A 144,179-nucleotide genomic window follows, 5' to 3' on the forward strand; every position below is an offset into this window, starting at 1 on the left:
TGGCTTTAATCTATTTCCCAACAATTCATCATTAAGCGATTTTCGAAATTAAGAAGGACTTGTGGGTTGCACCCCACAAGTACAGGGACAGAAGACTACACTCTACCAAGTCGATCTTGGACATTCGTCCGTCCGTCCATCCGGCGTCATCACTTCCTTTTAGTACAGCGTCTCAATAACCTAAACCTAGGGAATGATATTGGGTCATACGATTCAAGGAATAACATTGACATATTTCAAAATATCTCAAAATTGTTTGGGGACTTAAATTATAATATTTGCTTTTGATAGCATTACCTCGTATTGGTATTTGTCAGTATTAACTTCAATTGAGTCATTTTAGAAATTCAGATGGAAGGCAATGTAGTAACTAGAGTGTTTTGTAAAATGTCAGTATGTCTACCTTGTATCGCTGGGTTAGAAATATCCTACCAGAGTGGATTAACAGATAATATGCCTTGTTCGACTTTCTTGCCAGTTTAGCGCACGTGCAGGTGACTTAATGTATATTGTATACATATTGTAGAAATGAATCCCGATAGTGGCAGACGACAGACAGAGAAACTGTTCCTCCATTATAGTGATAGTGACATACCAACAAAAAGATAGATTGTTTGAAAATGTAGATTTATTTAATTGAATATCTGTAAGCAACATGATGCATTGTAAACAAATCGACATATTTGACAAATATAAACAACAACAATGATAAGTATTTTAATACGCGATATTTAACTTTTCACAATAATATACATTCTTCAGTAGCAATTTTATACATTAAATACATTTGTTTCACGTGAAAATATATATATATATATATATTACATCATTTTTATATACAGAAAAGACATTGAATGTAAACATAAATGTAACTCATGCAAATTCCGTTTACGTTTTGTCAAAAATATATGATGGATCCCATATATCTCGTGAATATTTAACTACAGCTTAAATACATATATTTTCGTGTCGTCACAAACACACTAATGTCACTAGCATGTCAAATAAATCTTTATTCACGGGTTTCTGTATTGATGGGGTAATTGATGGATAAGGATTGGAGAAAAACTGAATATTTATAAGAGTGTTTGCATTTATTAATCTACTTTCACATAAAGTATTTAAATGCATATGGGACTTAAATTAGACGAGGTTTGCTCTATTTTAATCGAGGTAAAAATTAGTGTACATGAATATCTGCTTTCTATGCCAAGATCTTCCTGGGAAATTAAACACTGTATTCTATCGTTGGTGGTTTGTCTTTTCAGAACCAGCATTCTTAATTTCAAACTGTGGTATTAGCAAACCGATTAAAATACAATGGACAAGAAATAAATCACTTTCTAATTGTTGTGCCGATTTGTTGCTTTTAATATCGAAATTTTAGGTTACAAGCAGTCAAAAGATAATAAGATTATTTTTGTTTGACATGGAATTCATAGATTGATTAAGTTATCGATCTTTCTGTAGGATTGTTTTGTGGTGGAAAAAAACAGAAAAAACCAACAAAAACAGACATCAGGATTGTCGCGGAGGAAATTATCACATAAGCTGAATACATGATTTTTAAAGAAGAAAAGACAGTTGTCCGTTTATTTATTTATCATCATTATATGTTTTAACTGGCGTTAAGGGGGTCTTTTGTCAAAGACATACATCAGAAATCAAAAGCATGTTAACAACATCTTATCATGTAACACAGTTTATCCATCATCACACTTTCATCAACTGTTACACAAATACAGCACTATTTAGAGATGCAATATGCATCCTGATAATATGTTTTAAGGGACATTTGTCATTTTTAAAGATTATTTCATAATGACTGATTTCGAAGATAAATTTGTAACTGTTGTATTTGAGTACACATATTTCCAACCATCAGAAACAATGAACATCAACAACTGACGTACATCAAAACACTTACTATTGTTTTTGTTAAAAGACAAAACTGTTCATATATATATATATATTCATAAGTATACCTTACGTCCATAAAACTGGAACAAAGCATCATCAAAGTATACCAGAAAACTATTCTGATTCTCACGGCGTTTATCACATAACTGCTGCTAAAAAGGGCTCACTGAAAAATAAAACATTGCACAAAAAGTCTTAATAAAATACCTTTTCACATGAAATGCGGTAGCTACACGAGACCACATTTATCAGAAATGCCACTGTTTGATTCAGTAATCCGGACAAGTACATGATGACCGTCATTCGTATTACTGGAAATACAGCTAAAGAGGAATTCGTTATATCGAAAAATATGCAAGGGATATATATCCCCAAATTGTTCTTATTAATGAAATTGAAATTCGACATGACGTTCTTTGGGTGATAAAAAGGCTAATTAAGTTCTGTTGACCTTTGTGATAAGCGATTTCCTGTTCCAATTAGCGATGGTTTTACCATCTAATAATTAAATTGATATTACTTGAAGTGAACCATTTGCTGATTGATGTAAATAGGTAAAATACGTTTTTTTCATATCTTAGAACTAATTTACTGACAATCTTGTCGTCGACACATTCTCATATCATCATTGTAAAGAATAACCTATTTTAATTTGAAATATCTATTGTTTTACTTTAAAGAAAAACCTGAGAATACCTGATTAAATAAATTATTGATTAGAAAATTTGATTAATTCAGAAAATGAAAAAGTTGAACACATTAGCATACAGATTTATAGAGTATAATGAATATTGAGTTGATATATTGCGTCATAAATTAAATGAAGTACAAGTACTAGCTAGCAGCCCAAGACACACATCCGCCTACTGGCTAGCGAACGACAGATTCAGAGTGGAGAAAATGTACGATTTTGTCATCATACATAACACGAGTTATCTACCGTCAGCCCGACTCCGTAAATTAGTTTACGGATCGAAAATATAATATATACATCCTTAAAATGAGGTTATAAATGTTTAAAATAAAAGTGTTTCGATCTTAGCAAGTCCGTACAGGGTATCAGAAGTATTGCGGCACGGCATCGTACAGCCATGTTTCACTGACCGTTGAAAGGCCCGAGTCGACTCACACGAAGGTCACTCAACGCTCCTGCCCGGATAAATGTCTGGCCTAGAAGAGAAGTTACGCAATGAACGTCTCCCTTATGTTGAAACACTTGTTCTGTGTAACATTGCACAAGACTTTCGTCTTACTTTCATCCCCGTTGGCGGATTTACTTAACCAGAATTCTGAAAGCGTAAAAAAGAAACGTCCTTCAATATGCTCATCAGCCTTGGGGAAGGATGTTTACACCTTGTGGAAAATCCATTGTTTTTTCTTATCGATTGCACAAATCATTAACGTCAGCTATCAAGTTCCTGCTTCCAACGATAAGTCAGTGTTAAGTTGTCTATAGACGTTCTCTCTTAATAGTAAAATCCTGAGAATGGAAGTTAATTATTTAAGCAAAAGAGAGAACACCTTCATTAACACCGCAGTGACTTATAAGCACTGGTAATAGTACCTCGCAAATGAAGTATACCTTCGCGATTCTGTGAATCGCACGAGTCCATGCACATCACACACAATACAGATTTTTGCCTCCTGGTAAAATAATTCAGGACATGTTTTTCCTGCTTTTCGGCAACACAACAAACCGCATCTTGTAATGATAGACTTTGAAGAATGTTTCCTTTCCAAGTAAATATGAACACTTTGGTTATGAATGTCCACAGGGACGTATAATCTTACTGATGTATGTAAGACTTTGTGTCCTATCATTCATCACTTAGGTCCATATAAAGATGCATCCTTTTCAGGAGGCCCGCAGATTCCAACTACATATAGTCATTGCCGAAGTCATCTACAAACATATCCCTTTCAATAACCGAGTTGCAAAATATTGCGTATCTTGTACACACGTTTCTCCTAGAACAGTACATATTCTTCTTTACAAAAGTACATACTAAAACCTAAAACAAAATCAGTTTAATTTGAAAACTGGTTTAGGAAGCCCCTCGATTTCCTATTCCGCCGTCCTCCTCGAGATATGTGACGTTTAGGATTTGTTCGCAATGACGTTATAGATGACGATTGTGAAGAAGATGAAGATATAAATTGTTCGCATATGAATCTTTTGGATGTTTTATCACATAGTTTGTTTTTCCATTTCCTTCTAGTGTTGACCAGTACACAGTTCTTACGATGTACCGTCCTTCTGATTCGCGGCCGACCACGTGCCCAGCGCGTGAAGCCCAGAGGCTCACCATTCACATATCTCCATATCTTGGCATTTGCTTTGTCGTTTAGTCCTGTTCAAAAAGAAAATTACAATCATTACCACTTTTCTATTCGTTTTGCATTTGTAATATAATTATACATATAATCATAATGTTTCAGTAAGATAATGTTGGCTTATATCGCATTTTCTTCTTATCATCAGAATTATTGATAATTATCACCAGAAATATTAAATTATTGTTAATGCCCCTAATAAGCGCCATTACTTTTAAGTAATGTTTCGTTTCCGTTTTGATAATTAAAATCATCAAAACGGAAAGCGACTTAGTTTGATAAAAAATGAAAATTCTAATGAAATTTTCTGATGATAAAGGAAGTAAAATACATCATTGAAACAGAATTAAGCCTGGAACGTGTATCACTAAAACGTACCTATCCAGAATGAGTTTTTGCCGACAAGCTTGAGCAGCCATTTGTAATGACGTTTGGAACGGACACTCGTAAGATGAGAGCTGTGTGATCCCTGGCAATGATGTTCGGAAGCTTCCCAGGACATTTTATTTTCGAAAAACTTGTAGCATCTTCCGTCATACTCGGACCAACCTGGGGATAGTTAAAGTTGATTTAGAATTATAAAAATAGAATATCAATAGATAAAGTTTATATACACAAAATTGCTTAAAACGTAATTCCTTTGTAGGATTAGTTTAGAACTATTTCGCTATAAACACGTTCGGCAATTGCTTTGTAGGATTAGTTTAGGCCTATTTCCCTATTAACACATTCGAGAATTGTAGAGAAACAAAACATTATTATTTTAAAGCCTTTAAATCATTAGCAAGATATAACAGGTAAATTACAATATCGTTCCACAACTACTACATATGTTTGGGTGTACAAGTTCATCAAATCACAGAAAAGCTAGTGCTGATATCACGACAGTATTAATCAATACCTTGTTGACATCTGGTTGCTTGCTCCGGTTGATCTTGGTTCGAGTCCGGGTTCCATGATTTCCAACTGGCGCCATCACATTTGTACATTCTCTGTGCGAACTCATCGAAGTGAAGCAAGCCTTTGGTGCTCTTGGCGCAAATCTGTGGTGCCTATAACAACGAAATGTCAAGGTGACGCATGGAGATAAAGGGCAAGACCAACCAGGGTAATAAAACGGAAACGTTTATCATTTAATAAAATCATCAAAGCACACCAGTTAAGTCCGATCCGTTTGATGTAACGATAACAAGATACGTGACATTTTATCTTGTCAAAATAAATTCAAATGAAAAGGTTGTATATCAACTTGTTGCGTCAAGGGATCTTATTATTTCAAGCAATTTACAGATCAAATGAAAAAGACACATTTTTGAATTTTCAATAACTGTAGCAAGCGCTGTGGTTTAGCTTCCTATATTCGACACCTTTTAATATTTTTTTCTGTTTGGGTTAGCGGGTTCTTTATTTTATCAGATAGCTAATTGCACATAAATCGCGATGACAGTCCACCACGAATTCAAAACATCCAATGATTTTGTAGGATTATAATACGCTATTACCAAAATTTTGACGAGTAACACTAAAAGATAAAGTAGATACCCACATTTGGATTGAGTCTCGCAGGAAAAGCATAATTCCAGAACATATACATCTAAAAAAAATCACTCTCACCCTTGAAGAATGCATTCGAATACATAAACTTTCACTAGATAAATTGATGTTTTATGGTATCCCTCATTTTGTATATTATTTTCTCGTTCATAATTTATTCACGGATTTATAATCTGTCATACCTGAATTTTCTGTGAAGCAGCCGGTAGGTTAGTGAATATCGATTCTGGATCTTGTGTTTGTTGATTAGATGTTTGTTGACTTTGTTTATTCCTTTTTGATTTCTTCAGATTTCCGTTCCTCCTCCTCTTTTTAGATCTACTCCTCCTTTTTCCTTTCCTTCCTTTCCTCTTTGTTGTTACTGTTTCGTTTTCATTGTTATTATTTTGTGTGCCAGCATGTTGTTGTGACGACCTCGATTTCGGTACTGACGATCTCGCCGCTGACGAGGATAACGTTTGTGCTGGGTCAGTGTTGTAAGTATTATCAAATGGACTAGAAGTGTCGATCGGATTGATATTATGAAACTGTAAAATACAAAACAGAAAACAATTGATAGTCAGTTTTTCTTTTCCCCTTACTTTTATCATATAACAATAACTAATTAGAGTTGTTTTGTATTTGTTTAAAATATAAGATAATTATCAACCAACCATTCATCAAGACCATAAATGTGAAATATGTACGCATAATAATTTTGCTAATTTAACAAACAATACAGAGTTAATTTTAAACGTTTATAATTATATTAAAGTGTTTTCAGTGTATTCTTTTCAATTAAGTTGATATATATATATGATGACTTAAATGTCATCTTAAATTTCTCATGTCAGTTTACTCACAGAGACAACCCTTTCCGTTTCTGCATTGACGTCACTTCCGGGGAGCAAGAATCCGTCGTTACTGTCAATGTTGTGTTTGCTAATCATGCCAAAATACTGGGGGCACTCTCCTGAAATAGATGAGGTCGGAGGATTGTACAACATGCTCATACACGAGACCTGTCGTCACGGAATATTTTACCTTTATATAACAAGCATTACTAGAAGCACTTGGCACCAAAACCGTTTATACATCAACAGCCAAGTATACTGAAATATGTCTGGTATGTACGAGAAATACGTTTTAATATATTATAGCAGAAGATGAAAGCAAAATCGAGTGTCAAAGCGAACGCTATAGTTTGTTCTTTTCTACGTCAGCAGCCCTGACCGTTCTACCAATCAACCTTGTATTTTAAAGATTTGATTAATTGTGATTTGAATTACAAATTTTAATTAATGACTTTATTTACGACATTTGTCTTACCATTGTCGGCATTAATGATACGGACACTGGCTTTACTGCTCTTCCCTAGCACAGCATTGACTGGTTCTTCAAGGGCGATTCGGAACTTCTCTGTATTCTCCAATAAATTATCGTCAGGTATCAAAACGTCCCAAGAGGCCCTGGCCACACCTATATAAGGTAAAATATAACAATGTTTATAGAAAACGTTAGTGTTTTCCATTGCAAACGTCATTACTTACCTATGTAAATATTTAGTCACAAAACAATAAACACCGGATGGTGTTTCAGCCAATAGAAAGAACAAATGAAAATTCAACTTCGGAAACAAAATATGATATGCTATTTTCTCCACTTAGCCAATATTTTCAGGTATACATGTACATAATTCAGAATGGATTCATGCAACTATGGATGTCGTATACAGTTATGACGTCATAAGAATGTTATTTTTTACGTCACATATGACGTAAGGACAATAGTTGTATTATTGCAGTGAAGAGTGATAACATTGCATGATAAATATAGTATATGGGATTTTACTCAACCCTAGAAAATGTCATACCTGGGTTGAACTGGACCTGTTGGGCAGTACTTGGAATGAAGTCTTGTCCATTCTTAGCCGACATGTCGAATACCTTGATGCCGACAAAAGCCATCTGGTCTATCGCCCCCTGTCGCACCAGGCCAATGCTTAGTGTACCGATATTCTCACAAACTATCATGCGGGTCTGGGTAAAACTAACGATCGACCATTTCAGAGAGAAACTGAAAATATAAATAACAACTTATAATCTACGTTTACAAAAAAAACAAAAAAAACAACAACAACAACACATGTTCATTTTGAAAGGCATAATTGTTTAGAAACAGAAGGCGCCATAGCTAAGTCCAGAAAATTCAAGTGTTTTTTTACATCCCCTTATATGTACTTTTAGCATTTAGGCCGATAAAATATTTTGTAACTCTCCATAAAGATTTTTACACAGATTGTCCCTTGCAGCACTAACGTGTCCCAGAAGGACATAGCAGCTGTTGACGCAGTTTCTAAACCATGGGTGACATGTACTTTTCAAATTTTTCTATGTTCTGCTACATAAAATTATGCAGGGTATTAACTAGAAAATCAAAATATCAAAGAATACCAAGCGAAATCCTGTTTTCCATTAAATACATACATAAATAGCGATTAGCAACTTAAAACTTAAGCCAGTTACACTTACACTTGGTTATCCAGGGTGTTGCCTCTCGAGTCCATCACACGGAACATAAAGGAATCATTTGTGGCCCTTGTCCTTGAGTTTAGTACATAGCGTAGGTCATTATCGTTCAAGTCCTCTTGTGAAAACTTTCGTCGTATGTAACGCTTTGTCGCTGTATTTTCGATTTGCCCGTGTAGTGGTCGTTTCGTCATAATGTACATCAAGTTCTCGTTGTCTGTGTCAGAATCCACTACCTTTAAATTTCGATTATTCAAACGGAATCCGTATTTCCCTTTTCCAAAATGTTCGAGGACTTCGGGATGATTTGAGACCAATAATTTCGGGGCATCGTTAGCGATGGGCTTTACAAAAACGCTACAAATGACAGGTGTGAGCTGTAAACTACCGTTAACGAGGAACCCGCTGTGTTTTCCGTCACTTAGACTGAATAAGAAATTGTCCAAACCGGCATGTGAGCCGTAACTTTCATACACGACATGTCCTCTTTCTATGTCTAGTTGTGTGAAGGACTGGGTTATGACAATCCCGCGGTTATACAGCAGACCGAAGGTTGGAGGTTTCGCCAATAAGTAGGTAACGTTCATATCTGCCGTGTCTGGATCTTGAGCTCTCAGAAGATTTTGCGATAATATGACCTCTCCACCTTGTACCACCTCTATAAGATTATTTGTGATTAAAGAAGGAAGAACTCGGTCCAGTGGTTCAATGTTGATCCTGAATTCGCCATCTTTGGCCTCGCTCAAGCCATTGGTGACGGTGAAAGTAAACGAATCATCTGTGATGTCACTCTTGGTTAAATGGTTATATACGATTCTCTGAGCAGCAAGGTCCATTTGTGTGAAGCTACTTATACTAACCAATGGTCTGTCTATGTACTCTATCTGTCCTAGAATAGGTGGTCGAATAATGGCGAAAACTATTTCGTCAACTTTTGTACTTTCATCCGTCGCACTTAAACATGTTGTAGCGATAACGGTTTTGTCCCCTTCTCTCACGTCTAATCCTTTGTTAAGTAATGCCAGGTTCGTTTTCATCGAGTTTCTTATAAGAATTTCAAATGTTTCAATTTGCCTGTTGTTGATACCGTCTGTTAACATAAATTGGAAGCTGTCAGTTTCAGCATTGCCCATACTACTTGTATGGATATACCGGATCCTGTTCATATCGATATCATGCTGTGTAAAGTTCATCCTTTCCGACATATCTTCGCACTCAGATGACCTCGCAGGTGTAAACGGATCGGTACAGAACTGCAGGAATCCCTTCCTCGGTACTGTGGCCAGAACATAATAAACCTCGTTCTCGCTGTTATCTGGGTCTATAGACTGTAAGACAATGCTAGAGATGAGCCCGTAGTCGCCATACTCGATCTGCAGGCCGGCGTTCTTCGTGACCTCAGGAACCTCGTCATTAATTGGAGTTATTGTTATGTTGCATATCCTTTTCACCTCGTATCGTCCATCCGACACCGTCACCGCAAATCTATCCCTAAAATTCTCCGAATGATCGTGTCTATATTTCAGTTGCATGCCGCTGTGAAGTTCATCAATTGTGAAGTCCTGAACAGCTGATTCAATGTTGCCGTTCTGTGTATGTAGCAATACTACTATATCCCCGTGTTCGGGCTCCTGCGATATGGACAAGGTGATTGGGTCCTTAGGCATGTCCATATCAATCGCATCTATCATTGTCTGGTCAATAAGCATACTGTCCCCTTCATTAAGATGCATATCCTGTATCATTAAATCAGGCACCTCGTCGTTTTGCGGATCTATCCGAATCACAAACGTCGCCTCTTCCGATTTAAGTGTTCCGTCTGTAGCGTACAACGTGAATTCGTCATAAACTGGTTCCACGCCTCTATGAGTCGCCTGAACATAGCTGATAGTCTCGTCAATCACATCCTGAAGTTTAAATGACATAATGCGTCTTCCGGTGTTACTTTTCTCAGACCCTGGACTCGGTTTTACATTTTCTATATATCCCCATTGTGGCTGATTGACTATGAAGAACTGGATGTCCTCTGGAGGAGTATCCGGATCCTTGGCTGTCAAGACGTCGGGTACAATCTCGAAACTACCTCCTTCAGCCACATGTACCTGCTCGCCAGTGATGATAGTGGGGCGAGAGTTGTCGACAGGTGTTATCGTAATGTTTAAGTCATAGTATGGTAGGTCTGCGGTACCCATGTACCTTTGGTCTGATACTATAAGCGTCATGGAATCTTTCAGAACCGTCGTACCGATCTCTCCTCCAGTGTGAATATACTTCACCATCCTGTTTTCCACGTCTTGTTGAGTGAACTTTACTGTGGGTCGATCATCCAGACGAAGGATCCCGTATTTTGGCTGTTTGACAATAAGGAACACGAGCTCGTTGTCATTTGTGTCGTCATCAGTGGCTGAAAGGACCTGAGGAGATATAACCACCTCGCTCCCCTCGGACACGATTAGTCGTGGCCGTAGGTTGTCGCGGAGTTGGGGTGCTTGGTCGTCCAGTGGTACGATTTCCACGGAAAACACTTTGGTAACCCTGTTATCATTATCTGACAGCGTTAACGTAAAGGTATCCTGCGTACCCTCTGCTCCATCATGGATATACCTGTGAAATATAAAGTCATAAAGACGTATTTATTATTCCATTGTACAGGTATTACATAAAATATAAACCACATATCGTATCATGATCGCGTTTTGGTTGCTCACATGCTACTTATAAATTGTCTGCATATACAGGTTGTGCGTAATGAGATATATATACTGTAAATATAATATATTTGGCGTATTCAAATTTTAGAGCATTTCCAAATTTTTACAGATTAGTGCATTTACAAATTTGCGCCCCAAAATTATTTTGCAAAGAAACTACAATTAGCATAATCATAATTTAGCGTCATGCTTCTAGCGCGAAAATCGCTAGAATAAGATTACCACTAAAATATGCACGTTTACAGTGAATTGTTTTGTTAAACGTTATTAATGGGTATTACTGAACAACAATCCACTTGTATTTAACCATATTCGGACCTCACATAAAAGTCTAAATGAAAAAAGAACAACAGCAGATGAGGATATTTACAATGATGCTGTGATATGGAAAACGATATTATTTTTATACAAAATAAAGAAATATATATGATACTTGGCATCATCTTTGTTTTGTTTTGTTTTTGTTTTTGTTTTTATTTACCTGACATTCTTACTCCTTAAGTCCTGTATCTGGAATGTTCCTCCTTCGTTGAGAGTTATCCCTCCTTTCTGTAATACCCCGAAATTTGGCACTTCATCTAGGATAAACTCGAGATCAGAGTCCCGAGTATCAGAATCTGTAGCCGATAACTGATTTACTGACAGGCCCAAAATGCCGCTCTCCTCAACAAGAAGTTTGCTGGTAACAAAAGCTGGCGGTTGGTTATTGACAGGTTGAACATCAATTTCAAAATATTGTCCGAGCACTTGGTTTCCGCTAGAATCTTGTACAGTGTATACAAATCTCACAAGTCTTGCTTCTGGACCAATGTCATCCAGAGGAGGCATGTAGGCAATTTTCATATGGTTGATATCGGCTTGTTTGAAAGTCTGCACTGCAGGGATAGAGGCGTTCTTAGATACCATTGTCAAATTATGCGTCTCGATAAGTCGTCCGGCGTCTTCGAAACCGGAATTGTAAACAAAGAATGGCGGCGATGTTATGATATACGTTAGTTCGTTATTTTCTGTTTCGACATCGGTGTACTCCAGCTCCGCCTTAGTGATGTAGGCAACATCAGTCTCCGACACATGGATCAATCTCGTCGCTTGTGGAGCCAGTTGTGGCGGATTTTCGTGGACTGGATTTATTGTGATGTGGAATGTTTCAATTACTGATCTATTGGGAGGGTCTTCATGATCTCGAACTTTGAATTGAAAAGAATCGGCAAATACTTCATGACCAAAATGATGATAATAAATTTGTCCTTTCAACAGATCTCTTTGTACAAACTTGTTTATTCTTGTCCCCGTGTCTCCGGGTCTCAGTCTACGGATGATCTCCCCTGCTTTAGGTGGATGTGTGATAATGAAAACTATGTTCCTGTCAACAGAGTCGGTGTCGTGAGCTAGCAGCAATTCCGTAGTGAATGGTTTCGTATCGCCCTCATTGATGTCCATGTCCACATTGTTGATGATGTAAGGTGGGCTGTCGTCTTTCGGGATAATAGTGATGGGGAAGTTCACAAGAACTGTGTTGACGCCGTCACTGATTCGGAAAGCAATAAAGTCCTTGGTCGTGTCACTGTCGTCATGGTAATAAATCACAGATCTCCTCTGGATATCCTGCATGGTGATTGCGATTGCGCGGCGGCCATTGATCTCGAGCCTACCATACTTCAGTCCGCCTGTAACATACAACCTAACCCGGTTCAGGTTGTCTCTGTCCACGATCTGTAAATCGTCCGTGGTGATAGCTCGTGATTGACCTTCAAGAAGGACAAGTCCCTTGTTAAAAGACACACGCGGTGCGTTCGTTGCAGACGCTCGAACAGCCAGATGAAGTGTAATCGGCATACTCTCAGAAAAATGGCTATCAAAAACCACAAATTCTGCCTCGTAAACCCGTTTGTTTGTGTTGATACTAGAATCTGGTGGTTGGTAGGCGATTCTATGATTTTCCAAGTCTTCTTGCTTAAACGACGTGATTATTGTTGTGTGGTCATCCAGGCTTACAAAGAAGCCCTCGTCCTCTGCTGGTGGTCGACTAATGTTGTAAATAAGTTTATCATTAGGTGTTTCGTAGTCCTCTGCTGCTATCACACCCGGGATTATTGTTGACAGTACAAACTGATCAACATCCATCATGTACATACTCATGAAGGACGAACGAGGCGGAGTATTGGGGATAGCACCTTTGATGTGTATAGGCAAGAAGTAACTCTCAATTATCGTCTCCTCGCTTAGTGACGGGTCATTTAGTTCAACCGTCAAAGGGAGATAATCCACATCCGGACTTGGTCCTCTTAAGTGTTCATAGTGGAGATGCATGTACATGAATTCTCGGCAGGTTCGCTTTATTGCATTCACACTTTCCCTTGTCTCACCGATAACAATTTGTCCAGCAATGGGCCATTGTGATTTATACTTAGAGAAAGGACACCTCACAAGTAACATTTTGAATTCCGCTGTGGTAGAACCGAATGACAGAAGCATTAATGGTGTTTGAAATTCCGTTAAATTCGGGGACCACTACTGACCGTAATCCTCGGGTCAACACGACTCTACTTGTAGCATTAACGATTTCAACGTGCATGTAGAAAGTCTCGGACTCGGTCACAGTCGGCGTAAACCGGTAGACAGTTAGCTTGACGGTATCCTCTCTCAGTAACGGCGACCCACTGTGTGTATATTTGATGGTATTGGGTAAGTAGTCACAGTCAAAGATCTGAAATGACAGGCATGAGAAACACATTAACGAATTACCGTAAATCATATAAGAAAGGTAGATGAATGATTTTCTTTGTTGGTGGGACACTTGGTTTTCCAAAGACAAAATATAAAAAAACAAATTTTCAATATATTCTACTTACGCAAATAATAATAATGACGTCATATTGGTGACGTAATTTGTTCAACGTACATTAAAATTTAGTGGTACAAAACTTTTATGCAACTATGAGAACATGAACTATTATCAGTACAGAAAACGTCAACGAAAAGGATGGGACAAATAAAGAAATGCACATTTAATACATTCATGTCTTCATCAGCATTACTGATATATATATATATATAGACGACATTGTAACATAGCCGGCCTGTCAAGTGACGAGCGTAAATTATTCGCGTTTAAGCACCTTATAAAATGTCGTTATCGTACGCATTGCTTTAATGAAAACGCACTGTGATGACATGATTTCAAGGTCGTTAGAGAAAGCGATTGCCTTTGTCTCGTCCTATTGATTAGCTGGTACGTACTAGGCCATTTCAATCCCGCTGTGATCCATCTTGACATACGGGAATGTATGGTCGCTACGTGATAGCCTCCGCATCATTTGTACAATTGTATATTTATATACATTATTTATTTGAATCCATTTGGGTAAACTAAACACGTCTCGGTGGTAAGCAAGACCAGCACACTGTGGAATGGTCGGATGTGGCTGGCGTGATACTCTTAAAGGGACATGTTCCCAAAGAAGTCCCCTTCAGTGCGGATAACTGTAAATGATATTTGCTTTTGAATCTTTTCAAAATCGAATCTGCAAATGTGACAAACTCTACAATCAGCATGTTCACCCCTCTTGGATTAATAATTGAATATCTTTAAGAACAAGTAACTTCAATATCCTCTGTCTCTGGTGTTAATGTTATAAGTTTTTAAGGGGTCAAAGTTTCGCTAGAGTTATATGAGGGCGAGTGTAAAATAGACACCAACAGCGAAAGTCGCATGATGCCGTCGCCGATGAAGCTATGAATTATTGTGTATATTTGAAAATTTAACGCTGAATGGTAACCGATGTCAGCAGACATACAGCTTTAAATGTCATTTTCTATCAATAAGTTCGATACATGAAACACATAACATCTGCGAATTTTAACTAAAAAGCAGTTGCGTTTTACACAATAAAGACACAAAAACGAAAGAATACCAGAAAATGGTTATAGTCAATCCCATTCAACCACATATATATGTGTATTTGGTACGGTATAAATGTCGACATACAGAACTATCAAACCGTCCCACGTCGCTTTAAACATTGGTAGGTTACGCAAGTCTATTGACGGGATCTGTAATTAATAAATACTCTACGTGAACGAATAGCTGGATATGTTTGTCGTAGGTAGGGGGAGTTTCCGAGGGAGGAGGGCATGTTTGGTCGTGGTAGCTGCAGGTGTTCCTCAGGTAAATCGCTGGTCGGAACAGGGTTATCAGCGAGTGGGAGAGTAACACACACTACCAAATACACAAAGGGTTTCTGTATTAAGTTATAAATTAGCATGTGAGAAGGTCATATATTTAACTAAGGAGGAAAGTTGGTACATATTGCATATAAACCGTTATGAATTAATTTATCTTGATTAGCTTGATATATATTGATGTTATGAAATAATTCATTACTTATCTACAATACTTATATATGGCCTATATCCAGTTTATACAATTTTGTGACTAAGTATCATAGACTTAAATGTTTGACTAATAAAATTATTACAAATGTTTATCTTTATGTATATTAGATAAAAAGATAATAAATAAATATATAGATATAGATATAAATGATATTTCTCCATCTGTATTATACAGTTAGAATGTTAAAGACAGCTGATCGAGTTTCAGCGAGAAAAGGCGTGAGGCAACTGTGCTCTCTACTGATACACGTTACATATAGCAGCCTAAGATACAGTACTGTACAGAGTGAGGCACTAAGATTCTAATACACAATCAGCATTCCATGGCACGCTCAAATCTCACATCCAGGTACAGTAGAACATTAATAAAAAAACAAAAACATAGACTAACAGCAGAAAGGAACTAGAACAGATATTTTCAGTAAATTTTGCTATATAGTTATTTGCATTGTACTCTGAGCGAGGAATCCAGCACCTAATTTGTAAGGGTCAATTTGAAGAACGCAAACACATTCATAGTTATCATATAATTAAACGCAACGCATTTTCATTTGACATCTTCGTTTTAACTTCCTGTGAATGTAGCATGTGAGAGGTTACATAGAAAATAAATGTCGGCTTTAAAACTATTAAAATGTGGGCACTCTACTTGTGTGGTATAATGTTACTTCGTATTTCAATCAAATATTTACGACTAAAAGCTTGTTTTCGTTACACTTTCGGGTTTAATGCGTTAGGCTGCATCAGATAAGCTCCGATCGTTTAGTGAATATGCAAATTTGATCGATCACCTGTACTCTAAAAAGTGAAATGAAAGTAAAACCCAATTAAATTTCTAAGGTTGTGATCAATTTCTTGATTTGCAGGCAATAAAATGTTTTTGCGATGAAAAATTTAAATTTCTGTATCGAAGATACCAAACGTTGAGCACTATAACATAGATGTTTGAATAATTGATAGCGTTCGATTTTTAGGATACAAAGAAATGGAATTGAGATCAAAGCGAAGCCTCGTATGCCGGTCATGTTACTCAAGCTACTGATGGGGGAATCGCATGTCGGTAGTCAGTTGTTATGGTTCAGCCATAATAAGGAACCTTATTTGAAAGTCAAACGAGTCCATAAATAATTTAGATGTTGTAACGTGGCCGATTCTTACGTTATCAAACAAGTAGTTAATGCACGTAATGACATAGAAAAGGTGTTGTTGTTTTTTGTTTCTTTCATGAAAACGTCTGTCTGTCTGTCCGTCAGCAAGTCAGTTTGTCTGTCTGCTTATCTGTCCTGGTCGGGGTTCGTCCCTCAGTGCTATTTGCATAATGAAGAAAAAGATTGCTTCAAAATATGGACATATAACTTTGGTCATTCTTTCTCAGTTGGGTTCAAGTTCAAGTCAAGTTCAAGTTCATTAAGTTCTTTGAGTTAAACAGATTATCAAATATATACACGTGCTACCATGTATTTTTAAAACTGATATTAATTCTTCATAAAAGGGTTAGGATATACCGAAAACCAAAATCTCCGCACAAATACAAAAAAAAAAAAAAAAAATAAATAAATTATCACATGTTTAGCCATTTCGGTGGAAGATATAATTTCTCCTTACAGAAAGTTGTTTTTTATAGAAACAAATACCCTACGTCGTGTACATGCATTAAGTGTACGAGACTGTGTCTGGTATAAACTAAATTTAAGATGGAAATCCATGTAGGGATAAATTTCCCCTTCACTTACTCTATCATTATCGGCCTACAGCATTTACACGCCCAGAGCGAAACAGCCATTATCGTAAATACGCCGGATACGGGATTAGCTTTTGCAAAGAGTTTAAGCAAAGCGATTTATTGCTCGCCAACCCTATACGTTTTGGAGTTAATGTATAGTTCGCCTAATTGTATACTAACGATAAATGCATCACTAATTGGCTATCAGGACTGCACACATTCTCCTCTGTTTTATTTAGACTCAATTTGCCTGGTGACCGGATCAGATTTAACGAGAAAGCCGTTGGTTATAAAACTTTGCTCGCGTAAGGTGGAAACTGGTCTTAAAACGTCGCTGGTTTTCTTTGTGTTCCCGTATTGGTTCTAGAATGATTATTTTGTTTTCAGGAAATCCATAAGATTATTTTCCTATTGATGCTTTCATTAATATCCGAAGCATGTTCTGAAAGTCTTAATTTAAGAATATTTTAGAGGCCTCGTAAAATATATATCACGTTATTTGTTAATGTGTTAGTTTGTCGATGGTAGATAAACTAAAATATACTCCGCGGGATTCCGTCCGTTAAGTTACGGGTAAACACTTCATGACATTTATGGCTTAGTGGTTAGTGGGATCGGTTGGTCACAATAACGGTATGGGTGCAATGACTTCACACGTGATTTCGAAATTATACAGATGTCAACGGTTCAGCATATCCCTACTCTTATTAAAAAGGTAGTGTATTTCTTTGAAAAGGCTGACAGAATCGGTGAAAGTGGGGAAAAACAAATTTATTAATCTGCAAACTGGATAATCACCATTTATTCTAAATGCTCTCATTTTTTTCAAAGCGATATCATGTTCCAATATTTCAATTTTCTACCTGCATTTACAACCCCGGTAGATTGACAAGTTCAAGTTGAAAATTTAGAAAATGCAAATACATTAGCGTAAATCAAAGGGTGGTGACCGAATAAATTTTGGCTGTAATAGATATGAATGATAAAAAAAATCTACACGATCAACTTTTCACACACGCAAGAAAATGCATCTAAATAAACACAATTACTGCTAAAAATAAATGATCTGCACGTAAGCACATTTACCTGTACAGCAACAGGTGTACGATACAGGTGGGTAGGTAAGAATTACTTACAAAACTTAAACAGTTGAGTGTTATAAAGTCAACTCAGTACACTTTGGTGGTCATTACTGTTATCGCTTGCGACAATAAAATTATTATCAAAATGCATACAAAGTAACATGGGTAGCTTTAAAAGGCCTTTCTCTCGTGGATATTCAATAGGTTTTTGAAAAGGGTATTTTAAATCTATAAGTTCAAGTAAACACACCAAGGCAGACCTTTTTTATAGTTCAATACAACATCGTTGGAACATTGCAGGTGTTTCTGTACAAAACGCTGACATAACGAAGTTAATTGTTAAGATGTATTTTTTTCTCATAAATCAAAAACTTGTGCAAGACTTTGAGTAACAGGTATGTTTACAACAGGTGAGTGATTGCTGGTTTTACACCTTCCCAAAAAACGAAGGTTGGACTTTATGATGATCATTTCAATTAAATGATACCGACATATACAAAATAAAAAAACATAAAACGCTAGCTAGAATTAAAACCCGTTTTTAATGTAAATTTCTTTTTAAAACTTACTCAGTAGCATACGGAGTGTATATGTATTCTAGTCATGGATTTATACAAGCTTTGTGATGAAGCAGATTTTCTATCTCTCTTGCCGAGTTTTTAGTACAATGGTATTGCATACATATCAAACATTTTGATGACTTTTAGCCGAACTTTCATTATACGTGTTGACCGATGACAATAGCTTATTTTGTGGTGCGATACCTCACGCGCTCTTTGACAAATGTTCATTTCAGTCGGCATTGTAAATATAATACTGGCGTTACCCACACGATGGCTACGTGTATATCCGTAAAACTCCAATATTGACACATGCGCACAATTAAATATCATAGCGATACAATAAAAAACTTATATTTGTCATTAAATTACGAAATGCAATATGCCCACCCGTGGTCCCCTTCAAAGGTTCAATCAACGATCCCCGGCCAGGCATGGGAGGGGACCCCCACTCCGCTTATTTACAATAGAGACTATCCCGGATAGTACTTCATAGTTGTACTGTGTATGTTTCATTTAGTACAATACAACATTATTACGTAGATATATCTAATCATTTGGTATCAATTAATCACGAAGTGGTCACCTAGCTAGCTTCTAATCATTTCTGTGATAAGATGTTTGAGCCTCCAGCAGAGATATGTAAAATATACAAGATAGGAATTATCAGACTTCAATTAAGCGACCGGAGTTTTTCCCCATGGTTTTCAACCGTCCATTCATTTTGTTGAAATTTTCCAGACGCGACCAGACAAGGGCTAATTTCATCGTGCTCTTTCATGGCATATTCTACTTTTTAAAACTGATTTAAAAAATATTTTGGCTAATGTTCTTGTCTTTGTGGTTTTTGTTTGTTTGTTTGTTTTTTTTTTTTTTATTTATTTATTTACTTTTTGGGGGGGGAGGGGGCGGATGGAGGGGTGGAAGGGTGTGTGTGTACTATTAATGAATTACTTAATTGATACCTAAAAAGCTTTAAATACATAGAACAATCTTCTTAAAGATCCCATCATGTCTCTCAAAAGGAAACTTTAGAACAACTTTTGTTTAATCTTTGAAACAGGAAGGGCTTCAAATTGGGGATGATACAAATTTCAAAGTTGGGCGGAAAAGGTATTAAGCTAAACGGTTGATGAAACATAGCGCGATGCTCTTACAGGATTTTAATTCCGGCGAAACTCTTATTTATTGCTTGACTTTAAAAGCTTGTCCTGAATGTAAACTCTGCCAGATGGTATGTAGGTTGGCGTGAATACCTGGCGGTGTCTAACACGAGATGGGGTCAAGTTAAATCGGCGATAAGTTTCACCTACAACAAATCTTAAACGTAATTTGGATATTCGTTATTATGTTAGGTCAAATTTGAATTCAACTGAAATTATTTTATTTCATAGATGAAATCGAATAGACTTAGAGGCCAGTTAGATGAAGTATGTGTATAATGCTATGTAAGATCACCTGAAAGTGATATATGTTGCATCAGGTACATGGGTGTTTGTCCTCGAGAGTCTGGGTCAGTAAACACAAACATTTATTTCTTACTCGACAAAAAGGAAAAGCTTTATTTACATCAGACATTTTAGGTTGGGTGTTTGTTTTCAGGGGTTTAACGTCTTCGCAAAATCCAGGGTCATATGAGAACGGGTTAGGACGGTTAAAATTGATGTTTGGTTTCATCTAACGATTCAACACGTCTTCAAGATAAATATTGTTAAAGCGTCGTTATCATCGTACTTTTCCTTATCGTCCTCCTCGTCATTAATCGGGCGTGTCATTGGATATTTTGGCAGATTAAGTTGTATATAGGAATATATTAGATGGCTCACTTTCTCTCGATGTCATCGACATTAATCCTAAAGTTTAGAACTTAAGATGGTTACATTTCTCCCTAGTTAATTAAAGAGTTGGATATTATTTTTGTACTTTCCCCGTCAGAAAGTAAATGATGTTTCATCCGCGGTATCTCAGTTCATTAATAAAGTATTTCCGTCGATTTATTCCAGGGGTGAAAAGAGTTTTGCTGGCGATTTCTTTTTTATTTAATTTAATGATAAAATAAAACTGAAACCTAGGGTCATGATATCTTCGCACCTGCTGAAAGGTAACATTCCAACCCTTCTCTACTTTGATGGACATGCTGTGATATATAGGATCACATTACCGTACTGTTTGGTATCGCGATTGTGTACTTTGGTAAGACACTTAATCCTAATAATTTGTGATAGGATACGATGGCCAGCGTTATGTTTTTTCGGTGAGGTAGCCACCAACTACTATAAGAAGCCCACTGACATGATAATTGACCCAGCAAACAAGCATTAAAAAAAAGTATTATTACATGATATGCAAAGACAGTGCTATGAACATGAGAGAAAGATCACAGAAAAATGAATAATAGATATATATCTCATAACCCCGAACGTATTCTTCTGGGCAATGGTTGGAATATGGGGGACTATGTTTCAAGGATTTATTTTAAACAAAGAACGTTTAGAATTTCCAATTTGTACTATTACCGGTTGAATCTGAACCCAATAAAACTTGCATGAACAACGTGTTAAATTTCTATAATGTCAAAAGATGAAATACTGCAAACCCCGTACAGGTTTTATCGCTCAGTAAAAATCTAAGATTATCTCGCGGAAAAACAGTAAAAAGGAATTTTTAGCCTCGGCATTTGGAGCATCTGTATATTGTTCTGTATAGAATTCGGTATCTTGACGATATAGACATAACATTTCCAGTATTTTAAGACACGACACAAGAATCAGATTAAATTTATATATATATCTGAACTGTTTATCAGTGTTTTGAATCTGAGACTTACAGCTAAACTAATACCTACCGTAACATGTTTATAATCAGCTATTCTGTCACTGTCAGAGTAAGATTGATCTTACTTACACTATAATGATACGAAGATTCCTTTAAGAAACCTTTAAAAACAGCGTGCTAGACGGGAAAATGCATAAACCGTTGGACATCGCGTTCTCGTAACAACAGCCATTTTGTTCAGAATCTCAAGTCGAATGCGGCGTCTTCAAGATTTTTTATATTCAATGTTTTTGATCGGAGGAACGAGTTTTTGTTTTTGTTTATTCTCTTTTTTTTCACAGTTTTAATGAAACAAGCAGTAAAAACTCCGAGACAAGCTTAAGATGTTTCCGATAAACTTTTTGATAAAAGAAAGTGCTCGATACCTTGTCTGGTGGCCCAGATATGGGTCGTTTAAGTGGCAAAAACAATATATTGTCGAAATACTTTGACAAATTTATGAAATGAGAAAATACAGTTAACTTTCAGCATTTCGGGAGTTTTAAAGTAATATTTTTCCTTCTGTCTTTGTCAATGAAATGTTAAGAAAATATCTTCGTCTCCCTCGTTTAAATTCTGTAGATAGTTTCTGCTCTATATGATTAAAAGGAAACTAGATTTTTTAATAAAAGGCCAACCTTCAGCTATAATGGTGATACCTTTAGATCTAGAAGTGGGTTAACTCCACATATCCCTAGGGAGCTGGAAAAATTCGAAATTCCCTTGTTGAGATGAGACACCATTGTACAAGGAATTCCAATCGTCCTGTTGATCAATGGCGGAGAGAATATCTTCTCGCTAAGCGAATGACTCTTGAAACATTACCCATTCGTATCGAGGGCATCTCAAGAGTAAATTTCACAGCATGTCTATCAAAGTAGAGAAGAGTTGGTATGTTACCTTTCAGCAGGTGCGAATTTCTCACCTGGATTTCTCACCTGGATTCTCGATGGGCGGTCTAACATTATTTCTACGTTCCGGTCAAAACGCCGTTAAATATCAAAACTCTTAAGCTCATGATTACCGATAATAAACGATTTTGTGTCAGAACTGACACGGTGTATCGATTTTATAAATATATAAATACATCCGATTACTTAATCACGACCGACAATTTTATATTTCCCCCATTCAAATTTTTGCTCCGAAATTTGATCTGGTATTTGTATGGTTTGTAGAGATGAATCATGGCGATACGTCCAAGTTTAATATGACCCCCGGAACTGGCTGCCCGGGGATGATGTGATGTCGCTGTAGGCTGTTGGGGTCGTTGCGTGGCAGAGTGATGTTCAAAACAATGCATCACGCTTACAAACCTTTCATTCAAAATAATAATACCAATTTTACCAATCATTTTTGTCGGGAGATAAATAGATAAACCTATTGTACAAAACTGCGTAGATAGTGGGGATATCCATGTATTTGTGCAGTAACAGTTGGCGGTAAGCACTTGCTTCCTGTGTCATTCGTGAAAATTCTGTTATAATCCGGGGAAAAAAACCGGACCAAAGTTCTTGTAGGGTAGAAAGACGGACAGTGATACGGACAAGATCGACTTATGGGGTGAAGTTTTTTGTCTGAGAACTTGTGAGGTGCAACGCAGAAGGTTTAATTTGATATGGACATCACATTTAATGAATCGTTAATTCACCCCACAAGTATATCTGAGTGAGTGCGGACGGACGGACGGACGGACGAAAAGATGTGTGTTTCATTCATTTTGGAATTTCTTTTTTTACGGCAGACAAGAGTTTCATATACTGCGGAGTTTCTGTACTATAACTAGGATGAGTCGATGGGGCACATTATCCTGTGATGAAAATCGTTTTTGATGGTGGAGGGCATTTAAATTATTTTGGTCTTTTAACTTTATACATGAGAAAGTCGACTGGTCATAAACAACTCAGAGAAGCTGATTCGCCATGAAAACAGCACAGTAAAAACACTGTTGGTTTCACAACCTCTTTATAGATATTATCTACTTTATTTATTACAGATGAACACTCACGTATGCTGTATTTCCGGTTGTCCCGCACCGAATCAATCCTTCATAATAATAAGCCCTATTTTGTATATATTTAAAATGAACGATTTTTTATTGGGTTATAATTGACCATTACGAACAGCCAGAAGATGTGAGCATTTCTACGCCAGTTAAAATACAATACAAATCAAATTTGGCGATGCAGAAATGCGTCCCTGATGTTTTTTGCCATTACGGTAATTTTAAGAGGAACGATATGCGTCCATTTATTCCGTCATTTTCCGAGTAAGTAGACATTTACTGTAACTTGCCTACACTCTGTGACCCCTCCCTTACTAGACTGGGTGAGAACTTTTCCGTTTTCAATAAACGTCGGACGGAAGCATTTCATTCAAACGGTGGTTCTATGGTGGCAGTGGTTCCAGAAACGACTTCTTGGTGGGGGAATTCAACTAAGAAAATGATGACAGTTATTACACCCATAAACACTTGTAGTATGGAATTCGTTATGTGTGGGGTTATTCTATTTTATTTTTCTTATTTCCTTGGGAGGGAACACCCTGACGGAGCCGAATATAATATTCACGACTCTTCAGTGAGCATAGGGGCTAAAAACCTGCAATTTCAGAAAGGAAGCCAGGAAACTAAAAACGTTCATACTATTTTTGAAGTGTGAAGGAAGAGTGGAGTGGGGCGTTGCGAGTTAGAATTTTGGTAGTATAAATATCAGATTCATATTGGCACTGACGATGACACATTTTCAAAGATGAAAAATCTTCTCTGGGGACCTGGAGGTCAACTTTCTCTCAATATGGAACCTGACAACCTACTTTTACTTACTTTTCTTTTGTTAAAATCAACGACGATTGTGAACTCGCAATTACTTGAACATATTACGAGTATGTTATGAGGTTGAATAATATGGGTCATTGAATGTCAAACGTCATATTACGTAAAGATTGACACAAATCATTCTATTTATAGAAACATCTGAATCGAGTTCCCTATCAATCAGATATATTTCAATCTATTTGATTTCAGATGAAATGCGAATCTTTATCAAAATCGGATCGTAATGGCCTAATCAAACATTTAATCAATTGTTGTTATTTTAGTTAGTTAAACATACTTATTTGCCAAGAAGTAGCTAGCGGATCGGGGACAAGTTATCATAACATTATCAACGACCTTTCCTCCAATATACAATATATACATCAAATTTACAAAAACGTTAAGTAACATGATTAAAACATTACAACAAACCAAAACAATGGCAATGGCAACCCGAGAACAGTCTCACAAATGTAATAGTGAAGTATTATGTATTAAACCTAACGTTAATGCTATTCTTTATTATGTCTTGCACATTTGGAAAGATATCATCATTGCATTTAAAAATCCGGAATACCAGATAATTATACATCTTAAGATGTTTCATTAACGTTGTTAAGATTCAGCTTTTGAAACAATTTAAACCTCTGATGAACACAGATAGGACATTTAAAAAAAAAGACAGGCATTTTCACACGGAGATCTACAGATACAGCCGGGCTGTCTACAATGTTGTCTCTAAATAAATCATAATTTAGAGATCTGCAGTTGTATCTTAAGTCATGATATTTAGACTTGGTATAAATAAATATATACAAGTTCCGAGTATTATCATGTGAACACTATCAAGATTGCATAACTTGTATCAGGATGTGTGAATATGCCTTTAGCTGTTTCATTCAGCGAATCCATAGTTACAAGATTGTTGCCTGATTTTCTCAGATGTGATTTTAGTTAAAATATAGCAATTGGGTTTATCCCCATTTTGTACCTGGGATGTAGCGATACCATATCAACTGCACCAGGCGAACTGTTAGACATAACCCATTGTTAATGATATATATCAAAGTTCTATTTTAGTAAAAACACCTTATGGATGTGACGTTCATTATACTGTAAACTGCTTTGAGATGTTATCTATACTTAATAAACATTTTAAAAGATCGAAATCGTTTACAATTTCACAGAAGTGTTACACAAACTATTTTATGAATATATACATCACGAAACACAGCAAGAAGGGAAAAAAAATGAAAATTATGAATGAAAAATGTTTAAAAACGGGCATACAGCATAGTTAATAAAATATATATTAAACCATTTTGTCATAAAATAGTTTTATTTTGCTATTCATATGCACATGAAAACTCAGCGAGGCGTTACTTGTAGGCGACGTGGGGTCGGAAAAATCGTTTTTCGGCGTTTAGACATAATGAAATCTGAATGATGACGTTATTGTATAAAATACTGATGTCAATTTCATACGATTTATATGGAGAACGAAGGACGGATTTTAGGTATGATAAATTTAAAATTCGCCAAAATAAATCTATAAACTGTCTACGGAAAATGTTTTTTTTATGATCGCGGAGTTATTAATGAATGGTCAACGTCTAGTCTAAAGATTGCCTACTGAAAATTCGTCTATGGAAATATAATACAAAATGACATTTCCCTCTCGACAAAGCATGAACCCGATGTTTATTCCACGCAGTGATAATGCATAAAAAATATCTGCCTTGTTTAATCAGAAATAAGTTTGTTGTGACTAACAGCGGTGTTCCTATCCATCCATTTTGGGACTAATTGATGACTAAATCGTTATCCCTTCATCAATACGGACAAAATCATCCTTGTGATAAAATTTTCCATGAAACAATTTAAAATTTCCACATTAACGAGATCTGATTATATATTAAATTACTAATATGGAATAAGGCCTTATCACCCTAACCCACTCAAACTGTACATCTCTAAGCTTAGAACTGTGTCAATCCAGCCCTAAAACATTTTGATTTATACATTCCCTAACAGAAGTGATTTACACCAATTTGATGGTTTTGTCGGTATTTATTACATTACTAGATTTCGTTTTTATTGACCGCCTTTATCGCTATCATCCTTTACGTGTTTTTTAACTGTAGTCATCATTTGAGTGTGGAAGAGGAGTTATTCAAGTGTTCCATGCTCCCGATATACTAGATCGTAAATTAGGTTGTGATCTTGAAGTAGTTTTTGATTTACGATTAATAACCTCTAATGTGTATATATCACCCGTGGGGAGAGTGTATGTAGGTGTATTATTTTAAGTATGTCAGTATGTTAGAGCAGTCAATACTCCAAACATTTAAAAACTAAGGAATGAACACGTATTTCACCTGATATAAGAAATGTTTGATTAAAAAAACAAACAAACAAACAAACAAACAAATTCGTGAATCTTTTAAGATGATTAGCACAAATGTGAAATGATTCACTTAAGACAGAAATATCTGAATGTGCCGAATATAATTTTAACTGCGAATTTTAATGTTAATATTGACAAATATATGTTTACAATTCAACATCTGAAATATATTCACTGGAAACATAATTAAACATTCATTCATCTTGATTTTTATATCTATCCTTTATCCTACCTAGTATTTCGCGAAGATTGTGTTTTGTTTTTAAACAAAATCAAAAGTTATCAAAGGTGCTTCAGTCCTTTTACTTCAAAGAGCGTTTTTGATCAACATTTATAAAATGGATATTGAATATCATGAATGGTAATGTTCAATCTTTTTCTAAGCCGTAGTATATACAATATTCTTTCTGGGAACCATTGTTTCCCTTTGATCTGCTAACACTTAGAGAATAGCATTACGAGTATTCTTCCTAGAGAGTGACTCCAGATGGACAAGAATGATACCGAGCCGTTATCTAGTGAATATCTTTACTACACAATGTATTGACCAATATGTGAAATGAACAATATTTCTTACCCGTATGTAATATCGGTCATAAATAACTATAGTTTTAAAATATGTTGAACGATATTAACTTTGCTCGTAAATAACAAAGGTTTTAAATTATCTTGATTTACGACAATATTTTTCTACAAATTGCTGTTACAAAGTAACGCAAACGATGAAAGCAGAGGTATCGCAAAATCAAAATATCACGTTGGCGTTCTAGCATACACTGATTTATATTTGACCAATCAAAATGTCGTAAAGGGCTTTCGATCTGAGAAGGTATTAAATTATAATTAACTCGTAACGCACGGGAAGTCTATAGTGTCGTTTTGTGCCGATAATTGAATGAAAATTTGAATTTACGACAGAAATATGACATAGCAATAGGTTTTCATTACAATGTTTAACTCTAGTCTACCACAATAGCTTATCATTCACTTAAAGGGCGTGTAGCAGCTAAATATACCGCCGTCTTCCTCGATAAATTCTCTTATTTATGAAATAATAAATTTTACAAAGCCCACCACGGTGGCGTCTTTTAGGTCATTGAGCTATGTAAAAATAGTCCTTATTTACCCCAGCTGTGACGTCACTTAGGACTGTGAATGAATCCCACGAATTCCCGGGTGCATTAAGAATAATTCAAAATTGGTTTCAAAATTGAGATTTTGATTCCGATATAAATATTTCAGTAATCATGTCTGTACCCAATTTTACACGAAATAAATAATAATAGATGTTTGAGTCATATATTGTTACGTTGGCTACTAGAAGTAACAAGCCTAATGTAGGGAGAACTTTTCTAAATAAATAGACAACAATTAACCCTTTTATTGAAACTTATCGATTGTATTTTGTTTCATATGTTTTTGGATATGAAAATGGATGCTTAAATATATTAGGCATTTAAGCGCTGAATGTTTCAGGCCAACTCAGAGAAGCTAGGTTTTATCTTGTAGACCAGATGTTTGCTGCTTATTGTAAGGATGATTTTGAACTCTATCAACCTTTCCAGATTGTTGTTCACGAAGCACAATTACTCGTACTAATTCACAGCTAGCGCTTTTGAATAATCTTAGTTCATTTTAGTAACATCATTTTTTCAATGCATCGTTGTGGCTCATCAATTTCATTGTTGAGGAGATGGATAAAGTGTGAGATTTCTATACTTTGTTTCCAACGACTCATTTTTCAGAATTAAAATCTTCAAAAGAGTGCAATGCAAATCTGGATATTATAATTGATAGTATAGAATAAATCAATGGGGGTGATGTTAGGATGAGAAGCGAGAAGTGCGGAACCTTTAGCCAAGCACACAGCATCTGTAGTCCCGCAGTTAATTACCCATAGTTCCGGGCAAAGGGTGTACCGCACACAATGAATTCTCTGATAATGAGTTGTTAATATCTACTTTGGAACGCGATGAAATATATAATTGCCGAATGTTTGTTAGTTTTATGATAAGATTATATTTTGAATACATTTTTCTCATAATGTTTAAAGGATTATGACGACAATATAGCGGGTTTGATATCGAAATGTTAAGCACATTGATAATTACATTCCATCTGTATAAATCAGGGTACACGTATCCCAATTTGTGACGTATATACTTTGCTATAATTCGAAATAACCAAAGCCCGCAATTAAATTGTCAAATCGTGAAATATTTCGTTGACTTCACACATCCATATAAGTAAACTTACATGATAACAAATTTAGACATCTCCAACTCCCCCAACGTATCAGCTGGACATTTCTAGCTGTAGTTAATAGAGGTGGGGTATATCAAGTTCCCTATAGTTAGCAATGTCGTCCACTTAACGCGTGAAATAGATACTATTTAATCATAGCCCACGTTTCCTTTACATTATTTTCTCGCTTTAACGCACAACGCTATCTCGTATATCCAGGTAATTTACTGAATAAACACCATTGAAGAATCCATTCAAAAGGGAAGTTCTTGCGTGAGAATACTAGTATTGTAACGTAACATTTTCCTATAAAGTTCATTTTTTCCTTTTCCTTTTTTTTCTTTTCAACTTTTTATTTCCTTTTGTAGATTTATTGCTTTTTTGAATGAAATTTGATATGTTTTCTTTCATAAAAGCATCAATGTAAGAAAGTCGATATTTTGACCCACCTGCCGAAATCTAGCGGAGACCTTATTCTCATAGCACGGTATATATACGTATTGAACAAAAAAATGTTGGTGTGAGTTTTAATTGACCTTTTCTTTGTGTTAAAAAGAGCTCAGAACACCTGTAAATTTGTCCTTCATTGGGAATCACAATTGTGATATCTTGAAATGCTTTCATGCGTAAGATTTGTAGTGATTCGAAACATTTGCATGCATTGCAATTTTTCCTCACCATTGGTGGTATACTTCAACTTTGGTGTTGTCTGTGGTAATTTTGTTTTTTAGAAAAAATGACCTCATCTCATTTTTACCATTCATTGTTTCGTATGCATTAACGTAAAATCACCAACAAGGTAAATATTTATTTTTATTTGATTTTATTGATAACGCACTACCGTCAGAACGAGACTATACTCAACTCTTTGGATGGAATGCCGTTCTTGTATAACATATAAATTTTTTACCTGTATAAAGAAATCCCAAAATGTTTAATACAAATTCCAAGGTAATGATTTTAATTGAAACGCCGGTTAATTTATTTCTAGAAAATACACCAAAAACATAATATATAAAGGTGCAAGTTAGTATTGCATCTTATTCTACGTTTTGGAGTTACAGCTAAACTGCAAACTAATAAAAATTAGACTTAACTGCATACAATTTGTAGTTGCCATATATTGACCAACCCTAAGGCACAACCCAACACGAAGAATGGTTAACATATATGGAATATACAATTACACACAAAATAAGTTGATATTTTTCCAAATATTTTCTTTATGATATTTTACCCCATGCTGTCCCCCTTAGGGAGAGATGGTCTGATACTAAAATGTAATTATTTATCAGCAGGCTCACGAAAATCTTCCTAAACGACATACATGTACAAATTATTACAATTATTAACATATTTCCGTAGTAGTAATTAATTAAGCCATTCAGACTCACACATACAGCATATTTCCTCGTGAAATACGATACATGGTTAGTATGATAATCCTTAGCGTTGATCTCGCATAACTTAAGATATTTTGACACGCGTCAACATCGTCAGGGCCGAAATTCTTTGAAGGTATATTGTTTGTGTTGTCGTTCCGGTGATTAATCGATAATCATTCCGGAGATTATCTATCAGATCGATCGGATCGATACTAATCATGTATCGACGTAATGACAACAGTACATTGAGGGCGAGAATCATTCATGTTTTATATATCTCGACAGATGTTCCCTGTGACGTTCCATTTAAATAAAACTGTTCAGTAAAATGACTCAGACCACAACTCAATTAAAATGTTAACTAATCCAGTACTTAATTAATTATCTTAATGCTGATGAGCTGTATATAAAGGATGTACACGCATTGCTAGTGACAGAAAATATTTTCCAAACATTAATAAAGATTTTTTTGATTTTTTTTTTATAAATAATTGAATTTTCCTAGAAGGTCACCATTATGGATAAAAATAAATAATTGGTGTATCGATACAGGAAAGGGATGGTAATGTTTTAGAGCCATTTTCAGAATAGATGCAGTTATTCGTTATTTTAAATTTCTGAATGCAGTCAGAGACGAAATTTCTCAAATCGTTGTACTACCACACCGATGGCTAACGTAAGTTTGTTGTACATATGTTTGGAATGAAACGAATTCAGCAGCCAGCCATGTAAGCCTGTGGAATTCACAATCAATTGTTACTTCAAGGTATGTCAATAAAATGTTACAGTAAAATATCATATTGAGATATATGTCTTTTTTCGTTAAGATAACCAAATGCGGTTCTGTTATATACTGTATCGAAAGCGCATTTTTAACAATGTATGAATTAAACAGTAATCCTTAACTGTAACGGTGAAGTGGTATTGTGTCAGCATGTTTAAGGCCCTGTCAAGCATGTCAATTCTTTAAAGATTTACTTCCACATCCACGGGAGCAAAAGCCGACATTTTTTTCTGTAATTAACTGTTAATGATCACGAAATCACGAATTTAAATGGTCTATTTATTTCTGTGCTCGTTAGTTTTGAAAACCTCATCGACACGAACAATAGTTTATGAGTTATCCTTGTGTGTAGTTGGCTTGTCTGGATCCAGCAATACATCAAGTCAGGACCTCCTTAAACAGTTCAAATTCGCACACCTGTGCGAGATGTATCAAATTCCGATTACAATCAAACCTATACAGGTATATATAACCTAATCAATTACCGTATGGGACAGTATACAATGAAACTAAGACACTTCAGGGTGTTAATAAAGTACAGATTAAAAACAAACCAGAACGTTGATTTAGGTAACGGATGAAAGCATATTTTTTGTGTTAAAGTTTAAAGTTTCGGACACAGTGAGTTCTAACCGCGAAGATTAAGAATGATACCATTCAGGGACTTTATATATCTGAAATGCAAGTCATTATTGGTCACAGGGACTCTGCTCTCCAGGCGAGGCGTGGAATACCTGTATTATAAACATGTCTGGTTTTAAACAGTGACCGTAATGACATGTAACCAACTGTAGATTGCTGTGTCAACTAGGAGTGTGATTATTCCGTGAGATAACGGTCATACCAACACTTTAAGGTGTCGGATGTCTTATCATATCATGGCCAAATGCCTGGGTAAGAATGTCATTTACCAGTCATTCACAACACCACTACTCCTCCGAAAGCATTTAAACATTTCTGTGGTTACCAATTGTTTACATAATTCAAACATTTACATTCTGCTTTTTGATACTTTTCCTATATTTCATTCATTTCAAAATTGTTCCGTTGCTTTTAACACTTCTGAACTAAAGAGAAATATTTTCATCGGTAAAATTTAAGAAAGCATAAAATAGCCATAACACTATCTCTTCAACTATCACATCACATAGACCATAGGTGCGTTCGATGTAAACAAATAAATTGATCAACAAGGATTTTGTATTGACCACATCGTCAAGTGGTTTTTAGATATACATATAGAAAAAGAATGTACCCTAAATACTGATGAGCTAACTCGTGCGAAAGGAGAGATAAAATAAAAGATACACACGATATCAAGACATTTCAATTCAAAATGTAAGATAGATAAATTAGAACCAAAATTGAATTAACCTGCATCATACTACTATTTCGTCCCTCTATGACTTGTCAGTTAAAGACCTTAAATCTTAATATCTGGAACTGAGGAAACTAAAACAGGTTAACAAAAATGTCAATATCTGGACTAGGGGGAGCAATTGTCCCATATTTCAAAATTTATCATAATATGAGATTTCTAAAGAAGATCTTGTGTATACCGTGAGAAAAGTTTTGAAATATCTACTGAAATCAATACAGTTCTGCATTATTGTAAAATAAATATGGTATATTATCCAGTCACAATAGAAATACATTATTTAAATAGTCACGGGTAATTTCATCTGCATTATATATTGAATATTTTAAATATTTCAAAAATCACTCGTACGTCAATAATGGCGGCAACTGATTTCTATTATAGTTGAGAACGTACGCCTGCAGAGCGAAATTTTTGGTCCTTTAAATTCCTCTCCAGCAAAAAACGTACAAGTGGACATATGTTGGGTGTTTCCAGCTGTGAAGATGTAACGTTCGCGGGATCTGAACGGTGGCAAAACAGCGGAAAGTTGTTAAGAAAATTAATGATCCCTTGCAAGGCAAATTGCTATACAAGTACCTTTGCATCTTGCCCGAGTTCGCTTCCATTTCACCTTAGTCGCTTTTTTGCCACAAAAATTGAATAATAAATGATAATTTGTCCAGGAAAAAATGCAAAAACGTTCTTTATTGATAAGAAAATTAGAAAAAAAAGTGAATTATAACCGGAGTAAATGAATTTCTGACGTATTTTGTGATAAAAGCGAAAACGCGTACAAGGTATGGCAATATTTATCTCATTTAGCTGTCTAGAAAGTTGAACTGTTCTGCTATAGGTCTTCATTCATGAATTAGTCGTTCCTTTTCTGTGTGTATTTCATCCTTATGAAGAAATCGACATCAAACATGACGAGCATCACTTGCCCCGCCCACTTTCGCAGTGTATGATTGACGTTAATTTATTTCATACCTTCCGTCTTTTCTCTTTATCTGTTTCACAAATTTTGCACCGAAGTTGCTTATATAAATGTGCTGGCACTGAAAATGTTTCAATAAATCCCTTGTGCTGGTAATGATAGAGATGACATAGTGATATTAGCTGAGATTGATAACGAAATTTAGGCTCTATTGAATTTACCCGACGATATTTTGACAATCAGTATTTAACGCTTAACATACACCCATCCATATTAATATTTATTATGCCGAGAACCGAAAACAAAATTTTTCATTTTTCCTAATACATCATCATGCTGTCTAAACATGCATCTATTATAAATTTATTCACGGATCAAAGATCCAATAACTTCTTCAAATCCTACTTCTGAGAAATACATATGTTTCTTTCGAGCATGGCTCTGATATTTTATTTCTTTCACCTTAGATCAAATTCTTTGTTACATGTTCGTATGATAAAAGCGACCGACTGTCCATTCATCATGTATTAAAATCCAATTTTCTTATGAAACGAACATATCCATTCCCAATCTTAAACGTGAAGTCCAAACAAACAATATGTGAAGAAATGCAAATGTAACATCGCTAAAGGGCTTCCTACATGCGAGATATTTCAGGGATTAGAACTTTTTATTAGGTTATTATCCCCTTGGTTCGTAATAACGTTATCAATTTCTATGGATAAGCCCTGACATCCCACCCTTCTTCTCAAACGAATTTCATCAATGCAATTTGTACATGACAAGCCATTGGGGAAACCTATGTTGCGTGTAACATGATTGGAAGATTTTCGCCTTTTTCAAATTACCAACTCGTTCAAGTGTTAGGGGAAGTCAATTATGTGATTTTATTTTTCGAAAAATGAATAAACAACTATGGATATTCCATACGACTCTGAGCAAGATTTCAGTGCTATTAAATGCACATAGATATAATCTGATGGATGCCTCCAGATAAAAGCTGTGTAGTAGAGAGGGCTCTGTTGCGAGAAAAACATAAGAAAAAACTTACAACAAGCTATTAGGAATCTGTGATTTAACCCCTTCTCTATCTAGGGACAGGGATCTCTGGGTTTCGGCAATGCGATCAGGAGATTGTACAGCATATATTGGTCGGAGTTTTGCTGGCATTGCACTTTCAACATGAAACTTCACATGTGTTATGCACCCCTAGTAAGTAGAGATCGGTAAAAACATTGATTTATTTGTTTTCTCGGCGATACCGAAAGTGAAAAAAATAAGCCATGTTTTTTATCTCTTCGATAGCACCAGGAACTGCATTGGCTTCCAAAATGAGAAGTTTAGCATAGTACTTGTACTGGGAAAATACTCCAATATTTAGTAACGGAATTACAAAACATTTCCCCTAAATCTTGGTAATCTTATTTCTGCGATTTTAAACAGGATAAAATTTAATACTCTTATTTCGATATACGAAACCTCGATCCCTTTTACACAATTTTACGCTACATGCTTTCAAAATCTTTGAGCACACATATTCTTGAAGTCAAAATTCGGCTTGAAGGAATTCTAATTCGCTCAATCTAGCAAGTGCTCCGAAAGTAATTCAAAGCACGTGTGCAGGTTCTACTTTGTTATACGAAATTCAGCGTTGGAACATGCATACTCTATCCTCTGAAGATGAAGAGGTGGTTTTTTTCTCTCTAAAAAGCTAGATTTTTCACAGATTCTTATCTAGAAGTTAACAATAAATAGGTTTATGGTGTACAAGTTTCGCACCATATGCAAATGTGAATGCTAATTTTCCTGTGGTAACAGAAAAACAAGCATGACTTTAATTAATAAAAAATCTTCAAGACCGAATTCGCGAATTCTACACACGTCTACGACTGACGTGAGTAATAATATCCGGCGGTAACTCACTAAACGGTGAATGACGAAATACAGTCCCGGACGTTTTTCATCTGCTCCAGGTTTTCCTGATTTCATTTTAAAACTATTCGAAATACTTGTTTCTTCATAAACCATTTTGAACCATATGACATCAGCGCTTTAAACTGAACATGTTAATACTGCGCTGATATGGTATTGGAAGAGGAAATATTTCTTGAATATCCTATTTCCCTATTTCAAATGTTAATCATAAATACTTCAAGTACTTTTCACAGTTTCTTGAGACGCTGTTCTGTTTTATTTTTCATTAACGGCTTCAAGATAAAGATCGAGCTTGGCAGTCCAGTCAATGCACTAAAATGTGTGTTTAACAAGTGAAAGACGTGTTATCGAGATATGATATAGCCTAGTTTATACCGACAACGTGTTTATTTACAAACCTTAAACCTTAATGTGGCTCATGGCATTTCCAACTCTAGTTCATAAGATTTGCTGTCTGAGAGCTGAGATAGATGTTTGGGAAATGTACCAGTACTGCTTCAGCGGGAAATGAGCTTACTGGAACTAAATTAGGTTCTGTTATTTGGATTTATTTCATTGTGTGTTTTGACATCATTAAACAGACTTGAACAAAGTCTGTTTAACGGTGTTGAAAGAACAAAGCAAAAAAAAATTCCATTATTATATCAAGCTTATGCTTCGAGCTATGGACAGTTAATGTTTATCTAGACGTGATCTACTTGAAATAAACAAGGTTAAGCGGAGCTCAGACTACAAGCCAGTGCACGTGCGAGATTTGCACTTTTTGTAAAAATATATTTGAGAGTGTCCAATTTAATCTTTGATTTTTTGGCTTCCCCCGAAATCAGTGTCAATATTAATTAATTCGCATGGAGAGACCGTTTTGGAGCTTTACGACGTTGTATGGCTTGAAATAGCAAATAAAATCATGTCTTTGTCTGTTCTGTTAAAAGACCCATGAACTGAAAAATAAAATAAAACAGAAACGTCACAACACAGATAGGAATCAGACCAAGTGCTAAGCGCGTAATTGACAGAGTGTGAGGCGGAAAGCTTCCTGAAGACCCAGAATACAGAGAGCGTGAAGCCAACCCCGTCACATCAGATCAAACAAGATGGCCGATCTTTTGACATGCTAATGATACCAGGAATACTGCACTTGTTGAAAGGATTTCAAAACGAGGCATCCAATTTGCATCGTCTTCTCTACCACAACTCTGTTATTTAAGACTAGCTCATTTTCCATTTTCTTGCGCCACCGTATGATTTTCTAACACATTTACGTCAGATTTTTACCGCGTATTACTTGTGTTTCCCAGATAATTGTTCATTTTTATGCTAGTTAATTATCTTTCATAGGCAAGAAGATTGTAAAGGTCTTCTCGGCAGTACCAGACGTCTAATTATTACACTTCAAATACTGGAACCATACAACGCTGTGAGCTGAAGCATCGCTCTGAATCTTTGCCTAGCGATTTCGTTTGCATGCTAGTACAAAGACGCTTCATATTAAGTGAACAGTGATTAGAGGGCATTTAAACATTCTCTCGAGAACAGTTTTGAACTTTTTGAATTTGATATTATTTCCAGAATTCTGAGATCTTGTTACAACAAATTCATAACTTAAATGGAATTTCGCCATTTTTCAGTATTTCAGATAAAGAAATAAAAATAGTATGACATCCTCTGATCTACATTATAACACAACATTACGTAATACCATAAGGACAATGAAAGAAAGTGGAAAGTAAATATATTTATGCACCATTCAAAGATAAGTTGTATACCTTCCCTGTTGAACAGAAAATATACGTTTGACCTGATATACATTCTTACGTAAGTTCGGGGTCAACAAAATGTGACGTCACACAAGACCACAGCACGAGGGTGTGTTATAGACCCTGACCGAGATTAAGGCATTGTAAAGAAAACATATTAACTAGGGAAAGCAGAAGGTAGCTCAAATGAAGTTCAAATCAGAAACGTACCAGAAACCCGAGTTTTGCGGTACATATAGCTGATATATACAGCAAAATACCTCTCCGACAGGGGAGTGTTGTGTCTCTCATACTGATAGCTCGAGACATAAATTGATTAACAACAAACGACTCCGTACCGAAAAGTATTTAAATAAAACTTAGATCTCTTACATAGAAAACGATGAAAAGTTAAGATAGTGTTTGATGAATGTTTTGGGATATCAAGATAAGCGATCGATGACAGAGCCTAGAAGATCCCCTGCAGATAGCGACCAAAGTCATACAAACACCAATACAGGATACAAATTAGTACCCTCTAACCCCTTACAATAGCCTCTAACCAAAGTGTTATATTGCATTGGATAAATGACAAGGTCAACCTAATAGTTTAATTATCTAAATGATGAATTATATACATGTATATTGTAAATGAAGATTGGGTGCGTTCATTAAAGACGTCAATTTGGACCTTGACACTGAAAGCAAGCGGGATCTGAGGGAGCAGACGTGGAAACGGGTCGGTGTAATTGATTGCTAAAGATTGTGAAAGTCTGTTTTCTTTAACTGACTTTGAAATTGAAAAATTACACCTAAATGAACTTCAAGCAGCTTACGGTGCAGGAGGCAACTGTTCAAGATAAAGAACTGCAAAAATACGACCATTGGAATGTCGGTTTACATAGACGCGGCATATATACTTGCGCTGAATATTCATCAATCAATCTTTGTTACAAGGTCAGATCTTGTTAAAAACAATGTTACAGCCCTCCTAATTACACCGTTAGACATGACCATAGTGGCAGGGAAAACATAGACTGGCGTACTTGGTCGATTATATATTATACATAACCAATTCTCATTGGCTAAGATATGGTCACGTGGAGGTCTTATTTTGTTATATACACCTGGTGTTCCTATTTTCAGAAACACCGAGTCAATATTGTGTTGATGACGTCATAATTGTTGCAATGTCAAAAATAATGTCCAAGTGTAACGTTTCTGTTATTAAGATGAATATAATTCAAGTTCACTCTTTTGTAATCAATTCTTATATCTCATATAACTTAGGAACCTTAGATTCGAACCCCAGCTAGCTATCATGTCTACACATAAGTTAAACTACAAGTCATTATCAGTGATGTGCTCTGGTCATCTAGATTTGCATAAATATATCTTTTTAAACCTCGATTATGACCATAATGAACACTGCATGCTGACAGTGTTTCTAATGCTTATACGTTTCTTCAACGTTACCATTATCACCATAACAACATGCCGACAATTCTTTTATCTGGAGTTGCAGAACATTTGGCATTCTATTTTGACCGTTATAACAAGTTGAAAATTCTACAATTAAGTTCGAAAGGTCAACTGATATTCGGAACAACTCTGGCCGTAATGATAACACGCTGGTATTTTCGACTTTACTTATGTTCGCGAATATAATTAATCTATTTGAAGCGTTGTTATCAAAGAGCTTGTTTAAACAGGCTTCAGATATCCATTTATATATGGAAAGTATCAATTTATATTAGGAACCTTGTAGGAGTACAAAGGTTATTCATTTAACAGGAGGTCGTATGATACTGCCTTAAAGTAACAGAAATATTATTTTCTTTGCCGTAAACGAATCGCACGACGTGCTCAGTATTAACCACAGTGGGTACATATTATGGGACCAGGTCAATCTGTGAATGATATCATAGGGGTTTGTACACCGTATCCTCATCATTTGTGAAAAGCAAGCTTCAAACACCAGATAGGTTTATTATCTCTTTACAACATAAGTCAAGGACATAATTTGCAAACAGTAGCAAGCCTCTATCTCAAATGAACGTTTTATCTGCAAAGAAACGCGAAGATCCTTTGTAGCTACTAAGGAAGCACACAAAGGAAAAACGTTTTACTTCAAACGGCAGCAAAGCAGGGAATATCAACACATATTTTTTGAGAGACGCTTGTGGTGATAGCCCAAAAACATAACAGTCATTTTGTTTTCAAAAGGATGATAAAGTGCCTCTAATTGCGTAATAATTCCGATATATGTGGTAAGTGATGAGGCTGTGCAATGTATCACTACACCTGTCCGTCTGCGATACAACACCCTCGGTCCCTGAGGAACCCGTCATGTAAAACACGTGTAGACACGTGTAAATGGGCATTGCCAAATTACAACATGTAGATTTGTAATTATTACAAAGTACCTCACTTTGAAAATATCCTTATATCTTTATACTAATTACATTGGCAGGCGCACACTTGAAGTAGAAATTGTTTAAAGCGAAATTTCTAAGATTAGCAAGGGCGAGAAAACGAATTTAACACAGCTACTTCCAAAATCTATGATTTTGCTTTTTTGTGTTACTGTATCTTTATATGACGAACCCTGTGTTTTTAGAAAATAAACATAAAATGTATATGTAAATGCTAATGAATACGATACTGATAATTAATTAACATTAATTATCATCAATATTATTGGGGACATTGGTTTGATACTGGCATTTTGTTGGAAAAGTTGAAACATTTAACTGAAATGAATCTTCAACATGATTCCATATGGTGTTTGCCGGATAAACCAAATTTCATTATACAACTGTTACATCAAAGAACGCTTGCTACCCTGGAGCACCTGGTGCTGTGTTATTGTATTTTTTCAGGAGTATGCATGCGGATCTATGTTCATTGTTTATATCCCCCCCCCCCCCCCCCCCCCCCCCCCCGTTCAATTGTCATAGATACTGGTGTCCAAATGTATGGAAATCCACAAGTAAAATAAGGAAAAGTTTAAATATAGAAAGGAATATTCCCTAGTCGAACGTTTCATTCAATTTGATAAAAATTACAATTAGATTTTGATACAGCATCAAATATGCAAGTTAATTTTGGATGTAGCCATTTGGAAAGAACACAGAGTTACAAACAATATCTTCACTTATCTTTACCTGACTTATGACGTCGAAAGAGCAGCAGCATTTTGCAGCCGGTTGACCTTAAAACCAATCTTCTCCGTATTCATGAAATAAATTACAAGGATTATAACATGCTTAATGTAGATTTTGATAAAGAGGGCATCGATCAAAGAGGAAGCGCAATCACAGACAGACGGTTAGCAAAGGCGTGAATGGCTTGGGGTCTTTGTAGGAAACTGGCGTCAACATGTTTAACCATCACCTGCAGAAACAATACACTATCCTTATACTTAAGATAAGTCGTCTTTTTCAATATAAGTATTTTTTCTATTTTGATAGAATATAGTTGTGTTTTGGAGTATTAGTGATCATGCTTGATAAATTGGTTACGAATTAGTCAAGGAAAGCGTTTGGTCTTTTATTTATTAACATGTCGACCATATTTAAATATATTTTGAAAATACTTTTTAAGTTTAAGCTAACAAAGCACGTTAGTCTTCTAAAAGCAAATATTAAAATAATATGGTAAATGAGTTCATATTTTAATGTTGTTTTAATGTCCGTATTCGCTGTTGGTTTGGAGTAATCTAAGACATTATCCTGTGATAAATGCTTCCAACATGATTCAACAATATTATAACCAATGTTTAATATTTCAATACTTTACAAAGCCAACCAAAAATTGCTTTTAATCCATCAGCTTATTATACTCTGATTTAAAATGTTTAAAACAATCCGAAAGAACCCAAAGGGCACCGCTTGAAGAACAAAGTAATGTCATACGGAATCCGTTTCGGTTGTAAATTTTCTGAGGAAATATATTTTATTGCACAAAATGTATATACACGTTGCTACTCTGCCAGGACATAGATGAATGACATAGTTTTAAAATGTACGAATCACTGGAGTCTGAGAAAAACTTTTTTTTTCAAATTTTTATTTTGTTTTTGTTTTTTTGTTTTTCTCAAAAAGGTTACGATAAAAGTAAAATTATCACACCTGTCTCCTTTTGAATTCCATAGACTATTATATCAAAGCTCGTGAATTTCATAGCAGCACGTCGATAAAATATCTTCAGAATTTCTTCAAACATGTACGTACAGGTTTCGGGGTCGATAGGGAATTCTAGACGGCTAATATTTGTATGGAAGCTTAGCATTGTCCAAGAACTCCGGCATGCTACTTTTGTTCTCCTAAATACCAAAACGATATAAACGAGACCTTGGTTCCTTAAAAGATGATCATCGACTGGCGAATGTTTGACCTCGTTAATCCAGCAACCACAAATCCGGTTATCACACTATCCGACAATTCCTTTGATACCAAGCTGGTATGAACCTCTCTGTGTATCAATTTGCTGAGGTAGGATTTTCCCTCAACAAGAAGAAAAAAAGATGGTACAGTTTTATACAGATTGGCGCATAACAACAAACTCTGAAATTATTACTATAATATGAAACAACACGCGATTATGTCTATATATTTCACTTCCCTTGTTCGCACTTTGAGACTGTGACATGACCTTGATTTGACCTAGATGTATGTGGCTGATGTCGTCAACGAACAGAAGTTTTTCCTTCCAGAACTCACGGTTTTATTTCGCTTGTTCTTTTTCAAGTCTATCGTATACAGTACATTTATATCTTGCTCTAGTAATTCCGTTTGCATGTCTGTTTACAACGTGGTAGATATATTTTCTTTGTTCAAATATAGAAAAACAAACATTCTTAATCCGTTTAACGGTCTCAAGTGTCACTAGATCGTCCAACCACAGTATATGATAAACAGAGAAAGAGAAGACCATTCTCTTCGCGTGAATGTATACAAAATCCGAAAGTCGCATTCAATTAACTAATCACCGCGTTCGTTACATTTGACAAAAACCAGCTTTTGATATCGATATAGGCTTCCGTACAAACGGACAGAAAAACACTCAAAATACACCAAAAGAAATTGCACGCTGAAAACTCCCTCGTTAAAATCCTATATTTCATGCTTAACTTGTATCATTAGACGGAGATTATACAGGTATTTTATATGTATCAGTGGCGGTTTTTATTTCCTCGTCAGTTACCTTTGTGATAAGTTTTGAAACTTTGAAACTTCTTTTGTAGATCTTTGTGATACGGGAAGCTTTAGGGCCATGACTAACAGCTACAAAACGACCCCGAGAACTAACGCAGGGAATTTATCATAGGAAATAAGCAGTGACTGAGCATGATATTATGTTTTTTATAATAGCGATGTATTAAACCCAAATAAATGTCATATCTAATATTATTTTCTGTCTCATTACGGCTGTCAGAATACAAAATAAACATAGAAATAAAACGTGAATTAGACATTTTTCATATCTACGCGATATACATACAATGTACTTTAGATAACGGGGGCTGTTCTCCTCGCCAAGGTTAAGTTCACCAGACAGGAGGATGGTGGGTTGAAGACAGAGTTTGGTGATTGCGAGTTTAGGACAGAGTTTGATGATGACAGATTTAGGACAGATTTTGATGATGACAGATTTAGGACACAGTTTGATGATGACAGATTTAGGACATAGTTTGGTGATTGCGAGTGTAGGACAGAGTTTGATGATGACAGATTTAGGACACAGTTTGATGATGACAGATTTAGGACATAGTTTGGTGATTGCGAGTGTAGGACAGAGTTTGATAATGACAGATTTAGGACAGAGTTTGATGATGACAAGTTTGTGACAGTTCGATGATGACAAGTTTAGGACAGAGTTTGATGACAAATGTAGGACAGATCACAATATTGGGGATATTATGTTAACATACATCGATATATAAATAATCATGGATGATGTCCATACGTTCTCAACTTTCATCACTAAGATACAGATGGCTACCTTACTGAACATAAGCGAGACCCGTCACGTGCTATCCACAGCAATTGGCAAGGGGTAAATATCTCGCTCGTAGACACGGCTACAACCGCACTAGACAGCCAATTCTCTCAGAATCCAAAGAAACCTAAATCACCCTTGGGGGATCGAACCACACACCTCGGATCATCACATGAGGTTAGATTTGCTCGATGATCTACAGACCGCCATATTCAAGTCAAAATGGAAATGTGTTTTTTAATCTTGATCTAAGCAATGTTGTACCATTTATCATTTTTGATATTGTAAGTCTGAAAAGAAGTAAGTGAAATAAGCGATACCTAAATGATAATTGAATGTGATTTTTACACGGCTTTTATCTGTTCTGTGTACAACGCAAGTCTCCGGCCATGTAGGTTTTCTTCATGGGGAGTAGTGTTATTGATGTAGACATTTAACCAAAAAGCCATAAGTATATATAATATATGGTATATACCTTTCATGTAAAGTTCTAAAGAGGGTCTGACGACGATAATTGAGGAGTGATTTTCATAGCACGTATTGTAAACTACAGAGACCTTTTGATCAGAGTTATGATAGATGATGTCCCTCGTCACTAGAGAAATGCATTTTGATATCAGTCCGCGATCTCCAGAGGATCTCAATATTATCTCAAGTCCATCTCTCCCGGGATTTACTTTTATCCGACCTCCGTGCAATTTGTTATACAAATATAAACCCATATCACTGCAGTGTTGGCTTAGAGTACACCTTGAAATTTCGCACCTGTAGTGGACCATGTTGACATATCGATATAGTCGTGTTTATTAAAATCATGTTCAAGCTATCGTTTGATCTCACTTCACCAAATTTTGCATTAGGCCAACATTCCCTTGCCCCCATATTGAGTTGTTGAAAAATGCTTTCCAAAAAAAAAAAAAAAAAAAGTTCAGTTAACCTCGATTTTATCATTCAAACCAGAATTTTATAATTTTGTACCAATTTAAATTTGCTAACACTTATATTCACCGATTTTTCATATTTTACCAGTTTGTTTCGTTTTAAGTTGACAAAGAAATAAGATTATACGTTTCGTTTTAATCAAGACATAAACATTTTGAAATTTGTACTTTCTGTGTGTGAGATCCGTAATTTAAAACAACCCACTGGGAAAAGCAGTAAACAATGATATACCACTTAAACTCCGATGTATTCAGTCACTTTTCATGACAGAAACTTGCATAATCTTGACAGAAAATCTTTCTGAAAAGTCGAGAGGTTTTTGTTAGTGAATATACGGCATACCAGGTGAGCGGATTTCATTTGGAGAGCGGGCAAACAAGACCAAAGCATTATCAAACCGAGTATTGCATCATAGAGTCTCGAAAAACAGTGTGCTACCCAGGTTAATATATTACTCTTCACATTTTCGCATGTTCCCGAGAAAAATTCCAGAGCTTTATTGAATTCATTATGTGGAGATTCTATTATGTTGAAACTCTGTGAGTTGTTTACTGTGACGTGTAGAGAGAGGCTAGCTTAAAGTATTAAGATAAATCGTCGGAGTATTCCAATTTCACCAAGGAGTACTGTTTCCCCCGACTGTATCCATTATCACAAGGCTACCGAAAGGTCAGTCGCTCAACTTTTATATCAGATTCTTTTGTGACTGATTTTTATTGTGATTGGTCGTTCATTTCACATCTAAAATTTTAGCAAAAAAATCACGCAACATATCCACGTTTTGTTAGCAAATTGCAAGGCCTAATCAATATTCTCTTTTCCGGACAATTATTGCTGTTTTTTTTAAATACAATATCTAGAATCATGTTATGTATTTCTACGTTGTGGTAAACGCGAAACATATGTATAAAGGTAACTTTATACCAGAGATAATTTCTGCTCAATAAAATGATCAGTATTAGCAATGCTTGGCAAAATACACCTTCAACTTGTCTATGTGTAAAAAAACCCAAACAAACAAAGAAAGAACTCAGGCTTAATGCAAAGAAAATCAAATTTCGTCAACCGTTGTCTTCCGGGCAGGCTAAGCATTTCTGTAAAGTACGGCCAACGTTTTTCTATCTAGTACGCTCCGTGTGTGGAGTACACGTTTTTGTCAACATTCTGAGACGTAAAGTCGGAATATTGATAAACAAGATAAAAACGTTACACGATGTCGATGCGAGCTCGGTACCAATTCTACTCGTGTGCTGCAACTATCGTCGTCGATAATTCTTTTCTGAAAAGGAATATTTCTTCCAAATATTTTAATTAATTTAATTTTAATTACAAAAATTTGAATCGAGTCGCGAACGTGCCAAGGATAAGATTGGCTTCGGGATGGGTACAAGCACTAATGAAATGAAGGGAAGCTTCACCATAAAATTGCTGTCCAAATGAGGCGTAATTTAATTTTCACAAGTTCACGCAAAAGCCATATGCTAGAATGACGACGTAAATATAAAAATCATGCATTGGCACTAAACTAAGGAGCGGGTATCATATGAAGCAGCGCCGTTGGGATTTGTTCCCGATGACATGTTTTAGGCGCAATAAAACAACGCGAATCAGGCTTTTCCAGCGCACCTTTTAACCCCATAAATTCTACTACTACATATACTGAAAATATATTTGCTTGATTGCTATGCTAGTTTTATAGTACCGTGAACAATCAGGGTCATTTTGGGTGTAGTATCTTTGTTTTGTAGTAGCTGGTGGCTACTTCAATGAACATATTCATTTGATGTTGCATTATCTTCATGGAAAATCTGAGAAAGTTTCTATCATTGTAATGATTATCATTACCTTACCGAGTAGTGATTAATACCTTTATTATGATAATTGGTCACTCATTTAACAAATTCTTAGTCCAATTATTCCATACTCCGAATTTCGGCCAGATCTGTATTCACATTGTGCCAGTATGAATAAGAATGGAACGCTACATATCTCACGAGTACCTTAACCCGATCGAAGAATTTTGATCGACACCGATAGAAGAGCAGGCATATGTCCAGGTGCTTTACTCGTATCGATATCATCTTTGGGGCCCACGACGGGGTTACTTCAAAACAGCTTTAAAGTTTTCTTCTTGCACGTAGATTTAGAAGTAATATGAAAACAGGAAAATATGGCAAATGTGGATTTTTTTGGCAGATGAAAAACTCGATCTATCGAAGTTTCAGTACGTATAACGGGGATGTATTTTTTCCTTTTCTATGTACAGAACCTTCCAAACTGGTTTGACACAGATGAAATATACTGTTGATAGCCAAAATATCAAACATGTTCCTTTAACACTGTAGCGTGTATATTAATACATTTAAGTAAATTGTACTCAACGTTCTCATTTATGGGACGCCATCAGGTAGGTATCGCAGCCGTACATCACCAAACCTACACTCAAACGGCACGCGCCAAGTCCTGAAGCCTTGATGGGTTCAACTTCCGCTTTTCAAATTCATTAAATAAAAAAACAATAACAAAACCTTTGAGAAGATGTTACGTCACTAGACTTTATAATGTTTGGAGTATTAAAAGCAGTCTAGACGACCTTCATTTTCTTGATCAAACAGTGCAATAATGGAGGAAAAGGTTTCAAGGCAGATGGGAAGGCCATCAAACTGTGACGTCATTCTGATTGTTTACTTCATATTACAAATGCCACGCAGAGTTATGTAACAAATATCTCGACTCTTTCGAAAAATTGCGTTTATGTTTTTTGTTTTTTTTTGTTTTTTTGTTGTTTTTTTTTCTGTTTTTTTTTTTTTTTTTTTTTGCAATTACGAAGAATGACGTCATCGCAGGCGTCATGTACCGGCAAATAGATAAGCCAACCGAAAGCACTGTTACATAAGCCAACCTATGCAAATCCTCATTGACTCTAGCTCAGGATTTGCGTTCGTTTTTGAAACACATTATATGTGCCATACAATGCCCGTGGTCAGTTCAAGTGGCATTAACCAGAGTGTGTTATACTGTCATTTCGCTATAACGTCACACCATGGAAACTAGACATCATATCGATAGGTTATTTACATCAACGACAGGCAGAAAGCGGAAGTAAGTATGTGTTTGAAAAAATCGGATTATCAAAGTTTAGTTAGGGTTTTGAGTATTCCGTTAGCAACTTGATAAGACAATGTTTTATAAACATCCCACTATTTAGTAACTTGTGAATGAACTATGGCTTTGTTTGGCTGCAGATTAGGTTGTTTCGGGAACCATGTCCCGTTTACATAGGTATGCAAGGAAAACTACAGCAATCATAGTCTCATTCATCAAGACCCTTATTTCTGTACTACATCAACAGGGAAGTGACAAAGCGTCTAGTTGAAAGAGATCACCTCAAGCCTTTATGACTTTACTGCGATATGCGTAAAAGTTTCGAAGCAACATGAAGTATGTCACTTGGATTAAATATAGCTCGACCTATCCGGCCTAAATTTATAAGCAGGTACAATGTACACCCACAATTATAATTTACATGACAATATCCCCCTTTCCATCATAAACTTCCCAAAGGGACAACGGCACGGCCGGTAATGACTTATTCACTAACGACAGTCGTGTCACTTAACCCCTAGGTCGGGGGCGATCCCTACCAGAGAGCTCAACAACAGGTTAGGAGGGGATTCTATTGCAATTTGACCTGAGGGATATGAATTGAAAGGGAATTTCAGTTATCATATTCCGGTCGAATGAATAATTGGCTATCGGTATAAACACCTGTGCCCGTTTTACGTTGAGAACCCGGGTTAAGATTGATTGCGAGTTATCTTCGATAATTTCAAAGTTTACATCATATTCTTAATTACCGTTAAATACAAATATAGTTCCAAAAAGTGAAAATCTACTATCGTTATTGATAAGATTTTCTGTAAACGTGTCACGTTGTATGTCTTTTTGCCTTGTCATTATCTGCTAAAGAATGCGTGAAAATTTCCCCGTCACTGACAAAAGTTTACAGGGGGCAAGTATCCTTAATATAGGGTTAAAAGCTGAACACTTCCTTTGATCAAACGCGAGTACTCAAACATGACCGTATATAACTCTCGCATGGATGTGGGTCTTGATTAAGGGATCACCCGCCTGTGTATTAAAGGACCCGTAAGAGGCAGAACGACAATGATTTAAGGATGATAGCACGTCGTTTTTAACGCATATCAGAGGGCATCACCTGCAGTGTTTGACCTTGTAAGTCATTGTTTACGAGGGACAGGATGGGCCGGACAAAGGGAAGAACCCTCAAACGATATCCGACGACAATTTGGCGTGTTTACTCTAGAAATATCCTGCAAAAGTCAGTAATATTAAAAAGATCCCACTCACAAAATTTGTAAACGTAGCGCGGATCCAGTGGACAATTTATGTATAATTATATATGATAATGTTGAATATATAAATATCACTCGAAGGACTCCAAATTTTCATAGGAATACTTCCCGAGAATGCCGATACCTATTTTCACAACTTGATAGACTGTAGCAACGAACTAAAGATGTCTGAAGTATACCGTCATTAACATCTATTTGTATTGTTCCAGACCATTGACATTCTTTAGGAGGGAAATGAATAATAATGCGAAACCCTTATATTGTGGTGACGAAATGTTAAAAAAAAATTAATTAATTAATTAATTAGAATAAAAAAAACGACGGTTATAACAGATAATAAAATATAAGTATATCAGTTACATGTATGTGTACCAAGCGTACACACATGTACTAGACGAGCCCTTTGGTATACATTAATATTTTCTAAACGGCTACCCTATCAGGTTTCTAGGCTGGGATGGAAGAGTCAAGATTTTAATCTCTAGAATATTAAAAACTGGTCGCGGGTTGTCCGATGTTTCATATAATCCTACAACACAGTATACTGGGCCCCATGTCTCTAAAATATTAAAATCATAAATAAAATTGAGATTTGTCATTTTTGCCTCTACGATATGTCTGACTTAAGTTTCAAAGTAAGGGGAGATAATCTTGTATTGTAACGGAATCTACCCCGAAGTTGGGTAAATCATATCACATATTTAGTGTATGGTTAATAAGCATATCTATTTTCATTATATTGTAAGCAATTTTTAGAGAGCATATATTTCGCCGTGAATGTATGCTACATGTTTTTAGAGAGCATACATTTTCCTGGGAATGTATGCTAAATGTTTTTAGAGACCAGAGGTTCTTCAGAGAGTAGGTATTATATGTATAATGCATATTGAATGTATATTAGAAAGGAGATGTTATGCTTATTCTACATGGTAAACTTATTTTCAAACGGGCAATTATTTTCATGGTGATACTCAAAGTTAATTTATTTCAGAGAACGAATATTGTAATGCAGACAAAAATCAAGACAATGCAAAAAAAAAATCAAAAAAATCAGGATATTTCGAAAAACTAGACATGAACAGCAGTAATACGTAAATATATAGGTTCGACATGATAAGCTGAGCCGTAGGACGATATAGTAGGTACGCATATATCTATACCAGCTAATAATTGGCATTGCCTCTCAGGATTAGATATATCGTAATAGTGTTATCAAGGTTATTCCTCTACATGAGGCTCCACGCAGGCTAAATCTTTCTATCTTCCAATAGCTAGCGCTATCTCCCACGTATCGGGTAATTTTAATACAGATTACATATACTTATTAGTATCCCGATAGCGAGGCTAGCCTCCTATAATATATATGGTATGGTGTGTGGTAAGTGCACAGAACTGGTGACGAAATAACATTACCATTACATTAACAACTTTAAATATCTTGGACAAGTTTATAATGTTTTATAATTTTTCAATTATTTCCTTTAATTCTTATGTATTAAATAGATTATAACCTAAAGAGAAAATGTATTAGATTAAATATCTCGGGATTTGAATATAATAATCATTTTACAAAACTGCACAGTATGAACTCGTATTTAATTTTTAATTAATTTCTAGTTCATTAAGTAATATTATAAGTCTAGTGTTTATAAAGTACAAAAAACTATTCAATTAAACAGACAGGGTCATTTGAGGACAGATGGCTATAGGGGGGAAATAAACAAAAGGAAACAGAGAATAGGGAAAGGAAAGGACGAGGACGAGGAGGAGGACGAGGACGACGACGAGGACAACGAGGAGGACGAGGAGGACGAGGAGGACGATGATGACGAGGACGAGGACGAGGACGACGAGGATGACGAGGACGAGGACGATTTTCCTGATAACTCATTATACTATAGTTACATGCTTGTAAAAAGCAACTCAAAACCGCGGAACTGTTACGTTGTCAGTTACACAATATAATACTGATATTGAATAGTCCCTTTCTAATTTGATTATGCAATGTATGGATACTCGTTGGTAGCTCGAATTTCATTAATTAGCTCACTCCTATCAACTACAATGAAAAAATATTTAAAAAATATAATTGCGATTTCATTATATGGATAGAAGGTAGTTCGGTACATGTCTCGGTTTCACACGGAGTTTTTAAAAAAAAACTTTTCTCAAAGGTACATACATGAATGTATATGTTTTGAAGCAGACAACCAGCGAACACCTGTTATTTATAAAAACCTAAATCGGCCATATCGTCATATTCTGTCTGAAGCATATTTAATATGAATAGAAATAGATTTAGTTAGTTCTCTTTGAAGGTATGCCAATGCTTGGTAAACAAAATAGCATAAAAAGGAAAAAAGCGTTACTCCCTCGGCTGAATAGCACCACAATACCTATTTTGTGACCATATGGATAATGATTCGTACACAGAAACGGAGAGCGGGCATTAAATACGGAATTTTATAAAGGCGTGTCCGTATCCATTGTCCGGGGTTGGGTTGAGCTTTATATACACACAAAATAGGACCACCATGGTTGTTGGAACTTTTTTGCATGTATATAACAACAAGATATAAACGTCTTCACAATTTAAAAAAAAATAAAATAAAATAGAATAAAAAAAGAATTAAAAAATAATAATAATAGATAAACAATAATAATTACAATGATTAAAGAGACTTAAACTTAAAAAAAAAACTTTAATTGACAACATTTTGAAATGAATAATAATTAAAAAAAAAATAGCAGTGAAAATGCCTTTGCCATATTCTTTCAATGTTAAATGATTGCCATTCAAATCAAAACCATATTTTAATTACACGATGATTAAACATAGCATGTGACGCCTAATTCCATGTGAGGTAATCACCAGCTACTACTAGGAAGTCTCATCCATGAAATATGTCCCTGGCTGGTCTCCGGCCGATAAATTCAGCAATCCAATAAATTAAATTCTTGAATTTACTTCAGACAAGTTTCACTGTAATAAAAACACTTATATGATATACACGCCGCCATGTTTTTTCTCCGTTATCTGTTTTATGTTGATTTTATTTCGCCGACACCATGTATTTGGACTACGTACGATGTAGAACGAAATACAAGCCTTGTATCCCGTTGAAGTTGGACTCGGTTATGTTAGAACATTGCCTTCCGGTAGTATCCGCGAGTTCGCCGCTGACGACCTTATCTTAGCTTTAGTGTTGACTTCGGTGTAGTATTTCCTTTGGTTTTACAGTTTTGGCTTTTGCCACGACAAAACTGCTATCGCTTAGAGAGTTTTCTGATAATAACATATCCCGTGATGTGATATCATAAACAGAAAGACAAATGATCAAAGATTAGTGATGTCGGGTTTTACATCTGTAGCTGATAAAACCACGTCTATTGTTTCGCCGAGAGGAATTTATCAAATCTCGCGGAAAAGATATTTCGCGAAATAATGTTTCTACACTGTGTTGACATTATTGAAATTTCGTTGAGGAATGTTTTGTGATGAATAAGATTGTGGTTGACTAGTCAGTTTTTCGGACCACAAATTGTGTTTTTGACATGATAGCTGTCTTTTACTGGAGTGACGGCGTTTTAATGTCAGTGGAATGCTGTGCCAGAAGTAAAGCGATAATCTGTATTGTCGAACGTTTAAGGGACGACCCGTGGACATGAGTACCTGGTCGAATAACAACATACAACGACCTTTGATTTTACGCAAATATACTTAAAACCCCGGCATTTGAATGACAACAAAACCATCCATCCCAGGGTCGCATAAAATTACGACTTCCTCTGCAACATCTTTGTAACCTCCATTCACGTTTTTATTGAAGAGTTCCGATGAATAGCCCTGTCACCGATATTTTTCTAACAAATTCAGTCTTTTTAAGGAAATTTTACTGCGCCCAGAGCTCTTCTTGTAATGAATTGACTTTAATTTACACCAAACTTTACTAATTATGATGACGTAATAGTCAATCCACGTGCCATTTTTGTTATTTCTGCCCCGACGTAAATTAGCCCTATATAGCGGGAGATTTGTTTGTGTACTTGTCCCACAAAGTAAACTCGTTGTTTTGTGTCGCGGCTCTGCAGTCTTGCCTAGTAACAACATATTATGTAAGACTTTGTTCACGCGGAGGCTTTTATGCCCCGCTGTCGCAAATCCTTCCCGTTCTACATTGTACGCTCTCTAGTACAAACGCCAATATTTACAGAACCTACACCTTCACTTGAAAAGGCATTGGTAACAATATAAAGTGAGAGTTTCTATGGTTTAAAACTCATGACCTTTGTCGTCTTAGTAATATACGCTGTAGTCAAGTGATAATATACATCCCACGCCTTCCACACTATTCCGGACGTTCTTATATACATGTATACAAGTACATTGTATACATAACCTGTTTTTTTTTCACACTCATGAACTCTCGCTATCAGCGTGAAATATCATCGCTAAGTTAACTGACCAGTCAATGATAAAATGACTCTGTCCACGAACATGAAAACGTCCATAAAATTAAGTGTTAAATAAAACATGTTCTAAGTAATCATGGTACTAACGCTACACCGGCAAAACACCAGTAGACAAATGACAAGCTTCATCAGAAAACATCGCGCATGGCGGTAGAGGTAGCCAACCTGAGGTCGCCGGTGATGTGTCAATGTCACTTAGACGCTTTGAAGGCAAATGGCCGCTCCAGCAGTGAGGCTGTGCGGTGGTAACAGGACGGAAGAGTATAAAACATCAAACTGATGCCCCAACACGTGTCATAAAGATACTTGAACCACTATGGGGCTGATAACGTCAAATGAAGCCGAGTTAGGGAGAGTTCAGTAGTTGTCACATTTCGTGTTTCGATAAGCATTCCCCGTCTTTTCAACGGAGCACAGTAGGAGGTAATATATATGAATGAGTCGGGTCAAATTCCAGAAAGAAACACGTGTTTACTGGTTGTGACAACGTATATAGAAAATAAATGTCCATATTTTATAAGTGAGTTTAGGAACGGGACCGGAAACTATTGTCGAGTCGGAAATTATGTATGCTTATTCTGCGACCGTTGGTATTTGCATTTTTAAAGTATGTTGGGGATAAAATCACAAAAATCGCATACATTTAGGTAATTTAGGTTTTATGGGCAGGTGTTTAATCTATGTTAAAGATTAAAATTTGATTTTTTGTTGGTATTTTATGCTAAAAGTATTGATATTGTTAGAATGTCTAACGATGATTTCATTGTTTTCAATTAGATACCACAATTAAGTTCACGTAATTTAAACCAATCAAAAGATAATCCGTTAAATTGATGAATAACTTTGACATTCAAAATAGCTATCGGAGCATCCTGTATTGCGATGTCGGCATATTACTGCAATCTTTCTGACGGCAATTCGCTTAAAATCTATCACTTATACTACAAAATGGACAGAGTTGTTGCTATGACATTTACTCAAGATGGAGTTAATAAGGTTCAGAACTTTCTAGATTTATCATGTTTAAAGTGTCAAGGCGACATTTGTCATACAAAATGGTCGCGGTCGAGAATAACATTAAGCTCAGCGGACCTTACCAACATCAAAATGTTTGATTAATACGTACGGTATTTATTAAATCTTGACCACAACGATATGTATTGTTTGTAGTGACCGAAGGTCACTCACCTGTCTTATGACGTAAGACTGCGCGTGACTTATGTCGTACCTGGGGAAAGATTTATCGCCGGCCCCGCGAATAGGTGACAGTTGTTAAGCTTTAACACGATTTAAAACACGGGGACATTTGTCAGGGGTTTCCGCCTTACGTACCAGAGGTGACACTACTTAGTAGTACACGAATTAAACTCTTATCCAACATCTGTCAAATATTTCACGGTGAAAATATGCGTTTTGCTATTATTTCATCTTACACATACACGAGCTTATATATGTATGGCCTCAGTTTAAAATGCTGAGATCCCAGAACCCAGGCCGACCTGCCCTGTGTGGTTTTGTCCTTTGGCAAGAGACTTTACCCCGAATGATCTCCCGTATGCTGTTAAGTGAGGTAGTCACCAGCTACTACAATATGACCCCGCCTACAAATGACTGTTGACGCCCCAACGATAGTATAAACCCATCAAACAAACATTAAAAGTGTATAAATATACCCGAAAAATAATATTTGGAGTACACATTCTTTCAAAAATATGTTTACATGCATTTTAATATGTACCAATCCTAGATATTTTAATAAAATTCAACGTTTTCCACCACCCAAACACGTGCTTTTCCACTTAAATCACATTTACCGTATAAAACAATTAACATCAGTTATGGAATGTGACGAAAAAAAACCCGAGAGCACGGATATACATAAGTTAGCTTTGGCGTTGTACCTGCAGACATTAATGATAGGGCATGCGCACTCTGTGTGGTCCATCCAGGTAGTATAATCTTGTAGCCACCTAGGGATGTTTTTTTCCTCGTAGCTCTTGTACTGTAGACGGCGCACCATTACATGATTCTGGGGCAATGATATGACACAGGTTATTTATCTGCCTCAAGATGATAATTCATACGATGTTTATAGTATAGAGTATGTGTACTGGAGCTCTGTGTTAAAGGTGTATACCTTATGTGGTGATCTCAGAACCCGCTTAGATATCTCAAATGATTTCAATAATTTTATCATCTAATATAAATTTTTACATATTTTTTTTTTCAATTTGTAATTAATTGGAAACAATGATCAAAATTTGACAGATCATTGAACCGTGAGGTAGCCACCAGCTACTACGCTTCAAAATAACTATGACTTTTAAACTAAGAAACGACAGCTAACAAAGATGCCTACTTTTCCTTTACCCTCAACCCCAACTCACTCGGAACTCGGAACTCCTCGAAGTGACTGTCGCCACATGAGGACTTCCGATTGACTCCCTCGTTCTGATCCCGTCCTTACTAGAATAATGAAGCAGGAAGTTGCCTAGTAGATTCCAGAATAACAAGTCGTTTTATTGGGATAAAAATATCAAGATATCAAGTGTAACATTTTTGTTTTTAAATACTTCAGTAGAAGTCGATCAGATTTTTTTTCCTTGGGTCAGTGTGTACTTTTCTGAGATGATTTTGCTTTTAAGCTATCATTAAATATGCCGTAAGAAAAAAGCATTTCACCGCAATTATAAATGGAGTATGCCATACAAGCTGTCACGGACACCCACCAGTAGTCAGTTGAAAGGAGGCTGCAATAGCAAAATTAAGCGCGAATTTCTAAAAAACAAATTAAATCGAAGAGATTGCGGATATCTTCTATAGGAAACAGAAAACTGAGACCTCCCGTAACATCAAACTACGTGGCAACGATCAAAGGAATGGAAAAATATCAAACGTTTCCTGTTATTGTAAATAAAAACAGCTTAGGAGTGCATCTGACAGATCTACCGGGTAAAAGCAGAGCACATCTTCAGATACAAATTATTGTAAAAAAAAAAAAAGCTCAACTGGGTTCCAATTTTTATAAGATATGTAATTTGTTATAGTGCGTGTATTAATATAGTAATCATTATTCATATAATTATTTTATCTCATTAGTAAATTAATATTCCAACAAGCTATTTGATTGTATTTCATTTATTCACTTAACTGATTCATCATACAATTTGAAAAGGACATACAAAATCTAGGCTCGTGATATATAGATATTTGTAAAAGTATGTGTAATATACAAAATATAACATATATTGCAAGAACAGTAGTGCTGTACATTGTTTTACGGGCCCGTCGACAGCTGGGGGCATCCATTAGCAAGACCAGAATTAAGATAGCATAAATGAATGCCTTATAATTCAAACTGACACTTATAAGGCTTGAATTCGAAATTTCATGTTCGTACCGTGATATAGGAAGCTTTAATAAAAAGAAAAAAAGAAAAAAAAAGAAAAAAAGAGAAGAAAAGAAACATAGGTCATCAGTTAACTTATACGCCGAAAATCTTTTTAAATCATTACAATGATATTTTTTTCCGGATTGTGTTTGGCTTCTGGTTTAGTCAATTCATTTCCAGTTCCGCTGTCATGCAAGTTTTCACTAACAAAAGTTTGTCTTCTCTCATTCTCGTGCTAAGATTTGTTTTCCTGTGGCTAGTAAACTAAGCATTAAATGGATTTGTCGGTGATATGCGCGTGCGTTAATACCAAACCGTATGACGTAGACATCTCTCGTTTTTGGAGATTATGGCAAAACCATTTGGTCCAGGTTTTAAACGTTTTCTTACTAATAACAGTTTATATGGAAAATTAATCAAATTGTGGCAAGTTTCATGTACACATATCCGAACAGACAGTAAAAACAATGATATACGCATTATGTCGATTTCGGAAAATATGTCGGAAAAGAGCTTTTATCTGCTAAAGCAATTCCATAATGTCTTCCAGATTTTTTAATTCTTTGCATGGATGGCGAAACAAAGGGAAAGATTATGGCGTGTGCTCGTGCTATACACGTGCGTTTTGTGATGATTCCACTAATATAAACACTTGACGTTTTGGTATGTATTGTAATGAAACGTACATAAGGGCTTTCCGTGCCTGCCAAATCCGGCATAGTTGTGGATTTGATTGTCTTTAAAGAGCTTTGGCGTTTGGTATGCATTGCGCTGCATTTTATATAAAAATGTACACGTGCTGTATGTGTACAAATGTGCATGCTTAAACTGTAATGAACTAGTTTTGTACACATTTCTATTTTAGCGCACGATAAAAACCAGGTTGTGATATATTGTAGCTGACATTATGCAGGTTTGGAATGCATTGTTTGGATCATATATCATAACACCTAACAAATGTGTAGGCGGATTTGTATTAGTATGACAGAAATGTCATGATTTATTTTGATTCTCATTTTTGTCTTACGTAAAACTTTGCAAAAAATGATAAAATTAGAAAAATAAATAAAAATAAAGAAAGAAAGAAATCCAATAAGGCAATAAAACAATATAAATCCGCTCCAGATTTCCGTAATTGTACTCATTTACAACAAAGTGTGTGATATTTTGCAGATGTGATTTTTATCATTGAATGTTATGCTTTATATTTTCTGTTCTGAATGTAGCTGTGCTGCTAACATGTACGTCTCTCATCTGTCGGGGATTTTAACTAATGTGTAAATTTATTTGAGTTGAAATCGTGCGTTGGCTCATGTCAGGCCTTTGTACGGTATATATATGACAGCAAAGATGTACACTTTTTGTATCATTACTTAATACAACAATGAGCTCATTCTAACATTGACAGGAAATTAACCTAACAGACTCTCAGATAAACCGGAAGTCATCCAGTCGCCATATTTGTTCAACACAAAATTCGCTTAGGGACAAGAGCAAGAGATTCTCTAACTTGCCGACATGGAGATTGCGAAATGGCCCTGATGAATATTTCGTCCATTTTGTACAGAGAGTTATTGTCAATTTAAACGATTATTGTTCAAGTCCAGGACTTCGGCTTGTGTATTATGCGGAAAGAAAATAAATTATGTCTTCAAAGTATGAAGGTAACATGCTAAATAACAATGTACAATGTAGAAATGCCAATTGATTTCCTACATGTATGTTATGTACTGTGCAAACAGACAAAATTTTCACCAGACTTGCAGATTCTCTCATTGCTCCAATGACCTTGTTTTTTTTGTCTCTCACACGAAATCTAATCTGTATCATGGCTGCAGCAGCTGTGCACGTGTTCTTATCGGGACACGGCTGACTTGAGAACTCGGGGAACATCGGCCCGATGGCGATTGAGAAAAAAAATCGTTTTATTGTTCAAAGGCATTTTTCGGATTCGCCGTCGCATCCATCAAGTTAGATGGTCGCTTTTTTAATCGATTTCGAATTTTAACTGTTCTTAACGACCAATTCTATACATTATCAAAAGTGGGTCATTAGAATGACGTTGGATATGTAAGTACAGAATAGACCACGCACCAGTTGAAAGTTAAAGTTTTTCACATCAAGATAGAAATGAACTCGGTATTGTGGTATATTTATCTGTTTAGATTATGATCAATCATAGCTTTGATTGACGTTAAAAATCCTCTTTTAATCATCAAACAGACCTTTCTACACCTCGTGCCATTGATCTCGTGGTCAAACGGTCAAGCTAGTACGGCCGGTAACACTTAAAGTCAGAGATACTCTCCAACAAGCTTGCTCAACCGTAGGCCAATATCCGATGCCTCAACTCCTTGCGTGCCGGCCATCTCATGCAAATATGCACAATACGTTCACGTATAAAAGTCTAAACTGACCACTAATGGTCTGATTAACATCTCGCCTGTCTGACCACCACAATTTAGCCATCTGACCACACAGAATGAACGAAACCTGTCGTTATCTTCCATTGCGGCTGGCTAAACCCGTGAACTCATCGGGGCCATTTTCTGCTCGCTTGAGCAGGGCTGTCTCTAATCATGAAAGTTATCGGAGGTGAATGTCTTTATTTGAAAACCTTTCTGCAGGTAAAAGACCACGTGACTCCGGTTAACCGGGTCAGTGATAGACAAGCACACGGCATCTCAACACAAGCAGCCTCTAAAGTGTGATGTTTATCACGTGTAGTTCCTATCTGAAATCTCCCTTTGAAAGCATGGCGAGAAAAAAGTGAATAAGAAAATCTGGGCTCGGAACATGATACCGGCAGATTGGTAAAAGTAACATTGCCTGTTTCTTACGTAAATTGAATTCTGCTCTTTACGATTTGACCCCCGTCTTTTTTCACCGAGGTGACTCCGCTAAAACGAAACACATTGCACAATTTGTGTGTGTCTTTGTGTGACTTTTCGGAAGATCATGTTTCAGCGTCTTGTATAGGTGAAAAATACAGCTCAGAGAGAAAGAAAATCCCTCCAGGGAATTAATTTACAGTTTAAACGAGCAATACCACGATCTCTAACGCCTCAAGCTGTCCGCTGTTATTGCTGAAAACAATCATTTTCACTTCATTTCAGAACGACATCTCACCTTTAGAAATGGACCGATTGTTATCTGTTTCTGAAATATCATCTTCGCTCTCTTAAATTGGAAAGCGAAACGTCTTCACTTAAGAGCATTTCGTCTGCTCATGACCTACTTTATCGAGATAAATCGTATCAATTTCTCTGGAATTGTCGTTGAGGAAATTCCACAAATTAAAAACAAGCTTGGCATTATGAAACACCGGGCTATCAAAATATGTCTGATGCAGCTTATATATCTTTAAGAGGGTAGTATTTCAATTAATAATTTATGCAGTGCAAGAAGAACCCACTCTTTCATTGTTTGAGGAAAATCTGACCGTATTACACTCTTTGTACATAAACGTGCATGTTGGATTATTTTTATCAGGTATGAGTTTGTTGTTGTTGTTGTTTTTTTTGTTCTTTGTTTTGCTGAAGGCGTGAGCTTTATTCGGAATTCATTCAAAATTATTTTCGTATATCGAAGTTTGTATATGCTAGAATTATCTGAATTATTTAATACTTAAGTTTCTATAAACGTACGGGGTGGGGGGGGGGGGGGGGGGGGGGGGGGGGGGTGCGATCACTCTCTGCCCTGATAACGATCAAAGCCGAAACCTTATACACATATAACTTCAAGGTCAACATTCGGGTGTTGATGACAAACAACATAGTAATTAGGATCTTGACGAAATCTCTAGCCTACGGTCAATAGATAGATATTATCACTATCACAAATAATCACGATGCGTGTCAGGCAGATTTCAAGTATATAAGCCACAATATATATTTTCCCGGGACACAATACAACTCTAAGTCAGCGAACCGGAAATAAAACTACCTTCGTTTCTGTCTTTAGTTCTCCCCTCGGATATAGTATTAACAGCGCGAATTCCGCCTCCGGTAGTATAAACAGCGAGAAAAGCACCTAATTGAAATGAGCTAAATTGGATTTCTTCTGAAACAGAATAGAAACGTGTGAAAGCGGATAATAAGTCTGTGTTTGACACGACCGAGGTGACTGCCTGGGTTTTAGATTTTACACCTGATACGGGTTGGAATAATAGCGAGGATTAAGTCCTTGGTTTCTCGCTTTGTATATCCCTGCAGGACACGACTGCTCTTTATATATCCTCACGAGGCAAAGTTCTCTGATAATTTTATGAATCTGTACTGTCTGATTGAGTTTTTGTAGACGGCATATCATATGGTCCCATACATCTCTTTATCCCAATCTATCTGTATTTTTCTTAAATTATATGTGATATATATATATATATATTGAAGCGGTGGATCTCCGTTTCATTGAAAGTGTCTGTCAGTCTTTGTGAGGGTCTCGGTGACATTGCATTAATGATAATTCGTATAATTGATTTTTATACCACTACACCATTGCTAACATAGCCGTCTCAAAACAGTTCACAAATAATTATTCGTGGTTATTGGGCCTTTAACAACTATCATGTAGGGGATGTATTTCTCCCTTACAGCCGGAGCTGCCATTTCGTCGCTAACAGCCTACACACGACATTTCGTGCACTGCCCAACCGGAACAAAAGGCAATAAAGTTTCTTGTACAAGATACAACAAACCGCCAGGTCCGAGAAGCGAAGTATTGATCCTTCGGTATAAATTTGATTCTACCACTTCCACAGTGTGATACACTGTTAATACATAACTGTTATAAAATTTCCATGTACCTAGCATTAATGAATTCATGTGGGCGTTGTATGTATGCTACACTTAAATACCCGGTATTTACACTGGCTGTTTAACTAATTATCTCCATCGGCTTCGATATGTGGCAAACATTTCGTGACATGCATGCAAAACGTTTACTCTAAGAAAATTCATTTGTGAAAACGAAAGTCCCTAAGAATCAACCTTGGCGAATGCCTTTAATTAGGAAGAAAGGCGGCATGCATTCTCTATTCATCATTTTTCATAGGGGATATTAAATTCAATTAGGCGTAAGTGGCAAAACGTGATAGCTCTTGACGCTCAAAACTAACGACGTACGTACATTGTGAGGGGCAGGAGAGAGAAGGCGGGAGATATTTCAATCTGCCGGAATGTGACGAGTACACGGAAAGATTGGAGTATTTCGACCGGTCGGTTCAATGCATTTCGTTGCTTCTGAAACAGGTGGACAACATTATGGAGTATCGTATATATAGCACCCCTACAGATAGTGGCAGATTAGGTGAACTTGTCTTACGCACATATAAAACCCGTTCGAATATGATATGGGTTTTAACAGTGTTTCTCTATAAAAACTCCTCTGAATCAAGAGAGGGAAAGTGCGATTTGGGTACAACAACTGAGGCTCTGCCGCAGATAAACCATGCTAATAGTTATTCAGGTGGTAAGAAAAGTTTGGAGCTCACGTGGAATTTTTTGGCAACTATAGTCCCACACATACACCCAACTCGAAGCGTATATATATATATAAATAACCTACAGTAGGTTTCATTCACAAAATTGTTTCAAATGATTCATACAACATAAACACCATAGCTTTAAAACGTTTACTGAGGTCAGTCATAGCAGAGCTAGGTCGAATTGTATTGTAGTGTTTATTATCTAGAAAATTGGCATGTGTATGTTTTTTGCTGTATCGATATAAATATGATAATGCTTAAATTCTAACTTGTAAGTATTACCCCTCAGAACCATGAACTTTATTTAGCTATCGTTCAAAATGTCAAGTATGCGTCCAGAATTTCTAGCACGGAATGTTTCTTATTGTATTATTTTGTAGATGATAGCCTTGTTCAAGTCCGAATATTGTTTTACAAGGGATGGATCGGCATCCAGAGAATTCAAACGTGTAAATAAAATAGCATTTTCCACTAAAAAATAATGGGAAATATGGAAATCTTGTTTTGGATGTTCAACAAATTATGTATGTAAAGTTTGTTTGCTGGGTTTATCACCCCATGAACAGCCAAGGGTCATTTTTGGGTGAGGTCTCCTTGTAGTAGTTGGTGAGTACCTCACTTAACAACATACAGGAGGCACGTCACATGCCATCCAGAGCAATTAGGATAAAGTGTCTTGCCCAAGGACACAACCATGACAGCACAGACCAGTCCATCTCTCTGCTTCTTGAGAAACACAAACCGACATTGGTAGGGACTGTATAGAAACATATTTTCAACTTACTTGTGTTTTTCAGCAAATGATAAAAAAATGTGTAAAGCTTTCTTGGCAAGTGTTATGATAGTATAAGTTACAGTGCTATAAATACACATAACGTCATAAAGACATTCATATTGTTTTTATAAGTAAACACGAACAATACACACCAGATGGGCCTGGAAAGATCACCGACCCCAATTTCCATCATTTTTTCCCGGGATAATTGGCCCTTTGTTGTTGTCCTAGAAACGCCATTCTTTACTAAACAGCGAGTCTTTTGTTTAAGAAGAAACATATAGCTTCCCTCTCTATGATTGTATCAAGCTTGTGTTATAATCAAAGTGTAGCAGAGGAGGGATACTTTATGTTGTCTCGTTCTAAAGAGCTTCGGGGATTTTAAGTAGCAATTTCGTACAAGTATCTTCGGCAGATATTAATGGTGTCCCATCGCTTACATAACAATGTACGTGTATTGTGCTGTACGCACCACTACAAAACACATATATAATGTACGTGTGAAGGAAAATAACGACATGTATATAGCATAACATGTTTTCAGGATGCCCAAACATCTTGTATACCGTTTATATAGCCAGCTGAGAGGGGGTGAGGATAGGGAGGGTCCAGGAAAAGGGAGGGAGAAGCAGATGGTGTGTTTTGTGTACCACGCAAAGTCATGAGTTGCTGTCGAATGGCTGCCATCTACCAAATGCATCATTTAATGAGCTTCTACAAGGATTGGTTTTCACACGCTTCAATTACATTTCTGGCATTATGAGTATATACAATACCGCCTGATTAAGATAAAGCTGCCGACAGGAAAAAATGGACGGCGAGTCGGATCTCACCTGAATACACAGATGTGGTTTGTATGGTGTAGGCGGTAGAGCAACGTTCTGCTGTGATTATACAGTGATGTGTATTTAATCAAAAACAAAAGACCTCAACCCACATGACCGATGAATCCAGGCAATATCGGTTTGATCAAAATATTATTCTCTAAAGTTTTGTGCAAGCTTTTATAAAGAATTTATTAAAAGAACCTAATTAAGCTTGTAAACTTTGGCTTAACGAGTTGATGTGTGGTATCGCCATTATGAGTATCAACTTCAGTTCGGGCTTATATCGCCGTTATCATGGCGTAATATTTCCAGATTTACCGATCATATGTTATGGATATACCTAAAAACGTCTACAGGGACAACCCTTCCGTCAATCAGTTACATATCAAAATATGTCAACCGCGCGCGGGAAGCGCGTGCTGGAGCGTCACGCGGAGAAATTCCACCTCCGCAGCCGAACATAATCTTACTAATGAGTTTCCCGCGGAAAAAGGATATTTACTCGAAAATGATACCAGACATGTCAATAGTTCTACCATTCACACGGGAATAAGTCTTAGATTGTGTTACGTAGCCTGGGAAGGGATGCTTTTATCAGGGACGTGAAAATATTACATTGTCTGCTCGCTCATGACGTTTCAACCGTGCACATGGTTTTCTCCTGTTTCCTCGGTAAACTGGATCCAGGATTATGAAAAAAAAAGTTCAGAATGAAGTTTTTGCTTTACCAAATTACTTATGACGTCATTTTTAATGACGTTATTCGTGATTGGCTAAGTCAAAACTGTTCACAATCCTGGGTTCCATGGTCTGTACAGACGAACGTAGGTGAAGTTTCAGACGAAAAGACAGAGCGTTTTGTCTGAGATGCAGCTGATGAAAACATGATGTTCAGATATACGTTTTTATAGGGAATTTAATCGTTAACATTCTTCAAATGAAATGTTTAATAACATTTTACATGTAAGGGCGATGAAATGCAACGTACATAAGATACCTGTGGCATTCATACATGCATGAATGCTCATTTTAGACATAGTAAACAGAGTAGAGAAAATGTAACCTACCTCCGGTTCAACTCGGCCGACTCTCATAGTGATGGGGTCATTTTGGACAACCTGAACGCGACAGTCTCCATTGGATTCCGTCCGACCAAACTTGAGGTCATCTCGACGAAAATACACACTTCGGCCAATCCTCACACTTAATTCCCGTTTAGATAAAAGAATCTGACCACTGGTCAGCGAAATAAATAAAGAAAAAAACAAGATCCATTTGAATAAATCACAGCATACAATCTCCTTCATTTTGAAACCGTGCATATATCCATGTACCAATAAAATTTCTCCACGCACGTGTCGCAGGAATCAGATTTTAATCCACAGGCCCTATTTCACCACCTTGGCGTAGACCATGCTTTCCGTTAAAGGGGTAGACTCACGAATTGATCCATTGGCGGGTCACGGTATTTCCCTGTGTAAATATCCAGTGTTTCTTCTGTTATTTCTTATCAAAGGACTGGCTGTTATTTTTCAGCACTGTCTTGGTCTGCCCTGGAGTAAGACTCGCTCCAAGCACCTGTTGATATATAACGATAGGTCAAAAACGATCATTTGTGATAGCATATACGTAGTAGGTGTGTTCTCGCTAATTAGCGAGACTTCAATGGTAACAAACTACATGTATATCGTTGTCTGATTAGGGTATGCTATACGGTATATACCCGGGTAAGTAGTGAGACCGATACACACACACACACACACATATATATATATATAGGTATACATAGATATGTTTACATTCTATATATAAACTGCTACGGGAATTTATTCTCTATATGATAATGTCATTTCACGTAATTTCAATCGATAATATATACTACATGCATATATACATATGATACAACAGGCACACAATTGTTGTAGTGATTCGTCTTAAATATCGTTAAATTCCTAAATATCACTACAAGGACTTGGTTATAAATTGCCTACCCCACGGTTTAGATATGTGCATTTTACAGACATTCGTGACGTCATAAGGTCATATTAAATGAGTCCATACGCGAGCATATGTCAGTGTATTAAGTGCATAGCCCCGTAGCTATGTGATAAAAAGATGTTTTATTTTATAAGGATCCTAGCTTGTCCAATGATATACTTATGATATTTCATGAGGATGGCGGAAAACTGTATGTTTCTTAACTATATCTGTATTTTCTGTCAAATTTGAAATAATTGAACTATATAGCTTTGACATTTTACAAATATTTTGAAGAAAATATTACTGGATCAGAGACATCACATCGGAAAATAAATAAATAAATAAATAAATAAATACACAATTCTGCTATTTTTACCCCCCCCCCCCCCCCCCCCCCCCCCATAAAAAAGATAAACTTTTTATAATTGTATATCTCTGCGGTAAAATATTACAATTACAGTATATGGCATTTATATTATATATATTTATACTTACATGAGTATATCATTTCTATACATATTAGACATTGTTTATCGTGGGGTTTTTTTAAATGCATGTATATATACAGGTGTAATACATGTATAAGCATTACAATTCATAATATACATGTATATATGTTTACATGTCAGTTATGTCGCAATGCTACACGTAAACTTCCACACAAATTGTTTTACCTACACTCACAACTAATACATACACAATCCTATTCATCCTTAAACGAAGAATGCAGAAATGACGAATGTTTTTACATAATTACTCGATGACTGCTACCCCATACATATTTGGTAATGTCTAATATATGTGCCGTCACGTAACACGTGTGCACACGTACATAGATTAAATAGTTGTAGGGGGTGATTATAAATACAAAACATGACGTTCCGGAAATCTCAGCTTTAAGGTATTATACTGTATATAATAAGCATATTTTGCAGCTTACCTGAAACTCCGACCCAGTGTAACAAGTGTTCGATAAATTCAAATGTGTCCTCAACATATCGTGCTATGGAAAAGTCTTATATATACTAACGAAGAGTAAGAAAAACAAATTAATCTCCGAGATTTGAGATCTTTATTACACATGCATGTGTGTATACACGTATATATGTGTGTATACAGAACAGTCACATATACATCAGGTCCGGTATTCAACTCGTTACGGGTGAAAGCATGTGGTTTCCACGTGAGCTCGCGAGGCGTGGCCGAACCCCGGATAATCTCGTACCGAGACAATTAATGGCTTCCAATGAGTGTAATAGTGGTTATTAACCGTAGGGAGGGGATCGCGACCGAATACCGACGGTACATTAGCTGTCTCGACGAACAGGTCTTAATCCCCAATCCCCCCAACACCTCGTCAACACACTGTGGTTTCAGAACAGTCACGATATCAATGAAGGTGTTTATCACCTTTCAGGCTTTTTTGAACTCTTAAATAAGTTGTTATTTCTTTACCGGAATGATTTGTCTCGTCTGCGACTTACACAGAATTACACCAACTACGCTCACGGCTTCGGTGGGCAAATTGTCCAAGATTAGTTAAATGTCTTTTTTTTCTCTCTTATATTTTTATTTACACGCGCTATATCATTAACCGTTCATGAAAGTGAAGTTTTGATACATGTATGATAACTGCAGTGGCTGTACGAAAATCCATCTGTGTTTATCTCTAGTTAATCATACTATCAGTAATTATAGATATTACAGCACATCTGACAACTGCAGTATATACATACACAGACAAGCTATCAAAACAATCAGCGAATAGTTTCACGCATAAGTTTTACAAATAGATGTTAGATATAGCGCCCATCTACACTGAAGTCTTCACGAAACATGAAGTTATTTCGTCCAACAGTTTACAAAACGTTTAGCATCATATATCCCGGTACTACGTCATGTAAGCTAATAGATATAATCTAAAATTACCCATACAAGATTGTAATATTTACCAGTGTTTATAACATCACAAGCTATTTCCGTTATCACTATGTAAACTTTGTAATTTCACGAAATTTCTATATTGTTGTTTACGGTTTAAAATTATCAGTTAAATTTAATCTGAATTGCTGGCGTTGTTAAATTATCAACATGTTTTGATTTCCGTATATATTTAAATATCTTTATGCTACATCAGAATTCAGGATCCAGACGCTGTTTTCAACAATCTGATTAAGCAGCGCAACAGATGTACAATGTTTGCGAAGTACAGACGCATTTTTAAAGCAATATTCCAAAACAACACTTCACCACAATGACAATGCTTATTCGTTATTTTCTCTGTATAATGTTATGGGTAGTGATCCTGATTTTCTTCCAACTTGTTTTTGTGGTAAAAAAACAAAGAGATCCTGTTAGAAATTCAAACTGGAGCACAAGGGTCCCACGGTTCCGCGATGATATTCGCTGGCCAGAATCTAACGTTGAATAGTCACGAATCCCGAGGTAAAAGTTCGCGGTTTTTATCAATGGCTATCTGGCTCGCAAGCAGACCTTGGGCAATAAGGGGAGCTCACAGCTGTGTTAGAATCTGACCCATAACAGTCAAGGGGAGGGTGTTGGAAAGCCGAGGAGGGCCAGGACTCTTACAAACATTTATGCCAAGCTTTGCGCTATTCAAAATACATAATACGCATGAATTATTTCGTGAAGCTGAAATCTGTGCCTAAATTATATGACGTAATTTATGTCTATATCAGATATGAAATTTACACATTTGTATTTTTAATGTAATTTCATATTTTAGTCTCAGCTATCACAAAAAAAAAACATTCTAAAAACATTATAACATTATAAAACGGCAAGGACAGGTATGAATGAAATTAAATCACATTACATATATAAACTGTACAATGTATATTAAATGAAATTTATGATACTAGCTGGAACGAATTTGTGAGACAGCGATGCTATTTTTGGAATAATTTTGCATAAAAGTAAGTAAAAATACTTTAAATGATTCAGAATAGGGCAAAAATGTGCAAAATTGTGAAATGCAGAAATAAATAAAATATTTGATTTAGTAACAGCACGGATTTAGGTTAATCTATGAAATTCTTGCGATTTAAAAAATTCATAACATGGAATCAAATTCATTAACATTTTTCAGGAAATTAATTAATATTTGTTTCTATCTAAATCATATCAATACGCAATCAATTTTAATGATAAAGAGTAATAGGACCGTAAGCCGGAAATGCATCCATTCGGAACTCACCAGGGCGAGACTTTGTCTTGTAATCTCGCCAAGACGTGTGTATGACTACACGATAAACATGGCAATCGGCGTTCTGTTTTTGTACCAGTCTGCTCCCCAAAGACAATAGAACATAACACCACGGAAAGGAGGGCGATTTCTTCTTCATTGTGCCGTTCTGAGGGATTGTGGTGGAGATGTGTATGTCATTAGTATTAGCTGACGTTTGGCGTTAGTTTATTTAGGTCTAGACAGAACAGCCCCCACAGTTTATGCTCGGTAATTGCGCGGAGTAATATTAACGGTATTGACTCTAGCAGAATATTTATCATACCTAAGGATTCAGCAGTGTTTAAGAACGTTTATCAAAATTAACCCTAAGTATCATATTTTCACAACACAGAACCAATTTCAGCGCGTATAAATTTTCCACGCACAAAAATAATTTGTTAATATTATTCCCTACAGACTGATAATGAGTTGATAATATTTTGGTTTGGGTTCATAAACATTGTGAATTCACATATACAGTGATAAGTGGGGTATGGGATTTGTAGGGCAATCTCCTCAACCACCGACCAACAGCCAGTCTGACAGCGTGCTTTACTGAGAATAAATGTGTTACCGATGACTTCCATTTAACATATTGACGTTGTACAATTGTACATTAATATGTATGTATGTAATTTTAGTCGAATCTCAGAATTTTCATTTTATTTTTCTACTTTGTTATTATTTTCAATTTTATTCTTATTTTATTTTGACAAAATGAGTAAATTTTTGAGCTTTAAAACAGACAAGATCTGTAGATGAAATAAGAACATTTTGATAACAAAAAATCAGCAATTGCATTTTTTACCAAATGTATCATATATGTCAAAAATGAGTTTATGTAATAAAAACAATCCACTTACTATAATAGGGTGTTATGTAGAAGTATGTATGATATATTCTGTGGACATATTTTCCTTACAACTGAGGTTGTTTTGCTTTGATCGCGCTAACCCTCGGACCTCGAAATTTGTTCTTCTACGACCCGGTTGACATTTTAACACAGATATTCTAGTGTTGGCGATAATTTCAAAAATTCCGTCATTTTCAAGTACAGCTCGAGTACTTGGTAGCGTGAACAAGTATCTTATAGGAAAAGTACCATTGTATGGCAGGGATTAGGGTACGCGGTCAGATCCCTTCGGACGGCAAACAGAATGCGAGGGGACACAAAGGCTCTGTGGAGGTATTTTAAGGCTTTGTTTACTTATAGCGAATGTCTTTGTACAACCAGTTCAAGATTTGTCAGCTTAAAAATGAAAGAATAAATCTGAAATTAGCTAAAATGTTATTTTACTTGGGCTGGTATGAATTTATCTGAACGTTATGTAAATGTGTCTTAGTAAAAGGTTAGATTTTCCAACTTTTGTATATTAATGATTGTGAATCTTGGCTTTGAAAGTCGTTAAACCTAACCATTCTGTAATAATCAGTCTACAGGGCTATCGTTCCAAAAGGGGGCATATCGAGGAATAGCGAACAGGAATAATTCAAGTATAGCACTCAAACTAAATGGGCTAATCAGTGACTAAATATTTTGCCACGGCAACTGTCAGCTATTGGACAATTTTAATGCCACAAAACACAAGATGTTCAAAGAAACAGCTACTAAAGAACAATACTGAAACAAACATTGATGGCGCGCTGTAACCATCCACGTCTTGTGTGGCCAATGGAAAAACATTGAATCCGCCCGTTATGGTTGCTTCGTTAGTAAGTGACAATAAAGAAATAAGAAAAATCAATATTTAACTTAGATGTTGGTACAATCTCGATAGCCAACACTCCTTAATCTACCGATAATTAAATGTCGACATGACACCATTGTCTGAGGTTGAATTCATTTGACCAGCTCAACAGAAGACAATGGACGGATACAAGAGAAAATCCGATCTTACGCCAGTCAGCGTTGTCTACAGAGAGACTCATGAAGATAGGCCGAGCTTTCTATTTACCCGATTGCGGGTGGACTCGTTCAAGTGCCACTTGTCGAGGTAATGGTGCTGTGTGGTTTAAATCTAGGTGTCAATATTTACACCTGCGAAATAAATTTAACACCTCGTCGACTCAAATCATAATTCTTTTACGTGTGCAAATCGTCTTTGGTGGAAAAAAAATCCGGATTTTGTTTGTCTTTCAAATTAGTCAAACATATGTAAATAGAAAAACATTAGTATATATTAACAACGGTGAGCCAGTTCGTAGTTATATGGATTCAATTAAAACAAAATTAATTTTAAAAAGTAAGCTATTGTCTACCTTATTTTACAAAAAATTAAATAAATGTATAAATTATTTATTTTTTTAAATCGTTTAAAGGTAAAAAAAAAAAAACCCAAAAACCCCCCAGAAAAATACATTTCTTTAATGCCCGGTTTAGAATATTAACAACATATATCTATGTATGGATCAGGGTGATAAAAAAGAAATCTATTGATACATTCATAATCATTGTTGCAATCCCTTTCAAAAACTAAGCTATATAGATGTAAGTAAAATAAAATAATATCCGTTTTAAATGTTTTTAAATTTAAGTGTTTTGATAATAAACTATTCTATATTTAGCTTAAAATATACATACACAATCAAGAGACCTTAAATATGTTGACTGGCGTTCTCTTATAATTTTACCAGTCGTAGACGAATAATGTAATTGTTTGATTCATAGTTCAATTTTGGGTGTGTACAATATAGCTTCATTTGGGGTTCATATTTCCCATTAAATTAATGTTCCATAACCATAAATTCTTGATAAATATGTAAAAAAAAGAACAGAAATACAAAACAACATGTGTAAATATCGACCGCTTACATTCAGTTAAAATGTCATCCGATATATTTCAAAAGGATTTTAAAGACATCATGATATGATTCTGTTAAAATACAAGAAGGCGTGAACGACTGAACATAATGCTAGACATATGTTTTATATGCCCTCAAATCGATTTATAGCCAACGAATTTAGTTAAAATTTGATATCGGTTAAAGTTCATTGAAACAACCTACAGGTGTCATTAAATTATTGTGTAGAGGTAATTTCCAAACCCGGTGCGACAACCAAACTATGGTTTATAGGTTTGAAGGGTCATCCCCCTGGATTTTCCACAATACTCTTCAAATCTTAACTGATTAGGCATGTAAAATAAGTATTTTATTACAGTTAAACAGGTAATTTAATCATCAACACCACAGGTGTGGATATATTACCTGTAAAATACAGGTGTTCAATAGTATTTTAAATTCTATTGTTTGATGTAGGACGTCGTTGGGTGAAATACCTTTAAACAAATTGACATCCGGAATATTTGATCAGATATAAACATATTTTTGAGGACAAGGTAAGATAAGGTACGTAAATTAAACACAAAATGGTCAACGCTTTAATAATATATTATTATACTCCTGAATTTCATTTTATAAAAATTCTATAGCTAGATGATAATTATATACGAGCCACACACGTTATTCGATTACAAAATAACTGCACTAGAAAGCCGGGAATCACATACCTTTTTTTTTTTTTATCTCGAAGTATCATGCTTCTAAGCACACTTAAACAGTTTACATTAAAATGTCAGTAGGTAAAGTCCTCGCTAAATAATTGATTAAGATGACACGTATCATCGAGGGAATAGATAAAAATAGATCACCAAAGATGCCAATTTCTTTTTTACCTTTGAAGTATAATATTCATAATAGGGTTTCTTGTAGACAATGCATGTGCAACTTGATGCTGCCGAACTACCGATATTGTCTGCAGAATTATCCTACATTTTATAAAAATAGAATACAAACACATGTATATTAAGTATTGAAATGAATACACAATTACATAGATTTGGATGAAGATAAAAAATGAACTCATTCATTATGTTTTTTATATCAAAACTGTTATAAAACTATTTGAAACAGAGTATACAGTGTTTTAAGCTATCACTACCTATATCATTACTGAGAATAGTTTAATGTGCCGTCGAATGGCGCAATTAACTGCTGAGATTAACAGCCGACTTCAGGGAAGACATATTGGAAGAAAGGAGACGGCAACTCGGTAACAACAAGGTATATAATCAATGTTTGTGTGTCAAAAGCCGTGTGCTCTATTTGGACCTAGAACACGTGAGGTAGTTCGGATACAGGACAACCTGGTATTAACAGGTGTATGTACGCTGACCACAGATAGGAAACCATCGATTTCGGGCGGTATTGAGCTATTATAATAGAACTATTCTCTATTTAAGACGATGGATAGGAATGTCACGCGATTCAGGTTCTCAAACCCTGCACAGGTGTACAGCGCCTACTGAAGTTCTACACCCCGAACAGACCTCGAGTACAGGTGTGTTACCTAAATAATTTGTATAAACACACACCTAGTATTGGCTTTCATTCTCAAATAAATACTGAACGACTTCGCCGAGTAGCTGTCGTGCTAAAGAACCGGGCGGTATGAAAGGAAGCACATCTGTATTGCATACCCGCGTAACGTAGATAGGTGACTCGGTCAAGTTGCTTTGTGTGAACAAAAACACACCAGTGAAAACTGACCCGTTTATTTTGTTATTTATAAGATAAGATCAGAAAATAAAAGATAAATTTGTGATAAGATGTTATGTGACGTAAAAAAATTAACATTTAAAACCAGTTTTTGATTTTTATCTCCCTCAAGTGTTAACTCCAAGGATCGGTTTCAATTTTATAAATGCATTCGTTTTCTATATATGAAAAAACTCGGAGCTACAACAAAAGTATCCTGTTCGTATAGCGTCCTATGATCTTTCTTTATAGTAACGAATTCTGTTCCGTAAAACTGAGATAGTTAAAATAGATAGCATGATAAAATATTACAAGAAAAAAAGAAAAACCACAAAAATTGCAAACGCATGTTCCATTAAATAAACACTACAATAGCAATGTTAAAGCTACAAACATAAAACCACAATGCGTACTATAAACAATAAATCAGACATTTTTGAGATCATTATCAACCAGGGAAAATACATTAATAGTTGTGTAAGGAATGACAACAGAGAACATGGGAAATAAAACAATAAAAATTTTGACAAAAGACAGAAAGAATGAGAATGACAACGAATGTGGAAGAAAAGAATAGGAAGGGATGAATATAGCAATTTGATATCTACAACAAAAAATACTGAGAGTAAGAAATATGCCAAGATCACCATATTATCGATTAGACTCTGATTATATAAATGCTTTTTACGTGTGGAATGGATAATAAATCGTACGCTGGGTTATTGAGTAGACATGTTTATCACTAACATGTATATGTATGTTCGATAAAATCACAATATTTATTTTTGTTGGAGTGGGTTGATGGTGGTAAAATATCACCTCCTATCAAAATATTTGTACAAAACATGAAAGCATGTTTAACAGGCGATGAACTGATTAAAACATGGTAATATTTACATTACAACTTAAGTGAATTTCGGTAAAATTATAAACATGGAAGTTAGACAAACATGAACATGCGAACGACATGCTTGATAACATGTAAAGGCTGAATATCAAATTTGACAGACGGGTCGAGGAAAAAATAAACGAACTGGTGAAAGACATACATGCACGTGTACGGTACTTAACTAGACTCTGATAATGGTAATTGCATATTTGAACTCACACATTCCGAACTGTTTCTGCAATTACATGTTCTTTAACGAAATGGCCTGACAGTGGGCAGACCCCCGTATTCGTATGAGCGTGGGGTACACACTGTTACCATACTCTTATCTTTGCAATCAACTCACCGATCTTTCGTCTGCAAATGTCGAAAATCTGTCGTCTGTATCACGTTCTTCTGGTGTACAAAATGATTCTGAGAATAAAAATTGAATAAAAATATTTTCAGAACTAAATTCCTGATGCTTAATGCAAAAAGTGAAAACTCTTTTGAAACAGTGATTTTATGCCTCCAAGCAAAACATCTCCATGAACGAAAATCGGTCTTCTCGTGCTAATATTCCTTCGTTAATGATTTTCCTTTCATGTAAAGGTAGAATTCGTTTTAATATCCTGTACTGTATAAACGAAGAAGATCCATACTCCGTTATTTTGTCGTGCTCGCAACAGGGATTTTTAAGCGCTCCATTGAAATATATTGATTGAAATATTAATAGTATCCCAAGGAAATAAAATCACTAAAAAGAAGGCTCCTCTGATGATGATATGCCTCAGGATGCTAACAAATTAGCACATCTGCTTAATAACGAACGAACTGCAGTATCAGAGAAAAAAACACGAGAACGAAAATTGAAATGTATGAATAATGACAGCAAAAACACGGTAACCAGTATTCAGTGAATTTTCAGATTCCAAAGTGAGTTTCACACACATTGAGCGTCAAATATCCAGTAGTATTTGATATGTAAATATCCAGTAAAACTGACAGTGATCTTTGGCCGAATTCGACAGTCTGAAGACGGATGATGATTCGTTTTTTTTATCTTCACTCAGACCGTATGAGTTGTCTGTCCAGGAGCATTGACTAAATTTTTTCACGTGTGTGAATCGTTTCTCTGCTCCTCCCCTTAGTGGTGGTCACGTGACTAATTCATCATACCAGGTATCTGAATACGTATTCATTATACCTGTCTGTGTACAGCCTTTACTCCTACACCGGCACAACCTTAGTTTGAAATAAGCTCGGGTCACAGCAACAGAGATACGCTTGTACACAGCGACACTGAATTATTATAACAAATATTTTCTCTTAAAAGTGCTTTAAATGTCACCTTCCACCTAATAAGGAATTCATTATCGACGTCAAATATGTATGTTTATAAGTATCTGCACGTGAAGTGTGGTCCCATTTAAATATTCCAGAGAGTGTGCATGTCGTCTCTCCCCAATGTATTGTCGGTATATACGCGTGCGCTGACACAACAAACTAACAAAACTCTCCTGGTTGTGGCCTTGTGTAGGCTCATGTATTAAAGCTACATGGAGCACAGGCAGTCACCGTCATGTAGTAGTTGTATACTAAACGACTCCGGCTTACATTCAATTAAAATACACCCGTGATTTTCTTTTGTATCCATCTCGGGTTTTGACGTGAGGCGCTTTCGTTCGTTGGATGCGGTATTCATATAAAAATTAACTTGCGTGTATTAAATTGATTTTAAACATCACGCTATCTTTTAACATTGCTACGAAATATACACGTACTCAGTAGTTCTGCTCGAGTCATTCATGAAATTTCTTTATGATGATATTGTTTATTTTTTATGTGGAAAGATATCTATTACCGTGTACAGACTGAAGAGGGAAAGAACATTATGATAGCGGATGGGAGAACTCAGTACATTACATAATACATAATTAATGTAAATGTATACATTTCGCTATGCTCGCGACCCAGATTACCTTAATTGCTAGGTTAACTTTTGATCAATATCTTGTATGTGAGAATGTTTTAAAGGGATACGGTCTCTTTTTTTACATCCAAGTAAAATATGATAATTTGTTAAATTAGACTAGATGCAGATAGCGATGTTAAAACTCCCATCCATTTTACACATATTTTGAGTTACATTATCTTCATAATTCTTGCAATTCACTTCCATGTATTTTTATAAAAAGAGCTGGATGATTCACACACAAAAGAGATACTTCTGATGTCGTCTAGACGATACAACTTAATCCCGGCTTGATATTGCCTTTTTTATTTGATCCGATTTCGATCGTCATCTAATTTCCGATTGTCTTTCCCGCCTGAACGCTCGTGTGTTAAACAAACACATGCACGTGCTCCTTGTTCTTTCGACTGTTCTGTCGGTGTTTAAGTTTTATCCAATCAGTTTTTGTTTGCTTTCAACGTCTGCGCCGTTTCCGCTTTGAAATGAATTAGGAAGACAATTTTCGTTCTTCAGAGAAAATTCTTAAACGACTATTGCCATCATTAAATTCTCATAGGTGTTTATGATGGACAATGGAATCGAGATAGAATGCTTTGTTACATTGTACTCTGAAAACAAAAGCCCTTTATTTAGATATTGCTCAGTCATAGAATACATATTGTCTCAGTAATCAATTGTAACTGTTTAGCTGTTAAATGACAGACCAAGCAGTAGATAGAATATGAAAATTTGTTCCCCTAGTTATCAAAATCCTTGTAAAGATTATGCTTCCGAGATAATACCTCAGATAGAAAAGTTACTTGGTATTTGAAGAGAATATCCGTTTGAAACTCTATGACATGTCATTTGCGTCGTAAATGAAGCATGTAGTTGGCGTAGTATTCCCCTTTCATGATTTCTAAATAATAGTCCTGATTTTACAAAATAGTCATAGAAGTATCTACTAAATAAATTCTTGACGCTGTTCTGCTTGTTATTCAGCCCAAAATTATTCCGAAATTAACGTTCTAACATGTTTTACATATATATGTTTTTATTTTATACACTCGTTATCGGGATTTTACTATAAGTAGACATTTGTGACAAATCTACGATTTTGCTCTACGTTATTTTTCCTTTGTGTATGTAGAGGCATTTGTGTTGTCTACATCAATCAATTAACTTAGCTTGGTGATATAAAGTCAGTATTGGTAGATTTTATATTCTGAGTGATATCCTACTATATAGACTTGGATGTTCTGATTACCGAGAAATCTTGACTAAAATGAAACAAGCAACATGTTATGTAACTTTTTCTTTGGATAGGGCTCTTTCTTGTAAAAATGCCTTTGAAATCAGAGTCCAGCAGATTTCGGCAGTACTTTTCTCTACGCTCTATAACTATCTTCGGAATGCGTACAGAAATTACGTTTTATAACTTGTCATAGAGAAATATATACTGATTTGGAACATACTTAATTATTTATGTGATCGATAGTCATTAAGAATAGTTCTTTCAATGCATTATTATAAACAGAACATAGCATTTGACAAAAGCCAAAGGATTTTACATGATACTAAATAATGCACGAAAGCTACCTCAATATCTTGTACCATGGCCTGCATGGCAAAACCACCAACTATTCGTGTATACATATACATGTCTAAATAATCAATTTAACTTGCAAGTCATATACATGAGACTGTCGAAGTGGTTTTAGATCGATTTATGTGATGGATGGGTTGATAGACAAGAGCTCAAGGTCGAGCCGTTTTTAAGACATTCAAAAACATTTCCTGATTGGCGGAACACATTACCTTGAGCACGTCGTATGCACATTCATCAGACAAATCCTATAGTTTTCACAATGATTATATTTCCTCTAAACATGCAATCTTCCTGTGAAAATAATTTTTGAGATTAGTTGATGTGTTGAAGCATAATAAAATGTTGGGAGTTGTGTTGATTCTTCCAGATAGAATGTAGGAATACTTAAAACTGTTTTAGCTTTCTTGATCCTGAAGCTCGTAAAGTTAACCTTTTTTAATAAATATTTCAATTAATTTCAATATAGAGCTCTGTTGCAAAAGAAAAACAAAACAAAAAAACACACACATTTTGTCTAAATTTAAAATCCTGTATCAAGTTTAAAGAACTACGGTATGGTGTATTTAACCTGGATACATTTGGCACAATGACACTGATTCCACATCCTTCCTACAGCGACCGCAATTTTAAACTTACTGTCTACAGCGGCCAAAACTGTGCAGTGCATGCATCGAGCATCCCTGCAAGCTGCTTAAACGGGAGAAATTTCAGAGAAAAATATATTTTAAAAAATGAGATGGGTTGATATTTAAACATACGTATTAAATAGTATTTTGTTTCGGGTAACAGACATATAACAGCCAAATACATTACAGGAAAATATTAAATTGGCTTCTAGCTCAGTTCATACAATCATGCTTAAATACCGACACAATTACGAAACCATGGCTCAAAATCTGTTAAACGAAGGCAAAACTAAACACAAATATAAATTTGCATAACGACTCCTTAAAAGTACAGGGGAAGACCAGGTGTTCCGGTATAGTAACCATCGTCTTCTGCTTCATTGAAGACACCCGTCTTTCAAACGAGACTTACGAGGGCTGATTGATAAGTTGTGAGCCTCGTTTTGAAGGAGGTACATCCGACTTCATATCGCTTAGGATATGAGAACGCTGCCGTTATCTTCAATAACATGCATCTTTCAAAACCTTGCGTTGTTGAGTTAGTTTCTCCGTCAGCAATCGACGTCTGTCAACTGGGACATACCGTAGGTATGGGATGCCGGGATGTTGCTATCTAGAAATGGAAAATTGACAATTTGAAAATTGAAATAATTACATTTATCATACTGCTGAGATGTAAGATGTCTCTACTGGTTACGTTGTAAGTAAAGATCCAGGTAAGCGGCTGATGTTGAAGAGTCTGGAATGTAGTTGGCTTCAAGTTCTGCAGGAAAGATCCGATCGACAGGGTCTATAAAGTTTTTGTCATCTAAAGTTGAAGTCAGCCAACAGAAGGATGCAGCCTGTTCCCATGGGTATGCTAATATTCTGTTGGACGATCTGTTCACCAAACTCAACAAAGTTATTGTCGATCAGAAAGTCCGAAAACGAGTTCAATTAAGATGAAAACAACACTAATTTGTCATATTGAACCGATTTAATAAACAAATCCAGATAAATTCATGAATTAATTCTTTGATTTGATCCTGATGTGTCACAATTATTGACGCTGTGAAAGGCTCATTCTATATATAACAGATGGATTATTCATGAGCTAAGTCTTTCCAGCCTAATTTCTACCACCATATGACAGGAGAAAAAATTAGTTATAGACCTTTAACCCCACGTGTGTTTGGTTATATCCAATTAGCATGTCAGTATATTATCATCATCTATCATCTCACACGCCGCGAGATTTCCCCGCGAGATGTTACAGATTGTCATAATCATTAAATCAAACTCATCATCTACGTTAGTTAAACGCTTGTCAGCTACAATAGAGCAAACAGTCAGACGAATTCCTGTTTTTTGTCTTTTTGCTCCCGATGTTTCCCGCCACACGTCTTAATTACGATAACAAAAACACGTAACACGCCGCATTGTTGCCAAGTTGTGTTACGGAACACTCCCTTAGAGCATTTATCTGTCATAGAAGACGGACAGATCGCAGAAATTTGAACTTTAAATAATGTTAACCACAATTTATTTTCTTGGCAGACAATGACGTAGGTGGCGCCCCGATACAAGGGAAACTAGAGTGGAGATTATCATGTTTGATGTTTCAAAATCTGGCAAACATGTGAAAATATTTTCTCTTTGAGTGAAGAAAGAACGATGGGCCAAGCCTTGATAAATGAACAAACAAAAACACGTTCGCACTTCGTTAATCCCATTATCGTAGAGTACGGAGTAGACTGGCCACCAGTTTTTTTTTAAGAATTGCCAAGCTAAATTCTAATACTAGATTATCTGCCCCTAGTTTAAAATCAGACATATCCTAGGGACCAAAATCATGAAGCTCAATTTTATTTATAATTTTAATATTCTAGAGACAGGGGGCCAGTCTAAGTACGGAGTCTCGGTTGTGCTTTGTGACTTCTTATACCGTTTAGAATATTTTCCTTTGCGGATGGGCGGCTTAAACATCCGATTCCGCACTTATTATATATCTTGGTAGATAATTAAATGTGTTCTACATTTAACGAGTAATATTTCATTTTGTTATTGAAAAGTGAAACATAATAGCATTAAAGTAATTTTTATAGCTATTTAAAAATTTTTGCGGTCTTATACCTAGTCCCGCCTTATATCAAAGATGAGGTGGTATTAATATGTATAATTGTCTAAATAACTTGAGTATTGGATGCGGTCGAGTTGGCAAACTACAGTACAATATAACAACCTCTCTTACCCGCATTTTTTTTTTGGGGGGGGGGGGGGGGGGATAATCTTTACCTCGTTTTATTATTTCACTGATCAAATTTTCGCGACCAGGTCAATGGCTCGCGCAATAACGAAATAGAATCATCACGAAAATAACCGGCTATATGGGTATATACAATAATATTTATCAAACTTATATATATATCTGTATAATTTAATCTTGTTTGTAACAAGCATTTTCATTGGCTAAGAAATTTATGCTATCAGTCCGTAACGTAAAATATGATGTCACCGTTTATAACGTCGCTTTTGATTGGGTGATGATGCAGCGTATTGATTTTTAAGAGAAAAGAGTCAATCAACAAAGAAAATATTTGCATGGTAAAGATTAATTATAAGGATTAACTTGAATATATCTTTATGTTATGGAGTCATGACACACACACAAAAACCGGAGTGTACTCTTATCATAAACCGCTTCACGGTTTATATAGAGTACACCTGTTTTGTTTTGTTGTTGTTTTTTTTTTTTGTGTTTTTTTTTATTGTGTTGTTGTTTTTTGTTTTTGTTTTTGTTTTTGTTTTTTGTATTTTTTGTATTTTTTTTTGTGTTATACCTCCATTATATATAAAATATATTCAAATTAATCTTTAAATGATACCTACACATGGTGCTGCTCTATTTTGACATAAACTAGTCAACTTGCGGTTAATTCCTTTCTTCTTCTTTGTTTTCTATATGTGCAGCATGCATAAATATTATGATATATTTTCTAACTGTAGTGCTGTACTTGTGTTCTACAAATACATTTTGGCAGACAAATTAAAAAATTTAAAGATATTTTTGTTAACTTTTCTTTTTCTGCTTTATCAAATAAATAAATGATATACAAATATTAATGCGCACATCCTTGGATATATATATGCACTGGATTCTGGATGTTTGAAAGCCCCAACTCAAGCTTCATATCATTTATTGCAATGATAAGCCTGGCTTGAGTTTTGAAACTGAATTAGTATAAAACAAACACAACTTGTAGTTTTAATATATAGTAGTACACAAACCACAGCTCTATCCTTGGTCATAACACATCCCAGCATGTGATATATGCGGAACTATAAATTAGATATCTCTCTCTTGCCAGCAACACTGATTATCAATGTACCGAAAAGTAATTTCTATATACTGTGCTGCCAGTAAAAACTGATTCAGATAAAATTGTTATTTTATTACGAATAGAAAGAAAAACTGAAAAAGGAATGTAGCATTGACAGTCATTAGGATAGATACAAAAGTATTTGCATAATTCTGTCGGCGTAGAAAGTCGCATGCTTCAAGCGTTGTTATTTTTAAAGGGTCCATATTTTTGCTATTTTCTTGGATAGAATAAAACCGCGAAAATGTGAGTTACTTCAAAATAAAACTAATAGAAAAAATCATCATAAATTTCATGCTTACCGCGAAAACAAAGTCCGCAAAACCTTAAATGGTCGAATCGTGAAATTTTGAACCAGATAATCAACGTTAACAGCTACTCCGTTTCATGTTTATATTAAAAACTTACGAAATATGGAAGACAGGGTTTTGTCCTGTATCCACCGTTCTTTAACTTCACTACATTTTTAATGTTTCTAACATTTGTCTGCACGTGTTTGTTTTTCGCGAGAGCGATTACTACAAACGATGCAATCATCAGCTTAGTCTTCTTATAGTTTGTATTTTATCAGAAGGCCATTGAATCTCGATTTATAATACTTAAATTTAACGAATGGGAGGATGAAAGCATGAGGTTTCACTTTTCACATGCAATAGAAAATCAGTGCCACATTTTGATACATACGTTAAACGAGTATTTGAATTGCTACATTTGGTATGTATGTAAAACCAAATGTTTACGAGATACTTGTTTTTTAAACAAGAGAAACATGCTTTCCTAGAGCCAAATCTACAACATGCAATCTTCAATTTGTGTTTATACTTCATTTAACAACAATTGCGAAAACAAGTTCGCTTATAAAAATCGCCCGGATGGAAGCGCGCGAGGGTTCTTACTGTTGGAGGAAACCAGGATATCCACATGATCGGGCAGGTGACTCCCACTGCGTTTCATGTCAGGCCGGGGAATCGAACCCTTGACGCCTTTGCGAAAGCCAAGGTATTACCACTTGGCCAACCGATCTTCCAACTGAACATTAGAACGCTTTTGAAATGTCACTTCATAATACCAAATCAGGACATTCTTCTAATGTTTCGGAATGTATACCTTTATAACATGTATACAGTGTATTATATAGCATTCCAACAAAAAAAACAGCTTTCGAACTTATATTGCTGGGCTACATGCATACCAAACTCGACAATGCTATTAATACTGTTGTATGCTTGAGTTTATCGTTGCACTATTTTACACGTTGTATGTCTGAAATGACACAAACTTTACACGTTTTAAGCCTGAAATGACACATACTTTACACGTTGTATACCGGAAATGACACATGCTTTACACGCTGTATACCGGAAATGACACATACTTTACATGTTGTATACCGGAAATGACACATGCTTTACACGCTGTATACCGGAAATGACACATACTTTACACGTTATATACCTGAAACGCCACATACTTTACATGTTGTATGTCTGAAACGCCACATACTTTACACTTTATACAATGTAAAACTGAAATGACACATACTTTACACGTTATATACCTGAAACGCCACATACTTTACATGTTGTATGTCTGAAACGCCACATACTTTACACTTTATACAATGTAAAACTGAAATGACACATACTTTACACGTTGTATACCGGAAATGACACATACTTTACACGTTGTAAACCTGAAATGACACATACTTTACACGTTGTATGTCTGAAATGACACATACTTTATACGTTGTATACCTGAAATGACACATACTTTACACGTTCTATGTCTGAAATGACACATACTTTACGCGTTGTATACCTGACATGACACGTACTTTACACGTTGTATGTCTCAAATGACACATACTTTACACGTTGTATGTCTGAAATGACACATACTTTACACAATGTATACATGAAATGACACATACTTTACACGTTGAATTCCTGAAACGACACACACTTTACACGTTGTATACCTGAAATGACACATACTTTACACGTTGTATACCTGGAAAGACACATACTTTACACGTTGTATGTCTGAAATGACACATACTTTAAACGTTGTATACCTGAAATGACCCATACTCTACACGTTGTATACCTGAAATGACACATACTTTACACGTTGTATACCTGAAATGACACATACTTTACACGTTGTATACCTGAAATGACCTATACTATACACAATGTATACCTGAAATGATACATACTTTACACGTTGTATGTCTGAAATGACCTATACTTTACACAATGTATACCTGAAATGACACATACTTTACACGTTGTATACCTGAAATGACACGTACTTTGCACGTTTTTTGCCTGAAATGACACATACTTTACACGTTTTATACCTGAAATGACACATACTTTACACGTTTTAAGCCTGAAATAACACAAACTTTACACGTTATATACCGGAAATGACACATACTTTACACGTTGTATGTCTGAAATGACACATACTTTACACGTTGTATGTCTGAAATGACACATACTTTATACGTTGTATACCTGAAATGACACATACTTTACACGTTGTATGTCTGAAATGACACATACTTTACATGTTGTATACCTGAAATGACAAATACTTTACGCGAAATGACAAATACTTTACGCTGAAATGACACATCCTTTACACGTTGTATGTCTGAAATGACCTATATTTTACACAATGTATACCTGAAATGACACGTACTTCACATGTTGTATACCTGAAATGACACATACTTTACGCGTTTTAAGCCTGAAATAACACAAACTTTACACGTTGTTTGCCTGAAATGACACATACTTTACACGTTTTAAGCCTGAAATAACACACACTGTACACGTTGTATACCTGAAATGACACATACTTTACGTGTTGTATACCTGAAATGACACATACTTTACATGTTGTATACCTGAAATGACACATACTTTACACGATTTTTGCCTGAAATGACACATACTTTACACGTTGTATGTCTGAAATGACACATACTTTACATGTTGTATACCTGAAATGACACATACTTTACACGTTGTATACCTGAAATGACACATACTTTACACGTTTTAAGGCTACAATGACACATACTTTACATGTTGTATACCTGAAATGACACATACTTTACACGATTTTTGCCTGAAATGACACATACTTTACACGTTGTATGTCTGAAATGACACATACTTTACATGTTGTATACCTGAAATGACACACACTTTACATGTTGTATACCTGAAATGACACACACTTTACATGTTGTATACCTGAAATGACACATACTTTACACTTTAAACAATGTAAACTGAAATGACACATACTTTACACGTTGTGTTTCTGAAATGACACATACTTTACACGTTGAATTCCTGAAACGACACATACTTTACACGTTGTATACCTGAAATGACACATACTTTACACGTTGTATACCTGAAATGACACATACTGTACACGTTTTAAGCCTGAAATAACACATACTTTACACGTTTTTTGCCTGAAATGACACATACTTTACACGTTGTATACATGAAATGACACATATTTTGCACGTTGTATTCCTGAAATGACACATACTTTACACGTTGTATACCTGAAATGACACATACTGCACACGTTTTAAGCCTGAAATAACACATACTTTACACGTTTTTTGCCTGAAATGACACATACTTTACACGTTGTATACCTGAAATGACACATATTTTACACGTTGTATACCTGAAATGACACATACTGTACACGTTTTAGGCCTGAAATGACACATACTTTACGCTTTTTAAACCTGAAATAACACAAACTTTACACGTTGTATACCGGAAATGACACATACTTTACACGTTGTATACCTGAAATGACACATACTTTACACGTTGTATACCGGAAATGACACATACTTTACACGTTTTTGCCTGAAATAACACAAACTTTACACGTTGTATACCGGAAATGACACATACTTTACACGTTTTTGCCTGAAATGACACATACTTTACACGTTGTATACCTGAAAAAACACACACTGTACACGTTGTATACCGGAAATGACAAATACTTTACGTGTTGTATACCTGAAATGACTCATACTTTACAGATTGTATGTCTGAAATGACACAAACTTTACACGTTGTATACCTGAAATGACACATACTTTACACGTTTTTTTGCTTGAAATGACACATACTTTACACGTTGTATACCTGAAATGACACATACTTTACACGTTGTATACCTGAAATGACCCATACTTTACACGTTTTTTTGCTTGAAATGACACATACTTTACACGTTGTATGTCTGAAATGACACATACTTTACAGATTGTATGTCTGAAATGACACAAACTTTACACGTTGTATACCTGAAATGACACATACTTTACACGTTTTTTGCCTGAAATGACACATACTTTACACGTTGTATACCTGAAATGACACATACTTTACACGTTGTATACCTGAAATGGCCTATACTATACACAATGTATACCTGAAATGACACATACTTTACACGTTGTATACCTGAAATGACACATACTTTACACGTTGTATACCTGAAATGACACATACTTTACACGTTGTATACCTGAAATGACACATACTTTACACGTTGTATACCTGAAATGACACATACTTTACACGTTTTAAGGCGACAATGACACATACTTTACATGTTGTATACCTGAAATGACACATACTTTACATGTTGTATACCTGAAATGACACATACTTTACACTTTAAACAATGTAAAACTGAAATGACACATACTTTACACGTTTTGTACCTGAAACGACACATACTTTACGCGTTGTATACCTGAAATGACACATACTTTACACGTTGAATTCCTGAAACGACACATACTTTACATTTATACAATGTAAAACTGAAATGACACATACTTTACCCGTTGTATACCAGAAATAACACATACTCTATACATTGTATACCTGAAATGACACATACTTTACACTTTATACAATGTAAAACTGAAATTACACATACTTTACACGTTGTATACCTGAAATAACACATACTTTACACATTGTATACCTGAAATGACACATACTTTACACGTTTTAAGCCTGAAATGACACATACTTTACACGTTGAATTCCTGAAACGACACATACTTTACACGGTGTATACCTGAAATGACACATACTTTACACGTTGGATTCCTGAAACGACACATACTTTACACTTTATACAATGTAAAACTGAAATGACACATACTTTACGCGTTGTATACCTGAAATGACACATACTCTACACATTGTATACCTGAAATGACACATACTTTACACGTTGGATTCCTGAAACGACACATACTTTACACTTTATACAATATAAAACTGAAATGACACATACTTTACAAAACCTAAAATGACACATTACACGTTTTAAGGCTACAATGACACATACTTTACATGTTGTATACCTGAAATGACACATACTTTACACGTTGTATGTCTTAAATGACACATACTTTACATGTTGTATACCTGAAATGACACATACTTTACACGTTGTATGTCTTAAATGACACATACTTTACATGTTTTATGCCTAAAATGACCCATACTTTACACGTTTTTTTGCTTGAAATGACACATACTTTACATGTTGTATACCTGAAATGACCCATACTTTACAGATTGTATGTCTTAAATGACACATACTTTACACGTTGTATACCTGAAATGACACATACTTTACACGTTGTATACCTGAAATGACACATACTTTACATGTTGTATACCTGAAATGACACATACTTTACACGTTGTATACCTGAAATGACACATACTTTACATGTTGTATACCTGAAATGACCCATACTTTACAGATTGTATGTCTGAAATGACACAAACTTTACACGTTGTATACCTGAAATGACACATACTTTACACGTTTATACCTGAAATGACACATACTTTACACGTTGTATACCTGAAATGGCACATACTTTACACGTTGTATACCTGAAATGACACATACTTTACATGTTGTATGCCGGAAATGACACATACTTTACACGTAATATGTCTGAAATAACACATACTTTGCATGTTGTATACCTGAAATGACACATACTTTACACGTTGTATACCTGAAATGACACATACTTTACACGTTGTATGTCTGAAATGACACATACTTTACATGTTGTATACCTGAAATGACACATACTTTACATGTTGTATACCTGAAATGACACATACTTTACACGTTGTATGTCTTAAATGACACATACTTTACATGTTTTATGCCTAAAATGACCCATACTTTACACGTTTTTTTGCTTGAAATGACACATACTTTACATGTTGTATACCTGAAATGACCCATACTTTACAGATTGTATGTCTGAAATGACACAAACTTTACACGTTGTATACCTGAAATGACACATACTTTACACGTTGTATGTCTGAAATGACACATACTTTACACGTTTTAAGGCTACAATGACACAAACTTTACATGTTGTATACCTGAAATGACACATACTTTACACGTTTTTTGCCTGAAATGACACATACTTTACACGTTTTTTGCCTGAAATGACACATACTTTACACGTTGTATACCTGAAATGACACATATTTTACACGTTGTATACCTGAAATGACACATATTTTACACGTTGTATGTCTGAAATGACACAAACTTTACACGTAGTATGTCTGAAATAACACATACTTTGCATAATGTATACCTGAAATGACACATACTTTACACGTTGTATACCTGAAATGACACATACTTTACACGTTGTATGTCTGAAAATGACACATACTTTAGATGTTGTATATCTGAAATGACACATACTTTACACGTTTTATTCCTGAAATGACACATACTTTACATGTTGTATACCTGAAATGACACATACTTTAGATGTTGTATACCTGAAATGACACATACTTTACACGTTGTATGTCTGAAATGACACATACTTTACATGTTTTATGCCTAAAATGACACATACTTTGCACGTTGTATACCTGAAGATTTTTCTCCATCAAAATTATACAAAGAGCTCAGCTTCCGAAATCCCGCTGGTTATATGTCAGATCCATCAGCTATGGTTTCGGATGTGAGGATATTTTCTTTCTGACACTCAATATTTATTTCAATTTTTTTAAGGACTATTTTTATCTACAAATATGAAAGACATTTGCTAGGTCAATCATCCTTTTTCCTGCTTATAGCAAGAATCAGTCGATTAATATCAATACGATTTGCTGCAGTTTTTACAAAAGACAACAATTTTTTAGTTTGCATCTCATGTCAGATATAGTGATGATGCTTTAGAACTCCCCTGGGTTTCCATTAGCACGCCATCAGTACGTCTCTGAAATCATATCGTTCCCACATGGGACCACACGCGCGCGCTCACGCGGGAATACGCATGCAACACTTTAATGAGTCGAACATCAGTCGGTGAGAATTACGGCGATTGGTTTAGGTCTACAGATATATTTTGATATATTAATTATAAGATCTGTAATTCTCTGAAAATTGTTTTTAAAATTTGCGTTTGACTGCAGTTTAAGTGGAACCCATACAACGCTAGTTAATGCCCATTACAGAAGATAGAAAGCGTCCCGTCGTTGCTTTGCAACCGTTTACTTTTATTGGATTATGCATTTAATAAATTCTTCCTACATTCGTTTGTAAAATTCCAAGTAAGATTTTGTGCTGTAATATATTAATAATGTGATAATAGTCAATATACTGTACATTTACACCTTTACTCTTATTTTTAGCGGTGATCAAATTTTGGCTAGCATGTTGTTATTGGTACGGTGTAGTCGTATTTTATCAGTAATCGCATCTTAGTGGTAATATAATTTTAGTGGTGATATTATTTTAGCAGAATATTATTACTTTATTAGCGGGAATCTTATTTTATTGCTAAGATCATTTTAGCGGGAATCTTATTTTAGTGCTTATACCATTTAAGCGGGGAATCTTATTTCAACGGTAATGCAAGTTTGCAGTAATTGTATTTTAGCGATACTCATATTTAAGTGGTAATGTTATTTTACTGGTAATCTTAACGGTGATCTTATTTTTGCGGTTATCGTATTTTAGTGGTGATCCTATTTAAGCGGTGATCACATTTTGGCTAGTATCTTTTTAGTGGTAGAGTATAATCGTAAAAACGAAAAATAGGCGACCATAATTTGGCGGAATGATTTCAGCACGAAAAACACTAAAATAAGATTAACGCTAAAATATGTACATTTACAGTAACAGATCAAGAACAATCTCATATTATTAGGCCTGTATCTCTAAATATATTTTGAATAGTAGCTTATTTGTTAATATAAGATATATTATCATATATATTGTCCTAATCAATTGATATCAAATTTATTAATTCAGATACGACTAAACTTTATATACATGATATGTAGCTATATATTGTGGAACCACCAAGCCTAGTTGACTCGTCCAAACATTGGGTCATGCTAAACCTAGTTTGTTTGTTTGTTTTTTTTTTGGGGGGGGGGTCACAAGAGGTCGGATATTTTATCACCTGCACTTTGAAGCCCATTACAATGACTTGTGTGATATGATGTTATATGTTTTGGCATGTTACTCATTACACACGATAAGATTGACAATTAAAGGAGGAGTTATACCTGATGGTAAGTACTAAGATATATACATCGCCAGATAACATCGCTACACCATAAAATAAGATGTTTGTTTTGTTCATTCAGATCGCCATGTCATCCTTCATGTACGAATTCACTGCCAGACGTACATGTACTTAAGATCATACAAACGTTTAAAGAAACGTACATTTCTAACTCAAAGTTAACGAAAATTAAGTAAATATTTACGCAGAAATCTGTAAAAAATATTAAAACCAGACGTTCCGTAAGAGTAGGCGCAGTTTCCTTCTTCGACAGTACTCCCCTTGTGGTACCAAGTGAGGTTAGAATAATTCAAATAAAAAACTTTCCAATAGACTTCAGCAACCTAAATCGCTCGAAACCTTGCCTTGCTTGTTTTTAAAAAATGTTACCTTTCCTTGAAATTATGAGATAAAGAGAACAAAACTTTAATATCTAATCATCGGCGTTATCAGGGTTATGGAGGAAGGAATTTTACTATCCAGAAATACAGCAGAGAAATCTAAATACTCACATTCAACACACATTTTATCGGTAAGATGCCTCTATGGATAATGTTTGAAGTGAGCTTCCATAAATTGTAACATGTATGGAACAAATCTATAGAGAACTATAATACATTTGAAGTAAAGATGTGTTTCATTGTTTGGTTTGGTTTGGTTTGGATTGGTTTGGTTTATTTGGTTTAACGTCCTGTGCCTGGTTTAGGAGGTGGATGAAGACGGACTACCCGGAGAAAAACCACCATCCAACGGTCAGTAGCAGGCAAGTGTCTTATGTAGGTTTCGAACTCGCAACTCAGAGGTGGAGGGCTAGTGATAAAGTTTCGGGACACGGCCCTTTAAATATAAATAGATCTTATAATGTTCCCTTCTTCTTCAAAATACAATTTAAGTTAAAATAATCTGTTGCGTGACAAATTTTGTATGTATTCCCTTGCTACGGAAGTTGTACAACTTTTGTCCAATCCATTTGCTTTTATCTGCAATAAAATTGATTTAAACTAAACTAAACTATAATGTTAGGTGTCATCCTGAAATGGCCTCAATTGCAACGAAGTAACATCGATCATCACTTAAATTTTCACTCACAACCTAAACCATTACTAGTGTTGGCTGTTAAAAACAAATCTTTGCCATTTTCTGTCACCTTAATGTGTGACACCTTCTAACACAATTCTTTCTGTCTTGGTGATACTACCATTTCTAACTTTCTTGGTGATACTGCCATTTCTAACTTTCTTGGTGATACTACCATTTCTAACTTTCTTGGTGATACTACCATTTCTAACGATCCCTAATCTAATATATAAGGATCGGGCTATCTCGGGAAAATGTAAACTTCGGTATTAGCGGGGTCAATGTACCTGTACAAGTATAGGCCATTTATAGCCTTTGTCCTGAATGACTTGTTTTTGTTGTAATAGATTCACAATGATCCCTTAAAACGATTTATCATACTGTTCACAATTCGAACCATTGCGCCTCTTTAAATCATCGTCTTCGAAATAACTTGTTGGACAATATACAAACTACAAAACGAATTGGACGTCAATCAAGACGACAACTTCCGGTCGTTGACCTTAGTATGTGTTTGAAACTCGAGATCTACACCGATCCTCTGTTACGTTAAATGTAGATAGGTCAGGGTATCAGGAAGATCTAAGGGCATACACGTATAATAATCGCCGTGTACAATTACTGCAAATGCTGTAATTTTCGTGGGGATTTTTCTTTTGTTTCCTTTGCCATTTTCAGGAAGATGAAGTCATAATACAATAGATACATTCATAAAACAATAGATAAAGCCATACAACATTAGATAAAGTCTTAATGCAATAGATAAAGTCATAACATAATTGACAAAGTCATAAAACAATAGCTAAAGTCATAATACAATAGATAAAGTAATGAAACAATAGGTCAAGTCATGCGATAATAAACACTGACTCTCTGAGATAAAATACAACAGAGAAGGGCTATAAAAAGATACGAGGTATTTGATAATATTGAGCTATATTTCTTATGCTAAGCGACATTTTCGATGATCTGGAATCTCTCAAGGGACATCATAATTCCTTACATCAGCGGTCAGTCAAGTGTCGATTGACATAATTATATTTAGGAATTCTTTAACTTTTTTAAAGATCGAATTAAACGCGACAGTCCATCGCAATTCGCCATACAGCAAAATGTCCCGAGAAACTTGAATGGGGACATAAAACTGTCTTCAAAAACAACCTTTTGACACTTTATATTGTTAATATAACTGTGTAAATCAAATTCTATACATTAAAGCACATAAATAGTGGTAGTCAAGATTTATACGGCTTGATAACCTCACCAGAATGGCCAAACACTTAGTACTAAAACTTTTCATTTCACCCTGTAGTTAAAAGCCAAAATCTCCATTCTCCCTTCAGCATCTCCTAAAGTACATTGGTGGTGAATCTGGAACAAATATTATATATTAACGTGTATAAATAATCAGGATTTTGATTTAAGAACGTCGTAAATTGCAAAGCAAGTCACTTTAGTACAGTTCCGATTTGTCGACGTGTGGCTGACTATTTGTCTATTTGAATGCAACATTTTTTATGTTTTCGATATGTTCCTCGAAATTATATCTGAATGCTTTATGAGAGTGTAGATCATTTTCCCCAAAGGTTTATGATATACTATAGATCTTACACCTGCGGTTGATATGATTTGTGACCAAAATGTCGACAGATAAAATCTGATTGGCTAATAACCTTTCACGGGGTTTCATGAACTTTAACATCAAATGAAAAAAAAAAAAATTTAAAGAAAGTTACATTATTTTTCTTTGATTTAGTGCATTAAACATTAACGTCATATTTTTTTTTTATTATTTGAGGCATTTTAGGCAAAAGAATGAGCAGGTCATCGTACATAAAAAAAGAGAAGCATAATTATACAGGATTTTCACATTTCAGTTTGTTTTGGAGAATTCTAATGCTTGATAGCAGTACTGATCGACAAGGCATGTATCAAAATGTCACCAAGTTCATATATGGTGATATAATCAGAACGTTAAGGCATGAAAGGAGTGAACTATGTAATGTCAAATTCGTTCTTATCTGTGTCAGTCCAATTCGTCACCAGACTAGAAGATCATATTCCCAAGAGTGCAACCAACAAAAGCACGAAAGGTGCTGCAGTTTGTTGTATTTCAATATCGTAATCAGTAAAGCGTTTGAAAGTTACATAATTTTTCAAGCGTAAATTCGATAACTATATGTTCTTTCGTCCTGCGATTTCGGTCACTGGAGCGTATGATTTACATACAGATAAGCCGTAATCATTCACAGCCGGCAATTGTCACTAAAGTGTATGACCTCTGTATGATATTGATTTTAGTTTAAGATGTTGATAAATGAGTTTACAACATCCGTACTTTTGTAACGCAACTTCCGCTTCCGTTTCCGATGGAAAACAAAACCAAGCGGAAGCAGCCAGTTTTCCGGTTAATTTCGTTTTTAGTGGCATTACAGAATGACAAAGCTGTATGTGAACGCGATTTTGAAATTTTGAGCCGATTTACGTATGCATAAAAATAAAAAATTGTATACGTGACCGAGGACGGCTTAAAGTACAATGAAGGCGGGTCGTTCTGTTTTTAAACCAAAACAATAATAACAACCTTAAGTCATACGAAAAAGCAGGGCAGTATGTTATTGTTGGCACGACTGATTTGATAATGTTGACAGAAATTGATGTTGTGTTAGTCTGCGATTACGACCATCCTATCTGTCTCGCTGACGACCCACGCCTTTATATGAGGTCGACACCGTAATTAAAATCGTGACCGATCTACCCGCCTTTAGATAATAACACGGCTTTGAACATTATTTTTGTGACGCTATGTCCTCCTGTTTATGAAGTGATAACGCTCTTTTGACACCAAATCCATCATACCTGAGGCTGGTCTTTGGTCTAGGTAGGTAATCTTTATGGTAATAATAATTAAAGGTCAACTCACCCAGTAGACAGCGGGTCATGTATTTTCAAAAGTGGCGTCAGCTTAGCGGAAAAAATGGACGCGTGGACGAGATTGTGAAAACGCGAGGTCAAAAATTTAGCAGAATCTATGTTTACAGGACGAAGGTACAATGGTGTGAACAAGGTGATTCGGAAGAGCGAGCGTCTTCTGCTTCATAGAGGAAATTCTTCGGTGTAGGATTTAAATATCGTATTAGGATTTCCTGCATTTAAATGTATGCTTAGTTTTACTGGATAACTTCATGTTGTATCGTTAAGACATTAAGGGCGATGACTTCCCAAAACAGCATTTGAGAATCAAGGGGCATAACTTCCTGTATGCTCTAGTAGTGTGAGAAACATCAAAGGCGATCATTTCCTGAAGTTTGAGAACACAAGGCGATAACTTCATATAACAGTGTTAAAGAAGCAAGAGCAACAATTTCAAGTAGCGGCGTTAGCGTCATTACGGGAGACAACTTCCTTAAGAAGCGTGAAAATCGAGGGTTATAACTTCATGCAGCCACGTTAGAAAAACAAGGGCGATTACTCCATGTATCCGAAATATAGAACAAGAACGATAACTCCATATATCCGAGTTAGAGAAACAAGGGCGATAACTCCATGTAGCCGGGTTAGAGAAACAAGGGCGATATTGCCATGTAGACGAGTTAAAGAGGCAAGGGCGATAACTCCATGTAGCCGAGTTAGAGAAACAAGGATGATATTGCCATGTAGACGCATTAGAGGCATCGAGCGCGATGACTTAATGTTGCCGCGTTAAAGAAACAAGGGCGATAACTCCATGTATCCGAGTTAGAGAAACAAGGGCGATATTGCCATGTATCCGAGTTAAAGAGACAAGGGCGATAACTCCATGAAGCTGCATTAAAGAAACAATGGCGGTAATTTCATGGTCGTCATTGAAAAGGAAGAGAAAATCCTAAATAACTTCTATTTTTCCCCCTTTTGAAGCAGCCTCTCTGATTTTCTAAACGTAAGGAGGTGATGCATTATAACGCTGATGACGTAATAGGGGAGTAGTCAAGCTGTTCGATCTAAACCACTTCCGGAAAGGAACAGCTTACAAGTGTTATTATGAATCAGAAAACTGCCTCCCTGTTCTTACTCAATTCGTCATTTTCGGCGTAATTTCGTTACGTAATATAGGGTAGGAGTGACCCAAACAAATTCACAAAATGTATGAGGGCTGAACATATTAGAGAGACTCAAGTTTAATAGCACACACGTGTGATATTAAGGTTTTTATTAAAGCTATGCAGAAACAACTTGACAGTTTTTGTTTTCTTTCATTTTCTAAATGCATGCGTAACTCAAAAGCATAAGGAAATAAATAATGGTTTATTAAAGAGATACATGCTACGAATACCAACATTTGACGTGATAATTATAAACATGCATAAGATTTTCTGTAAAACATACGAAAAAAACAGGAGAACAAAATGAACGAATTACTTTTGCAATTTCAGCTTTACGGTATGTTTCCAAATCATTGGTTTAAATAAAACGATGTTAGAAACACGATACCGAAAACAACAAAAATAAACTCTTCCACGATGTTTTCCTTTAACTCAAATGAGAACCTTTACCGACAACATAAAACGTTCACAAAAATGCGACCCCTTCACACCGAAGCGAGAAAAGACGAAATTCCATACGTTTCTTCCTCCTCTTGCGAGTTATTTTCCGAACCAAGAAACAGGTGCAAGTTTTAAAAAAAAATAGAGAATTTAATGTTTCGCTTGGTGAAGGTACATAAGTAAAATCATGTGGTTTAGCCAAATGCAATACGGGGTTGGGGAGGTTTCATCCGGTGTGGGAGGGGCAGTGTATATTTGTGGTAGGGAGGTATGTGTACGGAGTTGGGTAGCTTAGGTGTGCATAGGAGGGGCAGTGTATATTTGTGGTAGGGATGTATGTGTACGGGGCTGGGGATGTGTAGCTTAGGTGTGCATGGGAGGGACAGTTCATATGTTTGTGGTTGAGGGGATGTGTACGAAGATTGGAAAGGTGTACCTCCGGTGTGGGAGGGAGGGTCTATGTACGGGGTCGGGGAGGTGTACCTCCGGTGTGGGAGGGTCTATGTACGGGGGTGAGGAGGTGTATCTCCGGTGTGGGAGGATCTATGTACGGGGGTGGGAAGGTGTACCTCCGGTGTGGGAGGGTCTATGTACGAGGGTGGGGAGGTGTACCTCTTGTGTGGGAGGGTCTTTTTTACGGGGTGGGGAGGTGTATCTCCGGTGTGGGAGGGTCTATGTACGGGGGTGGGAAGGTGTACCTCCGGTGTGGGAGGGTCTATGTACGAGGGTGGGGAGGTGTACCTCTTGTGTGGGAGGGTCTTTTTTACGGGATGGGGAGGTATATCTCCGGTGTGGGAGGGTCTATGTACGGGTGGGAAGGTGTACCTCCGGTGTGGGAGGGTCTATATACGGAGGTGGGGTGGTGTACCTCTTGTGTGGAAGGGTCTATGTACGGAGGTGGGGAGGTGTACCCCCGGTGTGGGAGAGTCTATGTACGGGGGTGGGGAGGTGTATCTCCGGTTTGGGCGGGTCTATGTACGGGGGTGGGGAGGTATATACCTCGGTGTGGGGAAAAAGACGATACAACATTCAACAGAAATCGACATATTAAGATTTGTGTGATTTTTATGTTAATTGTAATTGTACAAGTTTTGATTTCTGAAGCAATATATAAAATCATATGAAATACACTGAGTTTTAGAAGGGGCAATATATCGATTTTATTAAATACATGTAACAAAAGATTCGGACGTGCTTTGTACACTTTGAACTAAATATATTCAAACATGTATTTTATTTACATTTAACGCTCTAGACATGGAAATTGTGAATTAATTTCCTGGTATTGTTGTTCAAAGGGCGTGATAGGAACCATTTTATTTACAAATGAGATTTTCGCAGTGTCGACTGCACTTTTACCTCAAAGTGCAAAACTGGCACGTAACATCCATACATATCAGTTCACCGCCCCGTCTTTGGTATCAAAGGGTCTACGTCTGTGGAATTTACTGTAAATGAAGTGAATACACATTTTTCTAACTTAATTCATTACACATATATGTTGATCAAGTTAGTTTTTTTAAAGATAACTTTTAAATTTCGGAATTATTGAAAATTATTTTGCTTTTGTATGCCTATTTTTATCAAGAAATACATTTAAACTTTTGTATTTGTTGCACAATACGTACAATAGAAAGGAACTTATTGATTAAGATCCTTAACTCACACACGTGCAATCGCACGCATGCACACTCCCTTAAACGCATGCACTCACACACGTTTGCATGCTCGCACGCACACAGGTCGAGGACATCTGGGTTATTTCCGCGTGCACGCAATCTAAACATGTTATATTTTTTTTTCTGTATTGAGAGTTGTCAAAATGAATTTAAATGATCTTAGTGCTTGGTTGTTGTTTTTTTTAATTTTATTTCATATGAGTTTCATGAAATATAGAGTCAGAAGTTTTCACACTATTTTTGTGAGCCCTGGCGATCAAAAACTCAACATATCATAGCATCTCAAATGAAATTAAAAAAAACAAGATGTTTTCAACAGCATGTTTTTCATCATAGAACTCAGAAAACTTACTTTTTAACAGAATTTTAAGTCAAAAGGTGAAAGTCAAAAATAAGCGGATGCAGCCATTTTGTTGCGCTAAGTTCAGTTCGTAAAGTTGTTTTATTATGATGTCAAGATCGATTTCTATCTGGCGCATGGGCGACTCCACTAGAACAAGCCGATAATTATCACATAAGTTACATGACTTTGAAGTACTGTTTATCGGGCGAGTCGACTTGGCCACCAAAATACTTAATTAGTAGGTTTTCTAATTGACTGCCATCATTAGCATTTTGAAGAGAAAATTTATCAGTAAAAAAATGCACGCAAACTTATCTTTTATCTATCTATCTATCTATCTACCTGTCTGTCTGACAGTGTGTTTTACTCTTCATCATTTATACCATCAGTACGATTTAACATTTCGCTTCCCGTCCATTTTTTATACGCCGTAGTTCCATTTCTCGGCCGACTTACCCTATTTTTCAATTCTGCGTTGGCACTGAAATTATCAACATGGCCAAAATGCCATTTGAATCTAAAAAAAAAAAAAAAAAAAAATTCAGATCTGTATGTACGTTAGCCAACGTCCCTCGATACGTTATACCTAGGCGATAGCATTGCAACTAAGTGTTTTAATATACTTCGAGAGGTAGGATTTTTTACGCATTGGTTAGCTTTAAATCAAAATATAACTGAAAAATTTGCTTCTGTGTTCGGGCGACTAGTGGGTAAATTTCCATATTTCATCTGTTTCAATAAATTGGTAAGCTTAGATTTTTTTTTTTTTTTTTTTTTTATTGATTATTTAAGAATTGTGTTTAATAAAGATTTATATAATTTATAATTATTTGTAACAAGCTGACTATACTTTGCGGTCCACTGCTCTGCAGTGCAACATATGTTGTAGCAAGTAAAGACATTGCATCGAGTAAATATGAGTAATATCAATAGATAGGAGAAACTTCAAAGGAATTGAAATCTCGTATGTAAGTTAATTATGATTATGGTGGCAAGTCCTCTTAAAGTTTATCTCGGAAACTTAACACGAACTAAGTAAAGAGTCAAGTTATTCGAACTTTGAATCATTAATATGACGTATATGTTTACAAAATTACTAAATAAAATTGCATCATATTCCTTTATTAGAGGGAATATAGAAATGATATCGTTATAAATGTCTATTTCTGAAGTTAATTCGTCATAAACACTCGTTTAGTACGCGTTACAAGTACTTTACAAATTGTATTTTTATTTCTTTTCATCATAAATAAGAGAAAACTTGACACGGTGGTCCTACAAGGGCCATTCAATAAATTTTGTCACTACACGACTCTCTGTACCAGCAGGCAGAACAATAGCACAGCTCCTTGGCGAACCGCAAACACATTCAAAAACATGTTGCAAAGCACATTTCAGGCCTTGCTAAACAGTATATGCACTTCAGACAAGTGGCCAGTTTTACTCTAAACATGCCTATTTGTTTTTACTCTTATGGCAAAATTGATCAATGCTACATTCCTTACCAGACCCGGACCCGTGGTTAAGGTGTCCCGAAACTCTATCACTGGCCCTCTACCTCTGGGTTACGAGTTCGAAACCTACGTGGGCCAGTTGCCAGGTACTGACCGTAGGCCGGTGGTTTTTATCAGGCTACTCCGGCTTTCCTCCACCTCCAAAACCTGGCACGTCCTTAAATGACCCTGGCTGCTAATAGGACGTTAAACAAAATAAACCAAAACTTATCAGACCGCTTTAGACAATAACAGTGGTCGCTATACACAGGATTCTCTATCCTGAGGTTTCAATACACAGTACGGTTTCTTGGATAGCATTATCACTATGCATCACCCGCGCGGCTGGTGATTATTAAGATTTAAAACCCTAACATTTTCTGGCGATAACGTCTATGACTTGTTAACTGTCATGAACATTTCAGTAATTTTAGTTAACATGAAACTTGATTTTTAAGTGTCAGTAAAAGGAAACTACAAGGCTATAGTTTCGTTCCTGAATCAGGGAACTTTTCAACCGGAATAGACCAATCGCAACTCCTCGGCTGTGCAACAGATGTGATGTTGCGCAGTTACATCCGAGGAGTTCCGGGTGGGAATAAACCCGTTAATCAAAATAGTAGGTTTCAACGAAATCTTCGTGAAATCTCCGGAAAAGGACTTTATGAGTTTTATACTAAAATACACCAAACAAAGAAATTCAGTATTTTCTGTTTTCTTTTCCTTTATTTTTCTTTTTTCTTTTTTGAAAGAAGAATAATTCTTTTGCATGGGACTTTCGGTAATTTTAGTTCACTAATCCGGATAATATCGGCTTTCTGAAATTTCTAATCCGAAAAAATATCGGCAATCGAAACTATCTAATTCGAAATGAAAATTCTAAATTTGCACAACAATCATGCTTTAGTAATTCGGAATTTCATTATTCCGGAGAGGCTTTTGACAATGTCTGGATTAAGGACCTAACGCAGTAGGAACTGGAGTCTATCCAATCCGTCGGTATCTGACACAGTTATCTCCCCTTGGTATAACTAAGTCTGACGGTTTATGGCGTAGATATGCATCCTGTCCAAACCGTGTTGTTGTTTTGCCCTTAACTTCCCCTCCAATTGTTTGACGACTAATGAGGTGTAAACATTCATGTGTGTTCTGGAGTCTAAGAGGATGGGTGTTTGAAGTATTAACCAAAATTCTCCAATTATTTTCTCACGTGACTAAACTCATTTCGTCCTTCTGACCTGTTACTATGAGTTATTGCATAATTGTCATATTTCAAGGGAGAAAGATATTCTTTGATTTAAAATTTAAAAGGAAATATAAATAGAATGAATCTCTGTGAAGCACATATGATGGTTTAAAACTTAAAAAAAAAATATTTAAAAAGATACTTAAATCGTTTGCTAACTGTACCTATATGAAGTATGTTAACCTAATCGGATAAGAGTGCCGACTGATTAACGAAACCATAAAAACCACATTCCCACATTTGTTAAACCTTCTTTGTCCGGAATATCTGGTGATTGAAGCTCCGTTAATCCGGAAAAAATGCTAACAAACAAACGAAAGTCATTCGCTCGGGATATCTTGTTAGTTAAATATCAAAAGTCCGGATATCTGGTCAGTAAATCTTTATAAATTCGGAATACCTGGTTGGGGATGTTCAAAAGATCTGGTTAATGAAAACTCGTTAATCCGGAATATCCGGATAACTAAACATTATTTGTCCGGATTATATCTGATTATTGTAATATCATTATTCCAGGATTTTTTGCTGTCTGACGATGTGTCTGATAAATAAAACATCTGCCAGTGAATATCCAGTTATCAACTCATGTACACAATGAAGTCAAACAGCACTTGTTTGCGAAACGCTTGAACGTCTGAAATTTTGTCAGTCTAATTGAGTAGCATTTTAGGTAACAATAATTGAATTAGTGAGAGAAAAAAAATAAGGTGTGAATTAACGAGATGTGACTTCACCTGTAAGACATGCTATGTAAAGTTTATATTTACATCTGCTGTGCAAGAATACCGCGATGACGTCATGTTGCTATCAATGTTGTATGAATGCCACGTGTAAGACACCTGTACAACAATGAGTTGAGGGTGGCAGAGATACAATCTGTGGTTAAAATAAAAACGATATTAGATAGCTATCTATAAAATGGGGTCTTCTCTGTTAAAAAAATATCAACCACGTGCTTCCGGTATAGGCTGTCTGGTACTCGTAACATCACGTGACACGGATGTCTTTTGGATTCCACACACACACACACACACACACTATGTATATGCATATTTCTATTAATTTATACAACAAACAAAAGATGAAAGATTTTCTTTGTGAAATAAATTACCCATTCCATATATTGCTTAAACAAAATACTGACAAAATGCATATTGTTTGTTTTTTTAGTTGTTATCAAAAAAGCATAAACATTAGTCTATCTAAGTTCATTTAAGGATTGAATAAAGTGATGTTGAGGTGTATGGGGGTATAAACCTCAATAGGTCTTGAGACAAATTCAATGAACTGCGAAGCAGTTCATAATAAATTTGTCTCACTTTATTCAATCCTTATATTGATATTTTTTGATATTTTTGTATAATAGTTTGTCCTTGACAAATAGGGACTTGTGCAAGTACGTCATCACTCTTCGTCTACATATGGTTATTACTTTCAGGATTTCTTTCATGAACAAACTTGATAACGAATTAAAACAAATATGATTTTTAATGGAATTTAGTTCCTATAAATATGATCATTTTTGAAAAGGAATTGAAAAATATAGTCCAAGCTCGAGAAATGTATTCCTACGCCGGACTTGATACTAGTTCATTGAAAAATGACTCGAGTTAACTGTGGTAGGTTCATTGAGTCTGTATTAAGTGTAAATATAAATATGTGGAATTGAGAACGTGGAACATTAAAGGCACCATGTCGGACCTAATATATCAATAGATTAAATATATGGCGCAATTTTTATTTGAAAATATCACTTTTATTTTAAATGAAATGCCACTTTTCTGGACTGCACAATATAATCGACTCCCGTTCCTTCTCCCTGTCGGCTCTGAAAAACGATTGATACCGATAGAATGATTGCTAGCAGAGAATGGTCCGTCATCGACGTAATTCATCTTAATTAACGTTTAGGACACACGAATATATAAACATGGATTAAAATGTAGATATGGACTGGCCCACTGTCTCTATAATATTAAAATTATAAATAAAATTGACCATTATGATTTTGGTCACTAGGATATGTCTGATTCCAAGTTTCAAACTAGGGGGAGATAATTTAGAATTAGAATTTAGCTTAGAAATTCATAACAAAAAATCTTATGATCTGGTGGCCCAGTCCAGCCCAATTTGCGTTTAGCTAATTATTAACAAATGCATTAGTTTTGAAAGATTAGCGTAAATAAATTTACATCAAATTATCCATGATTTAATGATAGATATCACCCTAAACGCCTGTCGTTGGTAAAACATCATCGGTACTGTATCGGTTTCCACGGCCGTATGTTCTGAAACCACATCCATTCAGAAGGGAAGTTGTGACGTCACAAATCAGAATGAGATTGAAACAAGATGGCCACCAGTCTCGCGCCAGAGATGGCTGTGTCCAATCAAGCAAACGAGAGTCACTTTTACTACTTTTAATGATGTTTCCGATGTTTTTCCTGCTTTGTGGATCGTTACGCTTGGTTGAACATTTTTACATTCCATCATGGAAGTCGGATGTTAGTGTGGGAGGTACTCGTACGCATTTATGTATAGCCGTTTGTATGGGTTAGGCGAGTGCATCGATATTTGCAGGTGTTGTGAAATATTTTTAGCTGTCAGTGGGTTTTTATTGAGATGAAAGCGCATTTATCGAATATCTGATCCAGATTTTAAAAGTCTGCAAAAACGCCATTCTTTAAATTTTCACGCTATAACAGATAGCATTCAACAATTTTTTTTATTACTATGATTATTTTTTTGTTTACATGAAGTATATACGCAGCATGTTTATGCATTCTTAAAATTTCATTATAAATAATTTTTTATGAACAGATATTTTTCATTTAATGATTTATATTTGACAGATGAGTATTGCCCATTACATTTTATGAAAAGATTAAATTTCTGTCTGACGTCATGAATTCCGATGGTTTGAAGATATCAGAGGTACATCGTAAATAAAAGAAAGAAAGAAACAAACAAATGCCGTCAAAGGAAACCCGTCTAGTTTACCTTAAAACGATCGAAAATCTGCTCAAACAAAAAGCGATGACAAAGTAGCTATTTGGAAAAAAAGAATCACTTACATGAACCAGGAAATTCAAAAATGTTTTTAACTAATACAATCTCTATTGAAAATGTGTATTTAAAGGAGCGTTCCTTCGTTCGGACATCAGATGCATGCTAAAATTCTATTGCTGGAATCTTTGTCCGAACGATGACTAAATGAGTGTTGTACCTACATGTAATGAAATCAACGCCGAAATGTGCAGGAAAAAGGCCTGTCGTATATAAATACTGTCTGTCTTTGCGGTAATTAGTTATGCTTCGGGTCGAATTAAGAATTTTCAGGACATAATACTCGAAGAACTTTGGCTTAACTTGAGAATAAAACTGCCTTATTAATGTAAAGATTATAACTTTTACTACATGGAAAAAATAGTATTTTCCAGTTAGTTTAATTTTGACGACCTAAACTTGATTCAAACGAAGGAATGCCCCCTTAAAATGTGTTTTTACCCAATATAACGATTTTTACTCGCTTGTATATTATATGTCTTTCTAAGGCGAATGAAAAATATATTTTAGCAAAAATGCCATCGATCTAAAAAAATGATTTTAAAATTATACATATTCCTAGAGCTAAAATATGGATTCTATCAAAAATTAAAGTGTTTATATGTTGATCCTAATTTGAGAAATATACGTGTACACGATATGACAAACACTCCAGTATTGTCATATAAACTTAACGCATTTAAATCATTTCATTAAAATTACACAATAAATTCTCGACGATTTACGAGCCCCATTGTGGCCGTAAAGATATTTTAGGGTTCAAAGATGTAAAGGAGAACAAGTTGATAATGGGACATTTATTGCTAAATGTTCATTCTTATCTTAATTACTGCGGCCTGAATGGACATGAATATGTCCAATAAAAACGAACTTCATAATGCTAATATTTGATGTATAGTCCATTACGGGGATATAGATCAAAATGTATAAACAGTTTCCTCTGCAACTTTAGACAAGCGCTTCTATAAACACAATATCTTCCATACTATCTTAGGTTAGAGGCTAAATGAATGGAAATGGGTGCAGTTCAATTTCGTTCTTAAAAATGATCACTTAAAATAATGTTTATAACTGTCTTTCACACATGAATTGAATGGCTCTCCTTTGATATTATAAAATAAACAAACATGAAATATTCGTCAAAGAAAATTTGAAGGGAAAAAAAATACAAAATGGTCGAAAGCATTTAATAATTGACCGGCATTCCCTTGCTGACGAAAACATTTTATTTGAAGGAAACAAAATGAAATACGCCCTACAGAAAATTAAACAATTGATAAAAAATCATATTTAAATGTTTATAATGAAGTTTCAATGATGACAAATGTGTTGTGTTTTCAATTGTGTGAAAGTTTTGCTGTAACATTTATTCTTCTGTGGACAATTTAAGCTCATGTATTCAACATACATCTTGTCTTCAATAGCCAACAACACACATTTTGAAAAAGAAATAAGACTTTTAAAAAGCTAGGCTATCAAGAGAAATGAGTAACACATAAATATGCACAGCACGTGTTCACACAGGGCTACACATGCACTGTGTAAGCCATGTACTGTAAACATACATATTTAAGCGATAATTTTATTTCAGCGATTTTCGTACCGGAAGAATTTTGATTGCACTAATGGAAGTTTATATACAATGTACAATGTTTTATATAGCAGGTATTGTCGGTGCGCAAAATCATTGCGCTAATCAGTTTTAATTGGTTTTTCCACTAAAATTTTAGCACGCTAAAATATACACGTTAACAGTACATGTACTGAATATCCTCCAACACATTAACAATACAAATCCTCATAGCGTGTCATTTCGTTTGAAGCTAGAATATTATAGTTTTATCAATGTGTACACATCCTTTATTTAAAATTATCAATACAAAGCATATATTTAATCCACGTTTTGTTTTGTCATTTGTTATTTTGTCCCTCCGTGACATCAGTTAATTTTATCTTCTAAAATTAAGTTTCCATTTGTCGGAGCTGTGAGATAAATTCAACGTTTATCTGGAATCAGAATTACACCATGCATAAACGTATCCAATGCATAAAACTATACCAGGAAATAGTTTTATGAAATAGCTTTATGAAATAGTTTTATGAAATAGTTCTATGGGATACACAAGAACGACCCAGGTACAAGGGACCACGATAGCTCAGTCGGTTAGAGCGCCGACCTACCTCGGGTGAAGGTCGTAGCTCAGCGCTCTCTAACCGTGTCATATGACGTTCGAGTTGCGTGGCTCGGCGCTCTCTAACCGTGTCATATGACGTTCGAGTTGAGTGGCTAGGCGCTCCCTACCCGTGTCATATGACGTTCGAGTTGCATGGCTCGGCGCTCTCTAACCGTGTCATTTGACGTTCGAGTTGCGTGGCTAGGCGCTCCCTACCCGCGTCATATGACGTTCGAGTTGCGTGGCTAGGCGCTTCCTACCCGTGTCATATGATGTTCCAGTTGTGTGGCTCGGCGCTCTCTAACCGTGTCATATGACGTTCGAGTTGCGTGGCTCGGCGCTCTCTGCCCGCGTCATATGACGTTCGAGTTGCGTGGCTAGGCGCTCCCTACCCGTGTCATATGACGTTCGAGTTGCATGGCTAGGCGCTCCCTACCAGTGTCATATGACGTTAGAGTTGCGTGGTTCGACGCCTCTATCCGTGTCACATGGAGTTTGAGATGCAACTGAAGAAGACTGCCTGCAGACGACCCAGACGGCCTAAGATGCCGCGCCCTTGTCCGTTCCAGTGGACCAGACTCACCTGAAGGGGTACAGGTACCGGTTGCCCCGTCTACCGGCTCCCTTACGTCACCTGATCGCAACAACTGCCGTGAAAGGAGACGAAATCCCTGTAACCCGTGTCAGTTTGTGTTTCTCGGGAAGCCGAGTGACGGTGCGGTATGTTATGTTGTGGTTGTATCCTTGGGCAAGATATTTTACCCTAATTGTTCTGGATGACATGCGACGAGCCGCCTATATGTTGTTAAGCGAGGAAGTCACCAACTAAGTAGATCACGATAAGCCCAGCAAACAAACAAAAAAAAAACAAAAAAAACAGACATAACCCTGGTTAGGACAGAAGAACTGTAAACGTGGTTATTTTCGCGGGGGTTAATTTCGCGATTTCGATATAAAAAGTATACGCTTTGAGGCAATTTTCGCGATCGATCCACCAATTTGTAGTTCGATATCCAAGTGGGTGTCGAACTCGCGACCGAGAGGTGAAGGGCCTAGTGATAAAGTTTCGAGACACCTTGACCACTTCGCCATTGCGGCCCTTAGTGACCAATAACCTGGGGGTATCATACAGTATACCTAGACACCAGCGACATGATTACAAGCCAAGGTGGGCAGCACTAAGAAACGTCTGATTCAGCGCATTTTGATGTGAGTGTTTAAGTAAACAAAGGAACAGGCATTTGACCAACGAAACGGATGCATTAAGCGAAAGCTCTGTCATGAGCAAGGGGCCGCGGTGGCCGAGTGGTTAAGGTGTCCCGACACTTTATCACTAGCCCTCCACCTCTGGGTTGCGAGTTCGAAACCTACGTTGGGCAGTTGCCAGGTACTGACTGTAGGCCTGTGGTTTTTCTTCGGGTACTCCGGCTTTCCTCCACCTCCAAAACCTGGCACGTCCTTAAATGACCCTGGCTGTTAATAGGGCGATGAACAAAATAAATCAAACCAAATCTGTCATGAGCAAATGTTGAAGAAACTGAAATTCAGAAATATGCTTGGAAAAGGTAAACGTATTTACAAGCTTGACACACAGTAGAGACCAAAAAGACTATACTGATGTCATGTAATGATGACAATTGATTAAATCGTCAGAGGATATGGTCTTAGATAAACTCAAAATAACGTATTCTAAAAAAGTGGCCGGAACTCATGGGTAATGATGTCATTGTTTTAGGAACACGACCGTATTTGCAGGTACACTGATTTACCTGGTGTGTGATGAGACAGATTCAGGGATTTCCCACTACAATGAAGCATTCTTAGTGTCTCACGTTCTGTCATTCATATTAAGGAAAACATTTAAAAATGTAAAATAATATCCCCATAAAAATGTAGGAACAGAAATATTCGACCTATAAATGTATGAAAGCTACAAAGTGATATTTGGGGAATTATAAAGCATGAAAAGTAATGTTTCGGCTATAACAAATGTAGTAAAAATAATATTTGTTCTTTAACAAATGTATTAAAAGTGATAATTTGGCTATTAAAAATGTTGTCAAAGTAATAGTTGGGCTGTTAAGATCTAGTCAAAGAATTTTACGTTATTTCGGCTCTAATAAATGTATTAAAAGTAATATTTCGGCTATAACAAACGAAGAGGAAAATCAGAATAGAAAATATGAAAATGACCACGTCATGCTAGGTTCAACGGTTTTAAACAAGAATACGTTCATCGTCCGGAAGATACTACATAGGAAAAGTTAGATTCGGTTATAAAATGTAGGATAAGTAATATACGAAAGATAAACATTTAGGATAAGTAATATGCGAGAGATAAAAATTTAGGATAAGTAATATCCGAGAGATAAAAATGTAGGATAAGTAATATACGAAAGATAAAAATTTAGGATAAGCAATATTTACTGGCAATAAAGATGTAGGAGAAATAAAACCCAGCCATAAAAACACAGAAAAAGTAGAACAGATATTCGGATTGTTAGCGATACGAATACCATAATATGGAAATCATCAAGTTTCGCTCTGAACAAGACAGCTTTCAAGGTTACTCTTTTTCCCCAAACACAGGAAGAATGTAAAGCGAATCTCCGTACGTCAAGCGTCTAAAACTAAAACTATTTTCATTATTTTTCAAAGATTAAGAATGAATAGAAAAATCAGCTAGAAAAACAGTAGCTGTATTCAGTGATGATAGGCGCCAGTGATGCTTCAGACTTTCAATCTAGACCGTGATCGACGGACAAAAAGTTCATTATCTGTGTTGTTTATATAAATCTTCACACGTCCCTGATGATTTAGGTAAGTCTTGTTTTAAGTGAAATGTGACACTGATCCGAGAAACTGAGAGACGCGGCAAAGATTCCTCAGTGTTTCTTATCTTTTCCAATGCCATTCAAGTATCGTATCGCTTTTATTTGGCAACTTTTGATCTCTATGGCATGCTGTAAAGTTGGAACTGGTTGCAATCGCAGGAATCATCGTCTTGTGAAGTTATAATATTTCATTGGACTACTGAGTTGTCAACATTGAAGGCCAGTTCAGGCCTGTGGTGGTGCTTCTTGGACTGTTCGACAAGTCAACCTATCCGATTATTGTCGTAACTAGTATAAACGCTCTGAACATTGCTAAGATGCATACTGAATACAAAACTGGTAAAGCATAAGAATGCAGAGCATCAAAATTAATTTTAATGCTCAAAGTCAGTCCTTAAGGTTTTACAGGCTTAAAATCTACCAGAAGGGTCTTGATTTTTGAGGATGGTCTCTTTAGTGTGGTTCAGCCTCTCTTTGAACCAGTTGATGTTTGGTGCCGATATTGCACTTTCTGGAAGAACATTCCGCCATGTATATGAACACATTAATATATCTGAATAATCTGTTTCGATGCACTTTCATACATCATCTATGCTACACTGGATTCCTATTACATGTAGTACACAATACATTTTAAAATTGAAAATAAATACGAATTGCTTTGTTACATTCTCTGACCGATTATTGTCAAAACTGATATAAAAACTCTGAACGTTGCTAAGAGGCATACTAAATACAGAACTGGTAAATCATAATGTAGTGCATCATAGTTAATGTTAATGCTCAAAGTCTGTCCTTAAGGTTTTACAGGCCGGAAATCTTCTAGAAGGAGGGCCTTGATTTTTGAGGATGGTCTCTCCAGTGTTGTTCAGATTCTCTGTGAACCATTTATGTTTGATGCCGATATTACACTTTCTGGGAAAACATTCTGCCATTTATATGAACACATTTATATATCTGAACAATCTGTTTCGATGGACTTTCATACATCTATGCAGTATACAATACATTTTAAAACTAACAAGAAATATCTTTAAAAAATGATAAACAGCATAGTTTTAATGCTGGTGGTTATAATGTAAAACTGCTGGTGAAATAAATTAACAAACTAATTAAAAGCGTTTCGGCATGGATAATAAAATTATATCAGTTTGAATCATTTTTGGTGATAATAAGACTGCATTTGAATCAGGAATATAATTCTATCAATGTGTCATTTGAAAAGCTTACATTCAGCTTACATTCAATCTTTACTTTGTTTGGTTTTTAACTGCATATCTGTACTTTGCACTTACCGCTTCATTGACCAATCACATACTTCGTCTTGACCAGTAACGCCACCTATCGCTACATATCCGGGACGAAAAGAATATTATACGGTTATGCCGAAAAACAAATACGAATTGCTTTGTTACGCTCTCTGACCTCTGCCCTGCAGGTAGGGCGTAAGAATTGTACCTGCTGCCCCCATTGCATGATCGTAAGAGGCGACTAAACTTGGGATCTTATCTTTTCTCTTTCTTGATACCTTTCTTCTTCCTAATGTCTCCCTTCACAATGCCTCACTTTTGGTCTTTAGTTGAGCGTTCGCCGCTGTGAGGAAGGTTTTGGGTTCTGTCCCCTGGCCGAGACATACCAGAGTCTTTAACAATGGTAGTTGCTACTCCTGCTTAGCGCTCAGCAAATTAGGAGTGGGACGACTGGTTCGCCCGTTGTCAGTATAATGTGACCGGGTGGGGTGTGCTGCTGGGTGTCTTCGGTAGTATGCTTCAGTGAGATAGCACTTTAAATCGGCAAAACATCCGGCCTATCACAAGGAGACTTAACACGAACATACCGCAGCCTCCCAAAACACACATAAGCACTCACCACACTCATACATGTCGCACGCACGGGAGGCCGTCCTTAAATGACCTTCGATGTTAATAGGACGTTAAACAAAATAAACCAAACCAAACTCTCTGACCTGGTTCCACAACAGCCATATTTGCGGTAGATGCATTTTCAGTCCAGATGTTCTGGAACGCCCTTCAACATATTGACATTGATTGACAAAATCTCCTTCCTATTGGCCGGAGCTGTCGTACTCCCGTGAAATATCGTGATTAGCCAAACGAGATGTCTAACAGGCTGCAATAATTGGCCTGTGTTTATGTTCCACAAACGTTCACGATGATCATTATATCTATAGAGGAGAGGTTACCGGTCGAATCAAGAAAGCTAGAAATCTTAAGGGGATTTTATTTTTCTTGTAAATTTTGAAAGGACAGCTATATATGCTCTGATATGATCCATGATTTTGATTTTCTACCTTTTCCTCATTGTTGATTTCTATGTTCAATTTTGATTAGTTTCTTTCTTTGTTGGTTCTGTGCTCAAAAGGTCGAATGATGATGAAATTAAATGTAAATATGAATATGTATATCAAATTCAAATAAAATAATTCAAATAAAAATGATATAGTTCATTTAACTTTAAAATTACCTTATCTTTGATAAATACATGTATTTAGAACTGATGGATCCATTTTGATATTTGGAAGGTATACTTGATCATTTCCTTACAATTATTTTGGCTCATTTTAGATCTGATATCATACGATTACAGAATGTATGTGTTTATTGTATATATATACAACACCTTCAAATGCTGATCTTATAAATCCCTGCATGAAACAAAATCCTTCTTTCACACTTTGCAAAACATGGATTAGCCTGTCGGCAGTTTTTTTTCGTGGCATTCAAACAGCAAGTTGATAAGTATTTAACGCTAGGAAAAGTCATTAGCTTTGATAACGACTTTGATAAATTCTGCAATCGAAATCTCTAAGTTGATTAACTTCTCGGTTTTTGAACTTAAAAAGTTATCGTCCTTTAATCTGTGCCAACCAAGTGCATAAAACAACATGCATGTTACGACTGATGCAGATAACGTTGAGGTTCATCCGGTTTCGATCTCGTTCACCTTTAGGCTTGATCTTCGCGATACTAATCCTGTATAAATCTGTATCGCCGTGACGTTTGATCAATGAAGTCAACTCTATCAAGGCGCTTGACAAGCTTATCAACCCGTAATCCCGCGGTGTCAGTACTTACTCACCAAAACTGTTTACATAAGCAAAATTAATTTTCTTTTAAGATAAAAAGGTGTGAAATTCTTACCAGAGGCAATACCGAAATATTAACTTTTGGCTGCCGATCTCGATTATTGATGCATGCATTGCAGAACTAGCTTAAATTGTGTCTACCGATTTATCATATAGATTTATCATTGGAGTAAGGCGGAATAACAAAAATGAAATATTATAAAGCAAATTATTTATCCACGAGAAGATTTATAACTGTCTCAATAATGACATGGGGAATGTTGTAAGGCATTATCCAGACATTCTATGATATATAATAAGTGTTTTGAAACACTGTATCTACTGGAGATATTGAATGTAAACATAAATAAAAGCAGGCGTAATCTTGTTTTCGGTTAATCCATCTTGTTTCGGATAATAATTGATATTTGAATTCGTCCTTGATGTTATGTCTGCGAAAGATGGCTTCTGCAGGTCATATACGTCATTACAAACGTAGTGGTAAAATAGAAGCGGAATATTTGAGCAATACATCAAACTCAATTACATCGAAATAAATAAATCTAAAGAACAACCAAGAGGACTCTAGAATCCCAGAAAGGGAAAGGACGAGTTGAACTGTAATATTTGGACGATTCCAGTGTTTCTAACGTTCCCTTTCACATACAGTGTATATTGTTATATTACAGAAGGAAGTCCATTTGTATTTGGCGTTCAAATTTGTATTTACCCCAAAATGTAACACAATATTTGATAATGAAACAAATTAATTGCATTTTTCTGGTTCAATTTGCTTGATTTCCAAATAAAACATCTGCCACTAGTTCAAAACTACATACCATGATGACGCAGTTAGATTGTCAGAAAGTTATTGTTTGGTCGTTCAGAAAGGGTTTATCGCGTAATATATTCCGATGAAGTACAAATTATAAAAGGTAATGGACGGAACCTGTATTTGAAAATGATCAGTTTTCAACTGTTAGTTCGAGCAGCGAAAATTTTTGCATGTTTTCGCTAAATGTATTTATGATAACAAGAGATAGTAAATGCTTAATGATGAAATTTGGAAGAAAAATGTAATTGAAGATGAAACCTTTAGTAGAAAACCTGAGGTAGCAAACGTACAGGGCGATCATGCATTCCTCACTTAGGTGTGACTCGTATATTATACCGTTCATTCATAATTCTTGATGTAAATTAAGACATAGAGAAAATACAGGAGATATCAGTTATTTCCCAGGCAGAAACTATGGCGTCAACGAGGAAAAAACTGTGCTGGGGGTTTGTAAATAACAGAAGATGCCTTTGAATTTTTATAAGCACGGTACTAGAAGTGAGCGATATTAGTGGGGATGGGGTTGGCGGTGTCACAATATATCATGCTCATATTTAATTCTCGGTTAGATACACAGAGCGAAAATGTCACACCACGGATGCCACCCATGTACCCAACGAGATACCCGTATATGTAATACCCTGGGCCACATTTCAAGACGATACTCCTACCAGCAATGGACAAAGACATCTTCTTCCTCAAATCACAATTTATGAGAGGCTCTCGTCTGCCCGTGAATGGAGCTGCTTTGAAAGCAGACGACACATCAAGTCGCCTGTGACATCAGTAGCTCAATCATCGGCAGGATACCGACTGTTCGCGCCAAATTGAGACGATGAACGTGTTAATTACGCAATGAAAGAGATTCGTGATGTAAGCGGCCCGCCCAGATTGTAAAAAGTATTGTCAGCTTGATGTGGTAAAAACCTCAATACATTTTTGTTGTTTAAGCTGAAATTAAGTAAAACAACTTTAATTAAGATGACTGATTTGATCTTTTACAAAGAATGTAAATATATCATGAGTTTTTATCAGTTTGAAATTGGAGTTTTCTTAAAAATTACTTTTCATTTTTGTTTTTGAGTTGAGCATACTTTTTAACTCTTGTTCAGGTGTTCGTAGTGTCAGGTGTCTTTAGTGTCAGGTGTTGGGAATAAAGACATCTCCGTGAACGAGGGACACTTATTAAACGAAATAAATTAAAATCTAATTAAGTTTCATGGTATTATTCCGTTTTATGAGTAAATCTTAATCTGAAACATGATATTGAATTAAAACTACTTCTTCAAACTTGTGTCTTTCACGTGTAAGAATCTATGCGACTAATTATAGTGTTTCGCTGAAACTAACACCCACTATTAGTCTGATTGTGATAAATATATTTTCAAATTTCTACAGTTTAAGAGAGGCGTAGCTGCTATCGTGTTAAGGCCGTCTCGATAGGGACTGTATTCCATTGAAGTATCGCGGATTCCAAGGTTACGTGTAATGAGCTCTGCAACGTCCGACGTCTTAATCAGGACAAGAAGAGTATTAGGAGGATGCAAGCAAAACTCGGTTAGCGTAATAGGTTTTTTAGATTCATTGACGGCAAAAACTTGTAGTATACATGTTGATTTCAATGAGTTGTATATAATTTAGTTACAGTTTATAATGCATGGAAAATATATAAGAAAGTAAAAATTATATCGAACTATATATTATGTCCGAAATATTTGTTTTGTTAATTTGCGTGTTTTTCGCCCTATGAACAACCAATGTTATTTTTGGCGAGGTCTTTGTGTAGTAGTTAGTGACTACCTCACTGACAAACATACATGAGACCAGTCGCATGCCATTCCTATCAACAAGGGTAAAGTGTCTTGCCCATGGACACAACCATGACAAAATAGACCGGTCCGTTTCTCAGCTTCCCAAGAAATACAAACCGACACGGGTAGGGATCGTCGAACCACACACCTAAGATCTTGATAATTACACGTTCTCAAAGTATTTCGGTATACCTTCAGTGTTAAGGTTTTTCACTAGTATGTATGTAAAGTGACATGTTACAGTGTATGTTAGGCAAGCTTCAATGTATCGTCATTTGTCCGCTTTTCTCGAAGTAGATATTGATTATTGGTTATTGGTGGCGATCTGGTTACCTTTGTTTACTATGGTTAATCTAAAGTTAGTGTTGTTGACGTGGTTCCTTTTTGTTTCTGACAATTTTTCCTTTGGTCACAGTTTCTGACTATTTTAAACATTTGGAACAGTTTATGACAATTTTACCTTTGGAACAGTTTATGACAATTTTACCTTTGGAACAGTTTCTGACAACCTTACCTTTGGAAAAAGTTTTTGACAATTTTACATTTGGAAAAAAGTTTTTGACAATTTTACCTTTGGTCACAGTTTCTGACAATTTTACCACCGATAACAGTTTCTGACAAGTTTACCTTTGGAAACATTTCTGACGATTTTACCTTTGGAAACAACTTCTGACGATTTTAACTTTGTCATAATAGTCTCTGACGATGACACATTCGGTTACTGACTTTATTAGCATTATTTGCATTGTTACAAATGTTCACTGTCGCTGTATTATGTAGGTTCATTGCTTGAAATTAACAAAATTAACGGCAATCTATGTTGTTTACTACCGCTAATTAAACTTTTCACTGTATTGTTTACTTTCTAACTCCAGAATTAGCGTTCATGGGGATATGATTGCAGTTGAATGGGTGTAATATTCTTGTTTCCTGTCAAGAACCAATAGTTTGCTCTTTGCATTACGGTGATAAATTTTACAATACTGATGCAAAATATTCCTCCGACCACACATAGGATGTCAGATACCATTCCACACAAGTGCTGGTGATGTTTTGTTGAAAGAGGTTGTAATGAAGATATATAACGTTCTGGAGTTGACCACAGTAAATGCAACATACATCTCTCTCTACATAGAAGCATCTGCCAAGCCGTATATACAATGACTTAAGTTAGTTGACCTCCGTTGGGCCAGATAAGTACGGTTATGATAGTATAACGAGTACCAAAGGGTTGATTTGTTTATTAGATGTTCATTTATTTACATACACGTACGCCATGAATGGATATCATCTGTTAATTGACGTCATAATTTAAGACTGGAAATCGGTGATTTAGAGGCGTGGACATGCGGAGTATCTAAAATCATGGAGGATGAAATTATCGAATAGGATTTATGATATTCACGTGAAAAAATAACGGAAACGTCTCTGAAGTCAATCAATGTAGAAAATGCAATACATTGTTTTGTTTTCAACCTCATAATCTTAAGAGGGAAATATAGACGACTTTTAACCACCAATTAACCACGATAGTACACACCTACTATTTTCAACATACAAATATCGCATTTCTAACGTAATATTCAAGGTATATGAAAGTTACATTTATTTCATTACGTATTATATATTACTATCAATTAAAACAAACGATGAATTCTGTAAAGAAATATCTTAGACCCTATGCATTTGAGACGAATCTGATAAAAACAAAATGCTTCCTAGGATTTTTATTGAGTTCATGCAGTGCAACGGTCCTTTCTTCGCCGTGTATAACTACTGATAGTGTTGTGGGGAGGTATTATTATAGAGGAAGAAAAGTGTATTTTATATGATGAAGTAACAAGCAGATCCCTCTCTTTTTATTTCAATTTCAACATATTTTATTGACTGATGTTAATATCAATATAGGATTGGACATCAGACAGAGCCTATATAAGTCCTCTCCTTAAATAAAACAGGTAAACAAACTTAAACATATTTACATACAACCAATATGGAATATACAATAAGAAGGGATTTATCTTCTTAGATTGTTCTGATTTTTACATGATTAGAAGAAAGTAACTTCTTAAAAGATGATTGAATTGTTGTGAGATGTATAGATATGCCTATTCGGTCAAATTGAGTTTATTCCCCCAACGGCTACAGGCCGACAGTCCATATGTATATAACATAATAGCCATCCACTGATGGGGATCAAAACCCAATTTAACCAAATAGGTATATATAGTTTGTGAGTGGAGTTACAATAAAGCTTACAAATTATATTTTCAGTCTGAAATTGCTGCTGTAGAAGTTACCTCGTTTTAACATGTATATTACATAAACTATATTACAACAATGCCAATTTCCATCCAGTCCATTCTCCACCATTTGTGCATTATAAAATAATATTATGGTGTTAGAGGTGTACTGTGTATGCTACATAACTAAATAAGTTTCAATGAAGAATAGAAATAAGAAATAAACAGAAATTAAAAATCAAAAATGGGGGATGATGTATGTCAAATATCAAATCTTTCAGTTTCATGTATGTACTGTGTTACACATTTTAGTATGTCAATATTGACATTATTGTTACATAGATTACATCCTTTCAGAAGAGCATACTATTATAGTGATTGTGATCATCTTGAGTGTTTATAAATAATTTGTGCTAAGCTTTGAATTAGATCCCTCTCTTTCCCCTTATAAACGGAACATTTACATCAGAATGTCAAGTATGGCTATATACAACACAACTCTTTCGTTTTAAACCATGAAAAAATGGAGCACTGATTATCTTATTTGTTTGATAATGACATCTTCATTTCAAAAGATGTTCTAAAAATTCCGTTCCTCAATGACGAAATTCCATACATATTTAAGCGATAAACTGCTAATATGGTGCATGTTATTATTGGGAATTTCGTATTCAAGTTTACAGGCGTGATACTGCATCGTAAAAGCTCGAGTGTTTATGTTTATGTTCCTGAACTCCCCACCACAAATATCCAATTATATAGATAATTTCCCGAACGAACTGTAACTTTTTCACACTGCGGTCAATTAATTCTCAAAAAAGGACTTGATCTATCAACTCATGTCCGCCCTAAACATTCAAAGGAAGGTAATTACCCAAGGTCGTTCCTCCAATGCAGAACAAAGCCAACATAATACAGTATTACCCGTATTTAGATAAACACTCCATATATCTTTTAGATTTGGCACAAAACATTTTCCACCTGAGCGGCCTATCTGAGCAAAGATCTTTAAAGATTTGTATCGAATTCATTTGGACAGATATTGTTGTTTGTCTTTTCATATTCAGCAAAAAAACACTTCAGGAGAAAGTAAACTTAAAATTATGCACTCTAATTGTGTTAAAGTTAAAGTAATAGCATGACATTTAATACATTATGTCAAAAGCCTATTAGATCATTTGATTGGTAATTACACAGGTGTGCCTTCATTTTGCTTGGGAGTGGTCGGGTGTCATAAGACAAGGAATGTCAGGAACAAACACACGAAAAAAAAACCTTTAGAATATATTGACTAGATCTTTTAGATATCACGTTTTCAAATCTAGATTATAGTTTCTGATAATTAAAAGAGATAATCTTTCTGTCGTTAGTAGATCTTGTAAGGTATGTCATAGATTTGATGATAATGGTTTTCGCGATGGAAGAAATGTGAATGAAAAACATCCACTTAACATAGCATGGGAGTGTGCATCAGATAATTTTCTCCGACATGTGTCGGGTCCCATATAGCTTCTTTCAGAAGCATCACTTCCCTCTCACCATGCACGAAATTATGTCTTATTTTCTATACCAATATCACGATTTTCATTTCTGAGCCAAATCTCTTCGATCTCAATCGCAGGTCGAAAGCCCAATTTCATACTTTGACATACTCGCTGAAGCTATAGTTTTCGTCCCTTGTTTCCAACAATTTAAATTTCACTTGTCAGATAATATCAATCTCCAACTGACACAAATAACATGGCGATGACCATCTATGAAGAAATCTGTCGACAAGACAGATTTCTGAAATAACTGGAGGTATTCACGCCATCTTTGTGTTTGAATCCTGGCGGGAGGCAGCACGATCTCTTTCAACAGTGACGTCAGATATACATATTTTAATCTGATGTTTGAGGAGTTGATAAAGATGTATGGGTTTATATCTTTCAGCATACATGTCTCCTCAAACTGTCTTACTTTTTTATTTCTCTGTCAGGTCCGATTAAAGATATGTCATTTAAAGCCTGGTGCTATTTCGAACTTTACGGAAAGATCTTAAAACACTTGTCAATATAAGAATGTGTATTGATGTGTAGAAACTAAAAAAAAAATGTACGAAAATTTAATAAAATTCCCAAATAACCGGGGTACTTCCATGTCTAACAAATTGACATTTTAAACAAAAGTAGTGATATTTCTTGTATTAACGAATTTGGAAGATTTTTTTTTTACATACAAGAATGAAACATCTACCTTTTTTCAGCAGAATAGTTTGAATCAATATGACAATACCTCAAAGTAGTCCCTGAACGTTTAGCTTCTTTGGTCGCATCACTGCCATCTCGCCATGCAAGCAGCTTTCCGCCATAAAAAATATTTGTATGCCTTTTTACTCCTTTATATATCATAGTATTGTGTAATATTAAAACCAGGGGAAATATATGCATGAGAATATTACTGTCATCATACATGTCGCTCAAAAAGTATCAGCATAATGTTATTAACCATATTTCATTTTCAGACAATAATTTAATTTTATATAAAAATGTTTTAAAACATGATCACCAAAAAAACAATCGCTAATGATATATCTATGCACTGTTGTTTTGAAAATTATCCCCCAAAATTGATTTCGCTTTAGCCATTTTGGCTGCCATATCATTTTATACTTACATGCAAGTTAGTAAATAACAACACAAGAGAAATTGCTTTAAATGCTGGTTATCAAAAAACCGATATTTCTCCTTGCATCAAATAGAATTTAAAAAAAAATCATTCCCACTGATCAAATGCAATTATATCAAAATACTGAACAATAAGTCAAAATCATATGAAAATAAGAAATGAAAATTAAAGTATGTGTGTTTTGGGAGGCTGCGGTATGTTTGTGTTAAGTCTCCTTGTGATAGGCCGGAACCCTTCATCGGGTTACTCCTGAACTTTATAGGTTTCTCATATATGTATATGCCATGTATTAGAGGTTTATCACCAACTGCAAATGATATACGTAATATATGAACCAATCACAATATCAATATCAACAAATTGTAGACTTGAATAGTGACATAGGTAGGATAGGGAAAACATATAGATGTACCTGTTCACGAGAATGTTTTGCTTAGAAACGGTCACTTAATAATAATAAAAACATTAACTGTTTTAAAAATAAACTCATTGTCACCTTTAAATAATTATCATTTCCACACAATAATAAGTTTAGGCGTACAGGTTTATGGTGTAACAGCTTATCAAATATAGAGTGGTCCAATTCACAGACAAGTTTGACATTTTGACTGTAAAGTATGGTGTTCCAAATTTCCAATATCGGTCCATCGCTCCTTCGCCATCGTATTTTCGCTCCTTCGCCATCGTGTTTTCGCTTCTTCGCTCCTTCGCCATCGTGTTTTCGCTCCTTTGCTCTTTCGCGTTTACATGTAGGTCGAAGGAGCGAAGGAGCGAAAACACGACGGCGAAGGAGCGAAGAAGCGAAAATACGATGGCGAAGGAGCAATGGACCGATATTGGAAATTTGGCCCTAAAGGAACACCATGATAGAGAATTCCAACAAGTATCGCCCGTCCTTCCAAATAAGTACGAATATGAAACTATGATTTATTTATGAATCAGATCGAAATAAATTTAATCAACATACAGGAATGTACCAATTATCAAAGAGTCACTGTAGGGAAATTGTCAACAAATTAATGATAGTATTTTTTTCTGAAATGTCCGATACACATTTTTCTCAAGACATATTCTCTTTGATTTCCTACGTTTTCTCTTTTAATCTCGTTATTTGAGAGCCCAAGGATATTATCACCAAATGATACATTTTATTTATATAGACGTAAAAATATCAATTTTCCCCTCTCTGACATCAAAGTACTTAGTGGTCTTTTTAGAACTCTGATTTTGCCAATGCCCTTTGCGATGATTTATTGAATTTCAAACTGAATAAAACTTGCTAATAATTGGACCATTTTAAAAATATAAACTATTCTTGTTTTTGAAGATGAACTATACGGTCTAAATAGCCTACAGATGTTCAAATCGATCAATTAAATTAACTTTTCTAAATGAAACATCTGGTTTGTTTTAGGACGTTTCTTTTTCACGTAATTTAATACAGTTTGTTTCAATTAAGGTACAAATAGAATTGTTTTATTGCATAAAAGAAAATTATTTTCTCGTTTTGGACAAATGATGCAGTTAATTGAATTTACATGAAAATACAAGATGGGATTTTGTAAATTAGCATTAAGTAAGTCATTATTCATTTAATTTTTTTTTTTTTTTAATTTTCAATTAAAGAAGAATGGATAATTGTGAGTTATCGTTGTAAATCAATTGGTCACTAACAGATGAAAAGTTCCTTGGTAAATCTTTAAAAAAAAAGGAATAAGAAGTTAGTTTTATTTGGGATAGTTTGTTGAATAATGGCAAAGCGCCAGTTTGTTTTTGTTTTTTTCTTTATCTAGACGATACATAGTATTGCTTTGCCTTTCTTAAGAAACAATTGCATCTTAAAAATGCGCCGAAACCATGTATTTTTAATTTATTTTTTTTTCCGTTTTGCGGTCCAAGCTTTTTGACCTACTTTACAAGAAGTTTTCTTTAGAAATAAGGACGGACCTGATAATGGTACTTAACATTTTAACGAGTCATAACAATGATTTTCACGTCATATATTATTATCTGAAAATCCGTCATCAGATCTGTTCATGTCATATATGATATGTGAGAAATTGCCTAACCGACTTGCCAGCATAGACGAGCAGGCTCTAGGTCATTCGCATATCGTTTATACTAGCCTTTGCGATTGCTTGGTGCGTACGCTCTTCGCTGCTGGTAGACTTTATGTCCCCGAAACTGGCCGTTACCCAGTACGCCTCGTTAAAATGACCACACATTCTGTTATAATATCCGTTCGGATTTCTTTTGATTTGTCTCCCCTTCTACATTTCCATACCTTATGCATATTCATTAATTGCCATGCACTCTGTATTTTGATTATTTTGTTTTTATTAAGTGGTATTCTTTAAGTGTATGTTGCGCAATTCTTTGTTAGGGCATGGCTTTAATTGTGCAATGTAGTGCTGAAAAACTTGTGCCCGTTTCATTACTCTGAATCTATATTTTGATTTTATATGACTCAATCGGGCGTGTTATATGTAGCGATATAAGATTCTTTCTCTATCCACATCCCTTTCTGTTAAAGTGTCAGTGTGCGCCAAGAAGAACAGGTGCTCTATTGATATTTAACACCCGGCCCAAATACAAAGCACGTGAGCACGTGCATGAATGGTGAAGTATAGTTTGTAAGGAAACGCATATGATTCAAGATTTAGGATGAATTAGCTGCCGAAAACCTTGTCATGAAGTTTGAATGTATCATGATGTGCAAACATATTCCTTAAGTATGTTTTAATAAAAACGAAACAAAGGTTAATTTGAACAAAAATGAAACAATGAATGAAGACGGATTTAGTGACCTTGAAGGGGATAGATGGATTTAATGGCACTGGAACACTTCCATATTGTTTGATTTCTGGAACAGACTTGTTACAATAATTAGGTCAATATGTCATGGATGTTTTTGTTTGATAGTTCCCGGTATCTGCGTAAACTTAATTGGCACCGTATACCGAAATAAGACTCTAAAGTTCAAGTCAAGACAAAATACATCTGATATGCAAAAGTTGTGTTTCAGTTAATTTTGATTTCATTTTAATCAAACCGGCGCCATTTATTTCTACACGCTGTAGACGTACTTTATTTAACACACTCAAATTTTAGCGGAAAACTAAATTAAAACAAATTAGTGGAATGAGGAGTTAGCACACCAACAATGATTGCTATTGAAACCTACAATTGGCGCAGTCATAATTTAGCGGAATGCTTCCACCGCGAAAACGCTAAAATAACATAACCGCAAAAATATATACGTTTACAGTATCCCATTTTCTCGCCGTTACAAAAGCTAGTTTAACCTTTATACGTGTTTGAAATCTCAAAAATAAACTTTGTGGGTTTTTTTAACAATATAGCAATTGACAATATCTTTACCGCTGAGATCAAATGTATTTATATGATGTTTGTTACACGTTATTACAAATTATCAAAAAATACAAGTTGACTTTAAAAAGCATTTTGTCTAAAAAAAATCTATTATACTAGAATGTTTTTTTAAATTCATTTTTTCATTGATACAGCTTTTATTGTTTTTCGTCATGAAATTAAATAAGACGAATAAAAATTGTATTACAAATTGTTCACGGTTTTATCAATTTTCAAGATTCGACAAGATGCGTGTATTAACTTCAACTAAGGCCAAAAACAGAAATATCGAAAAGCCGTAAAGACTTAATGTTTTCCGCGTTTCGGAGTATAGCGGAAAATAATTGTCCTATAGTTTCGGTATTCGGATGTTTCCGTGAGTTGTTTGTTATTTTGCGTTAGCCAATGAGGGCTCGACGTGTTGTCCGCACGTGCGGTAGTGCATGTATAGGGGAGTATCAGGCATTCTAGTCGTGGACTCCCAACAGTAGCGGTCATCAAAATTTTCGAATTAATTTTATATCAGTTTTAATTAGTTCAGAATACGTTAGCAGTTTTTCCATAGGTATTTGTTGTTTTTTTTAGAAATCCAACATCCGAGTCTTAAGCCTTAAGGGTTGGTACACCTCCTGCTTCACCTATTAAGGTTTTCAGGTTGGGTGTCTTGCTTGGCTCATTCCAATTTGTTTGCTAATTCATTTTTACGCGGAGGTCTAAGTGTAATGCAAGCGTTTTAATTGGTCAGATGGAGAGAGTGAAAAGGGAAATAGTTGTATTGATATTTTGTAGTGTTGCATATAATTATGCTAAAACTGTAATAAATGCCGGGTGTTCCGCTAAAGTCCACTCTGGCTCGCTGTATATTATGTTGGTGTTGTTTATAGATGGAGCGAAGTATATAGAGGACCTCTCTCACATCGCTTGAAACATCCTCGAGTTCCACAGACAGCGGAGTTGAAAGGAAACGACAAAAAGTTCAAAACAAATCTGATTATTAGTCCAATGCTTCAACAAAATACCACGATACTATACCCTGGTGACGCTGGGACAGACAAGATGGTCGTATAGATGTCGCTACCACTGTGTTAAAACACTACAAACAGTCTGTTAATGTCTTAACCGCGATGTTAACGATTATTTAACGGTTATGGACGATTGTGGCTTAATGTCGTGTGGTATGGACGATTTCCCTTCCCGACGATTTGATTACTTTGTCTCGACATAAAACGACCGTCTAAAATGAGGCCGACGATTCGAAAATTAGTCATATTCGTTATGGTGATTTGAGGGGATATCAAAGATGGCCGCTGTCGGCTTCTTTAGATTCCCCTACAAGCATTACACACGCACGGTGTTAGCGAAACAGATCGTTTATACAAAGCTTTACATAAAAGTTATAGATTTTCATTAACGGTTTTTATCAGTCACGCAAAATCGGCAGAGAAATAAAATACTGTCTATGGAATCCTATAAATCACATTTATCGATTGCCAGGCTATGAACAAAAATCGCGCTTTAAAATGTTCGGTATCGTGTACTAGGCATTTTCTAGTGTTTTATTAATCATATACAATGGATAAACATGTTTTCTTTGTTATATAACAGTTGTTATACTGTGAAGTATCTTCATATATTCCATGTCTGCCTCTCAGAATTTAAATGTAGATTTGATGGTATTTCGTACATACATGTATATGGCATTACGTTCAGATCGCTTATAGCAACAGGCAATGCACTTTCGGTAACCCTTGTGAAAATGCCTTTCATTTATATCTTTGATTGTCCACATTATTTTATAAAGAGGCGTTTACTTTTTCTTGGTCTCCAATACTTAGAAGCAGTTATTAACTTAGAGTTACGTCTCTGTGGGAATGAACATCTGCCCTTAGACACAAACATGATTATATTAAAAAATGTGCACATGTTTATAAAAACCAGCAATAGATTTAATAATGTATAGATTTATTTTCTTCTGTACTTCCTTTGATTTTGAATTTACGGAGAACAGTATTAAAAAATAATCAATTGATAAACTTCATTTTTTCCCATTTGTTGAACTTTTGTAATTATTTGGGAAGGGCCTTAATGATGATGTTATAACTTGTACCCAATCCTATTTGCTTTGCAGTGACCGCAAAGTTTTTGTATTGATACGTTATATGTACTGATGAGCTGTATATCTTTGTAAAATGTCAATAAAAAGAATTGAATTGTTTTATATCAATTAAAATATGTTTAAATCAATCAAAACATTGTGCATTCTATTTTTTTTTTTTTTTTTTGACAATTTAAAATGTAATTTTACATGGAATTTCAAAACGTGGACAATTAGCATTAGTCTATACAATCATCCTGCTACATACCAAGACGATATATTTTAATTGTAAGTATTCCGATCAGGGATTGTTGGATGGTCTGAATGAATATTCATACCAAGATCCACATGAAACATTTTTACTAGGATGGAATGATTTTGTAAATAAGTATATTTCCAAAACATCTACTGCGTTGAGAAATGAAAAAAATTGCATCATCGTTCAAAGTACTTTCGTGAAACGTTTTCTTGGAAAATAAACTCGGACTTTTTACGAAACTTTAAGGTGTTAAGCTCTATAATCTGTTGATCAATCTTTCCTACAAATATCCGATTCTAATAAATAATCTCAACTACGCATAAGTATTCTACTAAGTTAGTATATAAGTACATTTTAACTGCTCGTATTTATTCCAAAGTGAATTGTTCCTTCTTTTACCTACAATGTATATAGATAGGATGTTTATCAAATTGTGTTGAATTTGTTTGTATTGGTGCGGACTTAATTTGATAGATTTAAACATCCGGGTATTTGTCGCTCTATATCATCGTTGAAACTGGGGTAAGGGAGTGAACAAGGAGCAACATGGTTATTTTCAGATGTGGACAAGCTCTTCAGCAATATTGCTTCATATAAACAAGACACACAACAAATAAGGAGTAAGCCTTGATACAATATATATCTGATGATTTAGATACAATATATATCTGATGATTTAGAGTACATTGTATTTATAAAAAGTAAGGGAACGCGATAGATCAGTCGGTGCCGTCGTGGTTATGTCCTTGGGCAAGACACTTTACCCTTATTGCTCTGGATGGCTTACGACGGGCCTCCCTATGTTGTTCGGGGAGGTAGTCACCAACTACTACAAGGAGATCCCAGCTGAAAATGACCCTGGCTCTCTACTGGGTAATAAACCTGTAGATACCTGGTCAATTACGTGTGGTCCACCATCAAGTCATGTTTGTGGTTATGTACAGGATAATAAACTGCCAATACCGAGTGTTATACATTCAAAATATTAATTATAGTTTGAAATCGACAAAATTAGTGCAAAATATGAATAACAGATAGGTTTACAAAGTGACTCTTGAAAAAGAGCAAACAGGGAAAACCCAGTGGTTACTGGAAGGTAAGCGTTTTCATCGACGTCACGTGACATGTAGATATAAGCCAACATTTAAGGATGTAGATTTCACTCATATGCAAATAAGTCTGAAGTCTCAACGATTTTTGTTCGAGTCTGGAATGTTGGTTTTCGGACCAGGAAACATCCGGACTAAAGAGTTTCCGGACTACAGGAAATCCGGACTACAAATTATCAGTACTATAGAGTATCCAGAAAACACATTATCCGGATAACAGAGTATCCGTAATACATAGTATCTGGATCAAAGAGTAGCCACTGAATTACATATATATATATCTGTAACTCTGTATTCAAATTCCCAGTTGATGTAATATGTTTACTTTCCACATTCCGGGCATGCGATTTAAACTACAAAATCGTTATGCATTTCGGAATATTCCTTTAATAGTTACGGTAAAAATCAGTTTTGAAGTTCAATATTTAAATGGCTTGTACATATCAATCAATCACATTGATTTTACCTTGTCAGTCCCTCTCTGTCAAGTCATAAAAAACTGCACGGATTTCATCGACGATAAAAAAGGCCAAGAACTGAACAAACAAGATATTATGATATAATAAGGTGTTATATTTCTCGTACCAAAGTTTATCGCTAACAGTTAACGCTATATTTATTGGAAGTTCGGTTCCATACGCCCCGTGCACGCTATCCCCTCGTTAAGACTAAATCGTGCACCATTAATATGACTGAAACAATGCGCGTTCATTAAATCTTGCTAATTGATAAGATAACAACTCCATTAATTACCAACAGGACGGGTACAGATGATTTATCGTTTAAGCCGCGCGGGCTTATTGACAGTTGAACTATCGGGTAGGTTTCATTACTTGGACCACCTATGTCTGAGATTATGTTTGTGATGAATGACTGTGGATTGTGTTTATTGTTTTAATGAACAGAGATAGTTCTTAAGTTGTACCTAGTATTCGCTGATAATGATAAACCCTTAACACAACAGCTGTTGCGTTAGCATTAATTAAGTCATTAGAATATATACTAACTGTGTGGCAATGTTTACCAATGTATAAAATCTCTCACTACCAAAAGTACGAAATCGTCAAATGCATGCGCATCTACATTTCAAAAGCATGTGCAATTCACGGTGTGACGCTGATCCCAAGCTATATATAGCATTTTTGAGAGTAACCAATATATAGCTACTTACCCCAAACTGAATTGTTTATAGACATGAGGAAAGTTCGTTCTGGTGAAAAAATTTCCACAGGCAAGACTAGCCTGAATTTTCTCTGGCACTGTCACCATGTCTCCCTGGGATAAAAAAAAACTATAATGCCAAAATCTATAGTTGATGAAAGATAACATTTTAACATTATATTGTCATATATGTATATTATCATTATAGTCGAATTTCGCCAGGTGTACCTTGGTAAAATATCATGCGTTCCGATATCTAAAGTAGTTAATGCTTGTTACATGTTACATGTGTATGTAGTCTGGGAGGTATGTGAAATAGTAAAGTTTACTTCGTTATCTCAATCACTCATACCCCCCAACCCCCAGCCCGATGTCACCCTCCACTGACGACCTAATTACCCCGTCATCGAGTAGTTAACGGTAATATAGGACCTCGGTTCTAGTGACGACCTAAAGGTTGGCTCTGAAAGATGAGATACGATTAAATGATAAGATATATCAAATAGTCCTGCTCATGCCCGATAACAAATGTCTTATACTGAAGTATCATATGTACTGTTTTTATCGCACGGACGCTGTTCACGTTCACTGGACCAACACCGAAAGGCAACGACCCATTGTCCACTTGGTCGTGTTTGTGTGTCGTCTGAAAATAAATAAACGAAAAAGAAAAAAATAACTAATTATAAATAAAGAATAATCTAATTCGGTACTATACAGCCATTTGTCAATGGAAACACAGGTGCAAGGTGTCATAGTCTAAAGACTGAAGAACTTATGTATCATGTTCCTGGTGCAAACATGTACCGGGGCACATTACATTGTGTTCTTTCTAACATGTGCAAGGACCGTTGTTGTTGTTGTTGTTGTTGTTGTTGTTGTTGTTGTTTGTTGTTGTTGTTGTTGTTGTTGTTGTTGTTGTTGGCGGGTGTCATCGATGAAGCATAATATGCTTACATTTCTGTATAATTTGCTCATATCCCGTTTAGTTTACGTCAGAGTTTCTTTGATCATTTATATCTTGTTCATATTGCGTCCACTGTTTATTATTTTGAGCTATGATTACGGCTTATTTGCACACGTTGTAATTGTGGTAGTGACTGTCATTACTTAAGTTAAAGAGAAATTTCTTCGTTCGGACATCAGAACCATACACAATGTCTATTGATGAAATCTATGTCCGAACGATGATTATATTAGTGTTTGTGTCTACAAATAATGATATTAACGCCGAAATGTACAGGGAAAAGGCGTATTGTACGAAAATACCGCAAAAATACCGCATGTCTTTGCGGTAATTAGAGATACTTCGAATTAAGAATTTCCAGGACTTAATACTCGAAGAACTTTGGTTTATCTTGAGAGTTAAACTGCCTTATGTAAAGATTATAACTTTTATTATTTGGGAAAAACAACATATTGTCCAGAAAGTTCACTTTTTACGACCTAAACTTAATTCAAACGAAGGAATGTCCCTTTAGATAAGCACAGGAGAACAGAATGATCTGTAAACACATGGTGTATTCCCATCAGCTCGTTATAATTTCCCTTCGTACGGTTGGCTGGTTTTCTGTTTAACTCACTATCATACAAAGCTCATTGTATTCGAAAACGTAAAGACTATCAATGTGTGGTGGTAATGTTAGACATCGCTGGCCAGTGGTTCATCCTTTGTGATGGTACTATTGGGATGGGGTGTGACTCGAACACAAGCATTGCTGACAATCCCTATAATATAAAGACAAAAAACATGTTTGATGAACATATACTCTATCTATATCCAATTAACATGTTAAGGTAATTTTGCAACAGTTGCTGTTTAGGATAGCTCTTTTGGAAATATTTTGTATATCGGTCTTGTATGTTTTCTCAATGCCAGATTTTCTACCGTTACAGAAAGGGTGATGATATGACGGTATAAAGTAGTTAAATGTTCTTGTTTGATTTGGGCACTTTGAAACAAGGCACACCAATTAGTGCTATGGATCTTCTTCCCTTCATTTGTTCTTTATAATTCTGATTTTATTTTGGACGATGCTTTTTAAAAGCGCGTTATTCCCTGTCCTTCATAGACCTGTCACCGATTTTACCTGTTGAGATTTCTGGGTGTGAGTTCTCTGTCACCCCTAGGGTGTGATTTCTCTGTCAACCCCTAGGGTATAATTTCTCTATCAACCCCTAGGGTGTGATTTCTCTGTCACCCCTGGGGTATAATTTCTCTATCAACCCCTAGGGTATAATTTCTCTATCAACCCCTAGGGTGTGATATCTCTGTTAACCCCTAGGGTGTGATATCTCTGTCACCTCCTAGGGTGTGATTTCTCTGTCACCTCCTAGGGTGTGATTTCTCTGTCACCCCTAGGGTTTGATTTTTCTGTCACCTCTTAGGGTGTGATTTCTCTGTCACCTCCTAGGATGTGATTTCTCTGTCGTCCCCCTAGGGTGTGATTTCTCTGTCGTCCCCCTAGGGTGTGATTTCTCTGTCACCTCCTAGGTGTGATTTCTCTGTCGTCCCCCTAGGGTGTGATTTCTCTGTCGTCCCCCTAGGGTGTGATTTCTCTGTCACCTCCTAGGGTTTGATTTCTCTGTCACCTCCTAGGGTGTGATTTCTCTGTCACCCCTGGGGTGTGATTTCTCTGTCACCCCTAGGGTTTGATTTCTCTGTCACCTCCTAGGGTGTGATTTCTCTGTCACCCCTAGGGTTTGATTTCTCTGTCACCTCCTAGGGTGTGATTTCTCTGTCACCCCTAGGGTGTGGTTTCTCTGTTATCCTCTAAGTTGTGATTTCTCTGTCACCCTCTAGGGTGTAATTTCTGTGACCATCTAGGGGTGATTTCTCTGTCACCTTATAGGGTGTGATTTCTCTGTCATCCCCTCAGGTGTGATTTCTCTGTCGTCCCCCTAGGGTGTGATTTCTCTGTCATCCCCTAGGTTGTGATTTCTCTGTCAACCCCTAGGATGTGATTTCTCTGTTGTACCCCTAGGGTGTGATATCTCTGTCATCCCCTAGGGTGTGATTTCTCTGTCATCCCCTAGGGTGTGATTTCTCTGTCACCCTCTAGGCTGTGATTTCTCTGTCGTCCCCCTAGGTTGTGATTTCTCTGTCGTCCCCCTAGGGTGTGATTTCTCTGTCAGCCCCTAGGTTGTGATTTCTCTGTCGTCCCCCTAGGTTGTGATTTCTCTGTCGTCCCCCTAGGGTGTGATTTCTCTGTCAACCCCTAGGGTGTGATTTTTCTGTCGTCCCCCTAGGGTGTGATTTCTCTGTCAACCCCTAGGGTGTGATTTCTCTGTCGTCCCCCTAGGGTGTGATTTCTCTGTCACCCACTAGGGTATAATTTCTCTGTCACCCACTAGGGTGTGATTTCTCTGTCAACCCCTAGGGGGGTATAATTTCTCTGTCGTCCCCCTAGGGTGTGATTTCTCTGTCGTCCCCCTAGGGTTTGATTTCTCTGTCACCTCCTAGGGTGTGATTTCTCTATCATCCCTAGGGTTTGATTTCTGTGTCACCTCCTAGGGTGTGATTTCTCTGTCGTCCCCCTAGGGTGTGATTTCTCTGTCACCACCTAGGGTGTGATTTCTGTGTCACCCCTAGGGTTTGATTTCTGTGTCACTTCCTAGGGTGTGATTTTTCTGTCATCCCCTAGAGTGTGATTTCTCTGTCGTCCCCCTAGGGTGTGATTTCTCTGTCGTCCCCCTAGGGTGTGATTTCTCTGTCACCTCCTAGGGTGTGATTTCTGTGTCACCCCTAGGGTTTGATTTCTGTGTCACCCCTAGGGTGTGATTTCTCTGTCGTCCCCCTAGGGTTTGATTTCTCTGTCGTCCCCCTAGGGTTTGATTTCTCTGTCACCTCCTAGGGTGTGATTTCTCTGTCGTCCCCCTAGGGTTTGATTTCTCTGTCGTCCCCCTAGGGTGTGATTTCTCTGTCGTCCCCCTAGGATGTGATTTCTCTGTCGTCCCCCTAGGGTGTGATTTCTCTGTCATCCCCCTAGGGTTTGATTTCTCTGTCACCTCCTAGGGTGTGATTTCTAGGTCACCCCTAGGATTTGATTTCTGTGTCACTTCCTAGGGTGTGATTTTTCTGTCATCCCCTAGAGTGTGATTTCTCTGTCGTCCCGCTAGTGTGTGATTTCTCTGTCGTCCCCCTAGGGTTTGATTTCTCTGTCACCTCCTGGGGTGTGATTTCTGTGTCACCCCTAGGGTTTGATTTCTCTGTCATCCCCCTAGGGTGTGATTTCTCTGTCGTCCCACTAGGATGTGATTTCTCTGAATATCCTTCTATACAATTGTGTATTAAAGGTTAACCTAGAGGTTGCATTAGTTAGTTACTGGTTTAGCACATGGCACCGCGCGTTGCTAAGTATATCGTCTCACTTACTAAATTCAGTGTCTAATCTTTTTTTTTTTTAAATTGTAGTCCGTTTCTTGCAAGCAAAGACCTAAATAAACCTCACATTACATTTCAACATGTACCTGCATTTCCCCATAGTGTTACTGAGATTTACAATCTCAAAAAATATTGGACCATATTTAAATTGCTGTAATGATAACCGATAAATACATCCCCTGCAACGTTCAAGTATGGTAACGTGTCGCATTGGGTATCGATATTAAAAACAGCAAATACAGGTGTATTAAATTGTTAGTCTAGTCCTCTTCAGGTAAAAATCAAATACCACTTAAAAACTTGTTTATTACTTTGACCTTTGACCCTGATACCCACCACTGGCGATGTACTGATACATTTATACAAATATTTATATACAGTTGTATATGAACTTTCACCCTTTGAACTTTGGGGTCAAATCTCACCACAAAACAGACATTGATGAAGAAAAACGCTGGACAATTTAATCTACAATTTCCTTGTTCGTGGAGTGTGTAACCTCCTACAGCGCCCTCTAGAGGCCTCGATAAAGCATTTGAGGGGGGTCATATCAAGCTGTTGTCCAAGGGTCCTCACACCACTTAAAGATACAGGCGACATGTTTAGCTGACAGTTTAAATGCTAATCAACTATAAAATTAGACATAAAAATCGTATAGCAAACTATCAAACTCAAATTATACTCGAGATTAACTACAGAGTGTCCGACTCGACATGATAAGTATAGTTGTTAAGTATTGTAGCGCGGAAGTTTATTTTTAAATCTCACGAGCAATTTTTCCCTACATGCTATTTGGATGATAAGCCCATGGCATGTATGAGGAATTTTTAGCGATAAAATCTGAGCCATGTCACCAATTTCAACACAAGAAATTAAAAAACTTCTTTTAAAAAGTTTAAATGCACTTTTGAAAAGTGCACAGTGCTAGTAAAATTCTGGCATATCATTGCAGGTGAGCTTATACTAATATGACCCGATAATATTGAACACAGTACAAATTACGACAGGAAATTCAAATATTTCATCTTCGGGTCAACAACACATAGTGCATATAATAAATTACATTAAATGATTAAATTTATCACATAACTGGCCCTTTCTGCCATAATATACGACCATGTATAAACATATCATAAGACACGTGTAATAACACTATTGTGACGTCATAATAAATATGTGACGTCACATAATTGTCTGAATAGACGGCAGCGTCCCATCCCGAGCCGTGCAGCTTTAGCCTATCATATATAGAAACGACAATTGGAAGTTTGTTGCTTATATTCTCATAAATAATAGTTTTGTGATAAATAGAATCTTACATTCGTGGCTATATCATACGGAATTTATTGAACTCCTTAAAACAATTCCACTCATGTAAGATCCCCTATATATAGTATACCTCTAATTAACGTATCGCAAAGGAAGAGAATTTATGCCTCGTGTCCTGACCGGGACTCGAACTCATGATCTAAGACACAAGTACAAGTAACTCCTTTCCAGGCGGCATTTTCATAAGCGCAAACTTTATATATCGAGACTGTGCCCTCCATTATTGCCGATAAGCAACTAGCAACGCAGACATATAAATTGGAGGAAGAAAAACCACGTCCTGTGGTATTTCATTAGCTAGTCCGCTAACCCGCTTACGTTGCAAACTAGAAGATCATTATTTTTCCGTAATTTCGCATCCGGATTTGCCTCCGAGCTTTAATCGTGCTTATAAAATCTCATCATTTGTGATTAAATTCGGTACAATCCGAGTCTATTTCGCGCTTCTGTTAATTCTCGCACTTTTATACACCTGTGACATGGCCTCAGGGTAGTACAAAAAAAAAATGCTGTCTAGAATCGACAGAAATTCCGGAAATTATTTTACATGAATCGCTACCTCACTAAACGATATAGCATGGTTTAACTTCAGTATAAAACGTGTCTATTACATGTACACAGCTGTGACACCCTTTGAGGCATTTTCTTGTTTTGTTTATCATATTTTCCACGGAAACGAATGAAGGGTTTTTCGGACAAGTTCGGCTTAAGGTCTTCGGTAATTTAATTCGACTGCGCTTGCTTTGTCATGAAACTATATTCTCGAACCAGAGAACGTGCAGAATTCAAAAGACAAGTTTCTAAGATAAACATTTATTTGTCAGTTGCTGTTTATATTTCGAAAGAAAATAATTTGTTCGTTAAATGCTGTATTCTAGCTCTGAAGGAGACATGACGCAACAAGTACCAGGGTATTAAGAAACGGTGAAGTCCCCTCTCAGGTTTCACAAAAAAAGACAATTTTCATGACGAATAACATAATACACTTTATATTACATTTCCAGACCACCCAACTAAAATTAGAGAAGGCCATTGGTAAGTTTGTTTCCGGTTTTGCTTTTTACATGAGAGAGACATTATTAGGTATAATTTTAATTATAAGTGTGATATTTTCAGATTATGAATTACATGTATATATATAATTTACATATACATATACAATGTACCAACCGTTGTTTAGTACCAAGCATTAAATGGTCGTCAAACTAGGTAAAATATATCTTTGAAAACAGAAAAGGTTTTCCCTGTCCATACAGCGTTAAATGAAATTAAATAAAAATTAAATTTTATACTGTCGTAAGAACAGGAAACGAGATTGAGATTTCTGATATTCCATGCGTCACCACATTATATAAACAAAGGGAAACAACTCTTGTTTCATACGCTGATCTTAGGACTTGACTTTTATCGGTTTCCGGGAGCTGTCCAACCTTGTGTTATAACACAGACTTTATTTTTCTAAACACGCCGACCAATCAACAAACAAACAAACAAACAAACAAACAAAGACATGTTAGCACTGCCACGTCATCCTTATTACGTAACAATGGGAATTATTACACAAATAGCTGTAATACTGTTTAAGGATTAACTTGAACATTGTTTTTTTTAAATAATTTGGAGGTGTGTATAAAAAACAGAGTCAGCTGTAAATAATAAAACCGTGTAGCAGTTTATGATGGAGGGTACACTCCGGTTTTTTGTGTTATAACTCCATAACATAAAAGTACTTTCAAGTTAATCCTTGTAATTTAATCCATATCCCCCCCCCTAATTCACTTCACTTTACTGGCGGACTCTTTTCTATAACAAATCATTACGCTGCGCCATCCGCCAACCCAAAGCGGCGTTATAAACCATCTTTTACGTTAGCGACTGATAACTTAAATTTCGACTCCAATGAAATTGTTTGTTACAAACAAGATTTTATACGATAATGAAGGGGTTTAACAATAAAGCGTAATTGTGGCTCAATTGAAAAAAAAAGGAAAAATATTAATACGATAGAGATTTTAACAGAAATATATGTCTAAACAAGAGCAAGACCAGGCGTTTCGAAGCATAAACGTCTTCTGCTTCATGGGAGATGCCTGTATAATATAAATCTAGGTCATAGTCAGGTAAAGGCACGTTTTTAAACTAAGAAAGTTTGAACATTAGCAACGTTTGGTATATAACAAAAGTCGTTGAATTATTTAAGACAACCCTAGCGGCAATCTAGCGGCATTTATCCTAGCTCTTATCAACCAGCCTAACATTTAGCTAAGTAGCTGAAGACAGCGATAAACATGAAACTAACAAAACCTCGCACAAATATCAAAAGGACGATCTTTAACCGAAAAATCCGTTAACTTCCGCACTTTACAAAAAGAATACATGTTTTATCAGAAACCTTGCACTTTACAACTTATGTACTCCATTCGTATCTAAAGGAGGGCAAACACAGTCATTTCTCGGTCTATCCCCTCCCAGCTCATGTAGAAAGTTCACTTTGATAACTGCTTTCAACTTATAAACCTCCTTGTTTCAAATTTCACCAAAGAATTTGCTATGAGTTCTCTGTTGGAGAATAGAATTGAAATATTGTATTTATTATTTTCCATATTTATCTTTATTGTTAAAAAATCAACATGTTAATGAATTTTGTATTTCACACAGGGACTTGACGCGTAACCCTAACCCATGGCCCATATATATGTGTTATAGAATCCCGATACCATAATATAGATGTGTGGGTTGAATTTGTGCCAAGTCCCTGCTGTATTGCTGTTAATAACGATTAAGCATTTCGTTGGCTGTAAACAATTAGACATAGTGAAGAAAACATCTGAATTGACTATAAAACGAAGTCCAATGTTAATCTAAGCTGTTAAATATATTTTTTGTTATGATTTATCGTCACATATTTCAACTGTGTTACCTGGTATACAGGTAAAGACTATAACACAGGGGCTTGGAATGAGTCGGCCCACATAATTATGTTTTAAATGTATCACTAAGGACCATTGGTTGGGTATTCGTGTCAAGCCCCTGTGCGCTATACTAATGCTACATGCAGCGCGGGAGACATAGACAGAACGTCTCTGGCCTGAATTATCCTACCTTACCCACGCAAGGTGTCTGTGATAACAATAGATTGATGAAGAGAATTATAGTTATCGTAGTTTTGACGCCTTGCTTGATAATATCTCTGTAACGAGTGCCAGGAAGTAGGGTTGTACGCGTAAACTAACAATTGTCGACGTCACGTATGAGTGAATTCTGGGTTCCACCTCAAATTTTTTATCCGGCGTATCTTGATGATGGAGATATCTCGTCAACTTTAAGATCCAGCAAAACATGATATTTGAGCCGATTATATGTATACATATAAATATTGCCATTCATGCCGTTGGATCTTAACATTATTCATATATAATTGTTTAACTTTTCCGGGGTGAATTAAGTCGAGAAAAAATTATCTATAGGAGCCAATGACCTGGAGATAAGTTGGTGTTAAAGGAATGATCAATCATTTTGCTATGGTCAATTCTTTCCTTTTTAACTGAGTTATTGCCCTTATCTTTAAGGGGCCCCTATGTCGCCCCTTCAGGGTTTTATCATTTGACGATGAATTCCGTTCTGGGAGAAAATCCCAAGAAAAACTATTAGCTACATGCATTTCGTTATTTTGAATTTTCAGAAGCTATTATAAAAGTTCAAGTGGTAGGTATGTATAATAGAGGATGTGATGTTGGTGTTACAGTCCCCTGTGGTAGGTATGTATAATAGAGGATGTGATGTTGGTGTTACAGTCCCCTGTGGTAGGTATGTATAATAGAGGATGTGATGTTGGTGTTACAGTCCCCTGTGGTATGTATAATAGAGGATGTGATGTTAGTGTTACAGTCCCCTGTGGTAGGTATGTATAATAGAGGATGTGATGTTGGTGTTACTGTCCCCTGTGGTAGGTATGTATAATAGAGGATGTGATGTTGGTTTTACAGTCCCCTGTGGTAGGTATGTATAATAGAGGATGTGATGTTGGTGTTACAGTCCCCTGTGGTAGGTATGTATAATAGAGGATGTGATGTTGGTGTTACAGTCCCCTGTGGTAGGTATGTATAATAGAGGATGTGATGTTGGTGTTACAGTCCCCTGTGGTAGGTATGTATAATAGAGGATGTGATGTTGGTGTTACAGTCCCCTGTGGTAGGTATGTATAATAGAGGATGTGATGTTGGTGTTACAGTCCCCTGTGGTAGGTAGGTATAATAGAGGATGTGATGTTGGTGTTACAGTCCCCTGTGGTAGGTATAATAGAGGATGTGATGTTGGTGTTACAGTCCCCTGTGGTAGGTATAATAGAGGATGTGATGTTGGTGTTACAGTCCCCTGTGGTAGGTATGTATGATAGAGGATGTGATGTTGGTGTTACAGTCCCCTGTGGTAGGTATGTATAATAGAGGATGTGATGTTGGTGTTACAGTCCCCTGTGGTATGTATAATACAGGATGTGATGTTGGTGTTACTGTCCCCTGTGGTAGGTATGTATAATAGAGGATGTAATGTTGGTGTTACAGTCCCCTGTGGTAGGTACGTATAATAGAGGATGTGATGTTGGTGTTACAGTCCCCTGTGGTAGGTATGTATAATAGAGGATGTGATGTTGGTGTTACAGTCCCCTGTGGTAGGTATAATAGAGGATGTGATGTTGGTGTTACAGTCCCCTGTGGTAGGTATGTATAATAGAGGATGTGATGTTGGTGTTACAGTCCCCTGTGGTAGGTATGTATAATAGAGGATGTGATGTTGGTGTTACAGTCCCCTGTGGTATGTATAATAGAGGATGTGATGTTGGTGTTACAGTCCCCTGTGGTAGGTATGTATAATAGAGGATGTGATGTTGGTGTTACAGTCCCCTGTGGTAGGTATGTATAATAGAGGATGTGATGTTGGTGTTACAGTCCCCTGTGGTAGGTATGTATAATAGAGGATGTCATGTTGATGTTACAGTCCCCTGTGGTAGGTATGTATAATAGAGGATGTGATGTTGGTGTTACAGTCCACTGTGGTAGGTATAATAGACGATGTGATGTTGGTGTTACAGTCCCCTGTGGTAGGTATGTATAATAGAGGGTGTGATGTTGGTGTTACAGTCCCCTGTGGTAGGTATGTATAATAGAGGGTGTGATGTTGGTGTTACAGTCCCCTGTGGTAGGTATAATAGAGGATGTGATGTTGGTGTTACAGTCCCCTGTGGTAGGTATGTATAATAGAGGGTGTGATGTTGGTGTTACAGTCCCCTGTGGTAGGTATGTATAATAGAGGGTGTGATGTTGGTGTTACAGTCCCCTGTGGTAGGTATAATAGAGGATGTGATGTTGGTGTTACAGTCCCCTGTGGTAGGTATAATAGAGGATGTGATGTTGGTGTTACATTTCCCTGTGGTAGGTAGGTATAATAGAGGATGTGATGTTGGTGTTACAGTCCCCTGTGGTAGGTATAATAGAGGATGTGATGTTGGTGTTACAGTCCCCTGTGGTAGGTATGTATAATAGAGGATGTGATGTTGGTGTTACAGTCCCCTGTGGTATGTATAATAGAGGATGTGATGTTGGTGTTACAGTCCCCTGTGGTAGGTATAATAGAGGATGTGATGTTGGTGTTACAGTCCCCTGTGGTAGGTAAGTATAATAGAGGATGTGATGTTGGTGTTACAGTCCCCTGTGGTAGGTATAATAGAGGATGTGATGTTGGTGTTACAGTCCCCTGTGGTAGGTATGTATAATAGAGGATGTGATATTGGTGTTACAGTCCCCTGTGGTAGGTATAATAGAGGATGTGATGTTGGTGTTACAGTCCCCTGTGGTAGGTATAATAGAGGATGTGATGTTGGTGTTACAGTCCCCTGTGGTAGGTATGTATAATAGAGGATGTGATGTTGGTGTTACAGTCCCCTGTGGTAGGTATGTATAATAGAGGATGTGATGTTAGTGTTACAGTCCCCTGTGGTAGGTAGGTATAATAGAGGATGTGATGTTGGTGTTACAGTCCCCTGTGGTAGGTATGTATAATAGAGGATGTGATGTTGGTGTTACAGTCCCCTGTGGTAGGTATGTATAATAGAGGATGTGATGTTCATGTTACAGTCCCCTGTGGTGGGTATGTGTAATAGAGGATGTGATGTTGGTGTTACAGTTCCCTGTGGTAGGTATGTATAATAGAGGATGTGATGTTGGTGTTACAGTCCCCTGTGGTATGTATAATAGAGGACGTGATGTTGGTGTTACAGTCCCCTGTGGTAGGTATGTATAATAGAGGATGTGATGTTGGTGTTACAGTCCCCTGTGGTAGGTATAATAGAGGATGTGATGTTGGTGTTACAGTCCCCTGTGGTATGTATAATAGAGGATGTGATGTTGGTGTTACAGCCCCCTGTGGTAGGTATAATAGAGGATGTGATGTTGGTGTTACAGTCCCCTGTGGTAGGTATGTATAATAGAGGATGTGATGTTGGTGTTACAGTCCCCTGTGGTATGTATGATAGAGGATGTGATGTTGGTGTTACAGTCCCCTGTGGTATGTATGATAGAGGATGTGATGTTGGTGTTACAGCCCCCTGTGGTAGGTATAATAGAGGATGTGATGTTGGTGTTACAGTCCCCTGTGGTAGGTATGTATAATAGAGGATGTAATGTTGGTGTTACAGTCCCCTGTGGTAGGTATGTATAATAGAGGATGTGATGTTGGTGTTACAGTCCCCTGTGGTAGGTATGTATAATAGAGGATGTGATGTTGGTGTTACAGTCCCCTGTGGTAGGTATGTATAATAGAGGATGTGATGTTGGTGTTACAGTCCCCTGTGGTAGGTATAATAGAGGATGTGATGTTGGTGTTACAGTCCCCTGTGGTAGGTATAATAGAGGATGTGATGTTGGTGTTACAGTCCCCTGTGGTAGGTATGTATAATAGAGGATGTGATGTTGGTGTTACAGTCCCCTGTGGTATGTATAATAGAGGATGTGATGTTGGTGTTACAGTCCCCTGTGGTAGGTATAATAGAGGATATGATGTTGGTGTTACAGTCCCCTGTGGTAGGTAGGTATAATAGAGGATGTGATGTTGGTGTTACAGTCCCCTGTGGTAGGTAGGTATAATAGAGGATGTGATGTTGGTGTTACAGTCCCCTGTGGTAGGTATAATAGAGGATGTGATGTTGGTGTTACAGTCCCCTGTGGTAGGTATAATAGAGGATGTGATGTTAGTGTTACAGTCCCCTGTGGTATGTATAATAGAGGATGTGATGTTGGTGTTACAGTCCCCTGTGGTATGTATAATAGAGGATGTGATGTTGGTGTTACAGTCCCCTGTGGTAGGTATAATAGAGGATGTGATGTTGGTGTTACAGTCCCCTGTGGTATGTATAATAGAGGATATGATGTTGGTGTTACAGTCCCCTGTGGTAGGTATGTATAATAGAGGATGTGATGTTGGTGTTACAGTCCCCTGTGGTAGGTAGGTATGATAGAGGATGTGATGTTGGTGTTACACTCTCCTGTGTTGTGACATGGCAATAGTTTTTATCGTTGCCTCAGTATTTTTTTCTTTTCTTATTTTATTTTTAGAACGTCATATGTGTCTGCTTCTATTTTCATTGATAGAAAAAAAATACACTTTTTTTGTTTTGGTGTAGATTTTCTTGACGTTTTCGTATGCATCCATTGAGAAGCCACTTATCCCTTCTGAGCCCCCGGTGCGATTCTTTTTGTGTTTGTTCAATGGTTTCTATTGAAATCAAATCTATTCATAAGTTGAAATGACATATTCATGTCTCTCTGTTTTTACGGCCAACCAACTTTATATTTATTCCGATGGGAATACAAAACTTAAACCTGTGTCTGATAATTCATAGAATAAACCAGTCTGAGGTCAGTAGATTTGTCAGGGAACATCAGCTACTTTATGATATCCTGTACTAGATATCGTTTAAAATATGATTATGTAATTAAATGGCAATATGACCGAATCTGTTCAGCAGTCTGCTGAAAATCGCGTGTAAAGTTGTTTTGGAACACCTTAATGGAATCCGGAACTCGTCGCCATGATGGAAGGGAGACAACTCTTTTAAGATTTTCCGATGCATACAGTGTCGACAGGGTATACACATAGCATAGCACTTACACCTACTGCATGCCAACTATCTAATCAACACGCACACCACACACACACACACACACACACACACACACACCTTAACCCCCCGCACTCACACATCTCTCCATCAACCCACACACATACCCCTCCAAAACACAATCATGACATTGTCCTAATAAGTTTTATACTAAAATTGTATACCTTTAACATAAAACAAGGCTCGATTAATATCCAATTGATATACTTTTAACCGAAAGTGTTGTATATTTTCAACGGTTTTACATGCAACAATATCAAAATAATGAACCTCTCAGCTTGTTTTCTATCCCTCAGATAGTATATGCTTTTCGGAATATGTTGTGTTATGCATAATGAGAAATAAAATATTGTTTATGAAGAATTAAACAGCAATGATGCCGAAAACATTTCTCTTTCAACCAAGAATGCCTCGGACCAAATTTGGCCCAAATCCCTTCATTTCTACATAAGAAGGATTTTAGAGAGTTTGGTACATTTCTCTTCTTGGGCGCCGCCCCTCGGGAACCCCATCCCAGGGGTCCGCCGTTTACACCAAATTGGTTCCCCTTTACCCAATGGTGCTTCAGATTAAATCATGTCAAATTCACTCAATGCATGGACTAGTATTGATTTTAGGAAAAATAGACTGACGACAGAACTGACGGACGACGGACGCCGCGCCATGATATAATCCCAACGGTTCATTTCACCAGGTAAACTAAAAACGGAAAGATTTTTGTTTTCGTTTCTGAGACCACCACAGAAGAATATGAACAAGGAGTTAACATAGAAACATTAGGGTATTGTTTTTGCACTGTCGCATGGTCGCATCGCCGCATCGCATTGTCGAGCCCTCACGAATGCGGCAGTGCGATATGGCCGAAATCAGTCACCCAATGTTTACGTATGTTTTCTTCTTTGATTTTGTTTCTGAGATATCTTATAATACATAAAATTATAAGTTTCATGTATAGCAACCACAGGGACTTGATAGCCCGTAATTCGTATATATAGATCGTGAATCGGGAACGTGTGCCGAGTCCCTGTGATATTGTTACTGAGAGTACATGTACTTAAATATTTCATATCTTATTATGCGTAAAAAATATTAGTTTCATGTATAACAACCACAGGGACTTGATAACTCGTAATTCGTATATATATATATATATATATATATATATATATCGTGGATTTGGAACTTGTCCCTGTGATTGCATTTATCTAGTCAAATGTGGAACTAGCCGTATATATCTAGACTTAATTTCAATTAATTATGTTAAGTTTATGAGATACAACAAGCTAGCAATTTAATAAAGAAAGTATACAGATGTTATTTCATACTGTACACCTTTTTCACGAAATTCGCTATACAAGGTTGGATGAGTTTCGATTTGCGCCAGTAACGTAAACAGGTGTACAAGCATGTCGACTAACACGTGACCTAATACTATCACCACGTGCACCTGCTCGTGTGGTTCATGTACAGTCCGATCAGAATGACATGTCTCGTTGATTTTTGATTAGCATATTGATTACAGGCGAGTCTATAGTCTTATATATCATGTATGTATGATGTAACAAACCTTATTATCAGCTGCATCATTTGTATTTATACTGACCTTTAGCTACGAAACTGTTAATATGTGAACAATTGATCACATAGTTACTTGAATATGTGTAAACCATGCATCAAAAATAAATGATACAATCACTGTGTTGTCAAAATAAAAATGAAAAAAAAACCCGAATGGTCCAAAACAGCACCCTGCTGGACACAGTAGTATTCCTAATCAACATGTTTTGTTAACACACCTGTGCACAAATTCAACTACCCACTATTCCACTAAAAGGTCAACGCGACAGGTCATACTGGTTTGACGTATACCTGGACTGATGTGAACTTCTACGGACTTGGTATACAACACAAATCTCCCGGGTTTGAAGAAACTTATATTTGAACAGGTAAATATTTCAGAAAATGTTACAAAACGCATTCCATCTAAATACTGCATATTTGATGATTTATGATGTCAAGATGATCTAGGTTATTAGTGTGTGTGTCAGTGTATAAAGTGCAGGGTAGGGGAGGGGCATCACGCCGTACAGCTGTATGCCTGTGATATTTAATGTACAAATATACCAATTTAATACGACATAATCCAGGAACAAGGAACGGACTAAGACAAGTATAGTGAGAAAAACCGCAACTCGCTGCACGGTGAAATCTTTTGTATTTTGCATTCTTTATAGGAAATATAGATAAAAAATACCAGATGTATTAATATGTGTATGATGCATGAATCTCCTCCTGCGCGTGGACACCAAATATCTTTACTTTCACATTCATACTTTTGTTCAATAAAATTATTATGAAATTGATGAAAAAAAAAGAAAAAAAAAAACATTCATAGATACATGTATAGGGATATGTATAAGCTATTAAAGCTTCAACAGTTTAATAATTTTGACTGACTGCTACTTTATGCAGATGTCTAATGTTGTAGTTAGCCCTCAACAGGAAAATAAACTATACGTACAGGAATTTCTTTACTCTTTTCAAAGACTAATATGGAAATACGGAAACCAAGACAGGAAGAATAACGTGAGTCCCCCTGCATGTCCCCACTGCCCGACGACGAGATGTGGACATATTTTCGTTACATGTTAAAACTGAAAACAACATTGTGATATATTTATCAACTTTTGCTTCCGTTACGAATTCAAGAATAAAAAAAACATTAATGAACTTTTACATTAAAGCAAACACAAATCATTTCATCTTTTAGCATTGACGAGTTTGAAAATTACCAACCATAATATAAACAGTATTAAGTAGGAGACAAATAATTATGGTAATTTTTCCCTATAGCTATGTTTTATCACGGGAATCAATACGTCTGTTTACGTGTAACGGACACATGTAC

The 144,179-nt window shown here is 36.0% G+C and overlaps 1 protein-coding gene across 1 annotated transcript; it reads right to left on the reverse strand.

The window, feature by feature from the left end:
* Positions 1 to 610: 610 nt before the first annotated feature.
* LOC117326358 (FRAS1-related extracellular matrix protein 1-like) lies at positions 611 to 66,496 on the reverse strand. Its single transcript, XM_033883069.1, is given in 12 exon segments — positions 611 to 4,271; positions 4,633 to 4,803; positions 5,156 to 5,306; positions 5,991 to 6,335; positions 6,651 to 6,760; positions 7,117 to 7,266; positions 7,661 to 7,863; positions 8,319 to 10,919; positions 11,508 to 13,441; positions 13,443 to 13,733; positions 64,540 to 65,050; positions 66,393 to 66,496. Coding segments are annotated over 11 exon segments (6,534 nt in total). The 5' UTR covers positions 64,795 to 65,050; positions 66,393 to 66,496; the 3' UTR covers positions 611 to 3,948.
* Between the last annotated feature and the right edge of the window lie 77,683 nt (positions 66,497 to 144,179).

The sequence above is a fragment of the Pecten maximus genome, chromosome 4 (genome assembly GCF_902652985.1).
Source record: "Pecten maximus chromosome 4, xPecMax1.1, whole genome shotgun sequence".
Classification (NCBI taxonomy): Eukaryota; Metazoa; Mollusca; class Bivalvia; order Pectinida; family Pectinidae; genus Pecten; species Pecten maximus.